The 114,977-nt window shown below is 42.5% G+C and overlaps 5 protein-coding genes, 3 long non-coding RNA genes and 15 other non-coding genes across 51 annotated transcripts; 6 read left to right on the forward strand and 17 right to left on the reverse strand.

Moving 5' to 3' along the window:
• Positions 1-14,238: 14,238 nt before the first annotated feature.
• TRNAN-GUU (transfer RNA asparagine (anticodon GUU)) lies at positions 14,239-14,312 on the reverse strand. Its single transcript has one exon. It is a non-coding gene; the product is annotated as a tRNA-Asn (tRNA).
• A 4,089-nt stretch (positions 14,313-18,401) lies between these two features.
• On the reverse strand, positions 18,402-20,884 carry ABT1 (activator of basal transcription 1). The gene is made up of 3 exons (XM_081523115.1): positions 20,625-20,884; positions 19,443-19,648; positions 18,402-19,287 (listed from the first exon to the last, which is right to left on the reverse strand). Exons 1-3 carry the CDS (start codon positions 20,863-20,865, stop codon positions 18,907-18,909), a joined length of 828 nt encoding a protein of 275 aa, XP_081379241.1. The 5' UTR covers positions 20,866-20,884; the 3' UTR covers positions 18,402-18,906.
• Positions 20,885-22,306: 1,422 nt separating this feature from the next.
• LOC145518478 (uncharacterized) lies at positions 22,307-31,061 on the reverse strand. 4 transcript variants are annotated; one of them, XM_081523114.1, is made up of 3 exons: positions 30,191-31,061; positions 29,573-29,822; positions 22,307-29,201 (listed from the first exon to the last, which is right to left on the reverse strand). In XM_081523114.1, the coding sequence occupies exon 3, from the start codon at positions 29,160-29,162 to the stop codon at positions 28,641-28,643; it is 522 nt and encodes a 173-aa protein (XP_081379240.1). In that variant the 5' UTR covers positions 29,163-29,201; positions 29,573-29,822; positions 30,191-31,061; the 3' UTR covers positions 22,307-28,640. The 4 variants fall into 4 exon arrangements, with proteins under 4 accessions (XP_081379240.1, XP_081379239.1, XP_081379237.1 ...); XM_081523113.1 differs by having other exon boundaries at positions 29,573-29,937; XM_081523111.1 differs by lacking the exons at positions 29,573-29,822; positions 30,191-31,061 and adding an exon at positions 29,282-29,563 and having other exon boundaries at positions 22,307-26,940; positions 28,941-29,201.
• LOC145518518 (uncharacterized) lies at positions 28,374-31,390 on the forward strand. The gene is made up of 2 exons (XR_014062950.1): positions 28,374-28,662; positions 29,274-31,390. It is a non-coding gene; the product is annotated as an uncharacterized LOC145518518 (long non-coding RNA).
• Positions 31,391-31,955: 565 nt separating this feature from the next.
• On the reverse strand, positions 31,956-32,044 carry TRNAY-GUA (transfer RNA tyrosine (anticodon GUA)). Its single transcript is given in 2 exon segments — positions 31,956-31,991; positions 32,008-32,044. It is a non-coding gene; the product is annotated as a tRNA-Tyr (tRNA).
• A 380-nt stretch (positions 32,045-32,424) lies between these two features.
• On the reverse strand, positions 32,425-32,514 carry TRNAY-GUA (transfer RNA tyrosine (anticodon GUA)). Its single transcript is given in 2 exon segments — positions 32,425-32,460; positions 32,478-32,514. It is a non-coding gene; the product is annotated as a tRNA-Tyr (tRNA).
• Positions 32,515-35,888: 3,374 nt separating this feature from the next.
• Positions 35,889-35,961, forward strand: TRNAA-AGC (transfer RNA alanine (anticodon AGC)). Its single transcript has one exon. It is a non-coding gene; the product is annotated as a tRNA-Ala (tRNA).
• A 2,536-nt stretch (positions 35,962-38,497) lies between these two features.
• Positions 38,498-38,588, reverse strand: TRNAY-GUA (transfer RNA tyrosine (anticodon GUA)). Its single transcript is given in 2 exon segments — positions 38,498-38,533; positions 38,552-38,588. It is a non-coding gene; the product is annotated as a tRNA-Tyr (tRNA).
• An 11,055-nt stretch (positions 38,589-49,643) lies between these two features.
• TRNAK-CUU (transfer RNA lysine (anticodon CUU)) lies at positions 49,644-49,716 on the reverse strand. Its single transcript has one exon. It is a non-coding gene; the product is annotated as a tRNA-Lys (tRNA).
• A 741-nt stretch (positions 49,717-50,457) lies between these two features.
• Positions 50,458-50,529, reverse strand: TRNAP-AGG (transfer RNA proline (anticodon AGG)). The gene has a single exon. It is a non-coding gene; the product is annotated as a tRNA-Pro (tRNA).
• A 1,160-nt stretch (positions 50,530-51,689) lies between these two features.
• On the reverse strand, positions 51,690-51,763 carry TRNAI-AAU (transfer RNA isoleucine (anticodon AAU)). The gene has a single exon. It is a non-coding gene; the product is annotated as a tRNA-Ile (tRNA).
• A 474-nt stretch (positions 51,764-52,237) lies between these two features.
• TRNAA-CGC (transfer RNA alanine (anticodon CGC)) lies at positions 52,238-52,309 on the reverse strand. Its single transcript has one exon. It is a non-coding gene; the product is annotated as a tRNA-Ala (tRNA).
• An 803-nt stretch (positions 52,310-53,112) lies between these two features.
• Positions 53,113-53,185, forward strand: TRNAK-UUU (transfer RNA lysine (anticodon UUU)). Its single transcript has one exon. It is a non-coding gene; the product is annotated as a tRNA-Lys (tRNA).
• Positions 53,186-58,097: 4,912 nt separating this feature from the next.
• On the forward strand, positions 58,098-66,454 carry LOC145518526 (uncharacterized). The gene is made up of 2 exons (XR_014062956.1): positions 58,098-59,172; positions 66,294-66,454. It is a non-coding gene; the product is annotated as an uncharacterized LOC145518526 (long non-coding RNA).
• HMGN4 (high mobility group nucleosomal binding domain 4) lies at positions 61,077-68,544 on the reverse strand. Of its 4 annotated transcripts, none has more exons than XM_081523170.1 (3): positions 68,404-68,544; positions 67,145-67,235; positions 61,077-62,801 (listed from the first exon to the last, which is right to left on the reverse strand). In XM_081523170.1, exons 2-3 carry the CDS (start codon positions 67,195-67,197, stop codon positions 62,468-62,470), a joined length of 387 nt encoding a protein of 128 aa, XP_081379296.1. In that variant the 5' UTR covers positions 67,198-67,235; positions 68,404-68,544; the 3' UTR covers positions 61,077-62,467. The 4 variants fall into 4 exon arrangements, with proteins under 4 accessions (XP_081379296.1, XP_081379295.1, XP_081379297.1 ...); XM_081523169.1 differs by having other exon boundaries at positions 67,145-67,243; XM_081523171.1 differs by lacking the exon at positions 67,145-67,235.
• Positions 68,545-68,787: 243 nt separating this feature from the next.
• On the reverse strand, positions 68,788-68,860 carry TRNAV-CAC (transfer RNA valine (anticodon CAC)). Its single transcript has one exon. It is a non-coding gene; the product is annotated as a tRNA-Val (tRNA).
• Positions 68,861-69,499: 639 nt separating this feature from the next.
• Positions 69,500-69,572, reverse strand: TRNAR-ACG (transfer RNA arginine (anticodon ACG)). Its single transcript has one exon. It is a non-coding gene; the product is annotated as a tRNA-Arg (tRNA).
• Positions 69,573-72,221: 2,649 nt separating this feature from the next.
• TRNAT-AGU (transfer RNA threonine (anticodon AGU)) lies at positions 72,222-72,295 on the forward strand. The gene has a single exon. It is a non-coding gene; the product is annotated as a tRNA-Thr (tRNA).
• A 3,571-nt stretch (positions 72,296-75,866) lies between these two features.
• Positions 75,867-80,404, forward strand: LOC145518529 (uncharacterized). The gene is made up of 2 exons (XR_014062957.1): positions 75,867-75,991; positions 78,766-80,404. It is a non-coding gene; the product is annotated as an uncharacterized LOC145518529 (long non-coding RNA).
• Positions 78,595-78,677, reverse strand: TRNAL-CAG (transfer RNA leucine (anticodon CAG)). The gene has a single exon. It is a non-coding gene; the product is annotated as a tRNA-Leu (tRNA).
• A 1,226-nt stretch (positions 80,405-81,630) lies between the features above and the next one.
• Positions 81,631-87,113, reverse strand: BTN1A1 (butyrophilin subfamily 1 member A1). Its single transcript, XM_081523198.1, has 7 exons — positions 87,038-87,113; positions 86,311-86,658; positions 84,666-84,947; positions 83,682-83,831; positions 83,167-83,187; positions 83,037-83,063; positions 81,631-82,643 (listed from the first exon to the last, which is right to left on the reverse strand). The coding sequence occupies exons 1-7, from the start codon at positions 87,111-87,113 to the stop codon at positions 81,970-81,972; spliced, it is 1,578 nt and encodes a 525-aa protein (XP_081379324.1). The 3' UTR covers positions 81,631-81,969.
• A 12,559-nt stretch (positions 87,114-99,672) lies between these two features.
• On the reverse strand, positions 99,673-113,037 carry BTN2A1 (butyrophilin subfamily 2 member A1). Of its 23 annotated transcripts, none has more exons than XM_081523190.1 (10): positions 112,941-113,037; positions 112,179-112,541; positions 111,970-112,096; positions 111,775-111,845; positions 110,666-111,013; positions 107,428-107,709; positions 105,685-105,906; positions 105,257-105,277; positions 105,131-105,157; positions 99,673-103,396 (listed from the first exon to the last, which is right to left on the reverse strand). In XM_081523190.1, the coding sequence occupies exons 5-10, from the start codon at positions 110,970-110,972 to the stop codon at positions 102,774-102,776; spliced, it is 1,482 nt and encodes a 493-aa protein (XP_081379316.1). In that variant the 5' UTR covers positions 110,973-111,013; positions 111,775-111,845; positions 111,970-112,096; positions 112,179-112,541; positions 112,941-113,037; the 3' UTR covers positions 99,673-102,773. The 23 variants fall into 23 exon arrangements, with proteins under 23 accessions (XP_081379316.1, XP_081379315.1, XP_081379312.1 ...); XM_081523189.1 differs by having other exon boundaries at positions 112,838-113,037; XM_081523186.1 differs by lacking the exon at positions 112,179-112,541.
• Positions 111,582-111,716, reverse strand: LOC145519329 (small nucleolar RNA SNORA48). Its single transcript, XR_014063735.1, has one exon. It is a non-coding gene; the product is annotated as a small nucleolar RNA SNORA48 (small nucleolar RNA).
• Positions 113,038-114,977: the final 1,940 nt, after the last annotated feature.

The following is a 114,977-nucleotide window of genomic DNA, read 5'->3' on the forward strand; positions in this document are numbered from 1 at the left end:
AACTTAAAAGGACAAAGCTGTGTGATTACTTTGGTGACTTTTGACAGAGAAATAATTCTAAGGATAATAAATATGCTTGGAAAACCAGTTAACATATAAGCATTCCATGCTAATTAATACAATAGCAGGGCATGTGCCAGGGCTGTTGTGACACAAATGTTGCCTCATATGAGCCTAATCTAACTGTGTACATTTAAAATCATATCACTACAAATATATGTGCATTTGGAATTAAAAATATTTTTTCTGATGACTCTAGATTATTTCACATAGAAAATAATCTAATAATCATCTGCACAGTTAGATCATAAGAGATCATTTATTCCATCAATTGATTTTACATTAGATATCATTGAATACGTTGAGTCAGACTAGGATGTTTCTCTTTTTGAAAACCAATCAGTAGGGATTTCCCTGGTCATCCAGTGGTTAAGAACCTGGCTGTTAATGCAGAGGACATGGGTGAGATCCCTGGTCTGGGAACTAGTATCTCACATGCTGTGGGGCTACTAAGCCCTTATGCCACAACTACTGAGCCTGTGCACAACAATGAAGACCCAGCACAGCTAAAATAAATAAATACTAACGTTAAAAAAAAAAGATGAGAAAGCAACACTATATAATTCTCATGAAACATCTAATCAAGCTTCAAAGGCACTAAATAACTAAATTAGCAAATAGTAATATTGAAATATATTGTCACTCCTAGAATTAATTTATTATTTTGAAAAGTATTTTGCATTTTAAAATATTTTAATGATACATGGTTAAAAAAAGGAATGATAAAATAAATATGCAGATATCCCACACAGAAGATATTTTATCTTAACCTGATGACTTTATTTTTTTTCCTATTTTTAATGACACTAGATTTCAGCTAGAGTCGATGCCCTGTGTGTAATTCCCCACAATTATACCATTCACTTCTTACTTTCCCTGCCATAATCACAGACTTGAATTTGTGGTTAAATATTTCCAGCAATGATATTATATTTTGCTGAATGTATTCATAAAAATTACACAATATGATTCAGAAGATATTTGCACTTGATACATTAGTTATTATACTCTACACATAATTCTTCAACTTGCATGTTGAATCAAGTTCATTCATGTGAATTTTTAAACACTTGTACAATATCCCACTGAATAAATATAACATCAACTTATTTCTGCATGCTCCTATTGATGAATATTTGGGTTGATATACATTCTACATCATTACAAATAACAATTGCAATGAATTCAAATGCTCTCTTGTATCCATTCTCTGAAGATTAGAAATAACAGTGGGAGATATTTCCGTGGACTAAGGACTCTACTGAGCAGACATGATTTTATGGATAGTGGGTCAGATAATACACAATAAGCAGAAGCTCAGATCACATGGCCATTTTTTGTGTTCCATTGTGTAGCACTAAATCTCTACAAAGCCTAGTAAAGCATGAGGAACTTCTCAAGTATTCTTTCCGTAAAATTGACCGAGGATCCACAGAGCATCAACATAGATCATTTATGCACCATTGGATCTGGTATCACAAAGCCCAGTTACAAAGCAACTTGCTCAATATTCTGAAGCAGCTACAAAGGAGCTTAATGTACTTGGGGACTGACATGAAATGAATAAGAAGAATTTTAGTAAGCCTCCACCTACCCCTCATTTATCACTTACAGGGAGGAACTGTCCAACTATTCTTACTTACAGTGTTATTGTAGCTTCTGAGTATTTACTGGAAGACTCCTCCCATGGATCCTTCTCAAGGAAATAATATATGATTTCACATTTCCTGGTGACTGGAGGAACTAACACATCTCCCGAAACTGTTCAATTGATGATAAGTATCAGGCATTTGAATCCAAGTTTCAAAGACTAGGGTCAGGCAGGAAATTTTAGGGGAAGTGGACCAGGGAGAAAAATAAGAACTTAATGATTGTTGAGTGAAAATGAATGTTTGAATCACTACTGCATAAGGAAAGATAAATCAATAGTGACTAGTGATGTCTATTTTAAGACAATGTGTGGCCATTTGGGGGCTTCCCTGGTGGCTCAAATGGTAAAGAATCTGCCTGAAATGCAGGAAACGTAGGTTTGACCCCTGGGTCAGGAAGATACTCTGGAGAAGGGAATGGCTACCCACCCTAGTATTCTTGCCTGGAGAATTCCATGGACAGAGGAGCCTGGCAGGCTACAGTTCATGTGGACACAAAGAGTTGGACATGACTGAGCAACTAATTCTTTCACTTGAATGTTTAAAACACTTGCCCCAAAATAATAGTAATAAAGTGGTACAAACAGGAAACCCCTTCATTATCTCATTAATCTTCTCAGGTTCTATGCTTATGAATTAGCAAATAATTCTGCTCCTCTTCTTAGTCATAGTAAAGCAAAATATCCCTGGCATGCATCATGTGAAAGCTATTTAAAGAAGAACAAGCATATTTTGGGCTTATTAGTATCTTAACATAAAAGTGTCAACTGACCAAAAAAAAAAATATATGAGGAACTTAAATAGCTTATTGAACAAGTTTTGCCATGAAATAGAGAAGAGTGGCATGTAGATGGGGAAACAATGGAAACAGTGGCAGACTATATTTTCTTGGGCTCCAAAATTACTGCAGATGGTGACTGCAGCCATGAAATTAAAAAACACTTTCTCCTTGGAAGAAAAGCTATGACCAACCTAGACAGCATATTAAAAAGCAGAGACATTACAAAGGCAAAGGAGAAAAGGAAAGATATACCCATTTGAATGCAGAGTTCCAAAGAACAGCAAGGAGAGAAAAGAAAGCCTTCCTCAGTGATCAATGAAAAGAAATAGAGGAAAACAATAGAATGGGAAAGATTAGAGATCTCTTCAAGAAAGTCAGAGATACCAAGGGAACATTTCATGCAAAGATGGGCTCAATAAAGGACAGAAATAATAGGGACCTAATAGAAGCAGAAGAAATTAAGAAGAGGTGGCAAGAATACACAGAAGACCTGTACAAAAAAGATCTTTATGAACCAGATAATCACAATGGTGTGATCACTTACCTAGAGCCAGACATCCTGGAATCTGAAGTCAAGTGGGCCTTAGGAAGCATAACTACGAACAAAGCTAGTGGAGGTGATGGAATTCCAGTTGAGCTATTTCAAATCCTGAAAAATGATGCTGTGAAAGTGCTGCACTCAAGATGCCAGAAAATTTGGAAAACTCAGCAGTGGCTACAGGACTGGAAAAGGTCAGTTTTCATCCCAATCCCAAAGAAAGGTAATACCAAAGAATGCTCAAACTACCACACATTTGCACTTATCTCACACGCTAGTAAAGTAATGCTCAAAATTTTCCAAGCTAGGCTTCAGCAGTACGTGAACTGTGAACTTCCAGATGTTCAAGCTGGTTTTAGAAAAGGCAGAGGAACCAGAGATCAAATTTTCAACATCCACTGGATCATCGAAAAAGCAAGCGAGTTCCAGAAAACATCTATTTCTGCTTTATTGACTAAGCCAAAGCCTTTGACTGTGTGGATCACAACAAACTGTGGAAAATTCTGAAAGAGATGGGAATACCAGACCATCTGCTGGAGTCCAGCTCCAGCAGGTCCAGGGGTTCCCTCAGGATGGAGGGCGTCGGCGATGCGAATGAGAAGACACGGAGAGTCTCAGCGTTTCCAAGTGTCTCCCAAGTGTCTTCCAACTTTATTATTTTTAAGACAGCTTTTATATTTTTTGTGGTACATAGAAACAAATGTAAAGTATAGAGTCATACCAATTCAGCTTAGTGGGCATACCAATTTAGCTTAATGGGCATATGAATTCAGCTTAATGGGCCTATCAATTCAGCTTAATAGGCCAGCAGTTTTGACCTTCATCGAAACCGTTTGCATGTTTTTAGTTACCAAAAGCCTCATTTTGTTTACATCATCTTCTGGCCTGGTGGCCTGCTAACACCTTGTGACTCTCTATTGATAAAGGTTGATCAATCAGAATACTTTTGTATAGGGCACATCAGGAAAGAATTCATCAACAGGAAGTTTCAAGGTAAAACCTGTTTTTGGTAATTTATTCTATGCCTTGAGCTTTAACAGAAAAGAATGTAGTTCCATAAAGTCAAAGAACAACAAGCTGAAGGTCAGCTCTAAGTAAGAATCATCAGTTAAATCTACAATTGTCTTATTATTTGTATTAAAGATAAACTTTTATTTATATAAATTTTTAACTATTATGCTTTTATTATATAGGCTGTTAAGAGTAAAAACATAGTGAGTAAATATAGACTAAGTAACAGTTTCATAAAGCAATATTTCTTGTATTTCCTAACAAGCCTTTTTTCCTGCGAAGGGTTTTGTGCCCATAGGGGCTTTCTGTGTGGAGGCTCTCAATGCTGTTTTATTATTAAGGAGCAGTTATGCATATAGCTCTAAAGGCACAGGCTTATTTATTAAACAAATTAATATGTTAGCAAAAGGAATTTAGATCAGCATACTCTATATCCCAGATAATTTTATTTAGGGTGCTACCATTCGGGGGCCTTGTTGATATGAGGTTTTAGAATGATCTTTTTTAGAAGGGAATCAGGAAAGGCCTTTTGCCTAAGTCACAGAAAATAAGAAGAGGTTTATTATAGTAAACATCAGAAAGACAGATATATTTAAGGTGAGCGCTGAGGCAGCCTTCCGAGAATCCCTGGGGCCTGAGAAGCCGTGCTCAATCATTCCTCTTTCCCATGACTCTGTCATGGGTGGGATCTCGTGGGCTGGCTCCCGGCAACCATCTGACCTGTCTCTTGAGAAACCTGTATGCAGGTCAGGAAGCAACAGTTAGAACTGAACATGGAACAACAGACTGGTTCCAAATAGGAAAAGGAGTACGTCAAGGCTGTATATTGTCACCCTGCTTATTTAACTTATATGCAGAGTACATCACGAGAAACGCTGGGCTGGAAGAAACACAAGCTGGAATCAAGATTGCTGGGAGAAATATCAATAACCTCAGATATGCGGATGACATCACCCTTATGGCAGAAAGTGAAGAAGAACTAAAGAGCCTCTTGATGAAGGTGAAGGAGGAGAGTGAAAAAGCTGGCTTAAAGCTCAACATTCAGAAAACTAAGATCATGGCATCTGGTCCCATCACTTCACAGGAAATAGATGGGGAAACAGTGGAAACAGTGTCAGACTTTATTTTTTTGGGCTCCAAAATCACTGCTGATGGTGATTGCAGCCATGAAATTAAAAGACACTTACTCCTTGGAAGGAAGGTTATGGCCAACCTAGATAGCATATTTAAAAGCAGATATTACTTTGCCAACAAAAGTCCGTCTAGTCAAGGCAATGGTTTTTCCAGTGGTCATGTATGGATGTGAGAGTTGGACTATAAAGAAAGCTGAGTGCAGAAGAATTGATGCTTTTGAACTGTGGTGTTGGAGAAGACTCTTGAGAGTCCCTTGGACTGCAAGGAGATCCAACCAGTCCATCCTAAAGGAGATCAGTCTTGGGTGTTCATTGGAAGGACTGATGTTGAAGCTGAAACTCCGATACTTTGGCCACCTGATGTGAAGAACTGACTCATTGGAAAAGACCCTGATGCTGGGAAAGATTGAAGGCAGGAGGAGAAGGGGACAACAGAGGATGAGATGGTTGGATGGCATCACCGACTCAGTGGATATGAGTTTGAGTAAACTCCGGGAGTTGGTGATGGACAGGGAGGCCTAGTGTGCTGCAGTCCCTGGGGTCGCAAAGAGTCAGACACGACTGAGTGACTGAACTGAACTGAACTGAACTCTAGTTTAGAGAATAAGCCAATAAAAAAGGAAATTAATATCTGTTTTATGGACCAAATTGTGTCCCTCAAATTTTATATGCTGAAGTCCCAGTAACTCAGAATGTGGCCTTCTTTGGAGATATGGTCCTTACAGAGGTAATCGAGTTAACAGGAGGTCACTAAGGTGAGTGTTAATCCAAATGACTAGCATCCTTATAAAAAGAGGAAATATAGAAACAGACACAAATACAGTGAGATTGCCACGTGAAGATGAAGGAATATATCAGGGTTATTTTCTACAAGCCAGGGAGTACCAAAGATTGCCAGCAACCACCAGAAGCTAGGTGAGAGGCATATAACTGTTTCTTCCTTATAGCTCTCAGGAGGAACTGGTTTTTCTGACTCCATGAAGTGACATTTCTAGCCCAGAATTGTGAGACAGTAAGTTTTGATTGTTTAGTACTCCTAGTTTTTGATAACTTGTTATGGTAGTATAACAAATATAATATGATTAAATGCCAAAAGTGTGATTATAGTAATAATGATTGAGATAGCTGACACTTTTATTTTCTGGATTCATATTTTGGATTAAGCTTTATGTTGAGTAATTTATAAAAGTAATCTTCTGTAATCTCTGCAACAATCCTGAGAGACAGATATTAGTCTCACTATAGATTTTCTTTTTAAAAAATAGAGAAATCTTAATAATATCACTGTTGGCAGTAGAGCAGTGACTGAAACTCAGATATGTCTAATCTCAAAGTGGATGTCCCTGATCAGCACTCTGCATCACTTTTGGGAAAGGGCAGTAGAAGGAGGCACATGATTGAGTTTAGTGAGTTGGGAGCATATTTCTATCAAAATGCAATAGAGTTCATGGGATGATGCCATTATTCTAGAGGTGGAATAAAGGAACAAACTGAAAATATTGCAGTGGCTTGAAAAATGAAGCATACTGTTCATGAAGGAAGTATGTTGAAACCTCACATCAGAAAATATGGATGAATGTAGAATTGTCAGGGTTTGTGATGAAAAATTATGAGAAAAAATGTCTTGAGATGGTGGATGTAACTTCTGGTGCTACTAGCCCAAGCCTCAATATAAATAGTTGCTATTTGCTCTTCTGAGAATTTGGAACTTGTGGAAGATTTTGAAGAGGAGAGTGACATAACTCAATGGTATTAAAAAGAGTAATCAGAGAATATTTCATCCAGGGGATGGGAAGTGAATACATCATGTGAAATGCCAGGCAGAAGGAAGCACAAGCTGGAATCAAGATTTCTGGGAGAAATATCAATAACCTCAGACACACAGATGACACCACCCTTATGGCAGAAAGTGGAGAAGACCTAAAGAGCCTCTTGATGAAAGTGAAAGAGAGTGAAAAAGTTGGCTTAAAACTCAACATTCAACATTCAGGGACTTCCCTGGTGGCCCAGTGGCTAAGACTCCGAGCTCCCAGCGCAGGGGCTCTGGGTTCGATCCCTGCTCAGGGAACCAGATCCCATGTACCACAACTAAGACTTCACACTGAAGATCCCGCATGCTGCAGCTAAGACCCAGCCAAATAAATAAACAAATCTTTAAAAAAAAAAAACAAAAACTCAACATTCAGAAAACTAAGATCATGGCATCTGGTCCCATCACTTCTTGGCAAATAGATGGGGAAACAATGGAAACAGTGAGAGACTTTATTTTCTTGGGCTCCAAAATCAGTGCAGATGGTGATTGCAGCTACAAAACTAAAAGATGCTTGCTCCTTGGAAGAAAAGCTATGACAAACCTAGACAGCATATTAAAAAGCAGAGACATTACTTTGCCAACTAAGGTCCTTCTAGTCAAAGGTATGGTTTTTCCAGTAGTCATGTATGGATGTGAGAGTTGGAGTATAAAGAAAGTTGAGTGCTGAAGAATTCATGCTTTTGAACTATGGTGTTGGAGAAGACTCTTGAGAGTCCCTTGGACTGCAAGGAGATCCAACCAGTCAATCCTAAAGGAAATCAGTCCTGAATATTCATTGGAAGGACTGATGCTGAAGCTGAAACTCCAATACTTGGCCACCTGATGTGAAGAACTGACTCATTGGAAAAGACCTTGATGCTAGGAAAGATTGAAGGCAGGAGGAGAAGGGGATGGCAGAGGATGAGATGTTGGATGGCATCACCAACTCGATGAACATGAGTTTGAGTAAGCTCGGGGAGTTGGTGATGGACGGGGGAGCCTGGCGTGGTCCATGGGGTTGCAAAGAGTCAGACATGACTGAGCGACTGAACTGAACTGAATCTGTTTTTTAAAATTCCTCATTTTAGTAATTATTTCCCATGACCTCAAGAGGCATTAAACTGGTAGAGAGTAACGGGAGATGGAGGTGTACAAAGAAGTATTGTGTGGGTGTTAGAAGAAAAATAGTAAGTATGGGAAAAAGAGGAAGAGATACAAACTATATGTATAAGAGGAAAGTGTTAGAAAAGGAAAGATTTACAGAAGAAAGAGAAAGGGTGAGGAGGGAAAGTGGGGATCTCAGGAGAAATGGTGATGAGGAAACGACAAAAAGCAAAGTTAGGGTGGAAGTTTAGCATTGAAAAACATATCACAAGGGAAATTAAAGCCCATCAAAATATAGTGGGAAGGGAAGAAAGGAAAGAAAAGGTGCGAGTACAGTAGACTGGGATGAGAGAACCAGGCACTTAGCATGTCCTTCCTTCTTCCTTGGTGAATTGCAGTTATGACCTTCAGCAATTATCTGCTCCTTCTTCTGCCACCAGGCTACTGGTAAAGGCATAGTGATTCACTTAGGAAGATAAATATTAATAAGTGCTGTTTTGTGAGTCAATAAATTTAAGGCAGTTCACTCACGGTTTTTGGGCTCTTCATGTGAAGCAATTTCCCACACTGAACACCTTATTACTAAATGAATTGGTATGCAGAAAGCTTGAAGATTTACATGTGCATGGGTCTATTACTTTAAAGATTGAGAAAGAAATATTTAAAGATCAGTATATATTCCAGTGAGCTTCCCTTAATGTTCTAATCCATTGGTTAAAATAACACTGTTTAGAACACATTGTTCTACATTCCATGAGAATTCAGCATTTCTAAATAATTAAGCATTGTTAATTGTTTTGTTGCTTTAGGGTTATTTGTAACTGCAAAAAGAATCTTGTGAATGGGCTACATGTGGTTGAAACAATTATCATTTTAAATGAATCATTTGTAAAAATGTGAAAGTCAAGGCAGCAACTTAGATGTTTCAAACTGGTGGTCCAAGGCCTAATTAAGAACAAGCCTGTACTGGTTTTCCATTGAGAAATATGTAAAACTAAATTTAAAACATAAATATAAAAGTTTTAAGAGGAAAATTGGTAGTAACCAGCTAGGAAATTACAAGTGTGATTTTGAGAATATTTGAAATTTGGGAGTCGGTCACTCAATTTTTCAAATATAAGCCTCATATTTTCCCACCCACTTGGAAGGTAGCCTCCCACTTAATCTTTTAAGGACTTTTCAAAGAGTTGTTGTTCAGTCAGTCATTCGTGTCTGACTCTTTGCAACCCCATGGACTGCAGCACACCAGGCTTCCCAATCCTTCACTATCTCCTGGAGTTTGCTCAAACTCATGCCCATCAAGTCGGTGATGCCATCCAGCCATCTTATCCTCTGTTGTCCCCTTCTCCTCCTGCCTTCAATCTTTCCCAGCATCAGGGTCTTTTCAAATGAGTCAGTTCTTCGCATCAGACGGCCGAAGTATTGGAGCTTCAGCTTCAGCATCAGTCCTTCCAATGAATATTCAGGACTGACTTCCTTCAGGATTGACTGGTTTGATCTCCTTTCTGTTCAAGGAACTCTCAAGAGTCTTCTCTAGCACCACAGTTCACAAGCATCAATTCTTCAGCACTCAGCCTTCTTTATACTCCAATACTCATATCCATACATGACTACTGGAAAAACCATAGCTTTGACTACACAGATCTTTTTTTGGCTAAGTGATGTCTCTGCTTTTTAATATGCTGTCTAGGTTTGTCATAGCTTTTCTTTCAAGGAGCAAGCATCTTTTAATTTCATGACTGAAGTCACTGTCCGCAGTGATTTTGGAGTACCAAAAAATAAAGTCTCTGTTTCCATTGTTTCCCCATCTTCTTGCCATGAAGTAATAGGACCAGATGGCATGATCTTAGTTTCTTGAATGTTGAGTTTTAAGCCACCTTTTCCACTCTCTCTTTCACTTTCATCAAGATGCTCTTTAGTTCCTCTTCACTTTCTACCATTAGGGTGGTGTTGTCTGCATATCTGAGATTATTGATTTCTCCTGGCAATCTCCCGGCATCCTTCCAGCCTGTGATTCATCCAGCCCAGCATTTCACATGATATACTCTGCATATAAGTTAAATAAGCACGGTGACAATACACAGCATTGATGTACTCCTTGCCTAATTTTGAACCAGTCCATCGTTCCATGTCTGTTTCTATGCTTCTTGACCTGCACACAGGTTTCTCAGGAGGCAGGTAAGGTGATCTGGTATTCCCATCTCTTGGAGAATTTTTCACCGTTTGTTGTGATCCACACAGCCAAAGGCTTTATTTTAGCATAGTCAATGAAGCAGATGTTTTCCTGAAATTCCTTTGCTTTCTCTATGATCCAGTGAATGTTGGCAATTTGATCTCTGGTTCCTCTACCTTTGCTAAATCCAGCTTGTACATCTGGAAGTTCTCGGTTCATGTACTGCTGAAACCTAGCTTGAAGGATTTTGAGCATAACCTTACTAGCATGTGAAATGAGCACAATTGTGCAGTAGTTTGAATATTCTTTGGCATTGCCCTTCTTTGGGACTGGAATGAAAACTGACCTTTTCCAGTCCTGTTGCCAGTGCTGAGTTTTCCAAATTTGCTGATATAGGTAAATATGGTCAAAAATAAAGTCCTGAGGAGGTAATGTACAACATGTTGATTTTTTAAAAATAGAGGTTACACTGAAAATATACTAAAATGGACAGTATGTTGGGTCATAACTGAAGCCTCATTTCAAAGGACAAGAATCATTCACTTTGCTATTGGTTACAGAGCATTATACTAGAAATCAATAATAAAAAGGTAATCAGATAATCTACACCTGCTTGGAAATTATGGAACATACTTCTAAATAACACATGCATCAAGACAGAAACCACAGTAAAAAATAAATATTTTTACTCAATTATATAGGCACATCATATTAAAATTTGTGGATGCTGTGAAATGAAAAGGAAATTTTATAGATGTGAATGCACTTCAGAACATAAGAATGCCTGAAAATATGTAGACTAATTTTCCGTCTCAAAAAAACTGAGCAAAAGTAGAGGAAATCAAACTCAAAGAAAACACAAGCAAGACAAAAAGGGATGCACAGAGAAAACAAACATACAGTGGGAGATAATTAACAAAGAACAAGAATGGCTCTTTGAAATACATTCTTGTCAAATGCAAATAAATTAGTCACCAAAATAGACCATGTGCAGAGCCATCAAATGAGTATCTGTAAATTTAAAATTGAAATTTCACAAAATATCAAATTAGAAATCAACAACAAACATACCAAAAATTTACAGATATTTGGAAACAAAAAATAACCCATCGGTCAAGGAATAAGTCAAATGAGAATGAAAATATTTAAATTATAAAATAGAAGCATAACATAATAAAACCCACAAAAGAAAATGCACATACAAAATTATATGAAGGAAAACACAGAGCTCTAAAGAGAAATTTATTTATTTATTTTTTAAATTTATTTGGCTGCTCCAGTTCTTAGTCGTGACATGTTAACTCTTACTTGTGGCCTATGGGTTCTAGTTCCCTGACCAGAGATCGAACCCAGGCCCCCTGCAGTGGGAGACTGGAGTCTTAGCCACCGGACCACCAGAGATGTCCTGAAATGAGAAATTTAAAAGTCAGAGATCCGTTTCCACATTAACCAGATAGAAAAAAGAAAAAAATTCAAACCAAAACAGTAGAAGAAAGGAAAGAGTAACACTAAGAGAGTGGAAAATAATTAAAATATAATAGCAAAATAGGGAATGTGAACAAAATAAAAAATTGTTTCTCCAGAAATATTAGTAAATTTGACAAATCTCTAGCAAGCTGTTGGGAAAGTAGCTGGATGCCCTATGAGTCCTGACGTGACAAATTTTCTCTGCTTCACAAAACTGTGGTCACCCTCCTGAACCTTCTCCTAGGCCCGTCTGTGCACTCGCTTGTGAATTCCAGTTTTAGCAAGAACAATGTGTGTCAATTTAACCAGAAATCTACCTCACCGTGACCTGTGATTGTCCACAATTTCTGATCCATTTCCTCATCCCCCATTATCCCCCAGGTGATGTCTGATCTCTGAGGGTACAATAAACCTGGATCTATAGGTGTTTCATAAAATCTGGAAAATGGAACAAATGTTTTGTCAATGCAGAGTGGAGAGCTGTCGCCCTAGAATACAGAAAGTACCAGAGAACAGTCCCTCTAGTGACAGAATCTAACAGAAAACCAGCCAGCAAAGGGGAAATGTGTTTTGCAGAATCACAGCTCAAGCATCCCCAAAGTGCAACACACAATTGGGACCTATGAGATTCGTATCACTCACGTGCTTATGTGAGTTTTCCTATTCTAGGTTACCCTACTGAAAAGATTTTTAAAGCTGTTATTTCCAAACTTTACTACATGGGTAACATTATGTCTTTACATATTTTCTGTGAAGTAAATTGAGTAGAATTATTTCGCATGTCTTCTAACTATTCTTTTATTCCCTTGGGCTTCAGATCCAAATCTGAGCATCTAGACCTGTTTCAATTACTGAGAATTTAAGGATTTTCTGCTGATCCCCTTACACCATGATTCTCAGGGTTTCTTCTACACCCTAATTTATCATGCCATTTTTGGCAATGACTTTTAAAACCAACTAAAATATATTAGGTGAACATCAAGCTACTCTCACATCTGTCAATGAATTATAGTAAATTATATTTATGATGTAGAATCATGACCCTTGCACTTCTAAATTTCTCCAATGGACTAGACTGTTCATATCAGACTCCCACTTACAGTTTCTTTATAGAAGACTAGTTAACAATAAATTCTACATTTATACTATCTCTATGGGGATGTAATGGACATAATGTAACATGGGATTAGTATTTAGACATGCCAAAACACTAAGATTTAAAATTCAATCAAGCTTCCATTTGATCTAATTTTATAACCACTTAACTAAGAGTATTTTAACCACTTAACTAAGTGAAGTAATTGAGAATTACTTTATGTAATGGAACAAAGACTCCTGGCTGTTTCCAGACCTTTGGAATGAATTTTTTATTTTAAGATTTAACTAACCCTAAGGATGAATCATTTTTATTTTCAAAGTTTTAAAATAGATGCAGAAATCCACTGGTCAAGGGAGAATAATTCGTCATCATAAACAGAGAATGTGTTGGGTCCAGGAAATCACCTGAGGGAACAAACTTTTGGAGAATGTCAGTGTATCTTTTCCAAAGAAGGGGTAGCAGATGGAAGTCTTTGGACCACGAAGTGCCCCTGTGATTCTTGAGGATGTTTAGCACTCTGGCTGTGAGATAGTAGAACTATGCTCAAGCCAGCTCTGCTTTCAGGTGGGAGAGATGCTCCTAAATCAAGAACATCTTCATGGCATTTCTATTGGGCTCTATTTCTAAAGATGATGGACCATGTACTTTAACAATTTAAGCTGTATTAAAAACTCCTGAAGCCTGAAGATTCAGAAAGTCTGCCAGTCAGGAACACTTTTCAAAGAAGATCTGGATCAGGAATCATCCTTTAGGGATCATTCGCTTCTGATCCTAGGATTCTCCAGGTTCTCACAGGTCAACTTGGGGCTCTGGATTTCTCAGCCCATCCAAGTTAAACTTCATCCTTCCTTGATGATCTCATATTTCAGAAGATCTCTGTCACCGTAGGCCTTTCTAAAGTGCCTCCTTTAGAAAAGGCGCCTGTGGATCCTCTTCTAAAGTCACATGTGATCTTGATTTCAATATAGTTTTTTTCTGTTTCTCTGCCTCCCTCTCTCTCCATGTCTGTCATTTGTCCTGATTTGTACTGTGTCCTTCCATCTCCCTCCATATCTCTAGATTCCCTCACTGAGGTCCCCATAAGTCATACACCGGCCCCTGTATAGAGCAGAGGGGCATGAAAATATTTGTGTCTCCAGATTGGTCTCTCATGCACCAGCAGACACCCTTAACTCACTGATTTCCTGAGACACTATCCCTCAGTTATCATAAAAGTCCTGTAATATTCAGTGACCCTTTCCCAAAGACAACTCTAGGAAACATGTTGGATAGATTTTCACTTAATAAGTAAAGATTAAAAAAAAAAAAAAGATACTCTCCCAGAAAAAAAAAAAAAGTAAAGATTTTCAGAATCTGATAGGGAATCAGAATCAAGAAAGTAGATAAACCCATAAACAAAGTTCCTAACAGATCTCATCACATCGTCAAGGCCGGCCCTGGGTGGGCTTGAACCACCAACCTTTCGGTTAACAGCCGAACACGCTAACCGATTGCGCCACAGAGCCACAGCCGCTTCAGGCTTTCTTTTATAAGGATGTTATTTTTTCAGTTTAAACTGTATATAACATTTTAGAAATGTATCTTTTGCTGGGTAATAATATAGATATTCTTAGTAAAGGAAAAGCTGAGTGTCAATTAAGTGGGGACTGGGACGCGGAACTGTTGTCTACCCGAACACGAGCGTAATCTAAGGAAAGACATCCGGACAGAACTCATTCTCATTTCAGTGAGAGAGTTTTCGCTAATAATTGAATTGATGGAAAACCCCCGGAAGGATTCCATAGACACGAAGATATATTAAATGGGAAAGACACCAGTAAGAGCAACGAAGAGGGGGAAATAATTTAGAGGAAAATCTGTTGTTAAGTTTTCCAATTAAAAGTTGGAAATTTGAGGGGAAACAAATGACCATCACGAAAGCCAAGCCTAGCAAGTTGTTCCTTGAAAAGAACTCAGGCGAGGGCTTCCTTTAGGTGAGTAAAGTTTGGGCACTTTCACATTTAGTTAAGTGAAAGCTGTAACTCTCTGGTCTCCATTGTCTTATTATTTCATATTAACTAGTGCTTCACTATGAATTTCTGTCCTGAATGGTCAAATGATGCCATAGTATCAATAAAATGTACCCGAATGTGCACGACATTTTTCATTAGGTTATTTTCTCTTTACATATATAGTATATATTATATAAATATATAAAAATATATTTTAAATATAGACCCTTAACTCAATCACACACAGTAGCTCATGAGTGGGATGAGTGGGCAAGAACTGACAGAGTTCCGGTTTTTCTCATGTCCCTTGAGACCAGTCCTGGGTCACTGCCTGGTCTTCGCCCTGGAAGCCGCAACCCATTGAAGCCCTTCTACACCAGTTAGAAGATGTGCTTCTCAAATACATTTTCTTGTCCTTCCCTCCCTTCTATCCTTCCCCTGTGGTTTTCAGGGTAATTCCAACCACGCCCTCCCCTACCCTGCAGTATCCTGGGACACAACTGGTGTTTGTGCCTGCGCCAGGCTCCTTTTTAAGTTCTTCTGCATCCTCCTGATTTGATTTCATGCCTGAGAGGGGAGGCTGAGGAAAGGGAAAGCCAAAAAACTTTACATTGCTGTTCATGGAAGCTTAGTTCAAGTCTCAGGGGTATCCCACATTTTAACGTATTAAAAAAAAAAAAATTAGAGCTTAGAAAAGCAAACACTTTATCTGGTTTCTTTCCATTTCATTCCCCCTGGCTGAGTTCATTACTCAGATAGCTTTGTGTGGGTGTGAGAAGGGCGGACACGTTTACCAAAAAGGAAAATTACTGCATTTGCTGGGAATTGGAGGTGGGACTCCCTCTTAAAGGTGGGAAAATGGAATTAACACAGATCTTCCTCTGCTGAGGATGGGGTCACATCAAATAAACTCATCTAAGTTGAAGGCATCTGTAATTCGAAAATGCATTTAATACACCTAACGTACTGAACAGCATAGCGTAGCCTGGTAGTGGTGGTTTAGTCACCAAGTCTAGCAGACTGGGCTCCTCTGTCCATGGGATTCCCCAGGCAAGAGAACTGGAGTGAGTTGCCCTTTTCCAGGGGATCTTCCTGATCCAGGAATCAAACCCGGGTCTCCTGCATTGCAGGCAGATGATTTACCAACTCTACCCTAAACGTGCTCAGAACACTTTCATTAGTTGGGCAAAACCTAACCTAAGGCCTATTTCATAACTGTGTTGATTGAATGGCTGCCCAGCTCCAGGAGAGTATCACACCACTTATCACTAGCACTTGCCATGGAAAAGATCAAAATTCAAAACTGGAAGTAGTTTCTACTGAATGTGCACCACCTTTGCACCAAAGTTGAAAAATTAAACACTGAACCATTTAAAGTCAGGGACCACAAGCAATCCACTGAAACATTAACTCTCTTAGGGAAACGGCACATTCCTGAGGCTTTGACAAAAGGTTTTTCCCCTTCAACTCTACATAATGCCAGTAATGTTACAAGACTACTTCCAGAGATATGAAGAACAACGGAAAAGTAAACTGAAGAGTGCTTTGCGACTTTTGGACGTTTTCAGGAATAACTTCAAATGCCTGGACACACCTATCAAGAACCCGCCTACTCTCTTAAGCAGGATCCCATTCCTCCTTTTACCAATTTATTATTTTCTGCAAATGCAGGGTCCTAGCTTCTTGGATGGTGTGTAACTAAGTTGATTCAAAGAATTCATTACAACAAAGGGTTCATAACTTAATCATATAGGGGATGGTTGAGCGTTAAATCACCCAGTTTGCAACACTTGGTATTAGATTAATCCATTCATATTTGCAGTAACTCTTCACTATATGTCACATGATGTTCATGCAATAAACATTTACCATATACACAAAGGCAAAGCAACTGGGGAAGATGCTGGTAATAAGAAACATTAAAGAGCAACTTGTATCATATATGAGCCTAATTTTAAAGATGGAAATGTGGTGATGACATGATTTTGTATGCTTGTGTATTAAATAAGTTAATTCATATAAAAAACTTAAGCATTGTTCAAATGGGAACAAAACTGGAAGTATAAAAAAGGTATTTTCCTTTCAAAGGGCTTAGAAGTGAGGGAATCATGATTATAGTTCCTGGGAAATTGATTTCCTTCCACCCATTCTTATTTTCATTTTTCACCCCACTTGTGACTTACCCACCCATAGGTGTGAGCTCTACATGCAGAACTGTTTAAACTTGAGACTGAAATGCTGACTTTGAATATCCTTATATATAACATCAATCTGGAAACACAAGTTCATTCATTCAAAAAATTAAGCCCTATGTGTGTTTTACTGTTAGTAACTTAAGTTTCTTCATCTTGGTATTCTCTATGTAGGAGAGGTGACAACAGACACTCAGAACTTTGAATAAATGAATATGACAGCTTGTCAGATTCTGAAACTGGATCTTCCTGGTTCACGTGGAAGACATCATGAAGAGTCCACATGGAATAAACCCACACGAAATGAACACAGAAACAAGAATACCAAGTTCCTAAAATGAGGGTATAACACTACACAGATGTGTTTGTGTGCTGAGTATGAGGCGTATGGATTGTGAAAAATGTTACACCTAACAGACCATAATTCCTCTCCTCCCAAATAAACTGCACCTATCAAGCTGAGATCTTAACAAAACTTGGTTATTTAGAGCCAAAGTAGATGAATCCACTTGACCCAAAGAACAACCTGATAATTGTATTGATGACAGTTAAGCAGAAAAAACAAAAAGAACCCAAGAAAACAAATGGCGCAAGCAAAACTCAAATGACTTATTATCGCTCTAACACTTCCTATAAGTTTAAAAGCCAGAGTTTTAGTCTATTATGAGGCTCTGTGTAGATATTTTTCAGTTTTTTGACATCTCAGTTTTCAGTTCCCCTCAGTGGCTTACATGCATTCTATCACCTCCAGAGCTGCTCTGCAGGTTGTTTGTGAACCTTCCCTTGTCCAAGCGTAGACAAAATGTATAAATGCACCAGAAGGACATCATGTGTGCACAACTACCTCCTAGGCTTTGCCTACTTTTACAATGATCTGAACCCAACATGCCATGCATGGAGTTTTGTTTGCAATTACAGGAGTATATCAGGCTCTTTCAGACTTTGGTTCACTTCTCAGGATGTTGCTTACTTTTTCAGATAGACTCAATCAGGCCTTCCCATGGCCTCACTCTACCTCTTATACACATCTGGCATGATGCCTATAGTACTTCTACATATTTATTTCTTAAACATCTGTCTTTTTTAGCAGTCTATAAGACTTACACCAAGGGCCATGTGTTATTACCCACTGTCACTCTATGTCCTCATATAGTGACTTAGTAAATGTTGAACTAGGTAAGTGTTAACAACACGGCCTAAGAAATTGATTATATAGGTAAATGTTGAATTAGGTAAGCGTTAACAACATGGCCTAAGAAACTGATTAAATAGAAAACGATCCAGGTTAAAATGGAGGGAGGTATCCTGTGACCAGGAGATGGAGCGAAGGTAGGTGAATTCTGTCCAACACACAGAAGTTAGAACTTATCCAATGATCATCTCCACCCCCCCACCCCATAAACTACAAAGGCACGTTTAAAAATATGTATTTACATATATCTTTTTCTCTTCTATAAATATATTTTGAAGGTGGCTCCCAAGCCACTCTAGCCCATTAACCCCTATCCCTATTAATCTTTTCTAAATAAAAAGGATGTTGCTGCCGCCCAATGTGGTTGGTAAACAGTTGTCTGGACTAGCCATTATCACTCTAATTCAAGGTAAAGGCTGTTCCTGGGGCCAGAAAGTAGGACTTTTAAAAGGTCCCAGTGGGCAGGAGACAGGAAGCCAAGAACTGAACAACATGAGGGGTAAAACAGACATGAGCAGTAGTCAAAATCATGCTAGTAAGAACTAAGTGCCTCAGCCAGGCACGTACAGGAGCTGGGAGGAGGAAGAGGAGAGGCCTACAAAACTTCTGTCTGAGCAACTCACCAGATTCCTAGTTTGAGAAACACAATAAAATGTCCACCTGGGTAGTCATTATAAGGTAGGACGCTGGACTGGGTAGGAGGTGGAAGGGGCCTCTCTAACCCTCAAGAGTTCCTGACCAGTGAGGAGTCCCCCCTGCTCTCTGAGGGTGTAGGGGCTCCAAAGATCTTGGCAAGAAGCCCTCGGTTGGAACGGGCTTGGTCCTGAGCGTTAGCCAGGCGAGCTCGTTCACGGCCCCCTGGCCGAGCTGCCTTCCGGGCCCTCAGCTCCTGCTCAGTAGGACGCTGGGCAAAGGCCCAGGAACCATTCGGGCGGGTAGAGTCTCCATCAGCCGCAAGGAAACGCTGTCCGCGCTCCACACTTCGAAGATAGAAGTCAGTCTCACGCTTGGCCTGGGCAACCTCAGCCCTCAGACGCTGCCTGCGCACCTGGCGCTCAAAAGCAAGATGCTCACTCAGGTGGGACCAGGTAAAACGGTGCAGGTACTGTGGACAGGAAAACAAGAAAAGATCTGAGTAGGGCAGATCAGAGATGGGGAGTTGATGGAAGGGATGGGGGCCAAAAAGATGACAGGGGTGTGTGGTCTGTGGCCGCGAAGGCGAGAGGATGAGTGGTGCGGCAGAGAAGCCAATCCCCTCACCTTGAGGTTCCACAGGTCATAACGGAAGGGGCTGCGCCTGCGGGAGCCCATGGGCGTGTTGTGAAGACTGGCCGCCACACGCTTGGCAACTCGCTTGTCCCGGAACTCCACCCAGCCCTCCGTGTAGTCCTTGCTGTACTTGGACCGCTTTTTCCCTCCGGCGACGGAGGCAGCTGCTGCCTTCTTCTTGCGCCTCACGAACCCGTCTGGAGTCCAAGACAAAGCAGTGGTCAAAGAGGCCCACACAGCATCAACTCAACAGCACCTCCCACTCACCAATTCTCCAGACCTCCCCGCAGGCCAGGATCCCACCCTGTCTTTGCCCAGAAGTGGCTAACTGCATAGTCCACACTTTCCCTCTTGTCTAAACTCAACCTTTTCCTCAAATGTTAATTTCTTTTATCATTACGTCTGCCCTAATCGTTCTATTTAAAACCTGCACAGGCCCCCAACCCCAATTCCAATTAGTGACTAAATGGAAGTTGGGCGCGCCCTATCATAAACTGTCTCTTGACCTAGGCCTCAACACGACAGAGATACGTTCAGTTTTGTGGAAGTCATTGAGATTTTAATTCAGGCCGTATTCATTTAACAAACTGGTAAATTCGCCTCAAGAAAGTAGGGTGGGTGGAGCCGAGATTAGAATCCAAAAATTAGCGAAGAATTTAGGCTCAGCCAATCAATCCATCCTAAAAGAGATCAATCCTGGGTGTTCATTGGAAGGTCTGATGTTGAAGCTGAAACTCCAATACTTTGGCCACCTCATGCGAAGGGTTGACTCATTGGAAAAGACCCTAATGCTGGGTAGGATTGGGGGCGGGAGGAGAAGGGGACGACAGAGGATGAGATGGTTGGATGGCGTCACCGACTCGATGGACATGGGTTTGGGTAGACTCCGGGAGTTGGTGATGGACAGAGAGGCCTGGTGTGCTGCGGTTCACGGGGTCGCAAAGAGTCGGACACGACTGAGCAACTGAACTGAACTGAGGTGTACAGGGCTACCCACATTCCATCTCAGCCTTCTAAGAAACGTGCGCATCACCTATTTACCAAAGAAAACAGACGCAGGTCCCCGGCCCCGTCAGCGCCTCCAAGCGCAGCTGAGGCAACAAAACAAGCACGTGTATTCAGTGCCAGCGAGTACCACCCCTCTTCCCTCACCATCAAGGCCTGAGTACTTACCCTCTGCCTGGAAAAAAACACGCCCGACCTCCCCGTAGGCGCTGAGAAGATTCCGTACGTGTAAAGGCCTAAAGCGGGGTGGGATGTGGCCCAGGTACACAATGCCCGGTACTACCCGTTTCTTGCTGCCGCCAACCGCCTCCTCGAATTCCTCCTGTTCCTCCCCTTCTTCTAGTTTCTGGTCACTCCCTTCCAGAGGTCCCAGGTCCGCGGCAGCCGGCTCCAAACCCTCTGCCTCCATGCTTGCCGATACGTAAGACAGAACAGCCGTAAAGCGCCGCGCCTCTGACGCACTGGTGTGCGACGGCCTGCGTTGGGTGGGTGGGGCCGGCTCGAGTGACGTCAAACGAAAAGAAAGGATTGGGCTGTGTCCGAAAGTGCAGGACTAGCGGAGAGGGCGGAAGTAGCTCCAGGGTCAGCCGCGCGATTCAAATCCTGAGAGCCCTTGACTCCCGAGCTGAAGAGACAAAGGCGATGTAGACCCTCAAGTATAATTTACCCTAGAGAATTCCGTGGTGAAATGCAAAAGGAGGGGATGAGGCATGCTCTTCCGGAAATTTTGGAGAACTATTTTGGAAGTGAGGAGAGGTTTCTTTGTATTCTAGCGGTCAAAGTAGAATTTTACTCCAAAGGACTCGGGTGAGACTCCAGTTGGGGGATTGGCTCAACTTTTGAGTTTACTGAAATTTCAGTTTTTTAATTAATTGAGTTTGAGTGTTAACTATTTTTCAAAATTTAATTTAGAGATTTGAGTTGTTTTTTTTTTTGTGTGTGTGAGATTTGAGTTTTTAAAATTTAGGTTTTGAGAATGTAATTTACCTTTGCAAATAAAAGTTTTAGAAATTTAGTTAGACTTAATTTTTGAGAATTTCATTTGTGACCTTTTCACTTAGTTAAAATCTTTTTTACTTTAAAAGATTAATTTAAAATTTGATTTTGTGAATAAATCGTCTAAAAGTTTTAACTTGCTACAATTATTTCTTTTATTTTAACATTTGGCGCCTGTTTAACATTTGTGTTAATGCATGATTTGTATTTATACTTCTGTTACAAACATCTACTGGCAAATGTATACTTAGCCTTGATTTAAGCCACTGCTAGGACAAGGAGCTTTATTCTCCCTGGGATTTGTGTTTTCACAGTGCTGGGGCCCAGGGTACCCAAAATGTGCCTCAATGGCATACTGATTATGTTGAATTAAAGTTACTGAAGAATCTGGTGCTACTACAAGAACGACACTCTTATACTCTTCTTTCTGTCTCCCTAAAAGCAAGAAATCTCTCTTGTGAAAGGTGTACTCCCTGCATTTGGTGGAAAGACACCATTAGCACCAAAGATATCCTGGGTTAAGATTATATAAACAAACCTTACTTCTTTAATTTACTACCTCAAGCCTAAACTCTATTTAGATTCTTCACTAACTGGGCACACAGAACCTAAGTTTCTTTGTCCAAAAAGTATAAAAGCTGCCTGATTTGGCCACTTCTTAGGTCCCATTTCTATGGGACCTCCATGCTCATGAATTAAAATTTCTTTTTCTCCTGTTAACATCTTGCAACCACAGGTACTCAAGAGGAGAAGGGGAAATTTCCCCCTCCCCAACAACAGATTTGCTGTTAGATCACAAACAAATTTTCCCTCTGTTGAAGCCAAACACTCCAGAAAGCAAACTCACTCAGAAGGACAGTGTGAATAGTGGAGTGCAGTTTATTACACCGGCGGGTCTGAGACAGAGTTTCCTCTTTAGCCAGGGTCCCCCACCGATTTTTGTGACAACCTTTTATGCCCAAAGTATATGTGCCCAAGCCCACATCCCCAAATTCTTTAAAACCCACTCTGGACAATGTTAGTAAGAGATACAATCAGGTTTTAGCCATAAATTCACATTGGAAAGCTATCTGGACATACAGTTTAGCCCACATCAATAGGTATTATTAAGATTACAGAAGATAGTGATTGATTACATAGTGGGCATTGCATTCCTTCTGGCTCCAGTAGGTCTAGGTACGGGGTCTGCCTGGTCTGGTTTTTATTCCCCCAGGAGGCCTGTTCATCTGCTGGTATTTTATCTCCATGGCCTCCCAGATGTACAGTCCAAAAGTTTGCCCAGAGTATAAGATGGAGTTTCTTTTCTTTTAAAAATGAAGTCAGTCCAGTCAGGGCAACCTGCTCCTTTCCTCTTTCATTCCCTCCTCTTGATTCTCTCAGCTTCTAGCGTGAGTATCACTCATAGGGACATATTGCACATTAGGTCTTTTGGCATGTACTTGGGTAAATGCAGTCAATCTCAGTGACAAAAATTGGACAATACAGTGGAGAATACAAGGTCTACATAACAAAATTAACAGAGCAACTGTAACAACCATTGACAGTCTTCCACCAATTGCCCTTTATCCATGACAAAACAGAAGTCCAAAAAGGTACTGAGTTATCTGACATTTGTTTTACATGAGCTTGCATATCTCTAAGAGCCTCCGTAACGTTTCCAGACAAGACTGGAATATACACACAGCACTCAACCTTTATTATGGCACAAGTCTCTCCTTGAGCAGAGGTCAAGATGTCCAAAGCCATTCTATTTTGAATTACTGCCTTTCTCATTTGTATTTGTTCAGTATTTAATGCTTGAATTGCCCTCAGGCTGTCATTTAGGGCCCTTTGGGTGAAATTAGTTAGGGCTTCAACTCTAATCATTATACCTGTAGTGCTCAATGAAGGAACAAATGTAGCAGCCAAATAATCATACCAATGGAAAACTGCTCGTGACCATCTGGCCCGTAGGAAGGTAAATTTAAGGGCTCCTGTATTGTTGGCCTAATGTTCCCATGGGCAAAGGCCAGACCTAAAGTACATCTTCCTACCCACCCTGGGGGCAGCCATGGCCACAGATTGGTCCTGCATAACCAATGAGTGCTGTTTGGGGCAATCCACCTGATTCCAGGGTTGACTCCCTAGTCTATCCCAGGCCATTGGGTGGATTGATTGGGATCATAAGTAACTTTATAGGTCTTATAGCACTGTTCTGTCCATAGAAACCCCTTGGCTTCAAGTCTTTTTGTCTATTGTCTGGTTATTATATCCAATAGTGTGTACATCCTGTTCCTAGCAAATGGCAGCTATCATAACAAGTTGTCCCTTTTCTGGAGTAATCCACATATATTCAATTCATATCTGGTAAAATTGGTCAAAATACCTGTTATTTTTTTTGATTGTTTGGACTTAATTGGCTGTCACATAATATTGATAAGCATTTTCTGAGCTAAGAATATAATTAAAATGTATCCTATGGCCTTTTGTCAGATCATCAGCCTTTTTATTGAACCAATGGGTAGTGGCTGCTGTAATGACAGTTTCCACACTGGACTTTTGTTGTTTCATCTGAAGAAAATAGTCACGTAAACTAGGCATGTCACTCCTTCGTAGAGGTGACACCCACCATGGGAGTCCATGCATAACAGACATAGGCATAGCTCCACACACCCAGCAGTTAGATCTACTATGGAAGTCAGCATAGGAATGTGCCCATGAGATGAAAATGTTGTCTTGTGCTGAAATTATGGTTAGTCCCAGGATACCAGAAAGTCCATGTAGTAGAAGTTGATTGCAGAGCTTCATTTTTTCTTTTTAAGATGATCTTGGTTTCACAGAGATCAGCAGGCTCCTTTTGTGTAGTCCGCTTAGCATCCGCCAGGTCTGTATGGTATGTCCTCTTCACCATCGTGTGATGGATCCAGGGAGTGACACCTGTAACTTTAACTGCCGTAGGTGTAGTTAGTACAACAGTATATGGACCTTTCCAGTGTGGGGCCAAGGAGTCATGTGAAGTCCTTGACCCACACTTGATCACCGGGCACAAATTCATAAATCTGCTCCCCAAGGGGGAACGACACCCATTCTTGGACAAACGTAGTTACCTGGTTGATCATTTTACCTAATTGTTCCATCCTCTGTGAAATCCCATCCCCTCTTAGGTGGCAAATTTGGCCTGTCTTAGTATGGGAGGGGGTCTTCCATAGACAGTTTCATAAGGAGAATAACCATGGGAACGCGGGGTCACTCTTAATTTGAGCAAGGCCACCGGAAGCAAGTCCATCCGTGAACAGTCAGTCTTTATTATCCATTTTGAAAGTGTATCTTTTAGGGTTTGGTTAGTTCTTTCCACCATTCTGAAACTCTGGGGCCTATATGCTGTATGTAATTTCCATTTGACATTTAGAGGTTTACATACTTGTTGAATTAAATCTGCTACAAAAGCAGGGCCATTGTCTGATCCTCTACTGGTTGGGAACCCGAATCTGGGGATTATTTCTCGAATCAGACAATGAGCCACTTCATTTGCTTTTTCAGTTCAGGTGGGGAAGGCCTCCACCCAACCTGAAAAGTACGTACCACGACTAGTAAATAATGATAATACCAGTAGGGTTTCATTTCAGTAAAGTCCACTTCTAAATGTTCCAAGGGCAGACTACCCTTTAATTGTATTCCCGGAGATTTCTGCTATGTCCGGGGGCAGCATTGACCTGTGAGCAAGCAGAACAGTTCTGGGATTCCATTTTACACAAGGAAGAAAGCTGTGGTATTAAGACATATTTCTGAATTAATTCTTCCATTTTGTCACATCCCAAGTGGGTAGTCTGGGGTACCTGAGACACTAATGAAGAGGCCAATATCTCGGGAACTAAGCAACCTGCCATCCAGCAGTTCCCACCAGGCCTCTTCATTCTTGGTGGCCCTTTCTGTTTCAGCCAGCTGCTCTTGGGCTGGGGTATACTGTGGGAGAGTGGAAGTTAACTCGGGCATTCTCAAGAGCACAGAAGTCTTAACAATCCCACCCCCAATGCCTCCAAATTCTTCAGCGGCTCATTTTACGGCTCTATCTGCCCATCGGTTTCCCCACGCCTGCAGGGTGCCCTCTTTTTGGTGAGCCCGGCAATGTATTAATGCTACTTTTTCAGGTTCCCATACAGCATCTACTAGGGTCAAGATTTCTTCCTTGTTTTTAATGTCTTTTCTATTAGCTGTCAAGAGCCCTCTCTCCTTGTATAGGGCCCCATGCACATGCAAAGTAGCAAAAGCATACCTGGAGTCAGTGTAAACGTTGGTCTTCTTACCTTTTGACAGCTGGAGGGCCCGAATGAGAGCCCATAATTCAGTCCGTTGAGCAGACCAATGAGATGGCAGAGAACCAGCCTCGACGATGCTCTTTTCTGTGACTACCGCATACCGCGACAGCCGTTGTCCTTGTTTCACCAGGCTGGTGCCATCAGTGTACAGGACCCAATCTGGGTCCGGGATTGGCTGGTCTCTCAGGTCAGGTCTGCTAGCATAAACTTCTTCCAGGATTTCTTCACAATTGTGTGAGGGTCCTCCTTCCCCCACAGGAAGGAGTGTAGCTGGATTTAAGGCCTGACAGAGCTCAATAGTAACATGGGGGTTCTCACATAAAAGTCCCTGATGTTGAGTAATCCGCTATGTTGACAACCGTTTGTGGGGATGCCCTCATAGGACAGCATTGACCTCATGGTGGACCTTTGCAGTTAAGTTTTGGCCCAAAGTTAGCTTGGTTGCTTCTTGGACCAGTAAGGCAACCGTGGCAATCGCCTGAAAGCACCCGGGCCACCCAGTGGCAATGTTGTCTAGCCGCTTTGAGAGAGAGACCACTGGTCTATCCCATGTCCCCGTAGCCTGGGTTAATACCCCCATAGCCACTTTGTCCTTTTCGGTCAGTTCTGGCAGACCCAATGTGGGTGCCAATGTAATTGCCAATTTTAACTTTTCAAAGGCCTGTTGCTGTCTCTCAGTCCAATTTAGTGAATCCCCTTCTGGCCCTGTTAGGAGTTCATATAAGGGCTGGGCCATCTGAGAGTATCTTGGGATCCAAATTCTACAAAACCCAGTGGCTTCCAAAAATTCTCTGACCTATCGTCAGGTTTTTGGTTGTGAGATTCTCAAGATTACTTCTTTCCTGGGTTGGTCCAACAGTCTTGTGCCCCCTCTCAGGACAAACCCCAAATATCTTACCTCCTCCTTGTAGATCTGTGCCTTTTTCCTTGAAATTCAGTAGCCCGCCTCCATCAACAGTTCTAGCAAAGCCTTAGTTCCTTCCCAGCAGTGTTCTTTATTCTCTGCAGCCAACAGCAGGTCGTCCACGTACTGTAGCAGCCAGTATCTAAACCTTTCTGGCTGGAATGAGTCCAGATCGGAAGCCAAGGCTTCCCCGAAAATAATCGAAAATAATCGAAAATAATCGGGGAATTCTTAAATCCTTGCGGGAGGCAAGTCCAAGTGAGCTGTTGTTTGGTGCTCCCTGCTGGATCTTCATTCAAAGGCAAAAATGGGTTCAGATACCGGAGCAATGTGGATACAAAAGAATGTGTCTTTTAGATCCAGGCAAGTATAGATCTTAGCACTCGGTGGGAGGAGGCTGAGGAAGGTATATGGGTTAGCAACCGTGGAGTGTAGACTTACGGCTGCTTGGTTGACCAGTCTGAGGTCCTGTACAGACCTGTAGTCCTGTCCCCCTTCCTTCTTAACTGGCAGGATCAGTGTGTTCCAGGCTGACTGGCATTCAATCATGATGCCCCCCTGCCGTAGCCTATTTATATGTGGCAAGATGCCAACTCTGGCCTCCAGCGGTAGTGGGTACTGACATTTCCTGACTGGTATGGCACCAGGTTTGAGTTGTCTTACCACCAGAGCTTGATGTTTGGTGGGGGCAGGGTGGGGGGGTATCTTCTGCCCAAACCTCACGGAATTGTTGGATCAGCTCTCTCTCTGGATTGTTTAACCCATCTGGCTTCCCTTCCGAAGGATCATGCAACCTCCATTCATCTTGAGGGGTTACAGAGAGGGAGAGTAAATAGGTGGTCGAGCCCACCGGAGAGTGGGTCTTTCTTGGGGGGAAAGGTCACTTGTGCCCCCAATTTAGACAACAAGTCTCTCCACAACAGAGGTACTGGGCATTCAGGAATATACGGGAATTCATGAGTCACTTGATGCCCCTCCATCTGGCATTTTTGGGGTAGACAAAATGGTCTAATCAGCTTTTCCCTGGTTATTCCTACAGCAGTGGCCTTCTCTGGGGGGCCACCAGTTCAGTCACCACTGACATTTCTGCTCCAGTATTCACCATAAAGTCAATAATTTGGTCCTCCACTTTTAGTTTTACCATGGGCTCTTGGGGACCTTGTGTCTTTGAGCCCCGGCACCCCTATTCAGTCTCCAGTTCAGCCAGCCCTAAAGCAACCAATGCCAGTTCTTTTTCCCAGCTATTCTGGGGGCATTCATTTTTCCAATGGCCGAAGCCTCGGCATCGGGCGCATTGATTTGGTTGCAGGGTGGTCCTGGGCTTCCTTGTAGGAGGCTTGCCAGGAGACCAACGCTGATTTAGAGGGGGTGGAGGTTTTGGGGAAGGCCCAGGGAGGGGCCTTCCCAAGGCCTTGGCCAGTAACTCTATCCTCTGATCTGCTCTCTTGTTATCTTCTCTCCGTTTTTTCTCAGCCTTCTTTTTTGCCTCCACGTCTCTGTTTCTGAACACCTTATTAGCAATCTCAATTATCTGTGAGCTGGTCATGGCTAATACTCCGTCTACTTTTTGGAGCTTGCGTCTGATATCAGGGTAGGCTTGAGATACAAAGGCTGTATTTATCATAATTTGAGACCAAGTTGCCTGTGGATCTATTGGTGTATAAAGTCTATAGGTCTTGCATAGTCTTTCATAAAACTCGGTAGGTGTTTCAGTTTCCCTTTGGACTACTTCGGTAGGTTTTGCCATATTTACAGGCTTACGGGCCGCCCTCTTGAGACCTTGTAAAATAGCCGCCCTGTATCTCTCAAGGTGGCCCCTTCCTGCCTCTGTGTTATAGTCCCAATCGGGCCTTTCATCAGGGGTGGCTAGTTCTGCCCACCGCTGTGGGTTTACGGTACACTCGGGGGCCACTTCTTGTAGCCATTTTCTAGCCTCAGTATGGATCCTGTGTCTTTCTTCAGTGCTGAAGAGGGAGACTAGCAGCTGGATTATGTCGTCCCACGTAAGACGGTAGGTTCGAAAAATGTCCCCATCAGCCTGATCATGGCTTGTGGCTCCTCCGAGTACGGTGGAGTGAGTCTCTGCCAGTTTAGTAGGTCCATAGAGGAAAATGGTTGGTAATAGTAGGCTCGGGGAGGCTGGTGGTAGAATCTGTCTGCTCCCTGAACCGGAGGCTGTTGTAGCTCTCCGCGAGGCATTTGTTGCGGGACCCTTTCCCCCGGCTCCTTGGCGGAGCGCAGCCTCTGTCTAATTCCTGTGTCTCCTTCCCCCTTTCCGTCAGTACTCACCGGGAGAGGCGGATACAGCTTAGGAGGTTCGGCTGAGGCTGAGTCCTGTGGACGTTGACCAGAGGCTCCTACCGCCGGGATCGGAGCCTGCCGAGATGGCGGCTCTACGATCTCCGGGGGAGTCGGCGGGGGAGCAGCTGGTGGAGCCCCAGCAGGCCCTGGATCGGTGGTCATTACGGCGGCCTCCGGTCCTGGTGGAGCATTAGGTGGCGGGCGCGTCATCCAGTATGGGGGAGAGGGCAAATCGCTCCCGTCCGGATCCTACAGAATTTTTTTTTTTCATCAGTCGATTTTTGTGCCATTAATGTTTTCCCTCTCTCTTTTTGAATGCAGAGTCTTACCCAGGGGGGAGGATCTCGAGCCAACCACAGCCATGAATCAATATATGGATATTGATCCGGGTGCCCCGGCTTTCCTGTGACTACTGCATAGACTGCTTTTATTGTTTTTAAGTCCATGGTGCCCTCTGGTGGCCATCCTACTCCCATAGAGGGCCATACAACCTCACAGAATATGCGGAGTCGGTTAGGCGTCATCTTGACCCCATAGTCTTCTCCAAATCCCTTCTTAAAATTCTTAATCATGCACTCCAATACAGTTGCCTTAGATTCACTTCCTCCCATCTCGCTTACCTCCTCGGACCTTCTTCCTTTTTCGTTCTGTGCACGAAGTTCTCGGTATCCTAAGTACTTCTTGATATGTCCACTTAGTGAAACACTTAAATTGCCATTCCGCCTCCTTCTTAATTGGGGTGAGTAGAGCCTTCCTGCCAGAAGGGGGATCGACGTGTCTTCACCTGCAGATCCGCACGCCGAACCAGAACACCAAGAGGTCCAAGACTGTTTCTCCTCTGACTTTGAAAGTCCGTTCTGCTTTGGTGGGCTTGATCGGGTGCGGATGAAAACATAGACGGATTAAATATCCTAGGTCCCAGACCGTCTCCGGAAAGGTCAATTTGTATTCACTCGCGTATCTTCCTCCTTTTAGTCTGACAACCCTGAGGGGATCAAGAATTCCACAGCAGACTGGACACCTCCTCGGGGAGGGCAGAATATAAACACACAAAGACCAAGTTTCTCCCCCCACCCCCCACCCCAAAGCCCTCTCGCAATCGCCTGGTAATAATTTACCCCAAGACGACGCGGACACCACCTCCTTTGTGACTTTGTCGGTCAGCGTGTGTCCCCTATTTCCTCCCAGGGGGTTGATCAGGCCCCCTCTTCCACCCCGCAGAGTGGGAATCTCCTTACCTGAGCGCTTAACTCCCCTGCCGCCGTCCACTACCCACTAACGTGAAAGATCCTGGCGTGGAGAAGCGGAATCTTTCCAGAAGGGCGAGGCGCCTTCCTCCCTCTAGAAGATCCGAACTGCGAAGCCTCGGAGTAGCCCCAATTGGGACTTGTCTCTCACAGTGAGGAGTTTTCCGGCCAACGCACGAAATGTAGCCAACCGCTCCGGGAATCAAACTCATTCAGAAGGATGGCGTGAATAGTGGAGTGCAGTTTATTACACCGGCGGGTCCGAGGCAGAGTTTCCTCTTTAGCCAGGGACCCCGACCGATTTTTGTGACAACCTATTATGCCCAAAGTGTACGTCCCCAAACCCACATCCCCAAATTCTTTAAAACCGGCTCTGGACAACGTTTGTAAGAGATACAATCAGGTTTTAGCCATCAATTCACATTCTAAAGCTATCTGGACATTCAGTTTAGCCCTCATCAATAGGTATTATTAAGATTGCAGATAATGATTGATTAGATAGTGGACATTGCATTCTTTCTGGCTCCGGGAGGTCTAGATATGGCGTCTGCCTGGTCTGGTTTTTATCCGCCCGGGAGGCCTGTTAGTCTGCTGGTATTTTATCTCCATGGCCTCCCAGATATACAGTCCAAAAGTTCGCCGAGGGTGTAAGATGGAGTTCCTTTTCTTTTAAAAATGTAGTCAGTTCAGTCAGGGCAACCCACTTCTTTCCTCTTTCACCTCCATGAGCTGAACAACTGCCAAAACGGACTCGGCCCTGGCTGTTCCCAAGTATGGCGCGGCCTTGAACGCGGTCCCTTCTTCAAACCAGAGGCCGCTTTCCGGGCTCGCTCCTCTCATCTTGTGGCCGGAGGACTTGTCCGTTTGTGCGCGCTACCTGTGTCCTTAAGGCGTCAAGGTTCCTCCGACCCACGTCTGCCTTGGGGTCGACTGTAAGGCGCCCTGGAATGCCTACAAATAATCAGGCTGGCTTCCTGGAAGGGGTTGTGGACGAGTTTGTGGCTCAAAATTTCCCATCCCGGTGGAACCAGGGAGCCAAGAAAGCCAGAGCAGTAGTGAATCTACCCACAGTCACAATCCGAGATGACAGTTGTTGCTCAACAGGACTCCAAGTATATTTTCTAAAGGTAACTCGCCACGTGCTCTTTGATGAAGTGGTTCTAAAGTCTAATAAACTGTATTTGTCTAGTTCTCATATGTCTATTTCATTCATTTGGCGGAGAACTTTCTGTCAGTTGCCTTCTCCTTTTTTGGAATGGGGAGAGAAACAAGCTAGGTTTCACTTTTAGCTCTTAACACCCACGTCTTCAAAATACTGAGCCACAAAGAATGAAATGAGAAAATTTGGGGGGATTGACTAAAGGGATGAGGGAGATGGGTCTTGTGCAGGAGTAGATGATGTCAGTTGCCACTGTGATGGCCACAATGGTAAATTATGCTGTGTTCTTTACCTTGGGTGTATTTGAAATTGTCATTGATAAAACGTTTATTCACATAAGTCTCAACAGAGAGCTCTAAAGCGCCTTTGAACCTACAAGAAAAATGAAAACATTGTGGTAGGGTGACCCACCTCTTTGCCATAACCTCTTCTCAATTCCTTGAAAAATCAGTTCCTGGAGACTCTTTAGCGACCCAGATGAAAAAAATCTTTATTGACAGCTTCCTGTGCCTGCCTCAGGTTCACTTGTTTGTTTATATATCTATTCCTACAAGGTCATCGTGTTTAGGCCTGCAATGGTTTTCCTAAAATGAAACATCCTTCGAGCCGGATTTGAACCAGCGACCTAAGGATAACCATTAACCAGTTTCTACAGTCCTCCGCTCTACCAACTGAGCTATCGAAGGAGTTGTGAATAGCACTCTTAGAATACTTTAAATAATCTTTACCTGAGTATTGTAATTTCGTTTTGACTAAGTTGATTTCAAAAATATGAAACATGAAAGGTGCTAAAAATATTCTAAAATTAATATGGGTAGTGATTATAAAAGTATATTTAAAAAATTAATTCCCTTGAACACTAAGGAGTTGTGCTTTGCTACTCCTACTGTTTTATCCGCTTAGCTCCTCTTCTCCCAATCAAAAGTGAGCCACGAGGGATAAGGTTTTCCTAAATGGGTAAGGAAGGGACATGTTATCTTGAAGTGGAGTTACTGTCCGGTTCATTCGGATGGGGAAAGTTCTTCGTCCATTACTTGGTTCGGCCCGTAATTTCCAAAAACTCGCCTCCTTCGAGCCGGATTCGAACCAGCGACCTAAGGATGACTATCAACCAAGTACCTACAGTCCTCCGCTCTACCAACTGAGCTATCGAAGGATCACCTCTAAGCACCCTTTCAGACTTCCTTTTCTAATGTCTATCCAGATGATTTCTGCTTTGATAATACGCATTCATTTTTAAAAGTATAATTAATTTTAAGCAGTGTTTTTAAACGCTGTGTCATGATCTGGTTAGTTGCTTTCACCGATTTAATAAATATCTAAAATCCATTGGGTTGTACATCTAGGACGTTAGGATATTGTATATGTATATCTTAAACAAAAATTCTACCGGTATCCCATGTCCTCCTCCCTAAGTATTATATACCTAGGGTGGATTTCTTGCTTTATCCCCGATTTCCTGCTGTCCCCTCTAATTACCATTTCCTTTTTCTCTAGAAAAAATGTCTAGGTTTGCTCGATAAATGATATAATTACTGAAAACACAGACAACTAGGTTGAAGAGGATCCCTAACTTGTGAACAGAGCAATATCTGGTGCATTTTCGTATCACTGTGATTCTTCTTTCTGAAAATCTAATGTGAAATCGTGTGTTCATAGCTCTAATGATGAAATATGTGGAGCGTCAATTTTTTTAGTTGGATAAATAATTTGGGTGGTTCATATTAATCAATGAATAATTAATGAATGATTACTTTGGCGCAATTAAAGTGAAACCAAAACACCTGTAAATTTTAAACACAAATATAAATAAACGTTTTTTCCAGAGAAAATCGTCAGACATTGAGGTTCAACAGAGATTGCCTTAGACTAAAGCAGAAATAGACATAAATGGGGAATACACTAAATTATCTGGAGAGAAAAGGTTTTCTTTGGAAATACACTTAAGGAAAATATATTTTATAAATATCTGTGCTTATTTATACAAACTTATGTAAAACTATATTATTTCTACAAGATGATATTATTGAAAAATATTCCAAAATTTTCCTTAAATGGCAATTGCCAATGCCTTCTATTTAGGAATATTGAGAGCACGTCGTCAATATTGAATTCAGTAATTAAATCCCTTTCCATGAAAAACTACAAAAATATCTAGCAACTTTCAGTGTTCCTGACCTAATAGAGAATTAGCAGCTGGAGAGGAGAGATCCTAGAAAGTGAAGTTTCTCTTTCATTGTTGAGTGTCCTATCCATGCTTCAAATACAAAGTGGAAAATAGCAGATATGCCAAGTGTGAAAATTCAGCATGGTGCTGGATTCCATTGCTGCTTCAGAACTGTTGTGTCTCTTGGGATGCAAAAGTCTTACTGGGGTGATACTTAGGGGAGCAGGAAGCTCCCAGAAAGGAAACTGAAAAGACAAGTCCACTTTTCCTCCTCCTCCTCCAGCCTTGCATTCTCCCTCTAGCTTACTTATTGGTAAAGGAAGGGGATGACAGAGGATGAGATGGTTGGATGGTATCACTGACTGAATGGACATGAGTTTGAGTAAGCTCTGGGAGTTGGTGATGGACAGGGAAGCCTGGAGTGCTGCAGTCCTTGGGATCATAAAGTCAGACACGACTGAGCGACTGAACTGAATATAAAGCCAAGTAGTAAGTCAGCAGTATGATTTATAGAGTCCTACCTCCTTTATCACAAGGCAGATTAAAGGATGAGTGTCTTAGTCTGCACCAGCTCCTATGACAAAATACCATAGACTGGGTGGTTTAAATAACAGAAATTTATTTTCTCACAGTCCTGGAGGGTGGGATGTCCAAGATGAAAACAACAACAATTCAGTTCCAGGTGAGAGCTCTCCTCCTGATTTGACAGAGAGAACTCTGATGTCTCCCATTATGAGGATAGTAATCCTGCAGGATCAGGGCCCCACCCTAACTACTACATTAACCATAATTACTTTCTAATTCCAAATACAGTCACATTTGGAGGTGGGAAGAACACAGTTCAGTCCAGAGCAGTGAGCTTAGAGTTCAGTCAATAGTTTAACAACTGGCAAAATGTCCTTGTGAATTTTAAGACAGTATTCTTGATCTTCATTTTACCTCTAATGGAAGCTAAGAGGTTCAAATTTTAATAACTAATCTAATGCTATTGGAAACTAGAACTCCTAGCTCATGGTTAAAATCCCCAAGTTGGTCCCAGTTCATAATCAGTCATCCCAAAGCTCAATCCATGGATCTGAATTGTGGAATTAAGCCACTTTTTTCTTTTTTTCACTCCAGTTCCACATGCACCCCTAATATAATCATGGAAAATAAATGTTAAAAAAGATAGTAATAAGTGGAGGCCAAACTGACTTTTGTACCTGGGTAAATTCTATCCAAGGAAGAGTAAAGTGAGAACATGTAGATGGAGAGAAGGCAAAGCTGACCTTGAGCCGAATTTTGAGATAAACGGTAGGTTTCTACATACACTAGGGATATCTGAGTTTTGAACTCTTTTGTCTCAAATGCAGTGGGTGCGGGAAGGTGGAGGACTTTCTCCCAAAGAAAGTTATTCCCTTTTTTTTTTTGTCAGCCCTGATTGCACTGAAAAAGAAAAGAGAAGCATAAGCATTTAAGAGGATTAAGGGGGTTCTGAAAAGGCCTTCGCAGCATGCCTACACAGCATAGGAACATAGAGTCACTTTCTTAAGTAAAATGCTCCATCTTCTCCGTTTCAATTTTATCACCTTGCCCCAATTTCATTGAGACTAGAAAATAATATTAAACAACAAGAACAAAACATTTCTAATGATGGAATTTCAGACAAAGAAGCAGTTGATGTTTAGATATTGGAGAAGGACCTTCAAATGACTTTACTGCAAGTGATGGTCCTCGCAATGCCCAAGAGTTCTCTCTTCAGAACTAACTCTGTACAGTACCTAGCACCTAATACAGTACTTGGTACCTGGTACTCCACAGGCCCAGAATAAAAAGTGGCACCTACTACTTTTGTTTTTGTTTTGCAGAGAATCCAGATCTAAGCGTGTAGCCATGATTATATTCTCTTCTCCTATTAATGTTTACCTTAGAAAAATAACTTGTACACCCTTGATCGAAATCGGGACTACGAAGTCAGAATGAAGGGAGGAATTTACTGGGACGCACACCCCCTTGTGACCTTGTGTCCACCGACGGAGTTTTATTTTTAAGCCAGACAGAAAGCAGATCTTAGGGGACATTTGTACGAACTCTGGAGAATCTGTTTCTGGGGCGAGCAGAGTCAACCGGTGGAAAACTTAGGAGTGAGGGAATTGGCAGAAACTGTTGGGATGGCCAAAAGCAGAGTCTCGTTGGTTGAGAAACTTGAGTTGCCCTTCTGGATGCACCTGCAATTTCCTTCCTGTGCCCGGCTTCCGCAGATATGATTCCAGTGTGAAACTCTTGCCCAATATCGAACACAGGTACAAATCGCAGTGGCCACGAGTTCTGAACTACTTTCAGATATTAAAGCGAGCGAGGAAGACGTGTTTACCTATCCGGGTGGGGAATTAGCTCAAATGGTAGAGCGCTCGCTTAGCATGCGAGAGGTAGCGGGATCGATGCCCGCATTCTCCAGCTTTATGTTCCACCTACGCCTTGGCCTTTATTCCCATGCTTCTATAAGTAATAAACACCTTGCTTAAACATTACCACTTAAAGACGAAATTCAGTAATATTGGTGACCTCACCTTTGTCTTCAGTGATATGGTAGGCAAGGTTGGATTCTGTGGGTTTTCTCTCCGTTTTTGAAGATTGTCTCTACCAGGTGAATTTACACATCTACATTCCAGTTATTTATACGTTAATGTTACATTTTTTATTCTCAGGATCTATTTCCCACATGTCTGATCTCTTGAAGGTAATCTCAAATTCTTACAACTGAAACAAATGATTTCCACCTTTTTTAAAAACTTGGGGGATAATTGCTTTATGTCCTTCTTAATACGATTGTGAAGAGCTGAATAATATGTAGGTATGTTTGAGGTTTGGGTTTTTTTTTTTTTTTTTTTTACATTCACTCTTCCGCTTCTGAAGTCATCTGGCTGTTTCTACGGATTTGGTGAGGCTGCTGCTGGCACTGATATTGGAATCTTGCAGAATATGGCCTAATTATGGGGGAGACGGGACTTCCCTGGTGGCTCAGAGGTTAAAGCGTCTGCCTCCAATGCGGGACACCTGGGTTCGATCCTTGGGTCGGGAAGATCCCCTGGAGAAGGAAATGGCAAACCACTCCAGTGTTCTTGCCTGGAGAATCCCATGGACGGAGGAGCCTGGTAGGCTACAGTCCACGGGGTCGCAAAGAGTCGGACACGACTGAGCGACTTCCCTTCCATGGGGGAGACGAGCTTCCAGGTGGCGCTAGTGTTAAAGAACCCACCTGCCAGTGCAGGAGACTAAGAGACGCCGGTTCGATCCCTGGGTTGGGAAGATCCCCTGGAGGAGAGCACGCAACCCACTCCTCTATTCTTACCTGGAGAATCCCTTGGACAGAAGAGCCTAGAGAGCTACACCCCACAGGGTTGCAAAGCAGGCAAGCACAGCATGGGAGGGAAACCGCAGTGGAGAACTTGTTTGAATTGGAAGCTCTGGTGCCTTGGTGAGAAAATCCAGGACAATCTAATAAACTGTGCATCCAAGGCCCATGTTATCTTTGAAAAGAAAATTGGACCATTTTTCTTGTTTACACTTGTGCCCTCATTTCGCTTTCAAAGAGCAAGGATACTACCAGTTTCTAGCCTGTAATACTGGTAGTTGTCAATGTGTTATAGGCAGTGTCTCTCAAACCTAGTTCATTAACCTTGGACTTCTGTGTCCTACATTAACTCTCTAGGTGGTTCACGCGCCAAAGTTTGAGAATTGCTTACTTAAAGAATAAAAGTTCTGAAGCATGGGAAGGAACATGCAGAAGTGTCAGGCACAAAATCCTCAGACAGCTCTTCCTTACTTAATATCTTTTACAGTTGGGAACTCTTCCGTAGGTATTCGGAATCACATTTTTCAGACGGGGTAGAAGTGTTGTTAACATATTTTAATGAAATTGGCATAAAATTAACAATTATTTTCTATTGTTAAGAGAGCTCAACCTCGAGCTCATGCTCAAATTGAGTAAAAATTCTATCAATTTTCCCCTTGTCTATTAATTTTCTAAAAACTTCTATTCTGCAGTGGTTCTCAAATCTTGCAACACGTTCAGATTACCTGGGAGCTTTTAAAACTACCAATGTCTAGGTCCCACCGCCAAAGTGGCACAAGTATAGGCGCTTTGTAAAATATTCCCACGTGATTCCGACATCCACCCACGTTTCCCAGCCAGTAATGAGAATCACCTTTCTTTGCATAACTAAACCTAGAAGGGGAGGCAGTGTCTCAGAATTTTATCCCTCCTCCAGGGGTTGTAGGTGGCTGCCAGTAGTAGAGCATCCACCGGGAAAGAATAGAGCAAGTTCCGGAAGTTGGTGATGGACAGGGAAGCCTGGCTTGCCGCAGTCCAAGGGCGCAGAGTTGGACACGAAGGAAGCGACTTAGCAGCAGCAGCAGCAGAGCGATTGAACTGAGGACTCTAGTAACACCAGGCGGCGCTCGTGCTCCATCAGTTACTAACCATTGGTGAGCGTTGTTACAGCAGGCCGCCCCCTCCCCCCGAGTCCTTCCCGCCCTGGTCTTCGGATCCCGAGGGGTGTGGCGAAGACTCGTCTCTGGATTCCTTGATCCCTGGGTCGGGAAGACCCCCTGGAGAAGGAAATGGCAACCCACTCCAGCGTTCTTGTCTAGGAAATCCCGTGGACAGAGGAGCCTGGCGGTCCACAGTCCCTGGGGTCGCAAAAGAGTCGGACGTGACTCAGCGACTAGACCAACACCACCTTTGCTGAAAACGGGCCCAACTCTGATCCCCCTGGTCGGGGTTCCAGACTTCTCTACGGCACCGGCCCTTAATGAACTATGGTGCTGAAGTTTGACCGTGCGTGTTAGAAATTGTTACGGAGAACAATAGCTTAAAGAAACATATTCCCTGCACACAGGTCAGTCTTCAACACATGCACAGCAAGTATTTATATAACTGACAAAGGCCTTAAAGTTGGGGATTTAATTTAAAACCACACAAAACGTGAACTCCTTCGAGCCGGATTCGAACCAGCGACCTAAGGATACCCAGGATTACTTCATACTACAGTCCTCCGCTCTACCTACTGAGCTATCGAAGGAATTACGATCTCTGCTGAATCCGCAGAGGATGCCATCACTGCGTAAGGCTGGGAGACCATTGGCGCTTGCTGTTCTGTTCACCCATGCTGTTGATAAATACGCTCTGATGGCCTCCACGTTTTCTTTCTTTTTTAAAATAACCTAGCACTCCCTCAGAGGGGCACTGCCCCAGGCCAAGGTGAAAACGGTAGCACCCACTGGTTTGCAAAAAGAAAATAAAACAGTGAGGCATTAGGAACTAACAAAAATTTAGCAATGATTGTCTTTTACTGTGATGAATGAATTTAAATTATCAGTCTTGGGATTTGAAGTGCTTTAATCGGCAATTTTAACAGATAATTAATAGAAGGAGGAGGAGGAAGAAAACAAGTACCGGGTTAAACTCTTCACACCATAGTGCTGCTGCTGCTGCTGCTAAGTCGCTTCAGTCGTGTCCGACTCTGTGCGACCCCATAAACGGCAGCCCACCAGGCTCCGCCGTCCCTGGGATTCTCCAGGCAAGAATACTGGAGTGAGTTGCCATTTCCTTCTCCAGTGCATGAAAGGGAAAAGTGAAAGTGAAGTCGCTCAGTCGTGTCCGACTCTTAGCGACCCCATGGACTGTAGCCTACCAGGCTCCTCCGTCCATGGGATTTTCCAGGCAAGAGTACTGGAGTGGGGTGCCATTGCCTTCTCCGTCAAACCATACTAAGACTTATTTAATTGACATTAGTCCCTGTAGATAAATCAGGCTGTCATACTAATTCTAAACTCAGAAAACAATCTGTCCATGGGGAGCTAAAATAATATTTTTAAACTAACTCAAGGTAGAAAGTACTGTCATTCAAATACTAGTTAATTTTGCAAAGTGTGAGTCTAGTCTAATTTTCTGTGACAGTCTGAACCTCAAAATGGCTATTACTCTCTCCTAAATGAAATCCACTTGAGGTGGCAACCAACATGAGGAATCTGCTTTGGTCTCTACGTTCTACTAAAGATCATTACATTGTCATACTGTGGAGCCATACACATAGGACAAACAAACCCCTTGTGCGGATAGAACACTGAGACTAGCGTTCACTCTTCCACGGCACAAATATTTGCTTTTTGTTTGTCTGTTTCTGAATAGATATTAGGGAAATTTAAATGGAGGCAGTCTTATTCAAGCTTCAGAAGCAGGATAGCAGGCCTCTGAATAGTTTCTAACCTGGCTGGACCTTGCCGGGATTCCGAGCCTGCCTGGGAGCTTAGCAAGTTAGGAGGCACTTTAGATAAGAAAGGGAGCAGGTCTTGAAATCCTTGAGTCTCTGGAGGTCTGGCCAGCCGTGCCTGGGGTTTAACGTATGACTGTCAAGATAAAACAAAAAGCATTGTAATAATGTAAAAGTAAAACCAAGGCTGCTTTTTTGCAGCCTGGGATTACAAGTTCAGTTCAGTTCTGTCGCTCAGTCGTGTCTGACTCTGCGACCCTATGGACTGCACCCCGGGAGACACCAGAAGACCCTGGAAGCCGGAAGACACCAGGCTTCCCTGTCCATCAGCAACTCCCGGAGCTTGCTCAAACTCATGTCCATCGAATAGGTGATGCTATCCAACCATCTCATCTTCTGTCGTCCCCTTCTCCTCCCGCCTTCTATCTTTCCCAGCATCAGGGTCTTCTCCAAATGTTAGGTAGTTAGAATAGGAAAAAGGAGTCCAAAATGGCGGTGGCTAGAAGACAAAGGAAAAAATCTGTGAAAATGAAACAAAAGAAAGTCTGTGGACCGGGGTGAGAACCTCTGGTGAAACAAACAGTCCTCCTGGCTAGCCCAGTTTACACAGGGCAGGCTCAGGGGTAAGGAGACAAAACTTATAGAAAGAGGAAGCCAAGATGCATTGAGGTCTCTCCTTTGGGGTAGGCCCGCCCTCACGGCTCGAGGGTGTATTATACTTTGCTCCCCGAATAAAACTGAGTTGTCACTGGGCTGAAACACTGGTCTGCCCTGTCAAATCTTGGCTGCCTGCGAGACGGAACCGAGGAAATTAACACATTCCCCTGACACAATGAGTCAGTTCTTCGCATCAGGTGGCCAAAGTATTGGAGCTTCAGCTTCAGCATCAGTCCTTCCAATGAATATTCAGGACTGATTTCCTTTAAGATGGACTGATTGGATCTCCTTGCTGTCCAAGGGACTCTTAAGAGTCTTCTCCAACACCATAGTTCAAAAGCATCAATTCTTCAGCGCTCAGCTTTCTTTATGGTCCAGCTCTCACATCCATACATGACTACTGGAAAAACCATGGCTTTGACTAGATGGACCTTTGTTGGCAATTGGGAGCCTCCAAAGCTGCTATTTGAAGTCTCATGGGTGAGATGCACGCATCACCTGGGACCCTTTCCCAACTGGAACTCCAGATTGCTGTCATTTGGGACTTCGCAGTGCTGTCCAAGTGTGGATATAGGTCATCCCCTTTTGATGATATATATGCTGTTACTTCTCTCTATTGTTTCTATTTCTTTTCTTTTAAGAATTAAGTCAAATGATCTCTGTTATAAATTCAAATTGTTTATTTGTGTGTAACGAATGAATTGTTTTGTTAATGAATCCTTTAAAGTAAAACTTTCCACAAAACATTTAAAAGCAAGTTGCTAATCACTTAATCTGGTTGTTTACCCCCTCAAGTCTTCATAAAACTGAAACATCTGTTTTGAGAGGGGCTAGTCTGAATGGTTTAAATATGAAATTTTATCTCCTCCCCAACCCCAACTGACTGAATAAGTTATCCTATTTTATAGATGTACTTAGTACTATCCACTTTGTAAAAGTATATACTTTTACAAAAAGTATCCATTCCTTCCTTCCTTTTTCTACCACTCTACATTACAATACAGAAGATTCAGGCAGTTAAGACAGGCCTTAAGGAGCTTTCAGGAAAGAACAAGTAGTAGATTTGAGAGATTCTGAGGAGTGTGTGTACGTATGTGAATAACTTGAACTCTTGTAGGTCAAGAATCACGTCTGGTTCTTCCATGTTGATTTAGAAAAAATGCACATGAGAGTTGCGAGTTGTTTTGTTTGGCACAAAATGAGGACTGCAGCCTGAGATAGCTCTGAGAAACTGCTCCAGAGAGGTAGGGGAGAAGGTCAGTATATATATGATTTTGGTAATGGGGGAGTACATGCCATCAAGCACAGATTCTTTTTTTACAGAAAGTTTCTGCTGGTCTCATGAAGCTTCTGTTAGTCATGAAGAGCAGTCATCAATGTGAAAGATTTTAGTGTTGTTCTAGATTTTAGGCAATACTAGAATTGGGTTCATAAAATCACCTCCTGATAATATCTAACTGTTGGAATGTTTTAGCCATGTGTTCCGGGAAACAAGCTCACTCAGAAGGATGATGCAGATAGTGAAGTGCAGTTTATTACACCGGCGGGCCCAAGGCAGAGTCTCCTCTTAGCCAAGGACCCCAACCAGCATTTGTGAAAATCTTTTATACCCCATGTGTACGTGTCTGAATCCACCACCCCAAACTCCTTGAGACTTACGTAAACAAAGGAAAGGTAAATACAATCATAATAACCCCATCATTCATGTGTTATGTGTTCAAACAGTCAATAATCAATAAGCCCGAGGTTACATTCCAAACAGTTAATAATCAGTAAGCCCGAGGTTACATTCCGATAGATACAGAAAAATTTATGACCTGTCTGGAGGTAGGGGGATCAGTGTGTGTTTTCTCTTAGGCGATGAGTAACCTAGATATGATCTTCAAGATTCCCCTGTCCCGAGGGGGTCTTATCCTTCTGTTGTGGTTTCCATAGGCACTAAGCACAGAGTTCAGAGTCCATTGGAGAGGTGGCCAAGCATGATCAGCATGAACAGGCCTAAGATGGATTCCAGGCCTTATGAATTCCTTCTTCAGGAAGACCTGTCCTGCCAGTTTTCCTGGAGCACAGACTGCTTCGTTTCTGCACTCCACCCTGAATTCCTTTCAGGGGGTGTTGAAGGTCAGCAGCTGCAGCAGCACATGATTCAATCCTTATAGAGTTAGGCGGCAGGCACCCATGGCAAGTGCCAATTTGTAGTTGAGACATATGTTACCAAGTCCAAACTCGCTCTACTTCCTGGTGCTGCTGCTGCTAAGTCACTTCAGTCGTGTCCGACCCTGTGCGACCCCATAGACAGGAGGACCTGCACACAGACCAATTAACTGAGAGACGATGTGTTGAGGCAAAGAATAGGACTTTATTCTGAAAGCTAGCTGATGGAGAAGGTGGCAGATTAATACTTCAAAAGAACCATCTTATCTGGGTCTGGATGCCATGTTCTTTTCTAGAACAGAGATGGGGGTTGTTGAGGAAGTAAAGTAAAAAGGGCCATCGGTCTTGCAAAACATCTCCAGGAATGGCCACCTTGTGGAAGGGATGTGTTCATTTCTTCTTTCTTGCAGCCATTCACAAGTGGGCAGCGTCAGATTATTTCTCTTTGAGCTGAACAAAGGCACCTGAGTTTGACAGTCAGGCACGGGGGAGGGTTCTCTGAGGCAGACCATTATATATGATTATAATAACAAAAGCAACGCAAAGCAAGTCAAAGAAACAGTTCCAAAAAGGAGTCGGAACTGGCTCTTCCCTGCAACAAACCTAGCCTTCTTTTCCATGTATTTACACAATAAAGTATAACAATGTGAAAATGTTAAGAAGCAGGAAAGTTTTGGAGTTCCTTTCTTTTTGGCCTTCATAAGTATTCTTAGATGCACGTGGGAGACAAATTTTGAATCTTACCATAACAGGAAAGAACAAATCTGACTCCGTTTTAAACATATTTCTTTTACTTTAACCTTTGAACCCCCATTCCTCAGTGGTAAAGAATCCTCAGGCCAAACCAGGAGACCGCGAGTTCAATCCCTGGATAGAGAGGATGCCTTGGAGAAGGAAATGGCAACCCACTCCAGTATTCTTACCTAGGAAATCCCAAGGACAGAAGAGCCTGGAGCGTCACATTCCAAGAGGTCACAAAAGACTCAGACAAGAGTTAGCAACTAAACTCTTTAACCTTTGCATTCTATTAGCTTCACTATAAATTAATCACTAAAGGGATGTTGCCTAAGGATTAAAATATACATAAAAGCCCTTCTCCAGGAACCATGACTCCCAGGCCTGAGGGCTTAAGGTGAAAAATACCTGTGTTTAGCTTCCGGGGAAACACCCTGACCCAGCACCCCCCTCTCCCCCATTATATCCCCTCTCGAGTCTGGTGAGAACAAGGAAATATTTGCAACAACTTACTGGGTTTTTTTGTTTGTTTGTTTTAACTTTATTGCCTCACCTTCCCCTCTTTGTTCCATAAAAGACACTAGCATCCAAGCCAGGCCAGAGGGTTCTTGAGACCATTTGACCACCATCTTCTGCAGTTGGTTGGCTTTGTGGATAAAGTCGCTATTCCTTTCCCCAAATCCTCATCTCTCTATGGATTGACCTGTGTGGGACGAGAAGTAGGAGCTTGGACTTGATCACAAACTTTAGTGACGCCAGTCAGGGCCTTGCTGCTAGAGGCCAGGAGGCAGGTTGCACAATTTTAAGGTAAGGCCCTAGCAGCTGCAGGCAGCACTTGTTCTGAGAATCTTTCCCTTCAAAATCCCCTGAAGCAGCACCAAACGCTTGCAGCAAGAAATCAACAGACTTCTAGAAACTGAAGAACTCGACCATCCAGTAGCGTGAGTCACTCTCGGTTGACAACAGGCCAGCCAATTTGTTTTGTGTTTGATTGAGATACCCTGTTGGAGCGGGCACTTGTTGGACTCTACCCAACTTGTAAACCGGTTTGTTTGCTTCTACTCTGTGTTCATTCTTGTTGGAATGTGTGCTTTTAGTGATGGGATTTGTTTGTGCTTTTGGTGCTTTGTTGTTCTTGAACTTTTAAATATGGGAAATATTCAATCTGTCCCTAAGGAAAGCCTTTTGGGGGGGTATCTTAAATAAGTGGGCAAACTATAGCTGTAAGCCTATGACTAAGAAAGAGATGATATTCTATTAAGGTAATGTGTGGCTCCAACATATATTAGGATCAGAAAAGTGATGACACCTGAAGGGCTCACTCAGTTACTATGCAGTCTTGCAGTTGGATTGCTTTGTGAAAGGGCAGGGGAAAAAGGTGAGATTCCCTAAGTACAGCATTTATGCTATTGCATCAAGAGGAAAAGAAGTCAGATGACCTCCAGCCTACAATGCAGCAGTCTGAAAGGAAACCCAAGAGAAAATCTGTTGTATGAAAGGGAGCGGGAGAAAATGAGAGTGAGGGCATGTTGTCACACCTTAAATTCCACTCTGGCCAATACGGCTCCCCTACCTGACCATGTGACTGTTCAGACACTCCCATGCCGTGGACCTACTCACTCCTTCCACCTCTTCATCTTTTCCCTACTTATGGGGAATGATTAGAAGTTTCTATGTTAATCCCCGGGGCACAGGCACTTAGTTTCGTATCGCCATCTAAGGCCCTACAGGGCACTCAGTTTGGACCGGGAGCCACTTTCAAAACGGGGCGATGTCTCTTGAGCGGATATCCTGTAGGAGGCTTTAAGGCAAAAGGCCAACCAGCCGGATGTCTATGGATGCACAATCCATTCTCAACTTCAGATTTAACTGGAAAAACCAGATTTAACTGGAAAAACCATAACCCCCATTACTGAGAGGACCCACACCGCCTGACAACTTTTCACGTCTGTCTTTGCCATTCACCATCACTCTCAGGCGGACATTCACACCCTTATGAATTTGATGGGGACTGAGATTAAAAGGAGGATGGTTATTGACAAAGCTAGAGAGGAAGCGCACCAGCTTCATCTAGTGGACCCAGATGGAACTCCAGAAGCAAATCAGGCAGTTCCTACCAGCGAGCCTCACCGAGATCCTAAAAACAGAGACATGCCACATCTAGAGCATTACAGAAAGTGTATCTTGGCAGGTACCTAAGCAAAAGAGCTTAAACAAAATTCTGGAGATACCAAAAAACCCCACTGAAGATCCATTAGAGTTTCTAGAAAGAATTTATCAAGCTTATGGGTGCTACACTGATGGAGACCCTAAGGCCCCTGAGAATATGATGGTAAACGTGATCTTTGTTGAGCAAAGTACACCAGATATAGGAAGAATGTTACAAAAGTTAGATGCTGGATTTGGAATGAACCCTTCTCAATTAGCAGATGTGGCTTTTAAAGTGTTCAATAACAGGGAACAACGACAGAGAAAAGAAGATGCAAAACGGCTGGCAGGGGCCCTGGATTCCTGGAAGGCAAGTAACTAGAAGAGAGGTAAGCCACAATTGAGAGAGAGCAATGCGCTTACTATAAGGAGAAAAGGAATTGGAAAAAAGATTGCCCCAGGCTAAAAAATAAGAAGGAAAATAATAAAAGAAAGATAGGAGGCACTCAGATGGTTGAAAGAGGGGAATATTAATGAGTGAAGAGGACCAGGGGCTCCATTGGACTCAAGGCCCAATTCTAATTTCCGCACCGGAACCCTGAGTAAAATTGACTGGCAAATGAGTTGATAGACTTTTGATACATGCAGGTGCAACATACTCTGTAGAAAACACCAAGGTGGCACCAAGAAACATCTCAATTCATCCTGCTCATGGGAGTCTCTGGAGAAGTACAAAATTGTAGACCTATGTATTCACAAAATTGTGATTGTGTCTGACTTTACTTTTCTTCCAGAGACTCTCCTCCCAAGTTCATATCTAACTGTAGGCTAACATGTTCTTGTAGGCAGCCTCTTAAATTACTGACGTCTGGCTTTTCTTTGATATCTGGCTCAATCCAGGATCAGTTAAACTGTAGTCATGAACAGAAAGTCTGGACTCGGCTTTCAGATTATCTGTCCTAAGAAAAAGTCACTTAAGTTTTTTTTTTTTTTTTAGTTATTTTGATAGGTGGGATTTATTAAACAATGTTATATGGATGAAAGGTTGTGTTAAGCATTCTAAAGGCGATGCAGCTAAATTATTCTTTCAACAAATATGTGAGAGCTTACTACGTATCAAATTCCTGAACTCCAAAATGTTATAATGTGTTTTTTTTCTTTTGTACCCAGACAGTGTGGCTATATTTGGAATAAGGAAGTAATTAAAGTCGGATTTGTGTTCTTGAAAGAAGAGACACCCGGAAGCTCATTCCCTGTTTCTGCCTTTGAAGACACAGCAAGAAGACAGCCCAGAAGAGAGTGGCCGCCAGTAACTGAATCAGCTAGTGCCTTAATCTTGTACTTCTCAGCTTCCAGAACTGCAAGAAAATAATTGTTTTTTTTTAGTTTAAGCTACCCAGTCTGTGTTATTTTGTTTTGGCAGCCCAAGTAGTGTAAGAAACCAGCGGGAACCTATGCTGTTTTTAACCACCTTCCTTTGCAGTTGGAGTGTTAGGTCTAAGGAGTTAGGTTACCTTGTGTTCTGGACCAAGCTCAGGGATGGTCTTGGCCTTGGAGATGTTTGCATGGGTCTTAGGTTCAGAAATTCACTTTTTAAGTAGGTCAGCTCAATTTTAACATGATAGCCCAATGGCCATAAAACTGGGAAAAGGCAATCTGTTCTAAGCAACACAAAAAATTGTTTATATACCACAAATCCATTAAGGTAATTGACAACAGGACATATGACTTTTTAACACCAATAATATTTGTTCCTCTGTGTAGGACATCCCTTTATAGTTTTTATCATACCAGGAAACCAAAACATTAAGTAGAGGCTGCTGAGTGAGCAAAGGGAAATCAGGCTTTACAATAAGACTTGGGGTTTGATATCCACAACATGTGTTCTGTAAATGTTCAGTGAGTGTTCTTTCTAGTAAATGAAATGTTCATATAAATCAGAAACAGGGTCTTGGTTCCCTTGATTTTAGTGGATAAATACTGGTAATTTCTTAACTCTATTTCTGTCACTGTCATCTATTTTTTAAAAGTCACTCCAACCACCTTAACTTTGGTAATAGGTATCCAACTTGGAAAAAGTGCTTAATAAAAATATGTTCATTAATTGATTTGAAAGACTTCTTGTCTTTAAAGGAGACTGGAAAACAGTTACTTTTCAGGAAAGCTGCTGCTTGTCCATCCATTTTCAGTTGACTCATGATTCTCAGTTTCAGCGTGTTTATACTGACAATACTTCCAAATTGTAGGGTGTCAACTTATTTTAAAACGTGATTCCATATGCCCAACCATAGGTGCTATTGATTTAAATAGGTGAAATACTGGATAGTTTTAGAAATGAATATAACATTAGATATCTTAATAACAATATTCAGGTTCCTGAGTAAAGAAAAAAGCAAAATTTGGATGGGGAAGGTTCATTTCAGTTCACTCGCTCAGTCGTGTCCGACTTTTTGCGACCCCATAAGCCGCAGGACTCCAGGCTTCCCTGTCCAACACCAACTCCCGGAGCCCACCCAAACTCATGTCCATTGAGTCGGTGATGCCATCCAACCATCTCATCCTCTGTCATCCCCTTCTCCTCCTGCCCTCAATCTTATCCAGCATCAGGGTCTTTTTAAATGAGTCAGCTCTTCTCATCAGGTGGCCAAAGTATTGGAGTTTAAACATCAGACCTTCCAATTGTGGTAAACAGTCATGTCTCCAGCGTGCTCAGAAGTGGGCACCCTTTCAATATAATTATCAATAGTTCTGGGGCTTTTAGTCTCAATAGGTACAGTTAAAATTATCAGGTTTTCAAAGCGACATAGATAACGTTAACATCTAACTCCTTTTGCTCTGGTATACACTAGGCAAACTTTCGCACGAATTTTGCCTTCAGAAATTTGAAAGCAATTAAAAACACATGAGGGAAATTTCCCGGATGGTGAAATGGATAAGAATCTGCCTTCAAATGTAGGCAACAGGGGTTCGATCCCTGATCTGGGAAGATTCCACTTTCCGCAGAGCCCAGCGCCACAACTGCTTGGTCTGCACGCTAAAGCCCAAGGGTTGCAATTACCAAGCCCACGCGCCCTGGAGCCTGTGCCCGGCAAAGAGAGGAGCCTGCGCACCGCATCGAGAGCAGCCCCTGCTCTCCACAAGGAGAGCCCGAACACAGCAGCGAAGACCCAGGGAAGCCAAAAAAAACAAAACAAAACAAAAACCCCACACTAGGGCACTTAGTGGGTTTTTTTTTCTTAGTATAAATTTATAAAGCTGATATTCTGACTTTAAAGTTGTTCTTGACTATCCACACTTCCATTCAAGAGAGAATGGCAGAAATGCAATTTGGACTTTAAAAACCAGGCTTAAATCTTTAGATTTTATTTTGTAGGCAGTTTCAACCTGTTGTGGGTTGGATTGTCACCTATGTTGTGTTGTTGTTGGTTAGTGGCTAAGTCGTGTCCGACTCTTTTGACCCCATGGACTGGATCCCTCAAGTTCCTTCTCCAGGAGTTGACCAACCCAGGGATCTACCTCGCATCTCCTGCATTGGCAGGAGGTTTCTTTACCATGAGCCACCAGGGAAGCCCCTATTGTCATCTATAAGGAGATCCATTGTGCTGTTTATGTGTGGGTGATCAGGAGCTGAAAGGGTATATGGAGTAGTAGTAATAGAAAATCTGTCTTTCCTTACTACATAATGGCACTTGCTTGAGCCAGAAAGTAGAATCACCTTTCTCAAAATTCCATGAACATTGCTGCCTCTGCCCCCAAAACTGTTTCTTTTGGTTGGATTGTCTTCTCCACCCTCACACTTGACCTTTCCCAACATCCTTGCATCCTAAATCGTTTTTGATGGGGAATCATCCCAGAAGTTTAAATATACAAAGCCAATGCCCTACCAGAGACCTCGTATCTCTTATCAAAATAAAAGTCTAATAAGGCCGGAAAAAAATGCGTTGCCGCCAGGGGGCGATGAGGGTTAACTTCGCAGAGCCAGAAAGCCGGCCCAAATAGTTCAACACAGCCAGTAAACCGTAGCACGTCACCAGGATTCCATAATTCAGTCCTGGATAGTTATGAAATCTAAAGTTTCTCACGTTTGGCAAAGGTGGGGAACTTCGTTTCGGAGATTAGGAAGGTGCGGAAATCTAGCTGAGAGAGAAGATTGAGAAAAAGCTATTCATTCGCCCAACGTGGGGGTCGAACCCACAACCCTGAGATTAAGGGTCTCATGCGCTACCGACTGAGCTAGCCGGACGGCTGGTAGAAACGTTTGCCTTAATGAGTTAAGAGACTATGTCGAACAGACTTCTTCGACGGCGATTATACGAGTCTAGATTTTATTTGACTGCTTTTGCTATATAAGCTAGATGATATGAAACGGCAAAGAATGTAAGCATTATCAGAAATTATTGGCGCGCACTCCATTCACTTTCAACACTTCTTCCGTCTTCCTCTCATTCTTACCAACCTGTCTGTTTCTGGAATCCAAGAGTAGTAATCTGAACGTCCTAAGGGTGACCCCCAGCTCTGGTACTCCCAGAGCTTCAGGCCTGGTTGACAAGGTGGTTTGTTACAAGCTCAGTCCCAAAGGGCTCAGGTCTTTGAACCCAGACACTGCACAAGGCCTTCTCCGTAACCCCCTGAGACATTCCTCTCCTGATTCTATCACCTGTCAACCCTGACCCCTCTTGCCACGCTGGGTAGCTGTTGTCCTGAAGGAATTCCCTGCGGTTTTCTCCTTCCTTTTCAGGCCCCTGATGCTCGTTCATTTGTTGCCCTTCTCCATAATCAAAGTTTACACATATAGAAAAGGGAGGTGGGAAGGGGTGTTGCAACTGTATTTTAACATAAACTGTTTGACAACCACTGTAATATAGAATCCAATGATTTTTGTGTATTTTGTTTACCACAGACTGCAAAAGTTCAGCAAATATACCAATTTCTTTTGGGCGAGTTTGACTTAACAAAAACTGGACACCGTGGGCAGACAAAACCTGGGCTCGTCCGGGATTTGAACCCGGGACCTCTCGCACCCTAAGCGAGAATCATACCCCTAGACCAACGAGCCACCCGTCAAGGCCCGTTTTTTTAAACATTAAATATTTAGCTTCTTCATTTGTGTTCAGTCTCATTTGTAGATGTATATAACTATAAACTACATTTCCCCCACTGTTTCTCTTTCCCTTCTACCCTCCCTTCCTAGTTTCAAAACCAGATGGTCCTGGCTTGGAACTTCCCTGGATTTCGCCGCAGCCCAGTTCTTCGAAGCTTGGTTTGTATAAAGCCTTATTTCTCAAAAGTCTCTGATCCATCCTTTGTAAGAAACAACCATGACGTTTACTTAAAATGCAGAAACTTGTAGTCTTCTTCAAATCTGTTGAGTCAAAGTCCCTGCGAGGTGAGGCCCAATAAGCTGCATTTTTGACCAGCTTGACATATCTTAGTGTTTTCGACGAAAATAGTGAAAATTCACTCAACGGGATATAAAGCTCTGAGGTGGTGAAAAAAGAAAATTCGTTGTACAAGGAACAAGGGGATACATAATTAGGGTCCTGAAAGTCGATTTTAGTGGAAAACGAGACTGATTCAGGAGGCGTTAACATCAAGGAGTGGACGGAACAGAGGGACAACTGGTGTCGATCAACCTGGACCGAATGGTTGGTGACAGACGGCAAGGAAGATTCTGGAAAAGGGCTTAGTCCTTTCTTACTTTAAAAAAAAAAAACACACTACAAAATTCAAAGTAGGAAGAAAACAATTCTCAAGGTGATAGTCCTCCCTTCAGGTGAGGGATGATCTAGTCAAATAGGAATCCTCAACTGAGCAATCAGAGATCATTCACACTTGCCCTGCATCTCAGCATGTGTTCAGACTATCTTGAGGACAGTGTTTGGCCACTAAACAAGCTGGTGACAGTTTTTCCTTCTAATGAATTTAATAATTCCTGAAGTGTTTTGCTCTTCTGTCCATGGAATTTTACACACACACACACACACACACACACACACACACACGGTGTCCTGCTGCTTTTCTGCTTCTCTAGGGCAAAAGTTCCAGCACTCTGACTTACCCAAAAGACAGGTGGCCCAGACTCCCTCGGATGGTTTGCTCTTATGGCAAAATCATGCCCCAGGTTGTCTCGTCGGTCAGTCCCTGAATTGGAAAGTCGTCAAGTCCCTGAATTGGAAAGTCGTCAAGACTGTACACCACCGAGTTAAAAAGTAGCTGTGGCCCGTACGGGGATCGAACCCGCGACCTTGGCGTTATTAGCACCACGCTCTAACCAACTGAGCTAACCGGCCACCCGTTCCCGTGGCCTTTTCCAAGCTTTAATAAGAAACTATTCAGGTTCTCCCTTTTTTTTTTTTAATGTTCTTATGAGTAGAATGATGTATCTGAGCCGCTGGATTTACCTCCACCAAAGAAGCCTGCGTTTTTTTCCTATTTGTCCTACTTTTTCAGTACCATGACTCAGCAACAATAGCCTCTCCTCCTCTTTCAGTGTTTCCGTACCAGTTAACTTCAGGTATCCGTTCCAAGTTTCCAGGTTGTTCCTCTTCGGCCATCTGTACACTGGGTGTGTTTTGCTGCGTTTTCAATTTCTTTCATTTCAGATAAAAATATCCTAAAATACATCAAGGTTATCCTGCTTCCCTGTCTACATATGCAGTTCTATACGTCGTGGCTAAAAGGGAACCATAGAAAATTAGACTAGGATACAAAGTATTTATAGACGTTTTTAAGGTGTGAGCTCTGATCACTTACGTAAAAGGAGCTGGAGATGCCGGGGATCGAACCCGGGGCCTCATACATGCGAAGCATGCGCTCTACCACTGAGCTACATCCCCGACCCCTAGAATAGCTGTTTGCAATTCTTCCCAATGCTTTGAATTTGATTTTTCCTCCTCTGTAACTCTTAAGATTTTCTGAATGCTTAAGTTAAATTCTTCTTTGCGTTTTCAGTGAAATCTTGAAATGGTTAATGGGGCAACATTCATCGGCATCCCGAGTGGAGAAAGCGTTACAGTGATTGGACCCCTGTCAAACACTTAACGTAGAGACCGAAGGATATCTGACGAGAAAAAAAAGAGTGGGACTGTCCTTTTAAAGCTTCTTCTTTTTTTTTTCCTTCTTCAAAGATAGCTAAGACCCAGTACGAAATCATATCGCTACCTCAGTTCCTCGACCCACATTCAGGTGTCCAAAGTGCGACCGATTTAATTACCCCTTAAAATTATCAGCTTTGGATTGACTTCCTTTTGAAAGTACTTTGGGCCCAAATATAGAATATTTGACTTATTTCTCTGGGAAACTAAGGAACTAAAGGCCAACATTCTACAGTTTTTGACTGCTCTGAATTCTGTATAGTACTATAGTATTTATCTCTATATGCAACATAGAGATATAGTGCTTATTTATACATATAGCGTTTATCTATACGAGAGAGAGAGAGAAAGAAATGGGGAGACATTATAATTAATGTAATATGGTTATATCTCGGCCTAAAAGAAGACTGTGGCTGAGTTTCTGTGTCAAGCAGTTTCCGAATGGCCATCTCTGAACCGGAATCACAGTCAAAATGTCTAAAATGGGTCGTCTGAATGTATATATAAATTAACTATAGTTAATGTATTAGCCACTTTTTATATGAGCCCGGATAGCTCAGTCGGTAGAGCATCAGACTTTTAATCTGAGGGTCCAGGGTTCAAGTCCCTGTTCGGGCGGCTTTGTTTTCTTGCCTCTTACATGTTTATCCCCAAAAACAGTAACGGAAAGGAAGGTAAGCTCAAATCATAGACTGACTTCACTAAAAAAACAGGAAGGGATTATGAGCATGGCATAGTTATCATAACCCAGGATATTTTCAGACTGTAGAAGGGCCTTTTAGCCAGAAGTCAGAGCACACAACATTTCACCTAGATTCTGAAACACAATTAAGTTTCACTGGTCACAATTTATCAAAGGCCAAACTCTTTCTTGAAAAGCAACCGGTGTGCAGAACTGCTCTCTCTCCCCTACATTGGTGAGCTCCGCTCAGCGCTCAGCTTTGAGGATGCCTAGGTAAACTGTACAGAGAAGGTGGTACCATACTCAGAACACATGGACCAGGGGCAGAGCTTTCCAAACTTCTTTGGCCATGATCAATTTGTACTTTAGTTTACATCTGGACCCTTACACACACGTGTAACAGGAACAAAAATTTGCCTGAATTATCACTTACCACATGCATTGCATTCTATTTTGGCTTCTATGTTAGTCTCAAAAATGCTGGGTGATACCCATCCTTAAATTCATTTTATATCACCCTCATTTGGAATCACTGGGCTGTAGGGTGATAATAAAAATGAAATGTAACATACAGTACAGAACAATAGATACTGTGCTTGTTACCGAGCCCAGGCCCATACTGCTTCCAGAATGACAGACCAATAAATTGAGAAACTAGTTGCTGGGGCAAGGAACAGCAACATTATTCAGTGTCAGCAGACTGAGAAGATGGTGGACTAGTGCCCCAAAGAACCATCTTCTCTGAGTTAGAAATCAGGCTTCTTTTATACTAAAAGGGGAGGGGGCAAAGTCCTGGTTCTGGGATATATTAATTTCTTCCTTCCTGCAACTATTCACGGGCGGGCCTAGTCAGGTGTCCTGTGAGCTAAACAAAGGTATTTTAGTTTAACATTCATTACATGGGAGGCAGAGTTCCCAGAGATGAGCTCTTACCTATAATTTAAGCTAATAGCCAACATCCCTTTAGTGACTAACTTGTAGAAAAAGCAACAGAATACAAAGGTGAAAGTAATTTATTCTTTCCTATAGGTAATCTATTCTTTCCTATAGGTATTCTTTCCTATAGGTAATTTCCCTGGGTAATCTGCCTGCCCTGCCTTTTCCTCTAAATCCAAGTTCTCTCTTCTAGAGACCCCAAAGCCTCAGGTCATCTCAGCACAGGAGCACCAACACCATCTCTGCCCTGTTAGGAACTACTGAAGAAGCATAACTTGGCATTTGGTAATTTCCCAAAGTGGAAATTTCATCCTAATGCATCCAGAAAATAACAGACAAATAAGATTTTACCTTGCTATTAAAAATTATCAAGGACTTCCCTGGCAGTCCAGAGGTTAAGAATCCAGGCTTCCACTGCAGTTATCAAACAATTTATAAAACATCTAGAAAAGAATAACAGAACCCTCGTCAGTTGACTTGTTGGCATGGTAGGCAGCATATCAGCCTCATACTGTGAGAACCTTGAGGCCGTCCTCAGAGAGTGTAGCATTTGCAGCAAGTAAAATACTGCAGAAGAAGTAACCCAATCTAATCATCATTATTACTGTGATTGAGTCACAGAAAAAATTTCTCCTTTAAGCGCTTATCACCTTAGAACTTTGATAAGGCCACTCAACTGTAGATGAAAGCTTTTTCTGTCTCTAAGAAAGTGCATTTGGGCTGTGACCCCATAGATTTTTGTTTGTTTTTTAATAATGCTCAGTTTTTTCAAAAGAAAAACTTCTAACTTTAATTAAACCTGATAAGCGGTGAGGGGGATGGTCACAAAATTGAATATTTTCAAATGTTGAGCTGCTACATTTCTTGAGAAGATGAAAGACTTACCAATATATCAGTATGTATAGTTAGATTAGAGTCCAAGGATTCTACAAGTCAACCACTTGAACTTTTCCATTTTGCAGCTTGGATGTTAGTGGGCTAAAACACCAACCCTCCTGAGGTGTGCACCAACAACAAAGGTCCACCTGGATGCTAATCCAGATGCTACAACAAAGGGCTATGTGGCTAATTGACAGACTTGCCAAGAATGTTAACTCCAGTTCCAGGAGGTGAGCAGTTTATATATTGCTGCTGCTGCTGCTAAGTCGCTTCAGTCGTGTCCGACTCTGTGCGACCCCATAGATGGCAGCCCACCAGGCTCCGCCGTCCCTGGGATTCTCCAGGCAAGAATACTGGAGTGGGTTGCCATTGCCTTCTCCAGTGCAAGAAAGGGAAAAGTGAAAGTGAAGTCGCTCAATCATGTCCGACTCTTAGCGACCCCACAGACTGCAGCCTACCAGGCTCCTCCGTCCATGGGATTTTCCAGGCAAGAGTACTGGAGTGGGGTGCCATTGCCTTCTCCGAGTTTATATGTTAGACAGTTATAAAATGACACTGTATTAAATTATATACAGGCAAATTATATCTCCATTCTATACTATTCTCTTGATCTCTAAAGCTGTGTCCATTAGCCGGTATATCTTCAAGCACTTAAAATCAAATGACTTCTAGGTAGAGAATTAAGAGGTGCAAACTACTATGTATAAAATAAAAAAGCTACAAAAGATATACTGTACAGCACAGAGGATATAGTCAATGTTTTATGATAACTATAGAGTATTATCTTTAAAAATTATGAATCACTATGTTGTATACCTGAAACTTATATACTATTGTAAATTAACTATGTGTGTGTGTGTTCAGTCACATCTGACTCTTTGCAATTCTACGGACTGCAACCCATCAGGCTCCTCTGTCCATGGTATTTTCCAGGCAAGAATATTGAGGTGGGTTGACATTCCCTTCTCCAGGGGATCATCCCAGCCCAGGGATCAGACCAGCATTTCCCGCACTGCAGGCAGATTCTTTACCGTTCAGCCATGGGAGACTTCAATTGAAAAATACATTTAAAAAAAAAGTAATTCTAATCATTTGCTTTACCAGTCAAAACCTGCATCCTCCACTCAGAAAGCCTAGGTACCTTGAGGTAGTTCCACTGGTTAAGATACTGTACTATAAGGTTAAAAATGTTTTATTTTTTGTGTGAAAAGTGTTATAAACCTATTACAGTACAGTACTATGTAGCCGATCGTGTTAGCTGGGTACCTAGGCTAACTTTGTTGGACTTACTAACAAACTAGACTTAACAAACATGCTCTCAGAACCAAAGTCATTCATATGTAGGGGACTGACTGAATTTCTCTCCAACCTGTTTCTTTACTCTTATGCTTCATCTAATCTCAACTTGTGGCTGCAGGGTTGTGGAAAGACATGGGCACTCAAAGATCATGCTTAGAGCTAAATCCTTTACGCAACGCAGCCTTTGAGTTTTTCCTCGAAAGGATGAACGGTTTAGAAACTAAGGAGTCAAACTTTGAAACTTTTCACTTTTGCTTTTTTCTACTCTTCTTTTCAGATGGGTGAGCTTTTTCTCTGTCTCTGGAAGCTGAATACCATCATTCTCTGGTGAAGGCAAGGCCCTTGGGCCTGTCTTTTAGCCTTGGCACATAATCTAAGCTCTAAAAATACTGCTGGATAAATCAAGAAATTTAATCCTTAAAAGCATATCATCTTCTCTTTCTTTTCACTTTGCCAACCCTACAGTCCCTACAAGCACCAAATTCAAATTTTCCTTTCCTTTATACCACACTTGGCTAGAGTGTGCAGACAGCACTTTTTAGCACTCATATCAAAATGAATATATATATAGCTAAATATGTTATATATTTAGTTATTGGTTGCCCAGTTGCTCAGCAGTAAAGAATCCACCTGTAATGTAGAAGACATGGGTTCCATGCCTGGGTTGGGAAGATCTCCTGGAGAAGGGAATATGTTATTAAATAAAATCATTTTAGTTAATAACACTTCCTTACATTTTTGAAAGTTGCTGAGAAAGTAAATCTCAAAAGTGTCATAAGAAAAAAAAAATGCAACTGTTAGGTGATGGATGCTAAATAGGCTTATTGTAGTGATCATTTCATAATGTATACAAATAATGAATCATTACATTGTACATCTGAAATAAATACAATACTGTATGTCTGTTATACCTCAAAAAAAATTTTTTTAATGACTAAATTAGTAGCTTGAACATTTATCTTTGTGCTCTTTCAAGATTTCATGTGGTTAACTTCATCATGGTCACCTAAAGGAAATTTGAACAGATGTGACAAAAGTAATAATAAAAGTACTAATATCTACACGTATGATGGGACTTTCAATGTGTCAGGTACTGTGTTAAGCATTTTTGCTGGGTTTCTTAACTTGGGGACTGGTGAACTTGGATAGGACAAAAAAATTACATATTTAAAACCCCTAACTTCTAACTGAAATTTTGCATATCCTTCACGGATGAATGTAGGCAACGAATTACAGTCAGAACTGTAGAGCAGAAGAACTGTTACATTTCCATATCCCATACTTGAGATACAAAGTATGTTACAGATTTCTCATACTTAACTGTTTCAAAGTTACAGTAGTCATAAGACGGGTCTTGATGTTTAATACTTAATAGCTGGAATCAAGATTGCTGGGAGATGTGCATCAGATATGCAGATGACACACCCTTATGGTAGAAAGCGAAGAGGAACTGAACAGCCTCTTGATGAAAGTGAAAGAGGAGAGTGAAAAGCTGCTTAAAACTCAACATTCAAGAAACAAAGATCATGGCATCTGGTCCCATCAATTCATGGTAAATAGATGGGGAAACAATGGAAACAGTGAGAGACTTTTTATTTTCTTGGGCTCCAAAATCACCGCAGATGATGACCGCAGCCATGAAATTAAAAGACTCTTGCTCCTTGGAAGAAAAGCTATGACCAACCTAGACAGCTTATTAAAAAGCAGAGACATTATTTTGCCAACAAAGATCCATCTAATCAAATCTATGGTTTTTCCAGTAGTCATGTATGCATGTGAGAGTTGGACTATAAAGAAAGCTAAGGGCTGAAGAATTGATGCTTTTGAACTGTGGTGGAGAAGACTCTTGAGAGTCCCTTGGACTGCAAGGAGGTCCAAGCAGTCCATCCTACAGGAAATCAGTCCTGAATATTCATTGGAAGGACTGATGCTGAAGCTGAAGCTGAAGCTCCAATACTTTGGCCACCTGATGCAAAGAACTGACTCGTTAGAAAAGAACCTGATGCTGGGAATGATTGAAGGCCAGAGGAGGAGGGGATGACAGAGGATGAGATGGTTGGATGGCATCACCGACTCAATGGACATGAGTTTGAGTAAGCTCCAGGAGTTGGTGATGGACAGGGAAGCCTGACGTGCTGCAGTGCATGGGTCGCAAAGAGTTGGACACGACTGAGTGGCTGAACCGAACTGAAATGAAATGAAAAAGTACATACTGATATACCACACATTATTTTGTTTGATAGCTTTTTCTGTAGTATAACTGGTTTTCTTTGTTATCCTATTTTAATGCTTTTTAAAATGTAATTTGAGAAGGGCTTCGTTGGTTTCAGCAGGAGGCCTGAGGGCTCCCAGGCACCTTGGAAGCCCTGCACCAGCGGCGACCTCCCAGTGCTGGCAATGCCCATGGCCCAGACTTCACTGAAGGGAACTCGAGGTTGGAGCTCGGGGCCGGAAACCCGAAGGTCTGCGAAGGGTGTGAGGAGCAATCCAGGGAAAATCTTCACGGTCTTGGCCTCCCCCATCCGCCTGGGGAATCAGGATGCACTCCAGCGGGGCCTGAGCGAGGCGACCGAGCAGCTGGGACCTCCGAGCGGCCTAGGTTGGCTCGGAGGTGTGTCCGGGCGCTTTGCGGCCTCAAGAAGTGGTGAAGAGGCGATGACGTCAGGGTTCACGTCCTCGACTTGGGGCAGTTAAAGTACCATGTTTGTATGACCCTAGGTGGCAGGCACGGCGGGGCCTGGAGAAGAATGACGTACGTTTTCCAAGAAGCACTATGACTGTGTTGAGAGAACAAGAGCAGACCCAGAAAGTAAGTTTCCCTCCCTCTTCTTTCCAACTCTTCCAGGACCAACGCCACAGTTTTGATGGTCAGAAATTTTATTATTGAAAACGCAGGATCCCTCAGTCTGTTTCGCGTCAGACGCCCAAATTCTCGAAGTATTAATAAACCAGGATGTTAATTTATGAATTTACAGATAAGAATGTAAATGCTAAGTGGATGATCAGGAGCGTGGGCAAGAGAGGTTTAAAGGCTAATTTGTAATTTCCTAATTTGTTCTTCTCCACTTCAGAAGTATTTGTCTAAAAAATTCTCCTCCTTATACAGAAATAGTATCCCTTCTAGCTTTATGTTGCTAGAGATACACTAAAATTCTGAATTCCTATGGCCACTTTCCCCCTTTCAAATTGTCCTTGCATTACTAATCTTCTTCATTGGAAATTACAGCTGTTTAGCTTGTAGAATATTGTTACTTACATTTGACTTTTTTCCTAATGGTATATGGGGAAATTCCTTAATTTAATCGGAAACACCAAATTAATCTTTTGGATGGATTACCTTTGAGGTTAGGTTACCAGTGATCTTTTTAACAATGAGGAGCCTTCTAGAGCCTGGAGTTATACACCTGGGTCTTAATCTGGATTTTACTCACTGTATGACCTCGGCAAATTATTTAATTTCTGTTTGCCTCAGTCTCACTAAATGCTAAAATGGGGATAGTAATATGATTCAACTCATACAGTCATGGAAGTAAAATTATACACATAAATCACTGAGCAGAACAGTGTCTGAAAAGCAACAAGCGCTTAATGAGAAATATCTTATTACTGTTGACGAACTTCTGTTTTCATTTCGCTGCTTAGGTGTCAAAATGCCTCAGAAAGTGTACCCTTTCATGCTCTGGCATCAAGGGTCGGGGCCTTCCTTCTGTGGGATTATCACAACAAACACACAGTGATGACTTTCTTGAATTTGATTTTGGATTCTTGACAACAGGGAATATTGACCTTTGATACCGTTCTGTGGTTTGGCAAAGAGAAAACACATATTTGTAATTTACCAAATAAAATGGGGTGGGAATAGTTGAACAGAGGCAGGTTAGTAATACAGCATGATAGAGTAGAATTTCCAGCAATTCAGTTGGGACAGCCATCTAACTGGTTTCCTCCTTCAGCTCCTTACACCCTACTGCCCATGCATCAGTCACATACACACACACACACACACAGATAACTTAGATTGTGTAGATTTCCTATTCAGAAATTTAATGGCATTCCATCATTTTCAGAGAAAAATGACAATGCCATTTCCTGGCCTCTCACTATCTCTGCAATCATATCAACTATCACTCTTACCCACCCTCACTCCAATTCAGTCACTTTTGCCTCCTTGTTCTTCCTCTGCACTCCAAACACGTTTTCATCTCATCTCTGCATTTGATTTTTCCCTCTGCTGGAATGCTTTCCCCTCAGAGACACATCTCTTATTCCTTTACTTCATTAGAAGCTCTGCTCAAATGTCATCTCATCAGAGAGGACTTTTCCAACCACCCTATCTAAATAGCACCCGCTTACACTTGTTTATTTAAAGCACTCCATCACATAAATTTGTGTATTTTCTACACCTTCCCCCACTAGAATATCAGCCTGGTGAAAGCAGAGACTTTGTCTTGTTCACTGCTGTACTCCCAGCACTTGAACAATGCCTAAAACTAGAAAAAGGAAAGACTTAACGACTGTAAAGAAACAAAACAAAAAGAATGTATGGTTATCTATGTAGAAAGCCCAAAAGAATATACAGATATAAGAATGAGTTTAGAAAGGCTGATGAATCAACTTCAGCTGAAAGCAGAAAATGTAGTAACTAAAAACATACTGTATAAAGGTAGCATCCAACAGTGTACTGTCCCTAAGAAATATTATCAAAAGAAAACATTTAATGGAGAAAATTATAAAACTTTATTGAAAGATATTTTAAAAGCCTAAATAAATGGAGAATTATACCATGTTCATGAATTGGAAGACTCAATATTATAATTAATCTATAAATTCAATACAAATTCAATAAAAATTTCAACTTTTCATCTGTTTGATTTGGAACTTGTCAATCTAATACTAGAAGTTGTATAGAAAAGTAATTGGCTAAGAATAGCCAAGATACTCCAAGGAAGAAAAGTTTGTTGATGTTGAAGGTGGAGGTGGAATTGTCCTGAGATATCAAGACCTTTTTCTAAAGTGGTAGTACTCAGGATTGTATAGTACTGCCACAAGGTTAGACAAATTGACCAGTGAGTCAGAACAGAAACCATCAACAGACTCCCCCACCCCTCCACACAAAGAAACTTGATTTATGAAAAGAGTCAGTGTTATAGATCATTGAGGAAAGGATGAACTTTTCAGAAAATGGTGTTGGAACGACCATTTACCATATGGAAAAAAACATAATTACTATCTCATGTTTTTATAAAAATCAGTTCAGAGAGGACTAAACACAAATGTGAAAAACAAAACTAGAAAACTTTTTAAAGGCAGTAAAGAGTATCTTTATGACTTTTGAATAGGAAATAATCACTCCCCTACCATGAAGCTAACTTGTATCCAGCTTTATAAGAGACTTTTCAAAAATAATTATCTCCAGCAGGACATGGGTGACATTCCATAACATCTTACAACTTTCAAACTCCCCTCTCCAAAAAGTCAACAGTCTGTTGCTGCAATAAACAGGAAAATTTTTCAGAAAGGGTGACTATTTCACATGAGGCATTTAAGAGATTTTCACAGGTCAGCTCTGACATGGAGGAAAGGAACTAAAAACTCCAGGATTATTAATGAGATGATCCACAAATTACAAACAGGAATCCTGGTTCTTCTGAGCAACACCATCTTGATGTCATCACCAGGAAGCCTGAGTATTGTTACCTGATGCAGCTGATTCTAGGGGTGTCAAGGCTGTATCATGACTCCTGGTTTCAGGAAGTCAAGGATGTCCTGATGACATCAAGAAAGGAGAAGACATGAAGTTTTTTTTCTCCACACAATAAGGCTTCTGAGCTGACATGTGTGAATGTCAGAGAATCTCTCCCAGGAACCAAGAATAATCTTCAAATAAGAGGATAAATACTTCTATTTCCCCCCATTTCAATCCAGCTTCTGAAACATTCTACTAGTGGTTATTTGCCCTTTCCACAAAAGACAGCAACGAAGTATCTCATGTGCTAACAACATAACTTAAAAAAAAAATCTACATTTTTATAAAATTTGATTTAAAAAATAGTATTTCAAACAGTAGAGTCCCTAGAAGCACAGAGCTATCGAAAAGGAGCACTTCACTTGGCATCCCCAGTGCCTTCTGCTTTCTGTGACTGGACTGTGGAGGCATCTCGGTTTTTCGCAGGGTTGTTCCCATCCTTGCCGACTTCTGCTTTCCCCTTTCTCCCTCTGGCCAGCTTCTCTCCCTTCTTTGCAGGGGCCTTTTTTGGCCTGGGCTCTGGTTTTGGAGGGGCAGGTTTAGCAGACAACCGTGCTGATCTCCTCTGTGGCTCATCCTTCACCTTCCCTTTGTCACCTTTAGCATCTCCTTTAGCCTTTCTCTTGGGCATGGTGGCAGCAGCGCTTGGCAGCCCAAGGGGTTCTTCTTTCTCACTGTTCCTAGAAAGATTTCTTTGACAAGACACAAAAAGCGTAAGTCATAAAGTAAAAGACTGACAAATTTAACTACATTAAAATTCACATTTAACTATATTAAAATTTGTAACTTATATAGCAAAAAGATGTGTAAAAAAGTTAAGTTACAAGCTGGGGAAAGATCTTCATAATACATATAACTGACAAAGGATTAGAGTCCAGACTATGTAAAGAATTCCTACAGATCCATGAGAAAAGGACAAAAGGAAAATTTTAAAACAATGGGAAAAAGTATTAATAAGTACTTCTTAGAAAAAGCATGAATGGTGAATAAGCAAATAAAAAAGGTCAACTTCATTAGCAATATGGGAATGAATACAAAAATCAAAGGATATAACATTTCATATCCATCAAATTGGTAAATTGTCTGACAATATTAAGGGCTCAGCAGACGTGGAACAATGAAAATGCATACACTTCTAGGGTGTGTGTTCATATGTGTGTAAATTAGTGTGTGGTATTATTTAAAGCAATTTCACCTCTAGGTGTTTACTTGGAGGAATTCTTGGAGGTGTGCATAAGAGACCCCTACAAGAATGTTTATAGCAACTCTGTAATTTAAAAAACCTAGAAAGCACCCAGTGTCCTTCAGTAGAATAAATAAATACATTTTGGTAATATCTGCACAAGGGAATACTATTCAGCAGTAGAAATGAATAGATTACAGCTACATGCAATAACATGGATGAATCTCAAGAACACAATGTTGGGCAAAAAAACAGAGTTGCAAAATGGATCTACAGTATAGATCCATTTGTAAGTATAAAACTAAGTGACTTTTTCTATGCAGTAAAACTAAAAAGAGCAAGGGATAAATATAAAAATCAAAACAGTAGTCACCTCAAAGGGAGCTGAGAAAAGGATGGTGTTTATCCAGAGATAAGGGGGTGGGAGTTCTTTCCCTTAAACTAGAAGAGGGTGGGGAATGAAACATGAGTAATACACCATTATTCTCTATAATTTACAGAGAGTAACTTTATGTGTCTGCTCAAGAATAAAAGCCACTTAAAAAAGGTGGGTAGCCCAGAGCACAGATTCAAGGTCACACAGAATAGAAATGATTTATTTTGAGTCTCGATAATTAGGACTTGGGCCCATGGCTGGTATTCAAACACTATGGAAATTTTTTAAAGCTTTAGGCCAAGATTAGCTACTCACACCTTGTGTCCCATCCTTGAAAATGTTACCTGGGGAATTCTGTAACCCTATGCCCTGCCTTACTCCATAATATTTTAAGAAAAAAAATTATCTTCATGTAAATTGCTCCAGAGTTTTGTTCGGTGCTTTTGCTGGATCTCACCATCTAGATAGAGTGGGCAAACATGGTCCTTGAGTAAACTCAGATTTCTTTTGAGCAAACTTAAGATTTGATTTTTATATTCCTTGGCTAACAAAGGCAAGTGACCACCTGTAAATGGTGCTAAGACATCAAATTATTATTTTTCCACTATGAGTAGAATTTCTGGAAACTGTGTAGTTTTCCTTCCTTCTTGTGGAACAGAGCGAGAAATGAGTTAACATAAAGAAGGCTCAGTGGTAAAGATCTGCTAACAATGAAGGAGATGCCAGTTCAATCCCTGGGTCGGGAAGATCCCCTGGAGAAGGCAATGGCAACCCACTCCAGTATCCTTGCCTGGGAAATCCCAGGACAGAGGAGCCTGGCGGGATATGGTCCATGAGGTATGGCAAATCATTCTCCTTCCATTTGACTCCAGTTTGTTTCTTAGCCCATGTCCTGTCCTGGAAATGCTCACAGTCTGTTTCCTAGGCTCAGTCTTCACGTTAGATCCCTTGAAATCCATCCCAAGCAAAGGAACCAGGATCACCACATGTCAAAGGCCCAAACACAGCAGGTGACAACAAAGATAAATTCAAGAAAAATAGGCCACAAGCTGGATTCTGGATCTGAGTATATGAATATGGACTACATCCTTGAAACGCACACTTAGGAAGTTTATCAGGAGAACAGGTGACTGACCTTACAAATACAGGAGATAAATGCACAAATAATGAAAAAGCTGGCAGGATAAATGTTATGTCATTTTCATGAAGGCCAAGGAGGTCGGGGAGGAAGAGGCTCTCACTGCATGTATTAATTAAAAATAAATTACTTGAGGTAGAGTACAGGGAATTTTTTTAGGGCGATGAAACTATTCTGTGTGCTACTGACTGTAATGTTGGATAATGACATTACACATCAGAGAAAACCCGCAGAACTACATACAAAGCATGAACCTTAATGTAAACAATAATTATAATAATTCATTAATAATAATGTATAAATATTGGCTCATCCATTGTAACAAACATACCACACCAATGCAAGTTGTTAATAATGGAGGGAGAGGGAGAGGAAATACATGGGAACTCTCTTTCTGCTAAACCTGAAACTGTTCTAAAGAAATAAAGTTTACCAGTTAAAGTCAAACAAACACATTTTAAGAATTAAAAAAGAAAGAAATAACTTGCTAGGTGATAAAATGTATAAGTCACAGGACTATAAATATTCCATCGTGCATGTGAATGAACAGAAAAATTATTAATTGGCTGATAAATCTTTTCTAAGATTTGTTTTTACTTAAAAATTTTTTAACTGAAATATAGTTGATGTACAATATGATTTTAGCTTCAAGTATGGCAGATAAATTTTTAAAGTAATATAACTTTTGGGAATACAGAGAGAGGACTTTCAGTGGTATCAACGAGGCAAGAAATTATCAAGACAGATACTGAGGTTGTTTTCCCAAGACATGGCAACAATTTTAAAAGTTTTAGGAATCTAACAATTCCCTTTTGTTAAAATAACACTTCTCATGGCAAAATTTTATTAACAGACAACAGAACAAGTTTGTGGAAGTTCTGAATCATTGGAATTCACATTGTGAAGAACTGGACTGAAATTCTTTAGAAAATCTCAATTTAACCCTTCATTTAACCAAATTGCTTGTTTTATGATGTGGAAACGTATCTCTCTTAGTAGCCTTAAGGGGGGAGGGAATATCCTTTTTTTTAAATCCTTTTTTTAGCTATGAAGATTTGCGTTTTTTTTTTTATATTAGAAAAAGACGTATGATGTTTAAATATACTGATAGAAACAGCTTTAAAAAAAGACTAATAGAGAAATAAAAAGAAAATGATGTTTTTCTTCTGCAATAAAAATATACAAATGGTTAGTAAGATGAGATGCAGGTGTATTAAAATCTTCCGCAAAGTTAACTTCTGGGAATTCCCCAAACTGTGTCAATAACATATAAAATACATCAATCTCTGTCCCGAGAAATGGGCTGAATTTGTCCACCACCCCCCTCAACCCGCCCCAACCATAGGTTGAAGTCTTAACCCTCAGTACCTCAGACTGTGACTGCAGACTGTGACTGTATTGGGAGATGGGGCCTTTAAAGAGATGAATAAGTAAAATGAATTTATATGGGTGGGTCTTAATCCAATGACTGTCATATTGGATATTAGGACACAGATAATAAAAACAGAGAGGACCACGTGAGGATACAGCAAGAAGATGCCATCTTCAAGTCAAAGAGAGAGGTCTCAGAAGAAGCTGAACCTGCCACCACCTTGCTCTTGGACTTCCAGCTTCCAGGACTGTGAGAAAATAAATCTCTGTGGTTCAAGGTCTGTGATGTTTTGGTATGGCAGTCCTAACAAACAAGTACAGGAGGAAAGAGTGTAAAGGCCTCAGTGGCTTATGACATATCTTGTATTAGATTAATTCTGATGTTTTGCTCAGATCTCAAAATCTTTTTTTCCATGCTTTTTTTTTTTTTTCTCTTTCATCATGAGCCTGTCTCTACTATCCAAGGACCAAATCCCACCTCATCCCATACCCCACACCATCCCCAGCAAAGGCACATTTTAGCAGCATCCTTTTGCTCCTTTGATTGTTACTGAACTGGGTTCTAGGAAGTTTGTTCTAACTTGGGTTCTGGTTTCAATCCTACCCCAAAGTCAGAAGGCCACCCTCTTCTCTCCACCTCTTACTTATGGCAAGATAGTGCCTTGGGGTTGGAGGGAAGACCTGGAAGATGGTTACAACACCAAGCTTAGGAAGGAGAGAATAGAGGATATAGTATAAATAAATAAAAGATCCTATTCAAGGTGCGGTACACTACAGGAGCAAGAGGTCACACAGTGTCACTCTCCAAGGCCTATTTGTTCTCCACATTAAAAGGTGGGCAGACTGAGCTTCCATATGAGGTTAAGTGAGAGAGACTGGGGGAGGGAGGGAGGGTTAGTAGGTGAGGGTAAGAAAGGGCAGAGTGTTTAAAAGAGTAGGGCTATGGCTGGATCTTGTCAGAACACACCTGATTTGAAGAGAAGGAGAGAGCCATAAGCTTCCAGACAAACTGTCACCCATCTGCAACACGTTGGCTTGGGGCACACTCAGCTTCCCTGCTAAAGGACTCCATCAGAGAAAAATGGAGAGGATGAATCCTCATCACCTTCTGGGCCCCTCTCAAGGCACCACATTAACTCATCTGTATTTCTGAGTAGTATAGAGGGGATTTTACATGAAAATGTCTTAGATAAGTTTGCATTGAGCATCTGCCAAACTTAGTGTCTTGCTAACAAGCAAAAGTATTACAAGATGATAAAAGCATGGGTCTTCCAGAGAAGGTATGAAAATGGAGGAGTAATAGGGCTGGGGAAAGGATGTCTATACACATTGCCTGTTAAAAAACGGAAGGAATAAAAAAAAAAAAACAGTTCACAACAGTTCATTAGGTAAGGATTGTCCTTTCTTGTCTTAAGGCCATAAAAACATCACATTCATATTAGTCATTTGAGGGAACCTGGAGCAATGTGATCTGAGACTAGGCTTGGCTAACTGTTAGAAATAGTAACAATAATAATACTCATTCATCTAAGAAGAAGATCCTGAGGATATACCCAAGGCTGTTTGGTGTTATAGCAAGACTTCTTTCCCAGAAAAGTGTTTGACTGATTCACTTAACATGGAGCAGGTCATGTCAGAAACAGAGTTAAGAAGCCAGACCCCAGGGCACAAATCCTGGTTTTAAACAAGTGCTGCCAGTGACTTCTCAAGCTTCAAAGCAATACGCAAAATCCACAGCTGGCCCATTTCTTAACTTTGGGATCTTTTTTCTTGTTGACAGGGAAAGGCCAAAGTGGAGGCAGACTCAGCCCTTCGGTGTCTCCTTTAGGAGGGGGGTCTCGGTGGTGAGGCCTCGTAAGCTGGGGAAGGGCAGTGAGAAAGAGTCCAGGCCAGGGCAGCCCAGCTCACAGCCCTGCTGGCCCAAGGTTTTCAAATTCCCTCCTCGCCTCCCTTTTTTTCTGCCCTAGCGTCTCCGTGAGGGGACTTCTCATCCCTGAAGGACCTGAGATCTCTGTAACCTTCACCTCCCGGATTCCGCTTTTCCCAAAGATTCACACTCGAAGCACAGGAGAGAGCCATGGCAGCTGTTCTGGAGAGTGGAAGGCAAGGTGGGGCTGTCGGGGGCCCGAGGTCACCTAATCACGACAAGGGCCAGATTGCAGAAGGAGGCCAGCGGGATTACCCCGGTTGTCCGGAGACGCAGGCTCAGGCTCCCCGGGTACTCACCCGAGTCTCGCGGCCGTCCGAGGGGCGCGGGACTCCCAGCTGCCGGGCTGCAGCGCCGGTGCCCGGGGCTGAGGCAGGGCCGTCACGGACCGCAGGCTGGCGAAGAGACGCCCGGAGCTGGGCGCTGCCGGGAACAGGAAGGCAAGTCAAGGCAAGGATGCGCTTCCGGGGCTGCGGGCTTCGGGCAGCCTCTCCGAGCCGGGGACTGACCGGCGCTCCCCAGCGCGAAGCGTGTCCGCTTCCGCGACCGCGGGTTCCCGACCCACCCTGAGCAGCGTGGCTTCAGTACCACGGCCTAGGGCGAGAGAAATAAGAAAAGGAAATGTGAAAATTTTTAACTACTTGAAGTTTTAAAGGCGAGGCAGGGTCGGTAAAGAAAACAGTTGTTTCCGCCCGGTTTCGAACCGGGGACCTTTCGCGTGTGAGGCGAACGTGATAACCACTACACTACGGAAACGCCGTAGGGGCCAGTATCATCAGCAGATCCTTTCTGGTAAAAACAGACTTCCCATTTCCTCCTCCTCTTCCGATTTCTCACCTTTATCCTTGCAATTGTGCACTGTTAATACGCGAGTGGTTCTTCTACTACTCTCCCAAATGAGAGAGGCCAATTAGACGCGCAAACCAAGCCCCTGCAGCATTCAGATCTGAAGCCAAATTCTTAATACATTCTTATTCTGGAAATGACGGGATGGGGGAGAAAAAGAGACTTCAACCTCTTCACTTTTCTTCCTCCCCCCTCCCCAACTCACTATTACTTTTCAATCTGAACTTTTGGATTTTAATTTCTTTCTCTTGTCTTACTAGGTTACCTCAAACCCATCTTACAGTCAAAATGGCCTGGCGGGGCTGGGCGTGTCATTGAGCCCATGCGCAGTTCTCTGTCCGGCTTTGGCTAGCGCCACCGCATGGTCGGACTCGGAATTTGCTCTGCAAAGGAGTTTAGATCCCAGTTGTGGTCAAAAACGGGTCCGTCTCGCTCCTGAGACTTACAGGCAGTGGAACTTGAAACTTCACCTTGCAGTGGATTTTCTAACTCCACTCAGTTCCTCAGTGGTCAGCAGAGGTAAAGAAGTAAAAGTAAAGATGCGCACTACGAGCCAGCCAGGAGTCGAACCTGGAATCTTCTGATCCGTAGTCAGACGCGTTATCCATTGCGCCACTGGCCCCCGCACATGGGCGATCGGAAGGCGGACCTGCCTTCATCATAAACTAGGCGGCGGCACATTTCCTTTTTGGAGTCTGCTCCTGGGCCTGAAAGCAGCGTTTTCTTGGCTAGTTCAGATTGCAGAGCGTGAACTCTCTGGCGGCCACTTCGTCTGCACGCGCCCCAGCGTCTGTGCTCCTTTCTCAGTATGTCTGTACCGACCCCTGCACCCTCTCTGTCCCCAAATCACCTCTCCATTCATTCATTCATTCAACCAATATTACCATTCAAGGCACTGGAAATACGACTGAAGAAAACAAGTTGTGATCCTTGATCTCAAGAAGATTGCATGGATGTAGCTAAGACGGTATTAAAACACTCAATAAATGAAATAACCGTGATAAGCACTTCGAGGTAAAAAGATAAACGGGAAAGAGAATTAAAAAGTCCATCAAGGAAAGGGATGAACGATAAATACGGGTATCTAGGAAAAGAGCCATCTGGAACTGTGGAAATCTCCAGGGCAAAATCCTGGAGGTGGGAGCGTGCTTGGGACGTTTCAGCAACGTCGAGGGCCAGTGCTGGGCGGAGAGGGGTAGGAGACCTCGGGGAGATAACCTCGGGCCTTGTACGCCCTTCTCTGGACTTTGGCTGTTACTCCCTAGAAAACTGGAAGCCTTTGTGATGCCCAAATCTTGGCTCTCTGTGCACCCATGCTGAATAGAAATGCTCTTAAGTCTTTCAAATTGTTAGATAAGGGCCATGCACATTACTGAGGATAATCTCTTTTACTTATAGTCAACTAATTGTAGATGTTAACCACATGTATAAAATACCTTCTCAGCAACATGTACAGTACAGTTCATTTGCTCAGTCGTGTCCAACTCTTTGCAACCCCATGGATTGTAGCATGCCAGGTTTCCCTTCCCAACTCTTACATCCATACATGATGTACATTAGTGTTTAATTAAATAACTGCAACATGTACATTAGTGTTTAATTGAATAACTGGGCTCTGTAGACTAGACAAGTTGACATGTAAAATCAATCATCCTTGTGGTGGAGTCGCCTCCTCCTCTGGGTCACAGTGCATTATTCTTCCAGTTCTCTCCCAAATATTTGGAAAATAGTAGCACTGCCAGCCATTTCCACTCTCAGCAGTCTATGACACAGAGATCTACACCTTCTCCAATTTCGGTTGTGTGGAACAGAGCCAATGTCAGGAGCCTGTCCATGGTCTTTGCAGATTATATCCAGATTTCTGAAAATGATTGCTCTTAGTCTCTCTTTTTCTCCCAAGACTTGTCTCTGGCTTGTTAAAAACTCGTTTGACTTCTCAGAAGTTCTGTGCAAATTTTGAACAGCTACCAGTCAAAGGAAAAATCCAAACCAAATATTACTGGCTCTGCTGTCTTTCTAAATGTCCACTCCAACTTGGACAAAGTCATGTTAGGTGTGACAGTGATGTTTATGATTATCTTGGCTCCAAGCACATTAATAAAACGATGGTTAATCTTATATTATTAAAGAAATTTGGTGCTTACTTATTTCATGGAGTCAGACTGTGTCAAGACCATAGACTCAATCGTTTTATGAAAAAGAAATCTAGCAGAGTCATGGGCTTTTTAACCTCTCCCTCACATCATGTTTGCAGGCAGAGATGAATGCCAATGGCTGGTTTAGAGTGAGACAGAGATATCCTTCAATATTGATACAGTTTAAAAATACCGACATGTTAATTTCAGCATTTTCAGAATGGCCACAGATTTCAAGCAAGCAGCCGATTATAATTACAGGTTTCATTTGGGAAGTTACTTTCACAGCTATGGCAACAATTTGTAAAACTCTTGCCAGTTCCATTAAAGTCCTTTGTCTAAGGACAGATCTATTTCACAGAATAGAATGAATTTGGAACATTTACAAATACACAAGCACCTATGAAAATATAGTACTTCTCGTGGATGCTCTCAATTTAACAGTTTTATCATCTAGATCCTTTGGATAAGTTATGGAACAAGAAAGCTTCTCTTCCTCTAGCTGCAGAGGAGAGGAAATTGCTCCTTTACCTCTTTCTAAGACTAGGTTTTAATAATGAAATCTTGAATTTTTTAAAGATACAACTTAGTCAAGCAAGAAGCAGGCAGGTGGGAGCCAATTTTACGGAAAGAAATGGGGTAAAGAAGAGCTCGAAGTTTAATTAAAATCCATGAAATAAAGAACACAGGGCGTTCTTTCTGCAAGGACCAGCTCCTGGTGCAGAAATTATTCTGGTGCAAATATGTTACACGACTCGGAGGGGTGTTCTCGTGTAAATGTGGCTAATATCCTTTCCTCCAGGGGCCCCAGGTCATACTTCACCCAAGGAAGCCTGAGCTTCTGAACTCTTGCCCTTCCTGGCAGTTTCCGGAGACTCCTCTGGCGCCGCCCAGGCTTCAGGCTCGCTCGCGAGTTTCCCTCACCTCACTCTTGCATGGAGGGTCTCAGTTTTCCTATGGCCGCGCGGTCTTTTAGGTCTTTGGAGGAGAAGCAGGGGTTCATCTTTAGGATTTGGGAGACCATCTGGGGAGCTCGCCCGAGCGTCAATACAAGGAAATACATGCACGGGGCGGGGTGGGGGGGAAAGCTAAGATCATTCCTTTTCTATGTTGATTTGGAAGCTGGCAAGCGTGTTGGCTCCGTGGCTTAGCTGGTTAAAGCGCCTGTCTAGTAAACAGGAGATCCTGGGTTCGAATCCCAGCGGGGCCTTTTATGGTTTTCCTGCCCCCAAAAAGGATACGGGGAGATAAAGAACCCAATCGACCTCAAAGTGTAAATTTTCCCTATGGTGTTTCACGAAAGTGCTTTATAGGGCTCTGAGAGTGGGGACAGTTTTATTGTTTCCAAAAAAAGAAAAAGAAGAAACCAAGGTAAATTTCTTTTTCTTTCAGAAGAATTTCTACCTTTCTTAAGTTTTCATGTAATATTTTTTTCAGCAAGTATCAAAGGAGTCAGGGAAAGCAGAAGGCAAAGGAACCAGATTTAAACTACAAGCGGCATAATAATCTCTAGTCATTCTATTCTTTTCCCTGGTGAAATCCCAAATGGATGCACTTTCATAATCTACAGGCAATATTTTTAATCAAGATCAACCTCTGGAATGATTGATAAATGTGTTGCTGAGAAGGCTTGTTGTTGCTCAGTCAGTAAGTCGTGTCTGACTTGACTCAAGTCCATGGGCTGTAGCCCACCAGGCTTTTCTGTCTTTCACTATCTCAAATTTGCTCAAATTCATGTCCATTGGGTTGGTGATGCTATGTAACCATCTCATCCTCTGCCGCCCCCTCCTTTTGCCTTCAATCTTTCCCAGCATCAGGGTCTTTTCCAGTAAGTTGGGTCTTTTCCATTAAGTTGGCTCTTGGCATCAGGTGGCCAAAATATTGGAGCTTCAGCTTCAGCAGCAGTACTTCCAATGAATATTCATGGTTGATGTTGCCAGATTTCCTTTAGGACTGACTGGTTTGGTCTCTTTGCTGTCCAGGGGACTCTCAAGAGCCTTCTCCAGCACCACCATTCGAAAGAATCAGTTCTTTTGTGCTCAGCCTTCTTCATGGTCCAACTCTCAAATCTGTACTTGATTACTGGAAAAATTATAGCTTTGACCATATGAACCGTTGTCAGTGAAGTGATATCTCTGCTTTTTAATACACTGTCTAGGTTTGTCATAGCCTTCCTTCCAGGGAGCTAGTGTCTTTTAATTTCATGACTGCAGTCACCATCTGCAGTGATTTTGGAGCCCAAGAAAAGAAAATCTGTCACTGCTTCCACTTTTCCCCCTTCTATTTGCCGTGAAGTGATGAGACCAGATGCCATGATCTATTTCTCTTTAACCTTAGAGAATGCTGCAGCATCTCAATTCATAGCAACCACTAAAATCCAACCATATAACATGAGTTGTAAATGACTATTTTAAAAGATGGTCTTCTGCTCAGAGTTTTTTGGAAAGGAAAATCAAAGAGGAAAATACTTGTCACAGTGATTTTCAGAAAGAAGTTATCAGGAGAAGCATCCTTTTGATTGTATACTCACAGGGTATACTAGAACAGAATGACCTGAAGCTGTTAGCATCCAGGCTGACTTGAAGAAGCAGTCAGGGAGGGTCTAGGGTACTTTCTTCCAAACTCTATAAGAGAGAGGAAGGAAATATGAGAAGTGGAAAAGAAGTCTAAAGTTTTGCTCATAATTTGGCCCCTTTATATAGAAACTTAAGATCAGGGAAACAAAGTTCATTGTAACTGTTACCCACTTACTCATCTCCCAAGACCAACCCCTCTACCACCTGGCCCAGAAAGTCTCACCAACCTGACTTTTACCTTCAGAGCACATTATTTTGTACAGATGGTCAACAGTTGAAATATGATCTCCTGTTCTATCTGCAGAAATGAAATGTCCCAACACTGTGAAGGATAGTTCAGAAAACAATTCTACTTTTATGACTTTCTTCACTCACTCTGCAGCTTAATTCCCCACTTTTCCTTATAGATATTGCAGAGCAATGTAAAGTGTCAATGAAAATTCAATAAATAATCAACTTAAGAAGAAAAAAAATAGAATTTTATTTGAGCTAAACTGAGGATTATAACCAGGAGACAGATCCTCAGAAAACTCTGACAACTGTTCTACTTGTTAGAAGTTGAAGGAACAGTCATGTGCATTTTCAAGACAAAGGATAGTATATCAACGTGACATGCTGATATTTTATGTGAAGTTCACCAAGGTTATACCTAGTCCATAGAAGCACATACAAAGCAAGCATACAAAGTTGATAATGCATGCTATTCTTTTAAGAAGTTACTTTGCTAGCATCAGCAGAAAGAGGGGAAAAATGATCTTTATGGTGGAGCAGTCACTTCCATCTTTGAGGTGCTCTGGTTAATGTGCACACTGCACATTAAGGAGGGAGGAGGTCCAAACAAACACACAAAGAGAATTTTATGTTTGATTTTTCTGCCCTACTTTAATATGCAAATTTTATTTAATCAAGAGACAGACCATCTTTTTCATATGCTTCTATATTCTGCAAAACAAAACCTTTTTCCCTGGCCCAGATTACAGATCTCAAATGGTAAGGCCAGCTGGGTCATGGTAGAGATGTCAACACTAGATCACTCCTTAATTCTGTTACCAAATCTGCCTTAACCTTCACCCTTCTGCTCCATCAGGCTCCAGGAATACCTTTACGAGGATGCTTCCAGCCAAGTGGCCCTCATTAGATTGCCTGATCTGTATCATTGAGATAGTGTTACTGGCTATGGAAGCTATGGAATATTCCAGGTGAAGAATTTAGCCATTTCTCCTAAAATCTAAAAATCTTCCTAACTCTCCATCTATCCATTGTGAAAGTGATTTACATATACAAGTGGAAATGGTTTACAATTAAATACTTCTTTATCTACCCAGTGCTTATCATGTGGCAGGCACCATGCTAATCTCACTTTGGTCATGAGTTCTGTCCTAAAGAGGCTGATGGAAGTGTGAATCAAACAGTTCAGTGGCAATTACAGTATAGTGAGATATAACCCCATTGGAATGGAGGGTACAGTAGACCATGCTTTGATACTCAGCTCAGACTGAGTGGAGATAGGAGGTGGGGGAAGACTTCCTGGAAGGAGTGATAGCCAGACTGAGCATGGAGGAGATGTAGGCGAGATCCAGACAAGAAAGTGGGCTGGAGATGAAAGCTTGCTGTTGAGCCGTGAAAGACGGTGGGATTCTTGGCCTCTGGAGGAGAGGAATTCAATCCGGGGCCAGTGACGAGGCTTGATTGCTCAGAGCTTTTGTGTAATGAAGTTTTATTAAAATATAAAAGAGATAGAGACAGCTTCTGACGTAGACATCAGAAGGGGGCAGAAAGAGTGCCCCCCTGCTAGTCTATAGCCGCATGTTTTCGGTCTGTTAGAAAGCTATTAATCAGATAAGAGAGACACCTCAGGGCTGACGGAGTTTCACCAGGCCCCTCTCCCACAATATGCATTTTTGAGATAGGATGGCACGAGATGTGTCATCCCCCAGCCATAAGACAATTGATGTGAATACTGGTTTGTTGAGCTATTATCAGCCCAAGGTTTGAGAAAAGAAAAAAAGTTAGTCTTAGGTGGAACCGTTTTAAAGAAAGGCAAATTCCAAAGCAAATACATAGTTTCATTAACATAGCTTAAGAGAAACATTTTCCATAAGAAAAACGCATTGGTTAACTCAAGGTTTGAGAAAAGTTAAGTTCAAGTGGAACCAGTGCCGTCATGGCAACACAGAATTTTAAGAGAAAAAAAATCTGACACTTGCAGCCTATTTCCTCCTCCTGAGACCCCTGGCCTTCCAGCCTGTTACCTTCTCAAACAGAGAAGTAGAAGAGGTGCTCCAGGCAAAGGGGACAGTGTGTGGTGAGGAAGAGGATGCTCAGTTTGGGTAAGTGGAAGCAGTAAGAGAATAGGGTGTGCAGATCTTGAAATTCTTTGTCTGGAGATGACCGTAGACCCATAGGCATCCACAGTATTTATGGCATCATGAAAACCACAGGTGGACTTGATTTGACAGCTGATACAGCTCAAATGTTTCATACTTTCTTTTTAAAAGATCATACGTTACCAAAGCAGTATGGGTGGAACTTGAATTTAAAAGTTATAGATTGAGGGAGGGGGGTTCAGGATGGGGAACACATGTAAACCCATGGCTGATTCATGTCGATGTATGGCAAAACCCACTACAATATTGTAAAGTAATTAGCCCCCAACTAAAATAAAGAAATTAATAAAAAAAATAAAAGTTATAGATTGAGTGGGGCCTCTAGCTGGGCTGCTGAGGTTCTCTGTGGGGACGGAAAGCTAAAAGGGACTTTATTTCCCATTTCTTCCACTCATCTACTTGCTTCATACGTGTTTTTGCTGCTAGCATGTCTGCTCCTCAAGTTGTACCCGTCTTATTCAGTGCTGGATCTCCAGACTCCAGTGCAGATGGCAGGTGCTCAATCACAACAACAGTCAAAGAAAGATTTATAAGGCATTTATGCCAGGTATTTATCAGGCCTCTATTATTTGCCATGGAGAAGGCAATGGCACCCCACTCCAGTACTCTTGCCTGGGAAACCCCATGGACGGAGGAGCCTGGTAGGCTGCAGCCAATGGGGTCTCGAAGAGTCGGACACGACTGAGCGACTTCACTTTCACTTTTCACTTTCATGCATTGGAGAAGGAAATGGCAACCCACTCCAGTGTTCTTGCCTGGAGAATCCCAGGGACGGAGGAGCCTGGTGGGCTGCCGTCTATGGGGTCGCACAGAGTCGGACACGACTGACGTGACTTAGCAGTAGAAGTATTGCCAAGCATTTTATATATAACAAATCATGCAATCTCACAGCATACTTAGAGAATAAGGCTCAATTATTTCCTCCATTTTAAAGAGGAAGACACCAAGGCAAGGGATACAAAGTCATTTGCCTGGAAGCTCATATACCTCATAAGCTGCAGAACCCAGGTAGCCTAAATAGCAATGGATTCACCTAGAGGCCCTCTGGGCACCTCCAAGTGCTTCTCCCATTAGGAAAGGAGTTGTGCCTATTTGCCATTTCCTCGTTTTTCATAGGCTACCAGGGCCCAAGTGGGGACTCTAAATGCTCAGAAATGGACAATATGTGGCCACCTAGGCAATAAAGAGAAACTTCGTTTGTTCTTTTCTAGCCTTATTAATGACAGTTCTGTGAGGAATTTAGAGGAGAGAGAGAGCAGAAAAATTGTAAATATCCTTGATCATAAGAGACTCACTCTATCTCCTGCCTTTTTAATCTGTTATCAGATTGGGTTTCTTTTTTAAAAAGGAATGGCAAGGAGAAAATTAATCATCTGAGGTTTTTTTTTTCTTTGGACATTGCAATAAATTATGTAAAAATAATACTCACTACCAAAGTTTTGAGTTCAAAATAGAAATATTGTACGCTAATATTCAAATATAGCAGTCTGGACATCAAGAAGCTTCAGTTTCAGGGATGTTTCTGGACAAGTCACTAAACATGAACTTGTGTGTGTCTAAATCTGTCTGCCTGGGTTCTGGGTTCTGGGTGCTGTTCTGAACCGCGGTATTTGTAAACTGTCAGACCCTCATGACCTGCAGGTCGATCCTGAAGAAAGTCTTACACAGCTTCATAACGGAATACATAGGAAGATGTTCATCGATGGCACTCTTATTTGTGGTGGAAGGACTTTGGACCTAAGATGGGAGTCATCCTTTGGTGAGGACACAGACTGCAGATCTCTGTGTTAGTCGCTCAGTCGTGTCCGACTCTTTGCCACCCCGTGGACTGTAGCCTGTCAGGCTCCTCCCTTCATGGAATTTTCTAGGCAAGAATACTGGGGTGGATTGCCATTTCCCTCTCCAGGGGATCTTCCGACCCAAGGATCGAACCCTGGCCTCCCGCAGTAACTGAAAGTAATTGTTCTAGATGTGGTCTAGGTGTATGCACAACATCGGCTAAAAAACTGTGGCCAAAAGGGACAAGGTAAAAATAGAATGAGATATATGACACAGCGGCATTTATGTAAATTAAAAATGTATATACCGAAACCAAAAATGTGTTCTACAAAAACATACAGCAAGAAAGAAAAGGATGATCTTTCCAATGATTTCTTAAGGGGGGAGTGGGAGATGAGAAACAAAATTGAAGAAAGGTAATTAAAAAGGAATCTATAAATAAATAAAACAAAAGAATGGCCCTGTAGACATCAGTGAAAGGAGTAACTTTTATTCAACTCCTTGAATGTAAAGGAGAGAGAGGGACAGACAGCTAGAGACAGGGAAAGGAGATGAGATTAAAACGACTAGATCTTAACTTGTGTTCTGGGTACAGAGTGCTTTCATTTTAGAACTTGGCTAATTTCTCTTTTTTTATATATTTTAAAATTTTTTTATTTTGGATAATTTATCTAGGAAAAAAGGAAAACCAGATTAATCCACAGGGGAAACGTGGGGAAAAGCTGGTGATACACACAACATTTAGGCCGATTCAAAAACGTGGGTAATGTCAGGAGTGGGATTCGAACCCACGCCTCCAGGGGAGACTGCGACCTGAACGCAGCGCCTTAGACCGCTCGGCCATCCTGACCCGCTCTGTTTCCTCACCCCTCAAATTTCATTTCAATGTCTATATGAACGATAGTCTTTTTTTTTTTTTTTTTTTTCCTTTTTCTGAGGATGCGGAAAATCTTCTATCAAATAAAGGCAACCATCAGTTTAAGTACGGCCCCGGACGCCGACCCCGAGTGGAAACGCAGACTCAAGTGCCGGGTTGCGGGGGCCGCCGGGCAGTGTCTTCTGAATGAACGCGATTCGATTCCAGGCTGCAGCCGGCGGGGCGGCGCTGGACTGGGTACCCAAGAGTAAAGGAAATTTCTCTCCACTCTCGACAGAATTCTTGTTTATATAATGGCACCCACATTACTGAAATTGCCTTATTTAAACTGACACCTGCTCCTGGAAAGTCTTACGCTATTCAGTTTGGTGCTTGCTGGGGCCCAGCCCTCGGTGCTCATTAACTCCTCCCTCCTTTCCTTTCTCGAGACCCATGTAAGGGGGTCCCAGTGTCTTGCTTCTTGATCTGAATTTTCTAGCTGGACCCTGAGGATTTGTGGACTTTCTGAATGGATGTTATGCTGCTCTCAAAAGAAGGCATCAAACTAAGACTAATTCTTCCTTTCTTTCTACAAGTGTCACTCTATCTTCCCTTAATTCGTAAGGTTTTCGTACATCTGTGTTTATGTCCAGCAAAGCTGTACCTGCAAGACTTTTCAACTAGTTTGAAACACTCCTCAAAAAGTATTTAGTTTAAGTCCTTTGAACTAAATAATACCGATTCTTTTCATTTTTTAAGGGAGAGGATGAACAAAAATATTGGTATTGGTTATATCTGAGTGAGGAGATTTGGGATCATTTTTACTTTTTAAAATTAACTTTCATATGTATTTAAGGAAAAAGACTATTTCCATTTTAAATTTTAAAGTGAGAGGCAAGAGTAAAGGCGCGTATAATTGAGAGTTGACTCCGGAGTTTTCCAGAGGGCGATTTGAGGAGACCTGAGCGTTGTTTGGAGGCAGAAGGAGCAGATAAATAGGGATATGCAGAGAGACTACACGGAAGAACTGTTGTTGATGAGTGATGGTAGGAGTTGCACAGTTGTTTTTCTCTTAATGTGAAAATCCGAATCTCTTTTAAAGAGAGGCAGACCCTTTCAAACATGTGATGATCAGAGTTGGCTTTTGGTGTGTGAAATGAAGTCCTGTTACTATTTTTCAGGAGCATTTGCATTTTTAGGCTGGTCTTTAGCTGTGGGGTGAAAGGTTTTAGTTTCTGCTTTAAAAAGAAAGTCAGGCCTTGGAAATACTACAGTTAATTATTTGCACTGGTGGAAGAGGCCTTCCTGGACCTTCTGAAACCACAGTATCACTGATTCTGCTTCAGGTCATTAAGACAGGTTTTGACGAAACATCAGCAAGGCTACCTTTCTTCTCTTTCGGAAGATTTGAAAATAAAGCCAGAGTTACCAAGACTGTTAATTACAGGCACTGGTATCTGGTGCCAGATGGTAAGAGAGCTGCAAGGCTTATCACATAAGTTCAGAATCTATTGCCAGCTCAACACTGTTTGGTAACCATTTTCCTTGAAGATCATGAGGAAATAGGAAGGTGAGGGCAGTCGCAGAGCTAATTGAAACCTGTGACTATTTCTGTTTCTACTCTCACAGAGGGGTTCCTGTGGCAGCCCCATTTATTTAGGGTGAGATTTTATATATACATTTCAGGATATACATTGTACATTAAACTGGCAAAACAACTACTTAAGACTCTCAAGTATTTTTTAAAGAAGTTTGGACTTTTTAAAAAATCTTTTACTTTCTAAAAGTACAATTTGAACATAAATGAATACTTTGAAAGCAGAGGTAAATGGTGGTCTTCTCTCAGGAGTTCAACGTAGGGTAGGGTGAATACACCTTGAGGAAGGGACAAGGAAAAGAGGATCACCCAAATTGGTTTGTTTTTCCAATTACGAGGCATCACCAAATATTTCCTCCAGAGGCTAAAGGTGGGTAGCCACTGGCACTGTGGCCTTTTTGTAAGTAGCTGGACCTTCCTGGGACAGGAGGCCCTGTGCTGCCTGCCCTGGTGAGCCTACTGCCATCAGGTCTAGGGATGGGTCTTGGATAAACAGAACCACAGTGCTTTGACCCACTGCATTCCCATGCAGGGTTCTTCTCTCTGTTTTTGTGTCAGTTCCATTTGTTGGATAAAGAAAGGGAGGTACAGAAGCTGTTTTCAACAATCAGACAGACTTATTTATTAGGTTAAGACCATGGGCGACATTGACCCTGGAAAACTCAATGGAAATGGAAGGTGGGAACCTGGACAAGGCAAACATATACAGGAAAATGCAAATACAAACAAGTGCAATCAATCTAGCTGTGCTGAGCACAATGATGCAGCTTTCAGGGGACCCTGAGGAGAAGCAGCATGTAGGAAAGCTGTGTGGGGAGAGAGTGACTCGTGGCTCAGTATGGAAGTGGATGGTGGTTAAAGCTAATTAAAGGTGTGGTTGAGCAGTTTTAAACTATATGTTGGTGAGACATGGCCATTGGCCATGAGACAATGGCCAGTAAAGTGGTGATATCACTGAAAGATGATGCCTGAAAATACCTCTAAAGTGGACAGATTCTAGATCAAAAGGAAGAAGAAAACCAGCAACTTGTGGAATCAACAAAGTGAGGTTGGAAAGAGCCCTTTGCATTTTGTTTAAAATACTCTCCTCTTTCATTCTATCTGACCTCCTCAACCTTCTTTACTCCCCTTGCCAATTGCTCAGATCCACCCTGTAGGAATGACTTAGAAAATCTGAGATACGGGCCCTAAAACTCTAGGGACAAGTCAAGAGATCCATCACCACCCTGAGTTCACCTCATTTTCCTCTAACATCATGTGCCCTCCAAGTTCCTTTAGGGGATTTCAGCCACCGGTTTTCCCTTCCCAGAACCCTTTGGGTTTTCTGCTTACTTAAAACCTGTTCCTCTATATACCCCTATCCTGGACACCAAGATGTTTCTGTCATAACCCCATGCCGACCTAACTCCATCTTGATCCCCGAACTGCAATTCCCTTCCTAGAGGATTTGGCCTCTGGGATGGGAGACCACAAGAAGCAGTCTGAGTCACCTCCCTGCCCCTTGACTATTGTTACAGAAACAGATTAGGAAGAGCCTATTTCTCACACTCTATCAGCAGCAACACCACCTTCTCAAGATTAATTAATCCCTACCCAAAAGGAAGAAACAGGGGCTGAGTAAAGCTGGCAGGTGAAGCCCTGGGAGTGGTGGAAGAGGGGTAGAGGGAAAGAGCTGAGCTGGAGTATTTCTTAAGGCACACCTTGGCTGGGCTGGAGAGGGATTAGTTTAGAATGGAGGGTTTCTATATCCCCGGAGGCAGAGTCCTCCCCCATGGGGGACAGTGGGATCTCCTTTGAAATGTCCTTGGCATCAGCAACTACCGTGACTCCCTCAAGCCCATCAGTGATTGGGCAGATAGTCAGGGGCTTTTTACCACAGGACCACAAGCAGAAGAAGGGCCGGAGGGGGCCAAAGAAAGAGGCCTTGGAGAAAGTATAGATATGGGATCCATCAGTCATGTTGTAGAAGATGATGTCTCCTGATTCATAGTCAAGGAAGACCCCAACCCGGCGGGGGGGTCCAGCCAGGGGGAGAGGGGTCCTCAGTGGGGTGAGAGCCCAGTACCCATTTCCATACAGCTCCACAGCCCAGAACCCATTCTCGGGAGTCATGGGGTCAAATCCTTTCTTCATCACATTCTCCCTACACACCCCAATTGCCCAGTCCGTCCTGTCTCCCACCTCCACCTCCCAGTAATGTCTCCCCGAGGTGAAGGCCTCACGACCCAACACACAAGGCCAGGAGTCAAATCTCTCTGGTTTCTCAGGAAGTTTCTGACGTGAATCTTCCAGTCGGACAGATTTTGAATCTTCATACAGAAAGAGGTGAGGGTGGGCGGTATCTGGATCCAGAGTCACATCCACTAGAGGCAGAGAGAAACTGAGTCTGAATATCAGTGAATGTCACAGGTTGAAAGAATCACCCTTTCTTCTCTGAAGAAGTGGAGCCCTACTCTAGCAGTTGATAGGTCTCCTCAGGAAGGGAACTGCTTGACCTCCTCAGCTGTCTCTATTCCCCTCTTCCATCCACAGCCATAGGGTGATGTATCAACTGACTGTCCTCAGTACCCCATGGGACCCTGTCAGAGGGGCCTTGCCTTCCAAGGGTCCTTTATGTACCTCAAGGATAATGTTGAGGCCATTTGCCATCATCTTTCCCCTCTATATATTAGTGGTTTTTATTTCCAAGTATTGGAGTCCTTTGAATACCTGCAGGGTAGCATCTCAGAGCCCTTAAGATATTCAGAGTCACTGACCTGCATGCAATGTAGCTTTTTTCCATTCTGTAGTGAGAGAGGGTGGGGGAGGGGGAAAGAGTGTTATTGACATGTTTTATAATGAGAGACAACTTTGTGGATGAAAAAAGAACAAGAACATAGAACTTACTGAGCTCTTCCAGGAGTTTCTCTGGAAAACAAACAGAAATACCATAATGACCTTCTAGCCTGGGTGTGAGTGAGGGGACAAAACAAGTGTGAGAAACATATAAAGGAGAAAGTGTTTAATTCATGACTACCTGATTATTGAGGCATTATCAACTAATGAAGAACAAGGATTTTGTTTTGTTTTCTAAGAAATATGCCGGAAGTTCCTACTCACTTGGTATCAGATCTTTAATCATTACTGAGAAACCAAGTTAAAAGTAAGGATAGAGTCTGAAAGTTAATAATGAATAAACATCAGATCTATTATCTCAATTAGAATTGCTTTTGACTCATCTTATACCCAAACCTATGTTATTCTTCATATTGGGTGCCACTGAACTCAGGAGCTTCATAATCCCCTCTGATTTTCAGAATTCTGGAATCAATTATCTTCCCATTGGCAGTCATCCTAAAGGACTTGAATTCAAGCTCACGTGGAAGCACTCCTGACAAGTAGACTGGGTTTCTATGACTTACCTTTAGAGCTGAATTCATTCGTTCTCTGTCTGGATCTTTCCTTGTATAGCCTCCAAGTGAAAACTAAGGACCCAATTGTGAGAAGTCCTAGGACCATTGAGATGACAGCCACAGACACTTTCCAGGGAGTCAGGCTTGGGAAGAAGGAGGCTAGAACAAAATCCCCAAGAAGGACATTTGTTGAGAAACTCAGAGCAAATCTAGCTTCTCTCCTGATTCCAAAGAGAGCTGGAAGAGAGGATGACCTGGACCTCTCATATTCCTCCCATGGCAAAAGAGTCCCTCCAATACCACTCTGAGGTTTTCAGATAAATTTTGGCCTTAGGTAAGAGAGAGCAGAGAAAGAGAGGAATGAAGATGAAGAAGAGTCACTTGGGGACAGGACCTGTGGGATAAAGAATATAATGGACCAATTCATGTTATCATGAAAATTTCTCCTTAGCCATCAATGCAGGATGGGAGCCAAGGGGATGAGGGAAATAAGGAAGGGGAAATATCACTTCTGTGTGCAACAGAAGGAGACTCAATGACCCAAGAATAAGGAAAAGTTCCTGGCTGAACCAGAGGTAGAGTGTGAGGACTCTGGAAACCAGAGCTCTAGCATGGGATAAGGAGGAGGGGGAGGTAAGGGTGGAAAGAGAACTAATTTAGCTAGATCCAGAAGGTTCTGAATCAGGAAGACCATACCCCTCAGAGACAAAGCTTCTCTAAGATATAGCTCCTAAAAAAATCTGGAAAACTTCCCTATCTAAGGTATATTTTCTAAGATGGAAAATCTGGAATGTCTATGAATTCTAGGTATAACACTTATGTCTTCAGAATTTCTAGTGAAGTTAGTAGGGCTCAGTGGACAGGAGTTAGGTAGGGAAAGTTTAAGGTGAGGAAAACAGACAAGTATGACAGGAGGTTGTAGCTGGGCAGGTGTCCTATGTAATGTTGCCCTGAAACTGTGTCAAAAAGGAACCTAGCACCTGTTTTACTGACCTGGTATGGAAATCTCTCCTTTTTTCTCCTGGCCAAGAAGGAGGTTCCAAATACAGCAGGACACATTCTTCGTAGAGGTGTCCCTGATGATCACTGAAGCTCTCACAGTAAACAAACCTTCTTCATCAGGATTCCTGGACTCTGACATGGATGGAAACTCTTCTCCCTTGTGAGTTCGCCACTGTACTTGGGGCTCTGGATACCATCCCACTGAGGTACACTCCAGCTGGATCTCTCCACTCTCTTGAACTTTCATACTGATGTGAGGATCAGAGCCCAGAGCTATGGAGAAAGAAGGCACCTTACTCCTTTAGTGGACACTCTTCTGGGAGCCTTATAACCATAGGGCTATATAGTTTGAGAAAGAGAAGCCCAGAGGAACTGGGAATGAGAGGGACCCATCTCCATGTTTTACTACACAAAGGAACTGAGGTATCCATAAAAGAAGACACCTTATCAGAGATGAAACAACTATTGGCTTAAAGTCATATTCCAAGTTGTGTATATATGTGAGAATGTGTATTCCTTTCATGAAAAGGGCCACCATTTTCAGCAGATTCTCAAAGGTGTCTATCACTCATAAAAGGTAACAATGACAGCTTTATGCTATCAAATCTCTAGGGCTTTATAACCAATCTTTAAGACACTTCCTTAAAAAGGAAAGATGAGTTATATATGATACTACCATGTGGGACACCCTGTTATGAAACAGGGACCCACATTTCACCTACGTATTTTTCAAACTTCATCTTTACTTGAATATATGCATAAAAAGCAATATACATTGCACAGTAATATTTTACAAGTATATAATGCTTTTAGAATTGACAAAGCAGTTTCTCATATTCCAGGCATGATGGATCTTAATTCCCTGACCAATGCCCCCTGCATTGGAAGCACTGGACTGCCAGTGAAGTTCCTATATTGATTTTTTTTTTAAATTTTGTTCTTGCAAAATCTTGTTCGGCAGGTGCTCCCCCAGTTTGACAGTAGGAAATATAACTAGGAAAGAAATTTGCGTGGTGCCAGGTGGGACAATCAGACCTCAAAGTATACTTTGTTCCCCAGTGTTTACCATTTCCTTATAGTTTCACTCTGAATTCTGGCTTGAAGCAAAAAAAGAAACAAAACCAAAACTTTTGTAGGTAGGTCAAGACCCTTAACAAGCCACCATGTTCTAGTCTCACGAAATCAGTCTTTGGGTACTAATCCACCAAGTAAGCATTGGGGTTGCTCACTACAGCCTTACTGTAAATGGTGAAAAACAGACACAACTTAAATGCTCAATTCTGGGCTTTGACCAAGCAAATTATGATGCACTAATAGAACAGAATGTTATACAGTCATTATATCTTTCATTTATTTAATTATTAACATGGGCAAATGATTATCCTATAATTGAGAGAAAAAAGCAGGACATCATGGAAACAAAGTTCCAACGAGAAAGATCATTTGCTGCTCCCTGTCTACTCAGCTCAAACCCTACTTATCTCAAACCAACTTATCTCCTACTCTAGGCCTGCCAACCCCTTCCACCCTAAAAGGGATTTGGGAAACAAGTCTGATGGTTTCCAAAGTAACAGAGCCACAGGAAAATATTATCTTGCATGGAGTCACTGGAGAAAGTCAAGTCCCGTCCACTCACCAGCCACCTTCAGATGCATGATGGCTTCTTGGTAGTTTTCATCCTGCCGGAAAAAGCATCGGTACTCCCCATCATCAGAGGGTTTGACCTCCTGTATCCTCACAGCGACTCTGCCCTCGGCGATGTGGTCCTCCACCAGCGACACTCTTCCCTGGTACTCAGCCATCTCCTCTCCCTCCTGCTCTCGCCCTTCGACGCTCACGAACACAGCGGGCGAGACCTTCTCCCGGAACCAGCGCAGCTCCATGCCCTCGGCGCTCACGTTGGGGGAGAGGCGACAGGGTAGCTCTGCATCTTCACCCACCACCGCCAGGATGGGCTCCGGGGGTCCGATCACATCAAAGGGAGCTGCCAAAACACCAAGAGGGTCGGACAGAATGTGGAGGTGGGAGTTGAGGAGTGATACAGAGGAGGGTCCCACTAAAGGGCACTCTCCCACTACAGCTCCAGGGAGTCCATCTGGGCCCTTGGAGAAGTCGCTAAGGACAGCCAAATGGGATTGCTTACAATTACTGAGAAATTTCAAGCTTGTAGGCTAGAAATTATCCTATAATTGAGAGGAAAAGGCAGGACATCACTGAAACAAAATTCCACCCAGAAAGATAACTCGCTGCTCCCTCTCTACTCAGCTCAAACCCTCTTCCTACTTATCTCCTACTCTAGGCCTGCCAACCCCTTCCAGCCTCAAAGGGATTTGGGGAACAAGTCTGATGGTTTCCAGACATACCAGAATCCAGCTTGGACAGCCAGAGAATGAAAATGAGCAGACACCCTGGGAGGCAGGAGTTTGGAAAGACTGCCATGTCCAACCTTTCTGGGCAGCAAGATGCTGGTGGGCTCGAGTTTGTCGGAAACTTCAGCCTAGGAGAGATGAAAGAATAGGCAATGACTAGGGGTTGTTGAGACACCTTGCTCCTGCGTCCTCCCAGCAATTCTTTTCAGCTTGGAAAACATCATTTGCACCTTAAGCTTCCTCATCACCTTCTGCAAAGGGTAGACTTTCAGTCCCGGGTGCCGTCAGCACACATCCACTTGCCACCCTAAGGTTAGTTAATCTTGTCTGTACAGAACAGCAAAATGGGCCTTAAACCCCCAAGAGTCTTAGGAGAAGGCAATTGTAATGCATAGTACCCATTAATGGTTTCATATATTATAAAAAGACAAGTCTTGGAACCACTGTGCCAAAAAAAAAAAAATCTCTTCTTTCAAACACAATAATTTTACATCTGCTTTTAACAATGATAATAAAGGTACAGTAATGGAGGCAGAGATGGGAACCAGGGAAATAAGCTGGAGCAGGAAAGAAGAAAGGCTGCAAGAGACGGAACAAGAAAGGGGAGCTGAAGAGAGCTAAAAGGCTTGAAGAGTAGAGGGCCTGGGTGTTGTGGTCCTTTAATGGACCGGAACTTGGGGGTACCGAGTTGACCGATAAGAAAAGAAGGAAGAAAAGAGGCTGATAGTCCCTGGTTTACACAGTATGCCAATATAACTCTAGGACAAAGAGCTAGCACCGTGGACGTAGGCTCAGGGCGCCCTCTCGAAGAGGTCTTGAAAGCTCGGGCAAATAAGTAGACACGGTGGACACCTGTGCTCCGTGGAAACAGCCTGAAACGGAGAGAGGGAGAGAGCGAGAGGGAGGGAGAGAGTGAGAGAGAGAGAGAGAGAGAAGGAGGAAATGAGGAAAGACACGGTGACCATTGCTCTGGTGGAACAAAGGCATTTATTCAACATATTGTGGGCATATATATACTCTTACCAGATAGCCCTTTTTAGCAGAGACAGGGATCAAAAGTCTAACAAGTCATCTAGAAAGCCGGAGGTTAGAATTATTTTCTAGAGAGGGGGTTGTAACAGTTACTTTACATATCAGAAAGGAGGAGACTTATAAATGGCTGCTGTTCACCATATGGAATTTCCATATGAATGAGATACATGAATTTCTATGATCCCCGAAAGCCGGCTTGCCAGTTCTGTGGCACCTGTATTCAGGTGCTGTTAAGGAACATAGAATTCATGCAAGACTGAAAACAGCACACAGGAAGCTTCCTATTAAATGTATCCTGACACCTGGGCCTAGGGAGGAAGGAGCCAAAGAAAGAGAAAATGCCTCTGGCTGCTGGCTCTCTCAGGAGGTGAGAATAATCCCAGATACTGACCTCTGATGTTGGAGGAAAAGGCACCAACAAGCTTCTGCTACCAAATGAGAAAGCTGGTTGTGGCCCCATTGGCAAAAGTTAAACGAGAAGGAAGGGGGAAGTACTCACAGGAAAGCCTGCCTCCCCCCATCCTTCCACCCTAACACACTCCCTCCTCATCCCTGATGTATTTACTTTGGGCGAAAAAAAATTTCCAGTGAGGAGAAGGGTCTGTGGATTTGTGGTCTTCAGCTTAGAAATTAAGATATGCATTGATAACCTGTTTCCAGAAGGGGACAGAGAAAAAAAGAAAGAGGATTTAAGAAAACACTAAAATAAGATGCAAATCCTTGGGCCATCTCCAAGCCTCACTTTTTTAATCTCTAAAATGGGAATATTAATAATACCTTCTTTGGAGTGGGGTGCAAGGATTAAATGAGATTAAGTATGTTAAGTGCTTAGCATATAATAGGGACTTAGAAGAGGGGAAGTTGTTATTCTATTAGTATTTATATGAGTTGAAAACTAAAGATAGGCTGAGAATGCATGGGTATGATTCAGTTTTCAGGGCCTAGAGTTGCATCTCTGCAAAGCTACCTCCCTAAAAGCAATTTATGAGGCCTGCAACTCCTTGTTTTGGGTTAAACCCCTTATTGTCATAGGAAACATTTTAAAGATATATATTTTTAAAGGTAGAAATCACTCATAATATCAGCAAGTAATGATAGCCTCCAGTGATAGAACTGATGATTTATATAATTTGATATACTTTTATATAATTTGGGCTTCCCTGGTGGCTCAGACCATAAAGAATTTGCTTGCAATGCAGGAGATTGGGGTTCGTTCCCTGGGTTGGGAAGATCCCTTGGAAAAGGGAATGGTTACCCACTCCAGTATTCTTGCCATGGACAGAGGAGCCTGGCAGGCTACAGTTCATTGGGTCACAAAGAGTCAGACATGACTGAGTGACTAATGCTTTTATGTAATTTGGAACACTGTTAATATCTACACTATATCATATTGAAGGTTCCTATAATTCCCAAGATTGTGGTACATCTTGGGTTTTTTGCCTATTATAAATAGTGCAGTTTATACACAAGTCTTTCTCCACATCTTTGATAACTTCTTGATACGCTTTCTGCTGAATTCCCAGAAATACTGTCATTAGGCCAAAGGGTATGAACATATTGTCAAAGTTTCTTCCTGAAATGTCAATCCTATTATACCATCAGTGGAAATGTCCTTCTCACCTAACTCCTGCCAGCACTGAGGACTGTTCTTTCTCATCATCACTAATGGGCTGGGTGAAATTGACCAAATTATTACTTTATTATGCATTTATATGATAGTGAGGTTGGTCATTTTTCTTTTTTTTTAAATTTGTTTATTTATCTATTTTTTAACTTTACAATATTGTATTTGTTTTGCCATACATTGACATGAATCCACCATGGGTGTACATGTTTTCCCCTTCCAGAACCCCCCTCCCACCTCCCTCCCCATCCCATCCCTCCGGGTCATCCTGGTGCACCAGCCCCGAGCGCCCTGTATCATGCATTGGACGGTCATTTTTCATATTTATATATTTTAATATATTCTGGAAGTGAACTTTTCAAATAATTGCCTTTTTTTTCCTAGACAAATTCTGCTGTTTTTTTTTTTTAAGTCAATATGTGTGAAAATTTTAAAAATTGAAAACATCAGCTCTGTGTTATATTTGTGGCAAAAACCCTTCACCACTCATTTGTTCTTTGCCTTTTAATTGGGATTGTGATCAAGACCAACAAAAGAGAACTGCTCAAAAAAGAGAAAAGAAAAAGATAATTGCTTCAGTGGATATGCCCAAGTGCCAGGAGAATGACTTTTCTCAAATACAAATCTGATCTTGTCACTTTTTGCTTAAAAATGTCTGCCTGTCTCCATAGTGACCCCAGCATCCAATTCAAACACTTAATCAGGTCAAGAAAATGCTGTCAGATCTAGTGGCCTTCCTGCTTCCTTTCTCTTTGACCTCTTCTCCCTAGTCTCCCAGCGCTGTCCAGCTCACATGAGAAACACTTCTGAAGTCTTCAGTCTTATCTATAATGTTTAAGGTAAATTAAAACATTTTACTGCGTTACATGTGAAATTTCAAAAGAAATGTAGCTCTGACTAGACTTTACCCTCTCTAACTGAAATCGACTCTCCAGGAAGATGGGCCAAGTTTATCCTGTGACATGGACAACTTCCTGGTCCCTGTTTGCTGGCACGAATGTGACCTGAAGCCTCTTCTGAGATGCACATACATTTATTTTTGTCTTTTGTTTCCAAGTCTCTCTTCCCCTCCTAAACTGAGCTCTTTGAGTTCATACTCTCTGACCTCTTATCAGGATATAGACTGAAGTAGAATTTGCAGCTTAAACCACACCAATCAGTCCTTGGCTTTCCTAGTTTGAGATGTACCTGCCTCATTTTCAGATCTCGTTTGTGCTTAACTTTCACAAATATCACTGATAATGAGTTTCCTTAATTCATTCTGATTAGACTTCTCTCCCTTGCTCTGCATTGTCAAAATATCTAATAATAATTTGGGAAGAGGGGAGGGGGAAGAACTTTTATTTTCACCTAAGAGAGCTAGACTGAAAGAAAGGAGCCAGGAAACAGATAGCAAATGGTACGTAGAACGCAGGCTATTATATGGCAGCCAAGGTTCTGGTTGGATAATATCTGAGTCCTTTCGACAGAAACCAACAGCACTGGACAATCAGTGGCAGGATTCTGAATTTTCCAGGCTCCATCAGTGAACAGAGGTTCTAGATGCCTCCACCTTTCATGATTCCCATTGTTTGTGGAGTGCCTTTGTGATGTAGGGCTGCTATGAGCAATTTCCTGCTATTCTGGAGACGAGAAGCATAAACTCTTTCCTCTTAGACATGAAACCACTTGAGCTGAAAAATGTGATGTGCTCTGTATAAGAGCAAACTGAATGCCAAAATATAAGGGCTTCTCCCCTCCCCATCCTGCTTTTTGTCACACGCCTTTCAAATTTCCCGATATTATAAACTAGTCAGAGCCAATGATTACTCTCACCCTTGTCTTACTTGACCTCCAACTGCATTTTACTGAAGTAACCACTAGCATTAAAAAAAAAAAAAAAAATAGTTTCTATTCTGTCAAAGTCATCCATACAAAGCTTTTTTTAAAAAACAAATAGTATGAAGAGCTTATAAGAATAGCACTAGTCTCACCCTACATGTCCTCATTCCCTAGAAATAGCCTCTTCAAATACTTTGTTGCTTTATCTGGTATTTATCTAGGTATTTCTCAAGAGGAACAATTTATGTTTCTATTTCTTGAATTAATTTTTAGATGTTACTTTCTGATGCTCTAGTATGGTCAGTGATGATTTAGTTCTTGTGATGGTTGATTTCACGTGTCAGCTTGATTGGGCTAAGGACTACCAGGTAACTGGTAAAATGTTATTTCTGGCTGTGTACGTGGGGATGTTGCCAGAAGGGATAAGCATTTGCATTAGTAAGTGAGGAAATTGCCCTCACTAATGCAGGTGGGTATCATCCAGTCCTTTGAGGGCCTGAATAGAACAAAAAGATGCAAGAAGGGCGAATTTGCTCTTTGTCTGACCTGAAACTTCCAGGTCCTGCCCTCAGACGTTGGGATTCTGCCTGGACTTACACCGCTGTCTCCTCTGCTTCTCGGGTCTTCATGTTTGGACCAGAACCACACCACCAGTTTTTCTGGACCTCCAGGTTACAAAGGGCAGACTGTGGGACTTCTGTGACTTTATAATTACATGAGCCTATCTTTTTTAATAAACCTTCTTCAGTATATATCCTGTTGGTCCTGTTTCTCTGGAGAACCCTAATACCATTTTTTTTTATATCACCAATAGAAGTATGCCATTTTTGTTCAATGTTTCCTATACCATGTTTATGTGACTATATTTTTATGAAACCAAGTAATTACTTTTATTTTCCTGTACAACTTTGTGTGTGTGTGTGTTTGGGGGAGATGGGGAAGGAAGGGAGTTAAATGATCTTATTTCCTTTGTTTGGGTTTCTGTGTTCCCATCACAGATTCTTCCCACCCCTTTGACAGCCTCTAAGTACAGTTTCCATAGTCAAACATCTCAGATAATTTATTAGTGCTATTACAACACCTCCCCATTCCCATCCCTCCCAGAGCAGCGCTTCTCTAACTTAAGTGCGCGTATGCTTCACCAGAGGGTCTTATTAAAAGCAGATTCTGATTTAGATCTGGACTGGGACCAGGTTTCTCCATGCTGGCTGCTGCTGGTCCACAGGAGCTTTATCCTGTTCTTTACATGGACGCCACAGGTGAAGAGGTAGCTGCTGGCTCTGCACGAACTGTGGAGATGCCCTGGGTGATGGTTCTGGCTCAGGGTCTTGGGCTTATGTCTTTTGCGTGTGGCTAAACTGAGCTAAGACAAAGGGCTGGGGAAAACAGGTACATGATGCATAGCACCATATTCTGTGGCTTGTCATGAACTTTGTGGCCACTTTTTTTCAGGGCACACACTATTGGCATGCTTGTGATAATTAGATGTGATCTAATGATATGTTGACATTATAATGCTGACACAATTCCCCCATTTATTAAGCCTGTATTAAGTTCATGTGCATTGTGTAGTGATCACTTTGTAATGTACAGAAATATTGAATCACTATTTTATGCAGCATGGACTAACGTGCTTGTTAGGTTGTAGGTCAGTTATGCTTCAAAACAAACAAACGAACCAACTCATAGAAAAAGAGAGATTTGTGGTTACCAGAAGTGGAGGGGTAGGGCGAAGGGGGAATTGGATGAAGGTGATCAAAAGATACAAACTTCCAGTTTTAAGATAAATAAGCGCTAGGGATATAATGTACAACATGATGAATATAATTAAGACTGCTGTATGCTGCATATGAAAGTTGTAAATAAAGTCAGTCTTAAGAGTTTTCATCACAAGGAAAGAAACCTTTTTTCCTTTTTCTTTTATTTTGTATTTGAATGAGATGATGGATGTTCACTAAATTTATCTTGGTGATCATTTCCTGATGTATTTAAGTCAAATCATTTTGCTATACACCTAAAACATATACAGTGCTCTATGTGAATTAGATCTCAATAAAGCTAGAAGAAAAAAATTATGTGCATTATAGTACAACAGATTTGCATATGTAAAGGGTGAGTAGAAAGGAACCGAAGAAGCCCAAGGAAGATGTGATGGATTTTTGTGTAGAAGGGCAGCATTCCAGGGGTGGAGTGAGGTTAAATGTGTCCCCCTGCAGCAAGAGTCTGAGGACTGGTTGAGGGGTGACATTGCTGAGTCATATTCCTGGAAATACTTTTGAAACAGAGAGTTCCTAGAACAAAGAAGAGACTCAGGAAGGGAATATATGGGAGCCAATAAAGTGAGGTTGGATTGTGCAAGGGATAAATAAGAGGATATAAGGAAGGAGTTGGGGTTAGATGAGCCACTCTGAGTAGTTCCTAGAATCTCCCCCACCTACCCTCTCTTTCTGTTACTTGGTGGGATGAAGTCCTCCAAAAAGGCCTCCATTCACCCTCTGGGGGACAGGCTATAGGAAACATGAAAACACAGAGTTTAGAGTGTTAAAAGCAGGCTATGAATTCATCGGGGCTTTCCTGGTGGCTCAGCAGTAAAGAATCCACCTGCCGATGCAGGAGACATGGGTTCAATCGCTGGTTCGGGAAGATCCCCTGGAGAAGGAAATGGTAACCCACTCCAGTATTCTTGCCTGGGAAATCCCACGGACAGAGAAGCCTGGTGGGCTACAGTCCATAGAGTTGTAGAGAGTTGGACACAACTTAGTGACTAAGCAACCAACCAACAATCATGAATTCATTATTGGTCTGATTTTACTTTGAGGTTTTCACAGAGAGGTTTTATAAGAAATACAAAGCCTTCCATGCTACTCTCTTATGAAAAGAGAAGTGGTGGGGGGAAGGGGAGAAATACAAAGCCTTGTTTATAGAACAATGGAGGGAACACCAGAATTCTCCAAGTCCTTGTATGAGTTTCTTTGGAAAATTACCCATTAAGATTTGAGTTAAAGATGTAGGAAGGAGGATGGAATGTGAGCATGAAACGCACAATGGAGTGACTGTTCCCTTCTGTGAATACTTGATTACTGAAAAATTATAGATACATCATGAACAAAGAATACTTTTTGTTTCAATTTTTGTTCTGAGAAATCTGTGGAAAGTTCCTCTTGGCTTTAGATACTGAGAGATTTTGCTGTATCTGAGGAACTGAAAGTCTGGGGCCAAATTTGATGTGGATGGGCGTGAGCGCTGGAGGCTGATAGTGGGGTCTGGCTTGCCTGTGACCGTGTTGAAGGCCACCAGCCAAAGCCCACCTGTAGTTGAATGAAATTGGATTTGTCGGTACTTGTTACAGTAGTGTGGATTCCACACACCATGTGGGGCTAGGAGGTGAGGAGTGCATCAGTGAGAGCGTGTGGGAGAACTTATTACAGGATTTAGGACTGTGTTGGGTGATTTGAGTGAGGTTCAAAGAAGGAAGGGTTTGTTCTGGATGAATGCTGTCAGAAAGCAGTGGACTGTGGTAGGAGTGAATATTCCAATAATTTTTCTTAGAAAGGAAAGGAACAGAGTGGGCTAAAATTGCAATTAGTGGGAATTTCCTGGTGGTCTAGTGATTAGGACTCTGAGCTTCCACTGCAGGCGCCCAGGTTTCATCCCTGGCAGGTGAACCAAGATCCCACAATCCTGGAGGTGGGGCCAAAATTAAATAAATAAATTGCAGTTGGTAAAGATGTAGCAATTACTGCAGTTAGCCAAGAGAGGGAGGTGTATGGTCAATTTTGTGGCTTGCTTCCTGTTCTTGTTTTTGCCTGTGCTGACAAGATCATAGAGTGGATTTGTTTTTGTCTCTTTCCATCACAAGCACAGAATGGTCTTGTCTGATATTGGTGTCTGTGAGATGTTTAAGTGAAGAACACTATAGCCACTGCTAGGCTTGTTTCTTTCTTTCTTCCTCAATCGAAGTCTGCATTTTCCTTCAGATCTAAACATATTTGGGGCATTATAACCTTAAGAGCCCCTTCCAACTTTCAAAAATCTAGAATTATATTCCTAAATTTCTAGACTAGGATGACTTTTGAGTGGAAGTTATCTAAAAGGGTATGAAATCCCAGCACATGTCTAGAGATAGGAGGAGCCCTGGGGATGGAAATACTACTAGAAGGTTTTGAGGAAGACATAGAAATTTGATGGATCTTGAACAATGGTGTGAAAGACTGACTTATTAAACTCAGTCCTTCAATACTCCCAGAATCCTCATCTTTGGTATGATCTCCTCATGGCAAAGTATATTTCCACCTCTTAACTTTGCATTTGGTCACGTAATTTGCTTTAACCAGTGGCATGTAGAAATTGACAATATGTCTATTCCAAGACCTCTTGATATGCCTTGCCTGTTTCCATTCACTTTCTTTCTTTTATCTTCTGGCCACAGCATGTGGAATCTTAGTTCCCCAACCAAGGATTGAACTCTCTCCCCCTGCATTGACAGTGCCTAGTCTTAACCACTAGACCTCCAGGGAAGTCCCTGCCATTCACTTTTGAACACCATAAGGAACTGACTGTCATAAGAAGAAACTGCTTTGATCAGCCACTTAGGATAGGAGACAAGTGGAATAGTTGCCCTAGCCAACTCATAGACTTGTCATGAGAAGCTGAGCTGCTTAGCCACTGTAGCTTGAAGCAGAAAAGTCCAGCTGAGTTGACTAGATTAGCCGCACTCAGCTGACACCTCAACATATGAATAATAACAACTGAGTGTTATTTTAAGCCAGTAACTTTTAGGGTGATTCGTTACTTAGCAGTAAGTACTCAGTGTAGAAACTTGTTCCTGGAAGTGCAGTGGTATCATATTAAAAAGCAGCCTTCAAGGAGGGGCAATACAGGGTTAGGGGAATACTATTAGGTGTAAGATAAACTATAAGGATATAGCAGTTTACAATAGTTTACAATAACTAAATGGACTATAACCTTTACAAATTGTGACTCACTATATTGTACACCTATAACTTATATAATATTGTACAGCAAATACACATCAATAAAAAATTTTTTAAATAAAAAATAAAAATCACCTCTGAGGATTCCTGGCTGTGAAAATTAAGCTGACAAAGACAAATTAACAGGAGAAAAGCATACAAATTTATTGAATTTTTTACATGTGTTACTTGAGAGACCTCACAAGAGATTGAAGACCTGAAGAAGTGGCCAGAGCAGGAAGTTTCAATCCGTTTTAGGCAAAGAAACAATAAATTTGGGAGGAATTGATGACACAAAGGGGCTCAGGGTAAGGGTAGTAAATTGTGAAGAAATAACAGGTTTGTTTATATAGCCTTCTTCTTGGTGACAAAGACATCTTCTTGCTACCTGGTACAGGGAAGGTACCTTTCATATGTGGCATTTATATTTCTGCTTTCAGGGAAAAAATGGTGAGAGGCAGGTGCCTTCCTCCTGCAATTTTCTTAGACTCCTTCATCTTAAGATATTCTATACGCCAAGGTGCTATGCTTTGGAATAGTGTGCTCAACACCAGCTTCTGGAGGCTACTCATTTCACCAATATCAAGTTCGATAGTATAACATCTTCAAATTTTTCTATTTTTCTCTTTTAAAAGGAAATTCTTTCTTTCTTTTTTGCCTCACTCTGCAGGGATCTTACTTTGCCCACCTCGAATTGAATTCATCCTCAGCAGTGAAAATGCAGAAACCTAACCACTGGACCGCCAGGGAATTACCAGAAATTGTTCTGTTACTTCCTTGTTTACAATAATAGTTTCCAGTTATAGTTAGAAGAAAACACAAACTCCTTTTGCTACCTCCAGAGTCCACACTGAAGTGGCTCTCCCTATTTCTCTGGCCTGTCCACTCTTTTCCCTACCATCCTTTGGCTGCTCTGATCTTTTTATTCTGGTAGTAGCCCAAATCCAACTGCACCCTAGTCCTTTCCCCTTGATATTATTTTTTCAACTGTGTAGTAAGAGGTCTGGCCTTTGTCTAGTCTCCTGGGAAATAACCTAAACCCTCGGAATTTCCTGAGTATTAAGAGTGTTGTTATTCCTGGTGAGCTCACTGGATTGAACCTGATAGTTTATTCTAATGAGACGGTGAGTCGGCAAAACAGAAAGTCCAGTCATGTGCCAAGGGGATTGAGGATTTGAGCTTTTTGTGGTCAGCTTGACTCAGGAAGAGAGAGGGGCTGGAGAAGGAGTTCAATCGCTACGTGGTCCATGATTCAGTCAGTCAAGGCTATATAATGAAAGGTCAGTAGAAAGTACGGCCATTGAAGCTTGGGTGTGCTCCCTGGTTGACAATACTCCATGCATGACACCTGTCTTAATTACTGTTATTTTCATCAAAGCCTGGACAGTGCTTGGCTCATGGCCAACAGTCAAAGACTGTTAGATGGATGTAAGAATAAGCTGAATGTGTGCTGATTCATAGTCCCCAAGAGACTGCTTGGATTATAAATGTTAGCTCATTCACTGATAATGGTACATATACCTTATCTGGGTCAGATTACTTATGTCTCTAATATCAAAGTCCTCTAAGCTTGATCATTAATAGTAACTGTAATTAAAAGGTCTGGGATAATTATACAAGTACCTTGTCTCTTATGGTATGAAAGGGTGGATTTACAGCCAAGCATCAGGGAGACTGGAGAGAAAAAGGAATGAACCTGTGACCCAGCCTGGCTGTTTCCTGTGTAAACAGTTATGTGATTAAGGAAAGCTCTCCATGAGTCCAGGGACATGTAAGTTTCACTTTCCCTTAAGCTGAGAAAACTTCTAATTATGGTAGGATGTGCCAAGAAGACCTCATTTCCAATCTCCCCACCGCACCTCCCTCCTTGGCCCAGCCCACTCTCCCCCACACAGGGATCAACGGAGAACAAGATTAACCACTGAGGAAACTATTACCCAATAATCACTGATGATCACTCCCAGTCCATCTGAGGTAAAAGATTAAAGTCTCTCTTCGATATGTATAACTGAGTCACTTTGCTGTACACCTGAAACTATCACAATATTGTTCATCAACTATTACTTCAATATTAATTTTTTTTAAGTCTCTCTTTAATCTAAGATGCCAAAAATCTGAAAAACTTCCACTAGAAGGTCTTGATTCAGAATTCTTCTTTTCCCCTTTCCTCTTGGGGTTGAATCCAAGTCACAATCAGAGCCAAGAGGGCAGATGGGAGTCACAGACACTGTGGCTCTCAGCCACTGAGGGCGCTGGGATCATTATTATATCCAGCCGACTTGTGACACCCAACGAAGGGGAAGAGTCCCTGGGGGCCATTCCCCTTTTCTTCATACTCTACTCCACCCCCCTCCCAGCCCCCAAATCCAGGAAGAAGGAAATTCTGGAAAATTTAATTCCCCATGCTGTTAAGAATGAGTAATCTGGACCTCCCTGGTGGTCCAGTGGTTAGGACTCTGTGCTTTGCGGCCAAAAAAAAAGAAAGAAACGTGATCCTTTTAGGAAGAGGAAATAGTAACACTCAGGTGACTCCAGACATTTTCTGTTCACTTGAGCTTTGGTTTTCAGTAAGATTCTGCTTCAGTTTGATTCTCAGCACTTTGCTATGAGGCCCCCGATTGTCTGCTTTCTACTTGTTTTCTGTTGTTCCTTTCTACTTGTTTGTTCCATTCTCAGTCTTTGCTCTGACAGTAGGGGTTTACATTCTTTAACTAGTTAGTTTATTTCTGCTTTGGGGCTCACAGGCACAAGATTCCTGCCGCTTGGGAATCTTTCTTAGTCCTCAAGTCTCAGAAGACCCACCACTTCCTTCAGGAAGCCCTCCTTAACTTTACCATCTAATTTTCTATCTAAAGTAGCCCTCCTCAGCTCCCACCCATTCCTCTCTATAATATCATCCTGTTTATTTCCTTCATGGCACAACAGACTGCACATGCTCAATACATTAAAGGTGATAAATTTCTTGAGAGTGAATGAATAAGTAAATATATGAATGAAAGATTGAGTAAAGGAGGCTGGAAGCTGAGTTCTATGCTACTTTATACAGTGATTAGCAGATCACTGGGTTCATGCTTAGTTTCAATAAATACTTAAATGCCGGAGTCCAGCTCCAGCAGGTCCAGGGGTTCCCTCAGGATGGACGGCGTTGGCGATGCGAATGAGAAGACACAGCGAGTCTCGGTGTTTCCAAGTGTCTCCTGACTTTATTGTTTTTAAGACAGCGTTTATATTTTTAGTGGTACATAGAAACAAATGTAAAGTATAGAGTCATATCAAATCAGTTTAATGGGTCAACAGTGTTGACCCTTACCGACATCGTTTGCATATCTTAGTTCATTTTGTTTACCTCATCTTCTGGCCTGGGGGCCTGCTAACATCTTGTGACTCTCCATTGATAAGGGTTGATCAGCCAGAACACTTCTGTATCAGGCACAGCAGGAAAGAATTCATCAATAGAAAGTTTCAAAGTAAAACCTGTTTTCGGTAATCTATCCTATGCCTTAAGCTTAACAGAAAAGAATGTGGTTCCATAAAGTCATAGAACAGCAAGCTGAAGGTCAGCTCTAAGTAAGAATCATCAGTTAAATCAACAATTGTCTTATTATTTGTATTAAAGCTAAACTTCTATTTATATAAATCTCTAACTATTATGCTTTCATTATATATGCTAAATACGTTAAGAGCAAAAACATAGTGAGTAAATATAGACTAAGTAACAGTTTCATAAAGCAATATTTTTTATATTTCCTAATAAGCCTTTTTTCCTACGAAGGGCTCTGTGCCCGTTGGGGCTTTCTTTGTGGTGGCTCTCAATGTTGTTTATTGTTAAAGAGCAGTCATGCACACTAGCTCCAAAGGCACAGGCACATTTATTAAACAAACCAATATGCTAGCAAGAGGAATTTGGATTAGTATACTCTATATCTTAGATAATTTTATTAGGGTGTTACCGTTCAGGGGCCTTATCGATTGAGGTTTCAGATGGATCTATTTTAGAAGAGAATCAGGAAAAGCCTTTTGCCCAAGTCACAGAAAATAAGAAGAGGTTTATAGACAGATATCATCTTTAAGGTGAGTGCTGAGGCAGCCTTCCAAGAATCCCTGAGGCCTGAGAAGCCGTGCTCGGATCAGTCCTCTTCCTCATGACCTTGCCATGGATGGGATCTCGTGAGCTGGCTCCCGGCACTTAAAACATCTAAATTTTATGTTTAGAAGGTGCCTTAAAGATTAGACGATTTTTTTTTAAAGTATGAATGAAAACTCTATTTTCCTTAAACAACAACGACAAAAATCACTTTAACTTGCTAGACCACACTATTTCACTCTGAAACGGAGATCAGTGCATTTCTTATGAGAAAGCAAGCATGCTGAATAAAGAAAAGTGTTTTGCAAACTATAGTAAAATATATGCAAACCCACTCACAGCCTTATTCTATGGAATACCAAAACACTGAAAAACTGTAACTTTTCTAAGATTAATACAGGCAGGTATTAGTAGCACTTGTTTCCTGACTCGCAGTCTGGTGCTTTTAGTTAAAACTGCTCATATGGTATCATGTCAACAGTACCGAAAGTAAAACACATGCACATTAATAAACCAGTTTCCCATCCCAACAAATCACCAAGTTCAATGTTCCAGATTTTTTCTAGAACATGTCCATTTGGAACTGCAGTAATACAATTTTGAACTTTTTAAGTATCATTTAAATTTTTCAGCCAAGTTTTACAATTGGATGGTCGAATTACATAAAGTCCAAAATACTACCATTTATGTCATAATTTTAAATGCCTGACTCAGTTCCAGGATCCTCTATCCTGGTTCTCAAAGGATGTTTTACAGATTTGGGGGGGGGGCGGGCAATCTCTTTCATTTTGAGTCTACAAAGTTAATACTGTTCCATAATAATAATACTAAGATATTTGTCATTTTTCCTCTCATTCTCTCACTAGTGTAGATAATGCTTTCTAGAGCCTCCATGACCCGTGATTCCAACACTGAATACAGAGGCAGATGGTGAGGATCTAGCCACCTTCTAGGAGCCAGACATTAGATTTGAAAAAAACATTAAAAAATATCATACTTCTCAATAAACTTTATTTTACATTGGAAACAACAGACAGTGATCATTCCTGAAATATGTTTTTCATATTAACTTATAATGGCTTGTTCCTTTTTTAATGTTAATAAATACATAAAAAATTTCTCAGTTTAATCTCTAATGCCACATAATATTGATAGATATAACCCAACTAAGCAAACGCATTTTTCTGTCCTCAATAATTTTTACGTGTCTAAACACATCCTGAGGCCAAAAAGCTGGAAAGCGCTGCCCTCCTCACTGAACCTGAACTTTGAGATCCACTTGGTCCAATGCTTATCTGCTCATCTGGGACCTTAAACCTTAGGCCACACCCAATAACAAAGTACTGACGCCTTGTTTATTGTAGGGATACCTGAGCAAGGCCAGGCCCAGATGCCTCCTTGTCATTCATCTTCCTTCATCCTAGATGATCCTGCATCTAGGCCTGTGGAGCTTTACTGTGTGCTCTGGAAATCCTGGGGGTGGGTTAGACATGGACCTTCTGTCTTATTTCCTCCATCTCTGACCTCCATTTCTAGTTCCCTGCCCCTCTTACAACCCAGTGTCCCGTTGTCCTTGCCCCAGATCCACAGTGAAAGTGAAAGTGCAAGTCGCTCAGTCGTGTCCGATTCTTTGTGACCCCATAGACTTTACAGTCCATGGAATTCTCCAGGCCAGAATACTGGAGTTGGTAGCCTTTCCCTTCTCCAGGGGATTTTCCCATCCCCGGGATCCAACCCAGGTCTCCCGCATTGTGGGTGGATTCTTTACCAGCTGAGCCACAAGGGAAGCCCAAGAATACTGGAGTGGGTAGCCTACCCTTTCTCCAACAGATTGCAGGTGGATTCTTTACCAACTGAGCTATTAGGAAATCCCCAGATCCACAGTATCTGATGTCAATTCCGGTCTCGGGCTGAATGCATCAGCCGATGTAATAGCAGCTGGTTCTCTGCCTGTCACTTTCTCACACTTACTTGTTGGTTGGGAGCCACATGGCAGCACTCAGTGTTCCTGAGACTGGCCCCTGCCCCATGGTTACATGCAACAAGTTACTAAAGCAATAGCCTAATGAGGGAGACACATGCTCTGGGGCTTGAAGACATGTCCAGGGGAACCCCGGGGGCGATTCTCCTGTGACCAGAAGGAAGGAGGGTGGTATTCCTCCAGGCGGTGCTGTAGTAGAGGTGGCCTGGGTTTCCCTACTTGGCTCTGAGACCAGGGAATTGGTCCTGGCGGTTGTGGTGGGTCTCTGCCCTGTGAAGGACCAGGCCCCCCTCAGGCACTGTGACTCCCTGGGCCCCTCTAAACGATGGACAGATACAGAGGGGGCTGTCATCAGACCCCAGCCTGAAGAAGGGCCTCAGGGGCCCAGAGAAGGGTGAACGGGGACATGTGTAGATGTGTGACCTGTCCGTCATGTTATAGAAGGACACATCTCCAGCTTCATAGTCCAGGAAGACGCCCACACGGTGAAGGCGCTCTTTCAGGGGGAGAATCTTCTCTGGGGAGGAGAGGGCGCGGTACTGGTTCTCAAACATCTCCAGGGTCCAGAAGCCGTTCTGAGGAACCAGGAGGGCCTCCCCTTTCCTCTCAACATTGTCTCTACAAACCCCCACAGCCCACACCATCACGTTTTCGACTTCCACCTCCCAGTAATGTCTCCCTGAGGAGTAGCTCTCCAGGCCCAGGACACAAGGCCGACAGTCGAATCTCTCTGAGTTGTCAGGCACGCTCTGCCTGGAGGGGCCCCTTCTCACACTTCTCTGGTCCTCTGACAGGAAGAGCTCGGGATGAGCGGTGTCTGGGTCCAGGACCACATCAGCTGCAGAGGAAATCTCAGGTTTAGGCCTGGGATCTCACAAGACTGTGAGATCCCGAGACCAGGACCTGACTCCTGGTCCCCTGAGAGATCCCGGAAAGCATAGGGAAGATCCCCTGGGTAACAGCCTTTTCCATGAAAGCCCCTTGACCCCAGATCCCAGGCAGCTCATAGACAGAATTGAACTACTGAGTCTGCACTTTCTCTCTTGAGTGCCAGGAGCGCTGCCTCGGGTAGAGGAGGACCGGGGCTCTAAGAAATACAGAAAGTTCAGCCAACGAGCTGAAATGAATGGCTCCCACTTTCTCTCAAAGTTCTCATATCTGTCAGCTTTCTATTCAAGATACATGATCTCTGGGGCTTGAGTTAGAATAAAGTTTCCCACTTGGCTTAAACTAGCAAAAGGATCCATCCTCTTCCCCTCCCCCAATTAAGCAAGTAAGGCCAATTTTTCCCTATACAGATGAGGGTGATAAAGGGTTCCTACATGGTCCTCTGTGTCCTACTGGTTTAACCCACTGACAACCGATTTAAATGACTAACAAGAGCACCCTTCAGAGGCTAAAAAAAGGAAGACAATGTCCCCCAAAGTCATCCTGCTGCCTGAGAGTTAAGTATGGCAAAAGGTAGGGGAAACTATATCCATCCATTTTGCTTTAATAACATGGGTGTGATGACTACAGTTATGACCTATCTTGATATAAGAAATGTTTCAGACCCCTGACATTCTGCAGCTGTCTCTGCAGTTACTTTTTGGCAGTTACTATTAGTCAGTCTACATCTAATACAAAACAATTGTGTTAAAATGATTTTCTTCCTTCTCCAGATTGATATGTCTGGCGATGATAATTTTGAAATTTGAAAGAGGAAACGTCTGAGTGCTGTGGTATCCAGCAAAGGCTGGATTCTTTGATGCGCTTGAGCAGAAGGTGACAAATCACAAAACTCAAAAGTGCTCTCTAGGACCAGGTCATTGGACCCTGTTCTTTCCCTCTTGCCCACATCCCCTCCCCTATACACAAAACATCAGTGCTCTCTTGGAGCAGGAAGGCACTTCTGGCCTCTACTTGTTCACCCCTGAGTCAGGCCTGGGAAGTTCATTGCCTTTTCCACATATGGCTCTTCCACTGTTAGAGACAGCTAAGCCAGTATTGTCTTCTTTCAAATTAGTCAGGACTCAAAGAAAACGGCTACTAAAACGTAACTTTTGGGGGGGCTCTACTATGTATGGTTTCCTGGGTTTTGGCAGCTTGAGTGTTTATGCTTCCCTGGTGGCTCAGACAGTAAAGAATCTGCCTGCAATGCAGGAGACCCGGGTTCGATCTCTGGGTCAGGGAGATCCCCTGGAGAAGAAAATGGCAACCCACTCCAGTATTCTTGCCTGGAAAACTCCATGGACAGAGGAGCCTGGCGAGCTATGCCCATGGGATTGCAAAGAGTCGGACACAACTGAGTGACTTCCCTCACTCACTATGTATGGTAGACCTTTGGTGCTCGTGAATGAATTATTCTAAAAAAGAAAGGATGGTCAGAAGTAAATATAGAATTAGTTAAGACCTGTGGAGTGTCCCTGACAGCAGAGGTAGAATCCAGCACTGGGTGGGATCCTGCTAGTGCACTGACCCCAGGCTCCTGCCTCCCTAGCCAGCCTTGGGCCCCTTTGCTCCTCTAATGTGTCGTGTTGGCTGCCTGGTGAGGAGAAAGCTCAGGATCTCAGGGAATGTTAGAGGCGCTCACCCGCATGTAAGAGGCTTCTTCTCCATCCTGCAATGGGACAGGCAGAGAGATGAGCTTCATGAGATAATGGCTAACCGAGCAGAATACAAATCATGCAGGGAGTTGTTCAGGAAATGCTAAACTTACGCAATTCTTCTTGAAGTTGCTCTGAAGAAGAAATACAAACAAATGAATGTCTTCAAGAGAAGAACTAAGAAAATGTGAGTTTGTCTTAAATAATGAAAGGTTGATCTTTTCTATGAATACCACCACCCTCCTCCCCTGCTGCCTAGGAAACTGTCAAGATACCAGAAGTGATATATGATCAGGTGGCTAGATACTATCAGTACTTATTTAGATTTGCTTTCGTTCAACAACATAGGGCTACACGTAGCCAGGTGAATGGATGCAGCATTTGCAGAGTGGAAGAAAGTCAGGTCTGAGGGATTCATTACTAGGATGTGAGAGTTCCAAGCTCTTGCTGCTGCTTTTATTCATGCCCTCTCTGTTTCCCAGGCTTTTAGCTGTCCAAGTTGTGTTTTTTATGACAGTGAACTGTCCTCCTATTCTTTTACCTTTTGTTTGGCGTTCTTTCTCTTTTTCCACACGTTCTTTCCTCAGTTCCTTACGTGCAATTTCTTTCTCTTCATTTTCAGCCTCTTTTTGCATGGACAGAATCTTTTTATCCAGCTGGAGTTTCTTGATGAGATAGATGCTCCCAGCGATGAGGAGAAGCAGAGAGGGCAGGATGACAGCCAGGGCCACCATCCAGGGAGATGTTCTGGGAATAAAGGATTCTGAAAAGGGAGCCCCAAAATCCTATTTAGTGAGAAAAAGGAGCTCTATGATGAGAGCCCCTCAGGGCACGGATCTGAAGAGCTCTCCCAGGTCCCTGCTCCACCAGCTTCTCTCTGAGAAACCCCAGCTAGGGAAAGAACTTTGACTCTGATTGAAAATGTGTGGCTCGCCCCACAGTGATTGCCAGGATTGGGGGCTCAGGAGACAAAAAAGCAAGTAATACCTTGAGTCACCATGGGTGGGACCAGGCTGACTAAAAGCTAACCAGCCATATAGAATCAGCACAGCCACCAAGTGATATAAGCCACCATCCCTTCTTGCTTGGAACATTGTAATACCCTCCTCCCTGCTCTGTCCATACCTTCTGCCCTTCTGCCATCTGTCCTCAGCACAGCGGCCTAAGTGAGATCATGTTATTTCTTTGTTCAAAATCTTGCAATGTTTCCTATCTTATTCAGACTAAAAGCCAAAGTTCACTTGTGGCCTACACTGCCCCATACGATTTGGACCCATGGCCTCTCTGGATTCATCTCCTCCAACTCTCCCTGGCCTCAATCCATTCCAGTCATATCTGTGTCTTAAGGGGTCTTTGAAACTGCCAGATAAGCTCCTGCCTCAGCCCTTTGTCTATGCTGTTCCTGCCACCTGGCTTGTTTAGTCCGCAAACATCTGCGCATGGCTCACTCCTCACTTCCTCAATGGCCACCTTTCCCCTGAAGCCTTCCCAGATCATCCCATTTACAATTACAATGCCTTACAGGCTAAAGTCCATAGGGTCACAGAGTCGGACAGGAGTGAAGCGACTGAGCACACTCGCACGCATGTCCCTAACATTCCCTATCAACTCATTCCCTAATATTTTTCTACAATACTTATCACTATCTGATACAGTCCACAGTTTAATTACTTCACTCTTTGTTTTAATTAATGATTTCACTTATTGTCCTCTGCTGTTCTAGACTATGAGACCCATGAGGGCAGGCATCTTCTCATATTTTGTTCACTGATTTATCTTCAATTTCGAGAACAGTACCTTGAACATATGAGATACTTGTTTGGTACTTCTTTAATGGATTTATGAATGTCTATAGACAGACTTTCTTCAGCACTGTCCCTTGGGAAATCTCATGCGGAGGAAAGGAGGGCTTCAGCAGACACCACCCACCCACACCACCGTCCATGGTTTTAGGACTGTTCTAAATGTTTGAAAATTGCTGCAGGATAAGGACCATGAAAGAGGAAAAAAAAAAGTCAAACAACTATCAGATTTACCCTTAAGGAGGCTTCCTACCTCTGTGTTTTGAGACAATTTGATTTTCCTCTTATGACAAGGAGAGGCCTCAGCTCAGCTGCAGCTTCCAGCTCTTCAGGGCTCAGGATCCTTCTACCCCACGGCCCTACCTCCCCATCCCCCTGCTGGGCTCCAATCTGTCTGCTGAGCATCCTGCCTCTCTGAAATGAGCCTCCAGGAAAAAAAAAAAGAAAGAAAGAAATGAGCCTCCAGCGAGCACGGAACTAACCTGGAATGAAAATCACAGTTTCCTTCCCCTGGTTGAGCAGGGTGTTGCTGACAGAGCAGGACATGTTCCTCACCGACTGGTCCCTGATGATCATAGCCATGATGACCAGGAAGAGCCCATCTGCACTCACAGTGTAAGCCTCTTCCAGGGGGGGCATGGTCTCACCATGAGGGGCCCTCCACACAGCATGGGGCTTTGGGTACCACCCTGCAGATGTACATTCCAGCCGGATGCCTCCATCCTCGTGGCCTTTCATTTCAATAACGGGTTTAGAGCCCAGGCCTGGGGAGAGAGACCAGGGCTCAGTGAAAGAGGTAATGGTGTCTTAGCCAAAGTGTCTTAGGAGAGTAGCTCTTAGTGATGAACAGGCAAGAAAGAAAGAGGCTGGTGCAGAAAACATGATTAGGCACATTCCATGCACTCTCTTCTGTGAAGGGAGAAAGAGGGAGGGATAGAAGAAGGAAGAAGACAGTAAGGAGAAAAGGAAGGAAGAAAACCTTGATTTTGGAGAACACCAGGAGGCCAACATGTGCAAAAAAAAATTGTGAGATCTCTAAGAGGAGAAATGCTTACGTTGCACTCTTCTTTGGGCTCTCCCTATGGACTCCATCACAGGAGCAAGCATCTATCTGCCTCCTAATAAATGTTTGTTGACTGATTCATTCAGCTAGAGATTTTAATTTTCTCACTTCTGGGTGGGTGTGTCCACTCTGATCAGAAACAAACAGGTCTAGGCTTTCACTTTCTGCCCTGAGAGGACTTCTCAGCAGTTCTGGCTTCTTGAAGTTTTAGCTCAATATAATAAAGACAGAAACCTGCCAGGCTGGCAGAATTTTAAGAAACTTTTTGACTTCAAGGCACTGTCTCTCTTCTCCTGGCTTAGGGCTTCACATAGCCACAGCTATCTGATAATCAAAAGGAGGTGTTGGTTTTTAGGAGAACCGACAGAACTAGTGTGCAAAGCCAGGCCTTACGCCCCAATTCAGAGATATTTACCTTCCACAAATTATACCAAAGACAAAATTAAACCTCACTCAAGTCTTACTGATTCTTCCTCAATTTGATCTTTTCAAGATGGAAAATAAAAAAACCAACTAGTTGCAGAGTGAAAGGCTGGCACGGAAACTCTGAAGTGGGATAAGATTCAAAAGAACTCAGCAACTTGGGAAGAAATCCTACAAAATGTTTCAGGGGGGTTCAGTAAGCGCAAGTATGAGACAACAGATCTAAGGGCAAAACCAGCCAGCCAATTAACCAAACTGAAAAGACAGTAAAACAAACAAAAAATTGTACAACAACTCGATTCAGAATGGGATAGGCCAGGACAGGGTCATGTTTACCATAATTTGCCAAGCTCTCTTTCCCTCTGCCCAGGTAAACCATAAAGTTCCAGGCAGGTCTGTATGAAGTAGAGCCCCACCAGATTCATGAAGGATATAATTCATGTGTCAGAAATACATTTTTGTTGATTTAACCTACTAAGATTTGAGGGCTGCTTGGGCCAGAGCATAAGCTCAACGATCCTGACTAAAGCGTATGTCAAAGATAATTAAAAGCACAGACTGGTAAGAGGCTCACGGGGAAAGGTGAAAAATAAAATAGAGCTCAGGCTTAGAATAGAGATAGCTCAGGTATGCTGTGATGACCACTTACAGCTTTATGGAGCAGATTCATTTATTCCCTCAATAATATTTACTGAGCATCTGTTATGCTCCAGGTTCAGTTCTAAAGATGTGGATACAGCAAGAACAAAAGAGAAAACAACCCTTTATGAAAACTACATTTTAGTGGAAGAGACATAATAATCTGGATAAATAAGTAAAATGCATACTATGTAAGATGGTGATATGTCCCAAGGAAAAAAGCAGGGAAGGGGGAGGAAGTGAAAAGCATCAAGAATGGTGTTTGATCCTTACAGTCATGGAAAATAACTTACTAGAAAGAAAAAAATAGATTGAAGTCATATGTGAAAAACTTCTCTTTGGACTTCATGAAAAAGGTGTGGAGCATCCTATATGATTGGTGAGAGTGTTTATTGGTACAAACACTTTGCAAAACAAATGTGTAGTATCTATTAAGGGTGAAGATAAACATTTCTCATTATACAGCACGTTTACTTCTAGGAACCTGTCTCAGCTGAGGATTTTGAGAAACGGCATGTTATGGATTGAACTGTGTCCCTGCAAAATTTTTATGCTGAATCCTTAACCTCCAGTCCCTTAGAACTGTATTTGGAGACAGGGCTTTAAAGAGGTAATTAAGTCAACATGAGGCTGTTAGGGTGGGTCCTGATCCAATCTGCTGGTGTCCTTATAAAAAGAGATTAGGACGCACGGAGATACAAGAATTGCACACCCATAGAGCAAAGGCCACATTAGGACGCAGATGGAAGACCAGGTGAGGACCCAGCACTAAGATAGCTACCTGCAGGCCAAGGAGAGAGGCTGCAGGAGAAACCAAACCTGCTGATAGCTTGATCTTGGACTTAACAACCTCCAGAACTGTGAGAAAACACATTTCTTTTATTTAAGCCACCCAGCCGTGGCCTTTTGTCATGGCAGCCCTAGCAAACTGACACTGTCAGTAGAAGGCAGTATCCTATTTGTTGATATGAGTGGCTGTAGCTCATAATAATTCAGTAATCTGTACGTTAATGTTCTACAAACTTTTTTGCACAAGTACTCTGTTTAATGGGCCTTCCCAGGTGGTTCAGTGATAAAGAATCTATCTGCAATTCAGGAGACGCAGGTTTGATCCCTGGGTTGGGAAGGTCCCCTGGAGAAGGAAATGGCAACCCACTCAGTATTCTTGCCTTGTGGAAATCCCATGGACAGAGAAGCCTGGTGGGCTACAGTTCATGGGGTCACAAGGAGTTGGAATCAACATAGGGACCTAACAACAACAAATTCTATTTAATAATAAAAATGTCTAATTCTAAAACATGTTACTGAGAAATATGCTTACAGATTTCTCAGAAGTAGGCATAAGGATACTCTGTAGGGACTAAGCATTCGCCCCTGCTCAAGATGACAGCTGTGTGTGTCTCAAGAGCCGATACCCACAGTAGCAGAGCAAACCCATTCAGTGAGTCCTTGAGGAGGGAAAAGCCACCCTCCCTGTTTACAGGGAATTCTAGGCCAAAAAATCCCCTGATCTGCAGGGGGCCTGGAGTGAGGAGAAAAACTTTCCCGAAGAGTCAGGCTGTGAAAAAGCAACCTCACAAAATGAAAGCACGCACCTGCCACTGTCAGGTGCATGATGGCCTCATCGTAAGATCTGCCTTCTTGAAAGTAACAGCGGTAGATGCCGTTTTCGTGAGCGGTGACGTTGTGTATGATCAGCCCCACGCTCCCCTTGCTGATAGCTTCACTCACAAAAGTTGTTCTTCCCCGGTATTCCTCCATCTGCTCCTCTGTTCTCTCCCGCCTGCCCTTGTACACGAACACCGCAGGGGAAAACTGTGTCCGGAACCACCTCACCTCCATGTCCTCAGCGTTTTTCTCAGGTGACAGATGGCAGCGTAACGTGGCATCTTCTCCCACCATGGCCAGGATTGGATCAGCTGGTCCCAGGACAGTAAACTGGACTGTTACACAAAGCGGTAGAATCAGACAAGGGCACCAGCCATCAACTCTCTGAGACAGGAAAGGAACTGGGTGTTCCAGGGGACAGACATGTTCTCTCTAAGGCCACAGGGGCTTCCTGGGCTGAGGATTCTGGGGGCCAAGGGATGTGGCTGGTCGGCAGTAAAAACAAACAAACAAACAAAAAACACCTAGTAGGGGTGTCTATCGGGGGTACTAATGCTTCATGAACAAAACATGGAGAAGCCTACCCTGATCACCCCTCATGAACCCTGAGCTCACAGAGGTGTTTTTCTGTTTTCCAAAGCAGCACAGTGCCTGCGGTATAGGATATAAACTCTAGCTGTCCAGTGTGATTGCCACTAGCTAGTCCCAATCGGCGTGTGCTGTAATGTAAAATACCCACAACTTTGAAAATTTAGAATAAAAAAGTTAAACATCTCATTGTTCATATTTTACATTAATTAAAATTTTAAATAATAATACTTTGGTTATTTGGAGTTAAAATGTTTTATGAAAGTTCGTTTCATCGGTTGATTTCCTTTTACTTTTTATTTGTTTTTTTTTTTTCCATGTGTCCAGAGCATGAACCAGGCATGAGCACAGAGCAAAAGCCAAGCTGGGATAAACAAGGAGTTGTTTTGTCCCTCACTGATATGAGACAGGCACCACCAACCAGGTGCCACTCCACCTAGGTCAGGGACATCCTTTTACTTTTTAAAATGTAGCTACTAAGGATTTTTAAGTTACGTATACAGCTTGCCTTTCTGGCTCTCACTGGATTGCTACTGGAGTGCGCTGGGATCCATCTGATGACTGTGATCCATTTGATGACTGTGTGCAGAATGAAAGGGTGAGTGAACACAAATGCAGCCCTTCTTTACCCTTCCTCTTTGCAGACTTAGTGTTGATTTTCTTTTCTGAGAAGTTGATAGGAGTTAGTGGCATACACCCCTACCTGAGACCAGTGCAAACGAGCTGAGGAGGTGGAAGAAGAGAAGGAAGGCTGGCAGGGAAAAATACAGCAAAGCAACTGGCTCCATAAGCATCCAAGAGGAGTCACCCGGAGAGGCAGTGACGGGAGACTGGTGAAGAGAGAGAGAGAGAGGTGAAGAATCAGCCAAGGAGACTTGGCACCATAGTTCTGATCATAGTTCTAGGTCATACTTTCCTGTAACCCGTGTTGGTATCATCAGCGCCCCAGCTTCTGTCTTGGGCCGTCCCCTTCGACTTCCAGTTCAAGTTCAGTTCAGTTCAGTTCAGCCGCTCAGTCCTGTCCGACTCTTTGCGACCCCATGAATCGCAGCACGCCAGGCCTCCCTGTCCATCACCAACTCCCGGAGTTTACCCAAACCCATGTCCATAGAGTCGGTGATGCCATCCAACCATCTCATCCTCTGTCGTCCCCTTCTCCTCCTGCCCCCAATCCTTCCCAGCATCAGGGTCTTTCCCAATGAGTCAACTCTTCGCATGAGGTGGCCAAAGTTTTGGCCAGTTCAGGTATTTCCCGATAAATTGATCCTTTAAACACTGCATGGAATGTAAACAATACAGCGATCTGGAAGGCAGTTTTCCCCTCTCCTCGGCTCACTTTTCCAGCCAGAGTTGAGTTTCGTCAGACGTCACTCGATACTCTTCCAAACCCTCCCCTCCCTTTTCTCCTCTCAGCGATTCAGGCTAGATGCCAAGATAAGTCCACCCTCGCCCCCAGAAGCCTCCCCTCCCCGGGTCCCCGCCTTTCCCCTTACTGGGATTTGTTCCTCCCACCTACCGCCTCCCACCCTCTGCCCCACCCCAAGGGGTCGCGCATCCCCTCCCCTTCTTACCTTCTAGAATTAACTTCTGCATTTTCTTTTCTCCTCCCTCCGCTCAAATAACTATTTTCTGGCTGTTCCTCTTCCCCTTAAACCCCTCCATGGGCACACTCACCACCGTCCGGAAAATGGAGAAAAGAACTTTTCTTCGCCTCCTGTTAGTGGCGGCGCAGGGCGTGCGGGCCCCGGGTCCGGGTCCACCTGGTGATCACAAAGTCACAAGATTTTCAGTGAACGATTTAGAGCCGGCTGTGGGTCAGCCAGCCAATGGCATCCCTGAGCTTGCTTTCTCACCAGTTACTGGGCAGAACACACAGAAACAGTTTAGGAATTGAAATCTTACAAGTGTGCATAGGCTTTTAATTATTTATTTTTCTTTTTTTTCAGAAGCGTGATACTTTTCTTTTTCTTTTGAAGCCTTGAGATTTCCCCAAGGATTTTGGCGTTGCTTGTAATCACCAGGAGAGGCCTCCCCATTTGTGTGTGTGTGTTTAGTGGTTGGGGTGTGGGCAGGTGATGATGTCAGCATGCTGCTGCTGCTGCTGCTGCTAAGTCGCATCAGTGGTGTCTGACTCTGTACGACCTCATAGACGGCAGCTTACCAGGCTCCGCCGTCCCTGGGATTCTCCAGGCAAGAACACTGGAGTGGGTTGCCATTTCTTTCTCCAATGCATGAAAGTGAAAAGTGAAAGTGAAGTCGCTCAGTCGCGTCCTACTCTTTGCGACCCCATCGACTGCAGGCAGCCCACCAGGCTCCTCCGTCCATGGGATTCTCCAGGCAAAAGTACTGGAGTGGGGTGCCGTAACACATCTCAATTTCACATATTTCTTAGTGCTGGATAGATGGTATGGAGCCCCGTTGCCACATGACAAGCAACTGATTAATCTACCCTTTATGTCATTTTTCTTTCAGTTGGCTTTCTCTTTTTATTTATTTTCGAACTTGCGTTTCCTGGGGTTACATCTCAAACAGACAACCTGAGCCGAAGTCCTTGACTCAGAGTCAGCTTTTGGGGAACCCGAACTAAGAGATGAGATCAGTAGAAATTTCACCAGACATCATCAACAGGAAGAATCATCTTTTCTGCAAAGGAATACTTACACACATGCCTGAGTCTAGTAATTGAATGAAGAACTATAGATTAAATTTCCAAAGAGTTACTCTCCTTGAGAGTCACAGGAATGAATCTCCAATCATGGAGGTCCTTAGCATATACAGAACAGAGGCCTCCTTCAGAGTGAGCAAGGCCAAGGCTATGTGTGCTAGGCTGAAGAGTTCACACCATAATCTTTATAGCCTCTGATTATGACACATTACATGGCAAAAAGAGACCTTACAGGTTGGAATTAAGGTTATGGATCTTAAAGTAGAGAGATTATCCTGGATTCATAGGAAGATTATCTTGGATTATCTGGATGGACACAATCTAATTACATAAATTCTTTAAAAATGGGAAGAAGCAGGAAAGTCAAAGAGATTCAGTGGAAGAAGATCCAGGGTGGATTCCAAGATGGAGAGGGATTCAATCTGCCATTACTACTTTGAAGGTGGAGGAAGAGGACCAGGAGGTAGGGAATGTGGGAGCCTCCAGAAGCAAGCAAGAGCCCTAGGCTGACAGCCAGCAAGAAATGACCACCTCAGTCCTACAACTGCAAGAAACTAATTCTGCCAACAATTTGAATGAGTAAGGAAACAGATTCTTTCCTAGAGCCTCCAGAAAGGCATACAGTCTGCAGCCACCTTGATTTTAGCCCAATGAGACCCATGATGATCTTCTGGCCTACAAAAATGTGAGATAATAAATTTATTTTTGTTTTAGGTCACAAAATTTGTGGCAATGTATTACGACATAGAAAACTAATACAAGGAGGATTTTGTGAAAATATTGTGAGATGAATTGTAAGACTTGTGGTGAGTAAACTATAGGGGCTTAAAAATCTAGAAAAGATTCAGTTAAAGTGTGAAGATTATTAACACGTTTATTTAACAAATGTAACTTGACAGCCACATGTCGGATAGAGGGGATACATTGGTGAACAAAATAGTGATGATGATGAAGAGTAACTTCTGCCTGATACCCGTCAGCTGAAAGGAAGATCTATTAATAACTGATCAGGCGTGGACATATCCCTTTGCTAAAAATGGACTCTA

This window comes from Giraffa tippelskirchi, chromosome 8, assembly GCF_054371585.1.
Source record: "Giraffa tippelskirchi isolate mGirTip1 chromosome 8, T2T-mGirTip1v1.2.pri, whole genome shotgun sequence".
Classification (NCBI taxonomy): Eukaryota; Metazoa; Chordata; class Mammalia; order Artiodactyla; family Giraffidae; genus Giraffa; species Giraffa tippelskirchi.

Bases quoted from the DNA above. Each gene is read 5' to 3' on its own strand.
- ABT1 (XM_081523115.1), bottom strand. From the start codon at position 20,865: ATGGAGGCAGAGGGTTTGGAGCCGGCTGCCGCGGACCTGGGACCTCTG. The intron at 19,649-20,624 runs GTAAGTACTCAG...CTTGGACTCCAG, and splicing joins TGTTTTTTTCCAGGCAGAGG to ACGGGTTCGTGAGGCGCAAG. The intron at 19,288-19,442 runs GTGAGGGGATTG...TCCTGTCCACAG, and splicing joins ATGACCTGTGGAACCTCAAG to TACCTGCACCGTTTTACCTG.
- LOC145518478 (XM_081523111.1), bottom strand. From the start codon at position 29,563: ATGGGAGGAAGTGAATCTAAGGCAACTGTATTGGAGTGCATGATTAAG. The intron at 29,202-29,281 runs GTAAGACTCTGC...AAAATTCTGTAG, and splicing joins CTCGAGATCCTCCCCCCTGG to GATCCGGACGGGAGCGATTT. The intron at 26,941-28,940 runs GTGAGTACTGAC...CTTTGAATGAAG, and splicing joins AGCTGTATCCGCCTCTCCCG to ATCCAGCAGGGAGCACCAAA.
- HMGN4 (XM_081523168.1), bottom strand. From the start codon at position 66,281: ATGACAGTCATTGGATTAAGACCCACCCATATAAATTCATTTTACTTA. The intron at 62,802-66,174 runs GTACTGAGGGTT...GTCTTGTCAAAG, and splicing joins GTCTGCAGTCACAGTCTGAG to AAATCTTTCTAGGAACAGTG.
- BTN1A1 (XM_081523198.1), bottom strand. From the start codon at position 87,113: ATGGCAGTCTTTCCAAACTCCTGCCTCCCAGGGTGTCTGCTCATTTTC. The intron at 86,659-87,037 runs GTATGTCTGGAA...GTGTTTTGGCAG, and splicing joins GCTGTCCAAGCTGGATTCTG to CTCCCTTTGATGTGATCGGA. The intron at 83,188-83,681 runs GTAAGTCATAGA...TTTGTTTTCCAG, and splicing joins GAATGAATTCAGCTCTAAAG to AGAAACTCCTGGAAGAGCTC.
- BTN2A1 (XM_081523174.1), bottom strand. From the start codon at position 112,060: ATGCTTATGGAGCCAGTTGCTTTGCTGTATTTTTCCCTGCCAGCCTTC. The intron at 107,710-110,665 runs GTGCGTGCTTTC...CTCTCTCCCCAG, and splicing joins CATGCACCTGACAGTGGCAG to GCCTGGGCTCTAAACCCGTT. The intron at 105,278-105,684 runs GTAAAAGAATAG...TTTCTTCTTCAG, and splicing joins GAAAGAACGCCAAACAAAAG to AGCAACTTCAAGAAGAATTG.